A 144,179-nucleotide genomic window follows, 5' to 3' on the forward strand; every position below is an offset into this window, starting at 1 on the left:
CAAATGCAGTAAATCTAATAATGATGAAAATTTGTAACTTAATTTTCCCCCAACAATTAGCAGTAAATTTGAATTTCTATGTAATAAATTGATAAAACGAAAATGCAGTACTAACCTTTTGATATTTCCATTCATTCGCACAAAGATTCTATCCACACTCGCACAGCTCGCCCACGAAGAATTGTTTAAAATAATAAATTTCAGTTTCAAGCTTTCACAAACAACAGCTCTAACACAAGATAACACGTTTCAAACTTTCCTTTAACCCGGTTGGAAAGGAATTATATACTAAACAACACTAACCAACGCAGCTTACTAAACACCACAAATCATAGAATAACAGCATGACTAAGAAAAGGAAACCAACGGTACCCAAACCGGATTAACCCAGTTTAAAACTGGATAATTTATTCTTTTGAAGACTATTATAAAGTCTAAGAAAGAAATAATAAAACACAAAAAAGTCGAAAGACAAACCCATACCACAAACAATTTGATTTTTGAAAAAAGGACACAACCAACAAAACATAAGAAAAACCACAACTAACCCAACATAAAACGTTGTCACATAACAGGACCTCTCACAAAAACCGCATGCAATCATACTCCCACTCCTGGCCTAACCCACCAGAAGAGGACGTCCTGAGCATGCTCTATAGCCGGCCTAACCCACCGTGCTACATCCACGCTTTGTGACCACACTCCTATTTTTAATAAGAGCTACTCAAGGGTGAGTAACTCTTCAAAATAACCGAACTAAAACAAAAAGCTTTTGTGAAAACAACTAACCAAAATCATAACTAAAACATTAAACTAATAAAAATTAATTTTATAAAATGTAAATTATATCTTGCAGTATATAGATCAGCATACAACACCAAAGACGAACATCCAAAGACAAGATGACCCCACTACACTCGAAAAAGAATGGCCAACCACAATCAATATGCCGCCCACAATCACAACAACTCAAAGGATTTAGAGTACGACTTGACTTCGCAGAAAAGGACTTCATTGAACTAGAACAATGACCACCTCGATGTTCAAGTATACGTACAGATCCGAGTAACCAGGCATCCCCTCCACACACAATCTCCACGCCATTCCCAGACAAGGTCAAACACAAAAGAAGTTCTCTACATGAAACGGAAAAACCTGTCATAGCCAACCATTCTGAAATCAGATTTGAGTTTGTTGCGAAAACCCAGTCGTTGTCTTGAGAAGACACAACGATTGAATCTGGGACTTCTCTAATAAGAAAAACCAGAAGAAATAAGATGTTCGCCAAATACCAACGTCCATCATCCATCCTTTGAATTGCAGAAAGACTATTCTAAAAAACTCTGTAAAACCCGGATGGGTGGAACCTGATCTAAACTATATTTTATGATTGGATAAATTAGATATTTTACCACTGTAAAGTATTTAATATTAACCAATCATGATCCATCTAACTAACAACCCTCTTATTTGTAAGTGCTGAAATTACTTGTAATTTCAGCACCAGAGAGATTTGAATTTAACTTAGAAATTAGTTGACTCTCCAAGAAGACTTCAGCAGCCGCAATAAACCAGTATACCCTAGATCTATTGAGCCTAGCAGAGACTAGTTAAACAACCTGAGACTAGATAGTATAAGAGTAAGATTAGGATCGGTATTAGACTAAGAAGTTGCACGAATCTATCCGGCCGAAAATAAGATAGCGTGACGAGCAGACGGTGTACCCTATCCGAAATTACTCTATGAGTTATACACTTCGGTCCTAACTCACAAAAATAGTTAGTTTTGTAAATATTTCAGCTTTCAACAAACACAATATGACTGAAAACTCCAAAGTTCGTATTAATGTTTTGGTGTGGCAAAAGTTTACTTGAACAATTTGGTAAGATGTGCAAAATTTCCCATGAATCAAAATTATATACCGATTTTAGTTTTTACCATATGTGGTGGTCGAATAAAGAATTCGTTTTCGAGTGTCATGCACAGCAAAGTACTTTTCTTTATGCATTTATACTTATACACTCGAGAGAATATCAAAAAAAACATTGCTGCCTGTCGCCTGATGTTACTGAAAAATTTCTTCATTTCTTGTCAATAAACATTATGACAAAAAAACTAAAACTTTTCTTCTATTTCAATTTTCAAAGAAGTGTCATTGAGTAAAACTTAATGCTGTGATACCGGCTCAATGTAGGATTTCTGAATCCGAAACATAGATTTGATTTTTAAACTTGATTCATCTGTCTTGATTCATCTGTCTTGGTTTTGTGTTGCATTTTGTTTTGTTAAATCCGGCTTAAATGTTTTTAAATTCCAACACAATAAAGAGTTATTTGAAATCTTTGTTTTTTTTCTTCAAATTCATGACTTTCTAGTACTACAATTATGTCTCTCTGTGTTTGTGAGACTTTAAAATAACTTGACTTTGTTTTGTTTAACCAATTAGACACATCTTCAAGTTCTGTGTTCATGAGTTCTACCTTAAAACATTTTCACATCTACAAGATTGTACCTTTAGAAAACATTATCATTGTTTTGCGCTAACTTTCATTTGATGAGTCGTTAAAATATAAAATGAACAATAATGATTCTAAAACTGAAGCATTTTTTCATACCATCACAAACTAGTTTCTGTCTGTTTTGTATGATTCCGATAACTCTAACAGTGGTCTTTATTTTTGGGCAGTTGCTTTTTGTTAAATCATCAAATTGTATTACAAAGTTTCTTTTTCTCTGACTCAAAGCTTGTCACTTTTTTTTGTATTAAATGAATTTGAGGTATGTTAAGCCGGATCGTTTTTCTCATATTTGACATTCAAAAATTTTCAGAACAAAGTCAATGGTTGTTTGACTTTTTTTGCATTTTTCTAGTTGGTTAGTGTATGCCAGTATTTTTTGGTTTCAAAACCACAAATGAATATTATTGGTTTTTTTTTTCTGTTCTTGTTACTTTCATTCATTATTATTTTGAAGTTCCCACGGACTACCTTTTTCAACTCGTGTAATTTGAAATTTCAATCAGATGACTCCGTAAAAAATCAACAAACTCCTCAGTTCCCATGTTTGGACTTTTTAACATAAGAGTAATCAAAAAAACTTCCCTGTTTATTTGAGTTGGGATGATTAAAGATTCAGCTTGGTTCTGTTAGCATTCAGTTATCTTTTGTTTTGCAAATCTGAACAAATGCAAAATTCAACACCTCCACGTTTTTCTCGTGGATTTTCATTACACCATTTTTCTGTAAGAGCAATCAAAATCAGTCTGCTTTTCCTCTCTCTGATTAATAATTTTATTCTCAAAACTTTTTCTAAAAGGATCTGGTAATTTGTAAACTAAAGCTTATAGATTTTGAGGAATCCAAAATGTCTGTCCTTAATTTTTTCACTTTTGGTCTCCACTTAAGCAATCTTGTTTTATTACCACTTTTGTTGTTTGACTTGGCCAATATGTATTTAAGCTATTGTGAAATAGCAATTAGGCTGATAAGTTTTGTTTAAAAAAGAGATTTTGGCAACATTGCAAAGCTTCTAGCTTTGCACTAATTCAAGGAAAAAACGTTGAGTTTCATCTCGACACAGATTGGTCGCGGAAATGTGACCAGGTCCTAAGAAATGTGTTTCATATTACTAAAAAAAAATTTCAAAATGATAATTATCCCTGTTAACTTATTCTCAATACTTTTTTTGCAACTGAAGGCGGAATTGCAATCAAGTTGAAATTATGCAAAATCTCTACAAATTTTTCAAGTACTCATTTGATTTGATCGCAAAGATGCAGTCAAACTAAGGTTTTTAAAAATTTTCTTCATTTCAACTGTTACGATTTTAAATACAAGCTTCAAAACTATTGCGAGCATTTCAAGAACAAAAGTTACTAGAAAAAATAGAAAAAGAACTGATAACAAAAAATCAACGAAACTTCAAAAAAAAACAGAATTAAAAAATAGAAGACATTTCTACTCAGATTTGAAAAAGAAATTTAGGTTTATCAACACGTTTATTATTGAGTTTATCAACACGTTTGTCAGCTCATCAACTGAGTTCAATTTATTCGTAGTCATTAATTGCTCTTTCCGTCTTTCAAATTACCAGACATTGTGAAGTTCGTGTGCTTTTGTTCTGGAGACAAGGATGCATACATTCTCACCATCCTGTCAATATTATTAATCTCTAAATTATGTTTTTTCCTATGCTCCTATAAATGTGCTAAGCAAAAATTTTTTCTTCGTTTCGACTCTTTATCGTCGGGTTTTCGATTCGTTCATCTTTATTTTCACTCTAGTAGGTATGGTGTTTCCTCCTGTCTTTTACACATTACCAAAACAAATCAAGTTGAGTGATGGCACGAAGAATTCGTTTTCTGTAAAATTTTTAATTTAAGCGTCCATAGGCGGGCCTCTGTTTCATAATTATAGTTTGCAGGTCAATGGATTTTCGAGAATTCGGAACACTTTTTTCCGTAAATTTTTTTGAAAAAATTAGAGTTTGTGGTTCCATGAATCGATTCCCCGGAGTTATGTGAGATGCAGTAAGAGTATTCAGCTGAACATTTAGCCGTCTCCAATTACTTTTGACAAAAACATCGAATGTTGGTTAGAAGACCATTTGAATTTGCAGATTTGAAATGATAATTATCAATTATAACATAGACTATATCGCTACTGTTCGTGCACTCTTGCTTCTATGTCTAAGCAAAAGTCATAAAGGCTTCCTTTTTCTCATTCATTTCTTTTTATGTTGTTAAATGCTCTTCAAACGCTGTTTCATCGCCAACTGAGTATTTCGTCTGATAGGATCAGGATCAGATTTTTCACAGCTGTTTCCTTGGCAGTTGGCTCCTTTGTTTCAATATTTCTTTATGTGAAGATATTTTTTGTGTCTCAATATAACAAGTGAAAAAAAAAAGAATGACCAGTTGGTGTTAAAAAATGCAACTAAACTTCCAATAAAAAGTATCAATTAATGCAGAAAAAGTTTGAAAAAAAAACATTTGAGCTGTTATGGAAAAAATTAACTTAAAGCTTTGAGCAATTGTTGACTCTTCTTTCATCAGATTTTTGGCGAAAGATTTGTTTTATATATAAAACTCCAAATGAGCAATTGTAAAAACTAACCCATTAATATAGTTGAGTTGCTTTTGTTCAGGGCGCAAAAAATTAGGAAGAGTGCAAACACTGAAATTGCCGACAAACAAAGATCACCTAGTTATTTTAAGCTCGTATGCAGTCAAGAGTGTTTAAACTGTTTTTTTTTTTTTCAAAAATCCAGACAAGTTAAGGATTAAATTTCTTTTTATTGAGTAATTATCCGAAAGAGAGAAATTAAATGCTGACGCACAAATCTGGTTAAGTTGAGTTGCTTTTGTCTGGACTCAAAAAATGATTTGGTTAAAATGCTGAATTCGCGAGCAGCAAGAAAACAGCTGCTGTTTGCAAACTTTGTTTAAAAAAATTGCTAACATTCTGGCACAAAATTGGTTTCACCAATTGAAATTCCACCAGTGTAGTTTTGAAAACAGTAGTAATTGGTTATCGAAATTGATCTTTTCGAAAAGTCAAAATCATTGCAGTTTTTTGTCTGCGCTCAAAAATTGATGAATATCTAATAAAACCAAATTCGTAAGCAAACAGATGTTATTCAGCTTTTTCTGTTTTTTTCTTCAAAAATTGTAGGATAATTTTTGTTGAAAGAGCTGCTCTTCGGGCTAATTTGCTAGAGGTGCAACAATAAGTGGCTCGGCACACGAGCAATCCGAGAAGATTAGATTGCTTTTGTGTGATATACTTGTGAATACAATTTTTATTCCTTTTAAATGTGCACTTGAAACTTTGTGCGCAAAACAAAAGTTTGAATACTTGGCTTCTAGAGCGTCAATTTAACCCACTTTTTGAGCTACTGTAACGTCTCTCTCTGAACTCCAGTTAGCGTTTTGCAGCAAAAAAATGCTTTCAAAATTGGGCAGTGTTTCAAAAGAAAAATTTTGTCAGATAATGATTTTTCTTTTTCGTTTTGAAAACCAGAAAAAAACTAAAATTGGTTATAATCGCATTAGAGCAGTCGCCTTGCTATTGTAAAAATCAATTTATAATTTTTTCAAGTTTTATGCCCTCAATATTCCTCATGCCTCAAGGCATAAAATAGTTCAGGATTTGCATGATGTAAAAACGGTAAAAAACGAGTGTTCAGAAATGCGCTTCAACTACCGCGGGTTCAGTGTCATTTTCTTTTTTTCAAGTGTTTTATTTCCAACAAACCTAATTGCGACTCGCCATACCTGATTTTTTTTTTCAATCATATATTTGTTTCAATCATATATGCTTGGGGTAATTTGTGTCTTCAGGTTAATTTCGACTTTTTATTTTCAAATTGCTGACCAAAACTGTTTACTTTCTGAAAAGCATCAATTCTGTGACCTTAAGTTTATTACAAGCTCAAGCTTATTTGTGATTGTTGTGTTGTAGTTAAGCAGTTATAAGGGTTTGAAAGTTACTACTATGACCGATTTGGGATAAAAAACACAAAACAAAGTTTTGTAATAGTGTAGGGCAAGCAAGAAACTAACTGGTGACGGCCTATTAGCATGTGTGTCGATTATCATACCCATGAATACGAAAGTATTTTGAAGACTCGTTATTTCACGTTTGTTTACTCAAATTTGCAATTTTCAAGTTATTGATTCAACCGAAATTTTAATTTGGCGAAAATGAAGTTTGTTCCCCATCAAATCAGTTACTTCAAAACTATAGGTGATTTTTTTTCGCCAGAAAGCACGCCCAGTTAAGGCAATTAACGCATGCTAATAGGCACACATGCTTATCGCTACGCCCCCGAAATAACTCTGTGGTTGTTAAATATAGTTGCTGGACACCAAGTCCACATCTCGAGACTAGTAGCAAAAAATGAAAAGAAACATCACAAAAAGTTAAAGATCTTGGTCTCAGAACACGTAAATTGGTGGTTTTTTGCATATTTCTTGCCAGCATTTACTCATTCAATGTTTTCAGAAAACACAGCAATGTTTTTGTTTACAAATTCATTCTTTTCAAGAAAAATGATTTGACAACTGAGAAAATCAGGTAATTTTGGTAATTATCAACTTTCAACCAAAAAATTTGAAATAACCACAAAAAAACGCTCTTTTACCATCATTTTAGCGCACTTTTGAGCCCTTTGAAAAGCATAAAACTCGGTCTAAAGTCCCTTGAGCGTGAAGCCCGTCGGCTTGTTGTCCTAGATCAGTAAAAACACCAAAAGATAAAACTTCGTTTTTCGAATATTTTAAAATTGTATCGAAATTTTGAAGCAAAACGAGCTTAAGACGTTTCCACGGGAACATCGACTTATCGCCTTAATATAAGTAGTCCGAGTAGTTTTTATTGAAAGTAATATTAGTTTTTGCAGTGACTATCGGCATAATGATTTGCTCAAACATGAAACAACAATTATCCCTGATCTCTTTTTTTTGGACATGTTAAGATCTGACAATATTCGAAATTTTTGAAAATCAAATGATTTTTGAGTGATTTTTGATATTGGGAGACTAGCGACTTCTGATTATTTCTGTGTTTGAAAACTTTTTGACTTTCTTTCAAACTGTCCGCTTAAGTTCGATTGACTAAATAAATCAGAATGAACAAGATTTTTGTTAATCAACTAATTTGTTCGGTTCTTTTTGTCGTAACAACAAGCTTTGACAACGAACAAGTTGCGGTTGCTCGCCGATCATTTTTTGGGGGCGGAAATGGCGGCGCCAGCAGCAGCAGTAGTCAAACAAAAAACAGCAGCAGCAGTTCAGAAACGGACGCATTTGTGGACCCTATGTTAAGACTGCAAAACAAGCACCGAGAAAACGCTGGTCTGAAACAGCTAAAATGGAATTCAACTTTAGCATCGGAAGCCAAAGATTCCGCCGCCGATTTTTTTTGCAAGACGAAGTTACTCTCCCAAATGGTAACAAAGGAATCTTTTGTATTAACAATGCCATATTCAAGAACCAGCCCAAAAGTAACCAACGAAAAAGGGGAAAAAGGAACCGCGGAAAGTATGTTCAACAGCTATTATGACAATGCAACTGCCACCTTCAAGTTTTCAGGCGAGAATTCTGCCGGATTTGGAAGCTGTTTCTCGGACCAAGAGAGAGCGGAAGATTTATTGAACGATACTTTAGCGTTTGTGAGCTTGCTTTTTAAGGAAAGCAAGGAGGAAGTTGGATGTTTCTTGCAGGATTGTAGCGACATAACTATCAAAGATGGCAAGTCGTTGTTACCTAAGACAAAACCAGGACCAGACGAATACGTTCTGAGTTGCAAATATTCCACCGATTCTACATCATCCGAGAAAAAAAACAGTATTTTGAAGAACAAAAACTTTCTCAATTTGTGCAACACAGAACCAGGAAAATGGAGAAGTTGCGATAAAGCTCTCGAAGAACAGTGCAAGAAAGCCGCACTACCTGAAACGAAACCGACCACACCGAAAGTTGTGCCAAAGCAAACGGAACCAGTTTTAAATGCGCAACCTCCTGCTAATCAAAATGACCCAAATACAGGGAATGAACTGAAAGCTTATGAGAAGCTAAACCAACTTTTGAGCAATGTCGACAAAAATCCACCTGCTGCTTCAAGTGAAACAAAACCAGGGGGTTCCAAAAAACCAGGTGACAATTATTCCATCAATACTAAAATAAATATTCAACTTATTAGTTCGACCGTTTTGACGCTCAGCTATTTTCAATTTTAATTTCAGAAATAAAATTGAAGCGCTCTTATTTAAGTTCAAAAAAGCTGATATAAAGCAAATTTCAATTCATGTTTGATTATTTAGTCCAATGTGCTCTTTTCTTATGATTGATTTCGAATAAACTTCCCAAGAATTTACACGAACTGTGATAATTTAACCACAACAACCTCTCAAACTCAATTTCTTACAAACAATGGTAACTGTAACTGTTCAATCGACAACTCCCAACCAATGCCTGCTTTGATTAATTGTTTCTTCCAACTAAAGATTAACTAATGCATGAGTCTGATTTCATTATCCTTCGGCCGAACTTGATTTAAATTCTCGAAAAACAAAATTTTAAACAAATTGTTTTAATCAATGAGCGTAGAAAAAGTTCTTGATGGCTAACCGAAAGCATAAAACCAAATTCATTAACAGTTAAAGCACTTTTATAAAACACGAAGAAGAGATTATCTATTATTTGTTTGGGTCTCCAAAAAAAGCGAAATAATAATGTGCGACTTGAACTTGAAAAAAAAACACAAAACAATGATGATTCCTTGTTGTTGCACACATCAGCAAATTTAGCACATCTCAAAAACAAAACAGAACACAAAATTTATTAAAAATTGAATTCACGGCTTGGAATATTTTCGAAACAGAAATTACGTCAAAACCTTTGTACTGTAGGTGGGAACCTATTTAAGTCAGGAAAAACACCTCAAAGAGAATCCAAGAAAAAATCAGATCGAGAGACTTAAATGAGTTGCAATTTCAATCAAAAAATTGAACGAGGACGAAAAAATTGAAGAGCAATTTTTGTTTTCAAATTTAGTAAGAGTTTTTTTTAGGATTACCTTTTAATGTCAAGAAGGCGTTAAAACAAGCTTCTAAAGCTTATATTCCTAAAAAAAACATTAATTTTTAATGTCCTTTTTCCGTATTGCAGGCCTGCTCGCTAGCTATATTTGCACGAAATAAGACTAAAACTCAAAGATTTTACAAAAACTTTTTTTATACGCTTAAGATTTTTTGCAAAAAAACAGAAAAAAAAACAAAAACTCACCCGAAGAAAAAGTTCCTCTCGAAAGGACCGAGAAACTTGAGATACAAGGAAAATAAAAACTGTTCAAATGATCAAATAAATTTGACTGGTTCTGAGGAACACAACTTTTCATGTTAAATTACGGCGAAGTCGCTTAAGCAAAAGCATTTCTCACAGCTCATTCTTTTGATTGCCCCAAAGCTTCAGAAAACGGAGGGCGAAATTTGAGACAGGACAAAAAGTTTCGAAAATGGTCAAAAAATCAACAATTTGACTTTTCCGAGAGAACATAAATTTGTTGCAAAATTTTGGGTAAAGCTGCTTTTGCAGGGGAGCTTCACAAAACCTGTTCTTTCGATTCAACTCAAAATCTCAGATTTACCAGGGTAGTTTATGTGAAAAGAAATTAAACCTAAAAAACGGTCAAAAAATAACAATTAGGAACTTTCCGAGGACGATAACATTTTAGGTTTAAGCAAACTAGGCATAGCCACTAATGCAGAGGAGCTACACACAACTCGTTCTCTCCATTGATCCCAAACTCTCTGATTTGGGAGAATATGTTTGAAAAAGTCAAAGTTTAAGAAAATGTCAAAAATTCAATCATTTTACTTTTTCGAGTGCCATAACATTTTTTTCCGAAGAAAATTGTAAATCGCCGCTAGAGCAGAGGAGCTTCACTTAAACTATGAGTGCGATTGAAACAAAAATTTTAGATCTGGGAGGGCAGTTATTTCTTGAACTTTTCCGAGGGCAACAACTTCTTGTGAAAACATTAGGGCAAAACCCTTTTCAACAGGGGAGCTATCCACATCTTTTTCACTCCAAAAAATGCAAAATCTCAGATTTGGGAAGGTAGCTAACGGAAAAAATCCTAAAACTTGGGTCGAAATCTCCCCCAGGTGACTGTTTCATAGGCTGTACAAAGTGGGGTACAGTGAAAAAAAGTTATAGGATACAGTAATAAACCCCGAGCTTGAGAAAAAATAAGCTTAGAAAACGTAACAGCTAATATGAATTGCATTCCGAAAAAAGGAACTCTGACATTAAACAATAAGGTAAAAATGTAAGTTAAAACAGAAATCATTATTTCTTCAAAAAAATTGTAAAAAAAACTAATTATTACCTTCAAAAAAACGAAAAGTTATTATTGAAATTTCGGTAAATTGACCAAGTTTGAGAAGCAGAAAGCGGAAAATTTATAGGAAAATCTGGCTCCCGATTTTAAGTCTATTTCTCTTGCAAGTGAAAAAAAGTCGGAAAAAATGATAAGCTAAGCCTTTTTTTAAATCCGATTACATTTAAACTCTAGTCTTCAATCCAGAAGTCCTAAATCCCCTTTACTAAAGAATTAAAGAAGTACAGCATCAACCGTTTTGGCCAGAACAACACATGCAGAGGACTGGCATTGTGGTATACAGTTAGATTTCAGTGGTTGGCACTCCAGTATTAGGAAAAAACTGATAAGCATGTTAACGAAGAAAAAATTGATTTGAATTTCTTGCTCGCTATGGTGAACTTAACCTTAAAATTTGTTCATTTGCACTTTGTATGTACTTAAGAGCTGAAATTTGTCTTTCAAATTTTGTCAGAAAAGATGTCTCCTTGCAGCCTCCCGGTGATGTAGAAAACACACTGCCTTCACTCGCATTTGAAAAAGCTGTCTCTAGCTAATTAATCCCGGAACGGTTACCCATAAAGCTGGACGCTAGCTTAAGACTAGGGACTGGCAAACTCTTTGGACTTTGCATTGCTCGCCGAAAATGCAAAAAAGAGACAAAATGATTTTTTTTTATTTTGATACAAGACAGAAGAAGAGGAAATTAGCATCGGAAGAAAAATTACTAACCGTTTTAAAAATAGCCGAAAGTACCTGAGAAGAAACTTCGATCTTAATGCTAACTAGGATGCATATGCCATCAATTTCTTCAAGAGACAAATGAAAATTGAAAAAAAAAAAATAAAAAAGTTAGAAAACGTTAATAAAATTTATTTCCAAGGCGCCTAAAGAAATTTCAAAATCTAGTTTTCTAGGAGTAAGGCTGAATTTCTTGGGTTAACTTGATTTAAAAGAATACTATTCTAATCCTATTATAAGTCTATTATATTCGCTCGAAATTAGACAAAAAAAAACAAGTTTCAAACAAAAACTAAAATTAAAGACACCCCAGGACAAAATTCCTCTCCATTTTGAAACATCGGAACAATTATTAAATTTCAAAGTTTTTCATTGAAAAAAAGGGTGATTGAATAATTTACGACTTAGTTTCAAGCCTTGGAAAAAATAGTTAGACCACATAGTCCGTTTTCAATAGTTTCTGGTATATTTTCCAAAATAGAATTAACTCCTATATTATTTCTGCATGTTAAGAGGAGTGATGGTGAATTGTCCCAGGAATCTAAATCGCATCCGAGACTTCCATAGGGCTCGCTGCCTGCAGGTGGAGTCAACATTTCCCAGCCCAGAAAAACGACTAGAAATTGCGCATTGTTTTTAAATAGGAGCACATCAAGCGGTATGACCTCGTTTCTCGCATATCATTTTTCGACGCCCATCGTCATCAATAAAGCTTCTTCAATCAAAACATCTTCTTGGGATAATTAAAAAAAAATTGGGGTGGTCAGTTGAAGTGGCTAAACTCTCCGTAAAAAACACAATTCTACTCGCTCAAAATCATGAACCGCCCCAGGGGCGGATTTAGGGAGGAGGGCGGACGCCCCCCCCCCCCTCAGGGATTCGAATCCCTGCCAACCCAAAGGTTCCCCCCTTTGGTACTTTTTAAGAATCCATTTTTGGCCGACCGACCCTAAAATTTTTCTAAAGGCGCCTTTGGCGCCAATATATACTAATTTTGAGGGGGAGCGCGCGCCAAAAAAAACGCATTTTTTTGTCCAAATTTTCCAAAAAGTGCCCAAAAACGGCGTTTTTGACCTGTTTTTTTCAAAAAATTGTCTGCGGCGCAGAAAATTTGGCCAAAACAGGGTCTTTTTACTGCTTTGGGAGAGCTCGGGAAATCAATCTGATCGACCTAAAAAAAAAAGGTCGTCAAAATTTTCGAACATTTTTTGAAAATCCGCCCCCCTTCCCTCGAAAAATCCTAGATCCGCCCCTGAACCGCCCATTATTTGAAAGAGAAACAAACATATCGCAGCAAAATTATTTCTTTTAAGACTGCATTGAAGTCTTAAGTCTTAACAAGGTACAAAGAGCGGCTCCACATAAAAACAGAGTAGTGTGTAAGTTGGCATTTTTCCTCGAGGCTAAAATCTCAAAAAATAATGAGCAAGTGAACAGAACTGTTAAAACCTTTTTATCTGCTAATACAGAAGAACATAAATTAAGTCTCTTTTCGTCATCAAATTATAGTTTATAAATCACAAATGGACAAACGTACTGCACAGTTTTACTTGTTAGTCTCATCTTAAATAAAAGTAAATACCAAAATAAATCTTCTGTTTTTTAAACTATTTCCATTGGCGCAAAAATCTTAAGTTAAACTTGTTAAAATACAAAAAATTAACTCAAATGGCAAACAAAAAACGGAGCAAACTTTGAACATCGTCCCGAAAACTAACAGCTCATTCGAGACGTCACATTTCCATCAAAATCACATGAAGTCAATTCGAGCTTACAGATTAAATAGCTCATTTAGTTGCGTTTTTTCTGCACTTGTGAAATTATTCATGAATTAGGGCAAGGTTTGCAGTCCGTTTTCTTAAACTTAAATATATTGACAAAAGCAGACCAAAAATTTTTTCGAATTCAATCAGTTTTTGCAGCCGCGTTGTTCTTGTTGCTTTTTTCTTGAATACTGTATAAAAATTGTTGCAATTCGTAGAGATTTGTCGTATCATTGCACCAGTTTTGACCATGCATGGGTCTGAAATATTTCACGTGGCATGATTTCGGCTTGGTGATTTTTCGACTTTTCAACAAGTCGGGGGGTTTATGTCGCCAAAGACATTCAATTCAATCATGCATGCGACTATGATGTAGGCCACGTAAGTGAGTAGAAAGACAACTCCCAACTTTCGGTTCAGCTTCCACTTGTTAAATCCAATGGCAGTTATAGTGACGGCTACACTTATGAATAGAAGCACGACAGAGTACTTGAGTCCTCGACTCTTGATCTCGATGGTGTGGTCCCACGAGATCACGACTGTCTTCAGGAACCAGGGCATCCCCAGTCCGACCAGGATGTCAAACACGTTGCTCCCAATGCTGTTGGATACTGCCATATCGCCCAGACCTTGTCTGGCCACTAAAAACAAAATACACATCAAATCTGAATGAAGGCAACATCAGACATCGTGAAACTTACATTGAGCATCAACAACAGCAGTTTGTGGCAAGAACCAGTAACTCACGACTCGTCTCTCACTTTTATTGGCACGAGAGATAAAAATGCACGGTCAAGATTAACAATTAAAGCTTTATGTAACTTTGCCTCTGTTCAAACTATTTTAATAAACAAATGGTTCAGCTCAATTTGAATGGAGCGGTTCATTCTAAAGCGTTTCTTCCTTTGCTATTTCAAGGAAAAACCCGGTTGCTATTATTTGTGACTTAGGTTTGGGGGGAGGGGGTGGGCTGAGGGCGGTGGTTTGTATCGTACTATCACACTGCGCTCTCCCCGTGAAACTATTTCCAGACCGCATTAACTTCTTCAGAAACAATATATTTACTTCTTGAGTATTTAAGAAACAGCAGAAACCACAAATTACCTATAAACGAAATACTCTATTTTCATGACAAATTTTTACGTGCAAGAATATTTTTCCTCGATGAAGCAAGATGAAGCAAGTTTAGTGATTGCCATGTTTGATCATTTTTACTACCCATCTCGATGTGAAATCATATTCACAAAAAAATCTCTTTTGGTTGTCTAGACTAAAAAAGTGAAGCTATTGACCTTGACATAATGAATACAATAAATGCATTCAATAGTGAATCGCCATCCTGGACAAATCTAAACTACCCCGTAGCTTTCTTTTAATCAATCAAAAAGGGTTGTTCTTTAAGTTTTCCTGGGCATTGTAGAGAAGATAGGATTAAACTTCCCGTTTACGGAAGCATCCCCAGGCTAATTATAAATTGAAAACCTGCTACTTTTAGCGTCATACCAGTCAAGTGAACTTTTATCCCCAAGTCACGTAACTTTTTCTATCACGATAAGCACACACCTTCAATATCACATAGAAAAGCCTGAAGATGAATTATGTGTAGCAAACTAAAAGCAATTGAAACCAATTCGAACCCAAACGCTTTTAGGTGATTGGATGTTAACTTTATTCGGAATACGTCTTCGAATTTATTTCGAAGGCGCCTAAAGAAATTTCAAAATCTAGTTTTCTAGGAGTAAGGCTGAATTTCTTAGGTTAACTTGATTTATAAGAATACTATTCTAATCCTACTATAAGTCTATTATATTCGCTCGAAATTAGACAAAAAAAACAAGTTTCAAACAAAAACTAAAATTAAAGACACCCCAGGACAAAATTCCTCTCCATTTTGAAACATCGGAACAATTATTAAATTTCAAAGTTGAAAAAAGGGTGATTGAATAATTTACGACTTAGTTTCAAGCCTTGGAAAAAATAGTTAGACCACACAGTCCGTTTTCAATAGTTTCTGGTATATTTTCCAAAATAGAATTAACTCCTATATTATTTCTGCATGTTAAGAGGAGTGATGGTGAATTGTCCCAGGAATCTAAATCGCATCCGAGACTTCCATAGGGCTCGCTGCCTGCAGGTGGAGTCAACATTTCCCAGCCCAGAAAAACGACTAGAAATTGCGCATTGTTTTTAAATAGGAGCACATCAAGCGGTAACAGTAAGTATTCAATTGACATCAAAAAAATCATTATTTCTAAATTCTTTGCTTAGCAGAATTAATCAACAATAGTCTGAGTTTAATCTCTTTTTCTTGTGGCAAGACATGAAATGATCAAAATACATCATAAAGGCAGGCGAGACTTAAATTTCCCAAATAAGGTAAGAAAATAAAATTGAAGGGAAAAGAAAAAAATAAAAAAGGAGGCTCAAAACAACAAAATGCGGTGTTGCTATTTTGGTGATTATTTCGTATTACGAGCAGATTCGAAAAAGAAAGTGCTTTCCCAATGTTCTTCTTTTTTCTAGCACTTTATTTTCTGAGCTCCCAGCCACTTTGGCAGCTTGAATTTGTCTAATAAAGTAATCTTCCAAAAAATCTTTGAAGATTAAAATTTTAAAGATTTTCTCCACTTAGAGATATCTAAGTAGCAAACAAAGAATTTATTTTTGTAGCCGTTATTGTAGCCGGACGATTCATCTAAGCTAACAATCTGAAAAGTGTTAACAAAATAATTGGTTTTTAGTTATACTCAAAGACCATTAAAAAACCTCGAGTAAAACTTGTCAAGTATACCCGGTTGCTCTGCAAGAAGCCCAGAAAGTTTCGACCACGTTCATAATTTTTTTCCGATTTTTAGCAGAGTTTTTTTGAGAAGTTTAATATAACTTTAGCGCCAGGAATGCGCTACTAGAAGCTTCCACAACCAGTTGCCCCGGAGTGAGTAAAACTAAATTTTTCACTACTTCAAAGAACACTTCTAGTCTAATTTTGAGCAATCAAAGCAAAAACTTGCTTTACTTGCTCGAAATAAGACAAACTCAGAAAAAACTTTGTCGACGCTATAATTTTTTCGGAAAACTAATAGGGTCGTTCAAATCACGACTGAAAAGGCTTTAATATGATCTTCCTCACTCATTCCGACGATTAACAATGGTACCTAATTATGCATGGAAAAAAAAACATTGAAGCCAAACTGTGCACTAGATAGTGTTAAAATTTTGTCACCCCGATCAAAACCAACACATGATCAAAAAGGATCAAAGGGAGCGGCTTTGTAGTTTTAATTCGCTTACAATTCACATAATACAGTTACATCTTGTAATAACAAAGAACAAAAGAAACCGAAGACAAATTTTTCCCAATTTTCAATGGTCAACAATTAAATATTTTCAGGTTTAAAGTTAAATTTCAAGAGTTATTATAAAAAAATATTACTTAATTTCAAGTCTGAGAGAACGTAATTAGACCATATAGCCCGTTTGAAAACGTCTGTGAAGTAGATTTCATTAGGATAAGTCTCTATAATAATACTTGCGAGAACACGACAAAAAAGCAGTTCTATAAAGTGCAGTAATAAAAAATAGAAATAAGCCTCGAATTAGTAAACATTCGGCTACCTCTGAGATTCGAACATGCGACCAGTCGCACTCAGCCACAGAAGCTTAACAGGCACCAACAACTAGCCACAAATAAATCAGAGAAAAATGCTATGCAATTTCTAATGCTACAATGAAATTTCCAAATAAGTGAACAATTTCAACGAAGACTTTTATTTGGGAGTTAGGTTACAAAAAGAAGGTTCAAAATAGTACTCTTAGCTGATTGCAAGTGTAAAGCGGAGTGATGGTGAAGCATGGCATTCGAGACGTCCATGGTGCTCGCAGCTTGCGGTGGAGGCAAAATTTCCCAGCCCAGAAAAACAACCAAAAAAATAGCGCTGTTCTTTATTAGCAGCACAGCAAACAGCTCTCCGTAAAGGTCTAAACAGCTAGTACGACATTTTGCTCCTTCCCATAGTGGATAGGTAGCCCTAATTTGAAATGATATTTTGCCTGCTTTTCATGGATATGAAGTATTTAATTCAAAGATAAACGATGTTAATATTTTTTAGTTAACGGCTCTTTTCCAGTTTCCCACCCCCCTTGTAAAATTACAAAATAAATCTGTTCATAAATTGTTCACACGGCATTTTGCATGCGAGAACTGTTGTAAAAGTTTGTTCACCTGTTCACAATGACACGTTTTGATGCAGTTTTTAACTTGAAAAGCCATTTTAAAAACAATTTTATATATTAAATTTCAGGAAAAATGAAGGAGGCGGGCATGGGACTGGAAAAGAGCATAGTTAACCAGCCAGAGGTCTAATTCAAAAATTTACTATTTAAAGTTAACTAAGCGATGGCTATCTCAGAAAAGCTCACCCTGTAAATTGCAGCGCATGTGCGTTTTGAACCCGCAATCAGAAGATTGCTGGGCACTATCACTACCGATGCGCCAAAATTGTTAACTTCTCACCTAGAAGGGAGGCCATGCAGTCGGGAATGGATGTGCCTCCGGCGAGGAACGTGACTCCCATCACTGTGTCCGGGACCTGGAGGGCATCGCCCACAATGGCTGTCATCCACACCATCAGGTAAGACAGCACACTGATCCACAGAATAGAATTGATGAAGGACACTGCGAACCAACGCTTCCACCTACCAGAAAAAAATAAAGGATAAAGCGGTGGTATGATTACCATTCCAACAAGCCAAAAATTAATATTGTTATGTAACGTAACAACAGAGTGTCACTGTTGTTATGCAATTGTTACGTAGTTCCGATGCAAGTTCGGCTTCAATGTATGGCGGTTCGTAGATTTGGCGGTTTATTGATCATACGCCGATAAAGCATAGATGCTGTGAACAAGAACATAACCAACAAAAAGATGGAATAGGTCAATGAACGCAAGTAAACAGAAAAAAAACGGACTTATTTTTAATTTAAAAAACCTCAACTTTCGAATTTCACATTAAAAAGATGGCCTTACAGCTCTTCGAATTTCTGGAAGAATTTATGATTAATTTTCGATAAAATTAGCGCAATTTGAGAAAATAGGATCAATAAGTAAAATTTTCATTTCGCTGAAAAATCTATAACTAAATTCCACCTACGAAATTAGAAGTCGATCACGTTTTTGGTGTCCTTTGCTGTTCGATAGTTGAATGTGCCTTCATTTATCAAAAGAAATGAAATGAACTTAAAACCAAAACAGAAGTCAAACCGCGAAAGAGTAATTTTGAGCCTGAACAAATTTTAAAGACTTTTCCCGAAAACGAAAAAAATAGCGACCTATATAAGAGTCTAAAATTCTATTATCATTCATCGTATTTGAAAAAGGGGAAATTAACTAATTCAGGCCTGGAAACGGACTGTGAAGTTCGACGGCGTTCTCGCGAATAGATTTAATTTGGTTTGTAGTTGTTAATTTTGCAATCAATGATGTGGGGTCCAATTTGCAAACAAATCATTATTGTCATTAGTTATCAAAAACTGAGGCTAGAACTATGCTAGGAGTTGAAATACGTAAACATGCCTACAGGAACTACCTTTCTTCTCTGCAGTCTGGCACTGTGAGGAAGAAGGCCAAATTGATGGGCAGCAACAGGATCCACTTTGCCACTCCCAGAAACCCACTCGGCACATCACACAGACCCTCCTGATCCGAAGAGTCCCCTCCTTCACCACCCGCCGCCACTCCCCCCTGCTGCCCGTTCTAAATGTCAATTAAAAGTCTGCAAATTATTCCCATTATCCAATTAAAAGTCGCATATTTCAACACAAGGCTAAAATAGCACACGTCTGATAAAAACTCCTGGAAGATGAAATGCCAAATGAGAAAAGCCCGGAAGCCAAATAATTGCAAATTTCAAGGAAAAAAATTGAAACATAACAAGAAATTGAACGAAGACCAGAAACTGGATGACTAGAAACTGAAAGCAAAGGAAATAAAATTATCGCATTGAAAAAAAAATTATTTTTTAGGCGTTTTTAAGGCTTTAAATGTCAGAAAGGCTTTAAGCATGAAAAACTGTGAACATTTTTAAGACGGGGACTGTGCCGTAAGATCTCACGCACGTTTCGGTAAAAAATAATTCAATTTTTGCTTCACTTCAATTTGGATGGACTATCGTACCTGTTCATTGGTCGTGTCTTTGGTGATCTCGTCCTCCGGACGTTTCTCCAGATGGATCTGGTAATTGTTCACTTGTGTCTGCTGACATCCAGCAACCACTGCCAACTTATCAATAGTCGAATCCGTGACCAGAGTGATCTGAGCTTCGCGTCTTCGAGCCGCGATTATAATTCTCGCAGCCGCCCTCATACGACAAGCTGGTTTGAAGTTCTTACTCAGCATGACTCGTAACGACGCATCAGCAAAGTCTCGTGGCTGGAAAATTTCTTTGTCGTTGGTCGAAATAACATACGGCTGCGACACCGCATACTTTGCCATTGGAGATCCGTAGTCTGAAGTCTTCAGTGCAATTCCTCTCACTGGCGACTCGGCGGCAGTTTTATTGACTGGGTTTTTGAAGCGTTTGTTGATTGCCGCCTGAATGTAGCGGTTGAAGGTCATGAGTAGAATGTAGAAGACGTAAAGGACCACTAACACAACTGACTCGTACCAAATGATCTATTCAAAAACGGAACATAGACAAACTAAATCAAACACAGAGGCAAAATTGAGCTTCGCACCACTTCCGATACAAAATAAAAACAGCACTTCAATTAAGCAGACAGAAAAAGAAAGCCACTAAGTCCAAAAAATAGAAAAACGCAACTTAAAAAACTCGAAATGTTGCCTGGAATCATGTTTTATTTGCGGAAAACACGTCCAGAAACACAGTAGTCGGCAATTAATGAAAATTCAAAAAAAACTATTGAGCTGCAACTGAGCCGACGAAACTAAAATAATTTCCCGTAGAACCTAAGAAATTTTTGTGGTCATTGAAAAACCTTGAGCTATAAACTCTATTCTAACAAATTTGCGCGATCCTGAAACAAGCATAAAATTTATGCTTCCTTTGAAATGACCCCAAATTAGGTCACTAAGCCGATAAAATATAAGATGAAATCATTTAAGCCCAATTAAGTTTGAAAATTACGTACAAAAAATTAATCCTATGATGCAGCAACTAAGCCGTCAAAACATAAGCAGACGAACTATAGGCCGACAATTTTGTAAAAAGAGTATTTCTAGTTTGAAAAAAAAAAACAGTTCCTAGTCAGATTCGAACCAACGACTTTTACCGTCCCCGGTCTATTTTTCGCCTCCAGGCTAAGTGCCGGCCACGCATAGAAGTTTGAATTCATTATGAACCAGGACGCAAGTGATTCTGTTAGACAAGTTGTTAACCAGAAAAAAGTCTATACTCCGGTTTGATAAGGCTCGCTAACTACGAGCGTAATCATCTTAAATTAAACATTTCTTCGGCAAAAACCTTAATCATTCATGAAAAAAAAGTTCATGCTAAACTCTTGAGCCAAGCACCGAAGCGGACAGCCTAAAAAGTAAAACAATTACTTACGGATAGACTGCCATCAAAACATTACAAATCGATATAAAAACTCACAGCTACAATTACACGTTTCATATAATATTTCATTTTTTTAGATTTCGCAATTCGTAACAGCAGAAACTAATAAAAACAAGCAACGCGATTATTAGCTTTTCCAAATTCCACAGAATTGAACCAAAAAATTCAAGGCGAATACCATCATTCAAAATTGTTCGAAAGCTTCCCAACATTCTTAAAACATTTGAAGGTGGTCTCAACGTTTAATTTAACCTTGATTTCAAATGGTGGAGCAAAGATTAGTTTATTATTACTTCAATTCTTCAAACAGCGAGCAATCTGAATTTAGGAGAAATTTTGTTTTCGGGCGTTTTTTAATTTTTTTGTGTTCCACGCAAAATCAGGAGTCAGAAATAACACAGAGCAAAAGTTTCGCTTCGCAAATACTAGCGAAAACATGGCAAAAAGGAGCTCTATAAAGTGCAATTAGAAAATGTAGAAATAAGCCTCGACTTAGTTTAAAAAAATTGGCTATGTCTGTGATTCGATTTACAACCTAGAGATTATGAGCCTCGCATATTAACCACTCAGACACGGACGCTTAATAAATAACAAAAACTAGCCATAAATAAAGTAGAGAACATGCTATGCAATTTCCAATGCTACAGTGAAATTTCCAATTGAGTGAACACTTTCAATGAACACTTTTATTTGCGAGTTAGGTTAGAAAAAAGAATCTTCGTAATAGCACACTAAGCTGATCACTAGTGCAATAATCGGAATTGATCAAAAGGAATATCTTATCTTATTGAAGCCCCTCCAGTCGTGATTCGAACAACATTATTTTTTTTTGAAAGACCGGTTGAGAAAAATCGGTTTAAATTCTTAAGGCGAGCACACAGGCTTACAGTAGCGATTCATGCTAAACTTAAGCCGTGAAAAATAATTTTACTTGAGTAAAAATAGTTATTGGGAGTTTTTTTAGCGCCATTTTGGGAATAAAAAATTCAAAAAAATTAGAAAAAATATTTTAGTTTTTTGTACTTCTAATAGGACTGTCTTCCTATAGGCCTATATTATTAAGACTGTCGACTATGCCGAAGTTTTTTTTCTTTCAGCTCTTTTTTTTACACCACGCCAAAAAAACGACACCAATTGGAAAAAAAAACGTTTTTTTTTTGGTATTTTTTTAAAAACTATGGCCGGAACATTCTGTGGTACTTGAACAGTAACCGGCTATCCTTGTTATTTTAAAATCGGTTGAAAATACTAAAAACTGAACATGATTCAATTGACTTCAGAGTGGAGTGGCATTACCTGTTCGTCGAATGTGACCAGGATGAGAGCGATGACAGACAGGAGGTAGTAGGAGGAGTCCCGACAGAGGGGCCACCACGTGAGCTGGATGACCTTGCCAGCAAACAGAGCACAAATGCCGATGATGCAGAGGATGTTGAACACTGCAGAGCCCACTATAGTGCCTACACCCACGTCATTCTGCGCCACAAACACACCTGTGGCAAAACAAAATTATATCGATGACAACAATGACACATAAGAGTTGCCAGATGCCGTGCAAGTCGCACAGAAAGTTCCGAAAAAAAGTTTCTTTTTTGTATGCAATTTATCTGGGTAGCAGGAATGGATTCAAATTGAGTCGCATCATTTTTTTAATTGATAAAATTGTTCAATGTCAGCTGGCAGTTTTAAAAGTGACCGGATTGATTTAGAGTGGGACCATCAACACTGCTGTTAAATGGAGAGAAAACCGGAAACACCATCCAGTTTTCTCAACATAAAAGAACTTTCGTAAAATATCTATTCTGAATCCGTATCGCGAAAAGGCGTAAAATAAAACCACTCTCGATTCCTAACCCGCACTTTATGAGATTTTTCAAACACCTGATTGGTGGCCTTGACTTCATAACAAAAATCAATTTGATGTAGCTTAACCAAATGTAGCTGAAGAATGAGCTTTTTGCGTTAGTCGCTCGCTTTAATTTAAACTAAAATCAAAAAGATAATTTCAATTTTTCTCGATTTGGAAACATTTTAGAAACTTCAAAAAATCGACCGACTGAAGACTGAAAGGGTTTTAATATGATATTTCACTCGACCCATTCATGCGATAGTTTGTGACAACTGATTTTAAGAGAAAAAATGTATTGAAAAACTCATCCCCTCTTTCAATGGTCGGAACAATTACACATTTCAAACAAAATGAAAAACAGCGCTGCACCAACTTTGATACAAAAATGACAAATCAACTGATCGAGTGGAAAACCACAGCAGTGACCGTGTTGTTTTCGTTCACAAGAGAAAACCAGCAAATACAGGTATCGTAGCAGACTCATTAGCCAAAAAGCGTTTTAATATACAAACCAGTAGCGTTGTGAATTTTTTTCTTTTCAAAATATTAGGCATTTTACTTTATTTTTGTTATTAATTTTACTAGTTAATAACCTAGTATTCCCAAGTTCTGTTTTTTGCTTCTATAATTTGCTGTACCTATACGCTTCTATAAGCCCGCTATATGTTGAGCAAAAATATTTCGAATTAAATGATTTTTCAACTAAAAATAGAACAACAGCGGTGCCAATCATTACTCAAGCATCCATTTTAAAACGGAATGCTTGATTGGCGCTTAGCGTCTGCTTTTGCTCAAATTTTACTTCAAAAAATAGCAAAATGAAAAAAATTTTGCTCAACACTGATTGAACTGTGGAAATTTATAATGGATTGCTTGAGTGATGATTAGAGTCAACTGTTGCTTAATTTTTAGTTCAAACAATTTCAAAATATTTTTGCTCAACATTGATTGAACTTTGGGAATTTAAAAGGGATTGATTGAAAGATGATTAGCGCTTGATGTTGCGCTGTTTTTTTTTAAATCTAAAAATGAAGCAACATCAAGCGCTTATCATCAATCAAGCAATCCATTTTAAATTCCCAGAAAAAAAAACAGTTGATTAAAAAGAAACACTTTTTATTGTCAAAGCTTTCATTTGATATTTTATTCGACACTACTAAAAAAAACAAGGAGTATCCCGGGCCTGGAAGTTCTAGAAAGTTCTAGACGTTTTTTAGATTCCCTAACAAGCAAGTCCGATTTCTTACAATTTTGCGACAAAGTTGGTTTCGGTGAACAAGTCCAAATCCTAATTACGAGTCATTTGCACTCACAAGTTAAATTCAAAAAAGAGATAATTTTTAGCGTCGGATAACATCATATTCGAAAGGAACCGTGGTATTTATTCCTTCCCATCCACATGCAAAGTGCATACTTGATTAATTGAATCATGCGCCACTTAATACATGCGCCGTTAACTTCATAGACAATTCGCAGCAAATTATAGAACAGATAACAAAAGCTTAAGAAATATTGGGCTATCAACTGAGCAAAAAAAAGCAAAAAAAAAATCTGCTTCATAAAAAATTATCCAAAAACGGCAGATAATGAGGGGGAAATCAAGCCGAAAAATTTTACATCGATTTATGAACAATAATATTTTTGAAGACGAGAATTCGTTCCATGGAGAACTGATCAGTACATTTAGTGTATTACGAATTTTCTAATGGGCAAAATTTAGCCGCCTGCTGCAATTTTTTAGCTGATGTGAGTCAGCTAGGATATCACAGCAGACTGCTAGTTTTTGCCATTAGGAAATTCGTAAAACACTTATTTAACCAAATCAATTCCTTCTGAAACGAATTCTCGTCTTCAAAACTAGCATTGAAGCCAGTTTTTTACATTTTTAATCTCTGGCTTTTAAGGGTAATTGTTCCGATCATTTGAAAAATGGGGAGGAACTTTGTATTCAAGAGTGTGTTCGTTTTTTGTTTTCCACGCAAAAGCAACCGTAGGAGAGAGCAGAGTGATATGCCATTCAGTCGAGATTCGAACGACATTAAAAAGTTTCATAAAACTTTCCCCGTGTCGAGAAAAACTGGTTTGCAATTTTTGATTTTTCGTCTAATTTCGAGTGAGCGAGCAGGCTTACAACAGTTTATTTTAATAGCTTGAAAGCTTACAATAGCTTAATTTAAGCGGTAAAAGCTTGTTTTTACTCGAATAAAGTAAGTATTTTTGAGTAGGTGAGCGCCTTTTTGGAAACTAAAAATGTTGAAACTTAAACTAAAAAAAAAAATTTTAATTATTTTTTTAAACAAAAATTGTTTTCCAAGTTGCTTATTTTGCTATGACTGTCGAATATGCCTAAGCTCTAGTTTTTCATTCAGATCTTTGTTTTTCAGACCACGCAGAAAAACACAGACTATAATTTGAAAAAAAAAAACTTTTTTGTTGTAATTTTTTAAGACTATGGTCGGAACATTCTGAGCTACTTGCACAGTAATAGGCTATCCTTGTTTTTCATGTATTTAGCATTAAACATACCAATGAGGGAAGTGAAGAACTCGGGGGCGGAGCTTCCGGCACTCATGAAAGTAGCACCTGCCACGTCTTCACTCATGTGGCACTTCTCACACAGAATCTCCAAGGAGGGCACGAAGAAATCATCACACACAATGGCCAGAGCCAAGAACATGTAGAGTGCTATGAGTATGTGCAAAACGAACGCCCCATTGTGAATGTCTCGCTGCGAGATGGGTCCCTGGGGGAACTCGTCCACTGCTCTCGGAATGCACTCCTCCTCGGCCACGACTGTCGTGACGTCATTGCTCGAGTTTGAACTCAACTGCTCAGCGGAATGGCTCTAAACAACCACACGAAGCTCTTTAATAATTTGCTACGTATTTCTGATTTCAAGCCAAAACTTTTCAATTTTAAAAAGAAAAAAGTTGAAAATTTATTATTAGAGGAGCTTTGAGTGCAATTATGTGGTTTCGAATCCACGAGATTTTAATGCAAGCGCTTCAAATGAAAAAATAAATATTGTTGTTCGATTGCTGTAGGCATATGGGAACATTTGAGATCATTTAAGCTATTTTTTTCAAGATATTTTACAAGCTAGCAACAAAATTTAATTGCCCACCGATGAATTTTTATTTGGAGTTTTTGACCAGTCGTAAATAAAACATTTTGACTCCCTTAACTTTAATTTTAAAGTTATATAGTCAGAAAAAAAACACAAACAAGCTTCTATTCTTTCAAAGCTTCATGGATTTGATGGATTTTTCTACATGGTAACTAAAATCAGGGAGTAAATAAATCAGCCGAAGTATAAGCCAACCGAAATTACGCGGAGTATATATGCCAGCCGAAACGTTACGTCATATCAATGAAATTTGCATAATTTTCCAAACTGTTGCATAATTGTTACATGACTATTATATAACACTTCCGTATTTTCGGCTGGTTGATACCTCGGCTGGTTTATATACCATACAAAATCAGCTTTGTTACATCGCAATTACAGCACCATAGTAAATTTTGAATCATCTAAATTGTTCTATAGCTGGTTTGCGAAAAAAAAACTTTGAAAACGGTTTTTTTCCCATCAAAAAATTCAAATCGGCTTTTTGTTTAATTAAATTTAAGTTACATTTTAGTTTTTTTTAAATGTCATTGTCAAGTTAAAGGCGTCAAGTGCACAAGAACTCTACCTGATTCATAAATTCATTTCGATCCGTCGAATCTGCTCTTCTAGCTCTTTCAGAGCCAAAATGTAAGAATGCAGACCCTCTGTCTTGGCTTCGAATGAAGTCTCCGTCAGCCGAAGTGTGAATACCAAATTGGGACGCAAACTCGTTTGACATTGAGATCCATTTCAGAGGAAGTACAACACATACAATTAAAAACGCGAAAGAAAAGTAAACTGAAAAAATAATTTTTCGCTTGATTGCTCTTTTACGTTTGAGGAACTGGAATGTATTGTTTTTGGATGTCATTTTGGAATATGTGGACGTTTCTGAGTCCATAAATGCGGAGTTCTCGCTGCTTTCAATATCTCTCGCTCTTGAATAAGCCATGATGAATTTATGCAAATTATTTTTCGACACTAGTAAAAATATGTATACGCGAAGAAATAATACAATTATTTCAAAAAAGAGAAAATAACTGAGGTAAAATGAATAATTTAAGAAGAAAAGTGACGCAGGTACAATGTATAAATCAAATTCGTAATTGCTGTGGCGTAAACTCAGTTCTAAGCCATAAAAGGTAGGTCAATACAGTAACTCAGTGGGCTAATTTATGCAACAATTAGAACCAGCTCTACAATAATTTATGCAACAATTAGTGCTCCAAAAATACCATTGATGGAAGGCGAAAGCGTCAAACAGTCTTCAAATTCGCTTTTAAGAAGGGCTTTCTATTTAAGTCCAGTTATAACAGTAAAATAAGACCAGATGATACAAGCAGCTAACTCAGAGACATTTGCCCTAAAGCACAGGTCAAATCACGTGACTGAATTTGAATACGAAGAGAGGTTTGTTTGGTGAACAAATTTGTACCAACTAACATTCGGTTGTCAGTCAGTGGGTGATCTTACAGCGTGTTATCTTACTGCAGGCTGCTGGATTATAAACCGAATGATTGGAACAGAATCACCAATATAAAAATAAGTATTAGACGGAAACAAGTCGAACGTGTATTGCAGTTCCTTCAGAAATGATGCAGTAGCGGTATTGAAGTAAAGCCCTAAGTGACAACGGTAAATTTTCAGGAGTTTATCTCAGTTTCAGGAATCAGTCCCAAAAAATGTGCATTAATTTTCAATCAAACTACTCTCAATTCAGCCAAATTGATTCAAAACAGTATATCAATAAAATGAACAGTTTTCCGTTTGATTAAAAGCTTTCTTCCTCGATTGAATAATGACATGATTAATTGTGGCAGAAGATACCGGAATGTTTTTAACTTGGGTTCAAATCAATTCTTTTGTGCTTCATCATTTAAATATCTGAAAAATATAGACACTAAAATTGGTACACAAACCTGAATTATACCTCAATAAATATGGTTCAAATAACCTATAAAGTAAGAACATTGATGTTTGTTTTGACTGACGCAAGCGCAAAATCGCAATGTTGGTCAAATAGTTTAGCGTCACAGACATTTGAACACCTGCAAAATCAGTGCAATTCTTTATACCTGGTTTCAACATCTAAGTTAACAACGCCAAAAAAGTGCTGAACTTTAGCTATGATACTGTCACAGTTTAAAATGACACCCAATCTTATTTGTATATAGTCCATATAAAGCAATTAAACCATTACGAAGTTTCTGTCATAGCTAAATTTGAAACACAGTCGAACGTGATGTAGCGAAAAAAGATTATGAAGAACCTTTTGAAACCAGTAGCCATGAATATAAATTGAAATCGAGTCAAACTAAAACAAGCCCCGCGTGCTGTTGCTGTGTAAGAATCGCAGTGTTGTAACCTTTTAAATTTTCACGTTTGAAAACTTCAAAAAATTAATTACGGGCTTTTACGGTTGCCTAAAATAGTATTAGAAAAACTCTAATCAAGATAAGAGAAACTACATTTTGAGCTCAATAAAAACCAAGGTTTTCAAAAAATTACACGATCGTACAACAAAAAGAGGTGACCAAACAATCGCTCGCACTGACGGCTCTAATAAAATGAATGCCGACACTGATATTTAAGTAAAAAATAAGCTCCTTTTTTCTCATTTTGACACACTTTTCAGCACAAATTTAAACTTTTTCTGAAGCAAATTTTTGTCGAAAATTTTTTTCCATTTTTAGGGAGCTGCTCATAATACCAAAAAAAATGTGTAAAGCTGATTCCATTTTTTAAGATTCAATGAATTTTCTGGCACCGATCTTGACGTGCTAGTACTTATATAGCACTGACAAATCACGATTAGCACTGATCGCAATGATACCGTAATCACCCTGTACGAAAAGCAAAATCAAATTAATCGTATTGAAAATTAAAAATAGAAGAACCAAAATTTCTTCAACACTCATACCTTGGTTGCACTTTCTTATTCGAGATGCTACTCCTATATGCAAACGTTTCGTTATAACGAAACAGATTCAAATCTGATAAGTTGAACAAAAGTCGCCCGAAAATTGAAAGAGTGACTTTTAAACATCAACAATCATTAACTATGTTGGTACTAGTTTACTTGTTTGGTCCCGTGACAAAACTAGTCTAGATGATTGGTCCCGCCTATTTTCTAAAAAGAAGAGCCAGCACGGGTTCGAATCAACGCTTTGTGGTTTGGAAAGCTGATCCCAACCCGCTAGACTAACTATGCCCGTTTTGATAGCAATATAGAGAACTAAAAAAGCTTACTGCTCGAATTAGCCACATACTGTACCTCGGTTTTTATTAGGGAACACAGCATTTTTGAACGACCAAACAAATAAACTAGTACTAGTATGTTAAAAACCAGCTCCGTAGCCAATTCTTTCTAGCTCATCATTAAATTAAATCAGCTATACCTAATTGGAAAAATTAGAAAGTTATTGTCAAAAAGTTGTCTTCCAGAAAAAAACTGAGATTATAAAAACTTTCATAAACCTTTAAAAAAATTAACCTCCAGAGAACAAAAACCCGAACAATCATATAAATTTAGCTCTGTCAATGAATTACAAGAAATGAATTTTCTTAGAATGTTGTTTATTTTTTTTGGACATACCAAATCATTTTCCAATTTTCAAAATGCAAAAATATAAAAGAGTATCGCTATTAAACGGTTACTATCTACAAGATTTTTGAAAGCCAGCTAAATAATGGAAATTGCCAAAAAAATCCTGCGTCAAAAGACTTTCAACAATTCACTTCATTCTATAACACTAGAAATTTGCCGAAAAATTATCAACCCATCAACGCCCTTAAAACTGTCCAAAACTAACAGAATCCCCAGCTTCAATCCGTCTAAACTTTTTGAAACTAAATTTGATCGGTTCATAAGATTTTTGGGAACTGAATCATCTAGCAGGAGGGTTCGTTCTATCTTACAGATTTTTCCGTAAATAGACGAAGAAAAAAATAAACTGATATACAGGATAGAGATAAAAAATACCGCAAGGAAGGAGGAACCAATACTTCTTTTTATCTTTTATCTCGGTTCAGTTCCAAATAAGCTGACCGTATAATTATGCCTCGGAGCCTCTAGCAAAAAATGCTATGAAAATTCTAAGTGGAAAAAAAGTCGCAGTTAATTTGTTTTGAGCGGAAAAAAGACCCCATTCTGATCCGCATACTCATTTTTAAATACCTTTAAGCAAAAACCCGAAAGTGGCAAATAATGAATGTTTTACGGTTAAATTTGATCAGGCTAGAGAGTAAATAATTGCAAATGCGAACCAAATCGAATTTTAATAGTGATTGTCAATATAAAGCAGCATTTAGATACAGCGCAAGAAACAACGCCTCTTAATAACTTGAAAAGAAGGAAAAGCATACGCTTTGCAGCTCTTGCAAAAAAACTCGAGCTGACACAAAAAAAATGAGGGAATCTCCAAAAAATAGCAGAAAAACTTGAACTAATCTTACCATTTACATTTTCAGACATCAGCAGAGCCGTTTTTTGGAGCTATAGGGAACAGAGGTCGAGATAGTAGGCAAGGAACTCTTATCTACATTCAGGGGGCGACAAATCGGAAGCAAGGCAGGAAATGTATTGAACCAATTTTCTGAAACCTAAAAAATGAACAAATCGACTTCATTCAAAATAGAAATTATCTTACCTTGCGACGGGGTGAAAAAGTCAATTGACTTGGTGCTGGCACTGAGGTAAAATCAATAAAACAGAGACAATTTCAAAGAAAGTCGGGCATAGGGAAATGGTTCCCCAGGGTGGAAATTAGGAGAACAATTAGGGGTTCTTTTTCTCCAGCCCCCCCCCCCCCCCCCCCCCCTCTCAACTCAGAATTTAAAAAAAAAACATTCCAGAAAAAATTTAACAAAATTCACAATATCTGATTTTTATGAGAATTGGCATACAAGCTACGTAAGCCTTGATACTTTACCTTGTAATCTACTCGCTATAACAGAAAACTGATGCTATGCGCAGTATTTGGAAGGAAACAGAAGTGAACAATTAAGGCCGCAAGGCCTCCTCAATTAGGTTCGGATCGACAAAGAGAAAAATTGTTTGACGCAGCATCAGACTTAAAATTTTGCGATTCATCGCTCTCCAAATAGAAATCTTCAAAAGGATTGAATACTTCAAGCTCAGGTGTTTTTCATTAAGAGCCTGTGTGTATTCAATTGAAATAAAAAAAAGAAAAGCCACATTTTTTTCTAAATTCTTTTCTTTGCAAAAGTAATCTGCACTACGCCGAGTTAAATCTCGTTTCCTCGCAGCAAGACATTAAAATGATCAAAATACAGGCATAAAGGCAGGTGAGACTTCAGCTTACCAAATAAGGCAAATAAACAAAATTAAAAGGACAGGAACAAACAAAAAAGGAAGCTCAAAACAACAAAACGCGTGGTAATATGGTAAGTATTGCAAGTAGATTCGAAATAGGAATTCAATTCCCAGTGTTCTTCGTTATTTTCCGAGATCTTCACCACTTTAAAAATGTTGCTACTTGAGTTTGTCCAATTACTTAATCTGTAAAAAGCTCTTTGAAGATAAAAGTCTTTTTAGAATTTCAATCTGCCATTTATGGACAAAAAGCAAAAGCAGATAAAATTCAAGCTATCCTCAAATTAAAAAAAACGGTCAGAAGATCGGATTAAAAATGTGTAATTAAACCCAGGATTCAGTACAATACATTTTTTGACCATCTTTCATTGCAGTCAAACTCAGCTCCCTGTATGTGGATTGATTTCCCTCTAAGAAGCCTCAGTACCAGAACGAACACCCTTAAAAACCACTGAAGCAATTAAATTTTAAGTTCAATTAGCAAAAAATAATTTGAAACAATTCGTACTGTCAAACGGTCATTTGAAGTCAGAATAACTCAAGAGGATTTCACAAAAATAAGACATAATAATGTCAAAATGCGCAAATTCCCAGACACTTGAATAGAAACGGAATTGTCACCTTTTACTTAAACGAATCAGAAAAAGCTTTCCAGTTTTCAGATTTTTGTCAAATCTTCCGAATTCCAGGTTTAATTTGCCCATATTCCAGAATTTTTGATTTTTCGACTGAACCCAATAAATAGTTTGTTCAATTGAATGCAAAAAAAAAGATTTAAAAATGGGACCAAAGTTAAGCTAACTAACCTTGATGTTCCAGCGAGCTTCGCTCAACTGTAATCGGAAGAAAAGAAACAACTGCATCTGACAATGATTCAATTAAGAACGTCATAATCAGTTCAGACCATACTGTATGGGTAAATCAAAAAAAACTTGACTGTAATTTGTTAGACTAAATTTCGAAACAGAAAAAATGAACTACGAGGGGCAACCGATTGTAAATATAACAAATTGAGCGAATGTAGAAGACGCTTTCTGAATAATCCCAGGAGACCCAAAAAAACACCCCCCCCTCCCAAGTTCCCCTTTGAACGTTCACTCTCAATAAAGCGCCCAACCTATCTTCAAAGAGACTAACTGAAATTTGCAACCAACCCTCAATCGAAAAAAAAATCAGAGTTTTTGTTTCAAAAATATCAAAAACAATAAAACTAAAATACTGGTATGCGGATACCTATAAAAGTTATAAATTTGAAAATATCATCTCCAAAAAGGCGAGTGAGGCTTTAAACTTGGCTTCTAAACGAATTTCTTAACAATAATTTTTTTAATATAAAAATGAGGACAATGAAAGAAAGTTCGAATTGATTTTAAGCTTACTTTTTCGTGCAATCAACCATTAAAAAACGGACTCTTTGAGCAAGACTCCAATCGCAACTTTGCAAGAAAAACATGGGAACGGAAGCTTATATGGTTTGATAGGTAAGTGAACCTGAATGATATTAACTCCATTGTGTTTTTTGAGCACCCAAATCGGCCCTCACTTAAATTTTTTATCGCCAAACACTAGATAAAAATCAATCGAAGATAACAAAACCTAATTAATAAAGCATTATTCTCGAAAACTGAAAAATTTGTCAAAAATCTGTTTTAAGATAAAATTAAAGAGTTAACGACCTCAATAATAATCTCAGTACCAATAACTTTTCGTGATCGCCATAAAACTCGTGAGCTCCAACAAATCTTTTTAAAAAAATGATCATTAACAATAGCAAAGAATGTGTTGCGTTCAACCATCCGATGAAAAAAATTGAAAACTTACCACAAGCTTAAGCAACTGTAGAAGTGAAGGTCTTCATTTTTGCGTTTTTTCAAGAAATTTAGCTATTTTAGAAAAAAAAACAACGAGAACTATCGCGTGGTAATAGTTAAAATCAGGCCACCTTTGAGCCCTTTTGGTTCAGTCGTGAATCAAAAAGTTTTTTCAAAAGACTACACAATCAGGCATCAACCTTACTACCCCCATCCCCCCACCCAGAGTGACCTTTTGACAAAATCTCATCTTCCGCGTTTCAAAGAAAACAATATATGGCCTTCATGCTCTGAGAATTTTAAGAGCAACTTATGATTAAGACTTTTGTGATAAAATGAACCCAGTTTTAAAAAACTGGATCATTAGGTAAGCTTTTTATTCCGCTCGGAAATCTGAAAACTAAATTCCACTTTCGAAACTAGAAGTCGTTGACGTTTTTCGCGACCTTTACACAAAAATCAAAAGTCAAACCGCAAACAAGTTAGTTTTTTCCTGAAAAAAACAACAAAAAAAAACAACCAAGACCTATATAAAAGTATTCACTACGTTCTTGACTTTTAACTTAAAACGTCCGCAAATTGGGTTGACTTGGACCTTGTTACTAACCCTATTCCACACAAGCATTATTTTTGGACAAAATTCTTGCTTATCGCAAAGGTAATGACAACCATTTCTACTTAAACTAAGCAATTTTTGTATGTCAACAAACGATTGGGATTTTATTTTCGTGCGTTCGTATTTGAATAACTCAATATTTTAAAGATTCACAAATTAACAATTTGAATTAAATTTATTCTCTGAAAATTGTTCGAAGCTCGAAATGAAATGGAGAACTCAATATGTGGCACTCAAAGCTAAATTTCTATAAATTAAAATAGGAGGGGTGCAGTCAACAAGATCCAGAATGATGAAGAAAAAACTTTCTTAAAATTTTAGCAAAATTAAACGGTGCAATTTATTTTGCGAAATTCGGGCCTCTAATTTTTGGCTTTCGTAATTATTCAAAAATTACACTGTAACTCTGGGTTCAATCGCAGGCAAAACTTTATCAAAGTGAGCTAAACGTTTAAAAATTGTTTTTAAAAAATTGGTATTTTATAGTATAATGACATTTTTTGGCAATCTAACGAAAATAAACTTTTTTATACGTGATAGAAAAGATTATAATTTTTTTAAAAACTTTGTAAGGCTATATAAAAGACAAGCTTCTACAGAAATTCTGGCAGTAGAAAGCTGAACACAGGCGGTCCTACAATTCATAAAACAGAGATGAAGCTGCAATTCGCAAATAAAAGCGAAAACGACAAGAAATACTTTTAAAATAGTCACAAAAGAGAAAAAGGTAAAAAATAAAAGTAATGGGTTATAGTAAAAAATGATCTCTACGGAAATCTAATCTGTCTTCGAACTTCAAATACTCAAGTCGACTTTGATCCTAAACTGTAACATTGAGGCTTGCAGAAACCAAACACAAGACACTGCTAAATTGGAGAATATATGGCAGAGTGCTGAGTTAAATTATCCGGACAATACGAACGAATTTTAAATTTCCAGTTCTTTTCAAAATGAGTTGCTTAAAATTTCACCAGAAATAATATGGTGTAATTTTTTTAAGCGAAATTCGGACCAAACATTTTACTCCAATTTTTGGCTTTTTTGAATTCACACATTGGCGAAGCTGCAGTTCGCAAACACTTGAGAGAACACTACAACAAAAAACAGCTTTAAATTGAAAAGAAAAATTAGAAATAAGCCTTGAATTAGAAAAACTTTGGTAAGTATCGGATTCGAAATAGCGACCTCGAGATTTGGAGCCTCGCTAGCGTAAAAAATACTGCGAGATATATTGAGTTGGAAAATTTCTGAAATCGAGTTTTTATTGGGAACTGATATTTGAAGGAAATAACTCTTTTCGGTTCATTTGAACAATTAGAACTGCATCAAGAACGTTAAATTATAACTTATGGAATGTCAAAGCACAGGCTACTATAACACTCGTATTAGCACAGGTCGTACTCAAACACTACCTCAAGTTCGCAGGTGTTAACAAGATTTACGCGGAAATTACCAATTTATTTCATGGAAAAATTTCATCAAAAGAAGCCTCTTACACATAAAAACAAAGTTCTAGCAAGATAAAATTTCCAAAAATCTGTGAAAGGGAATATATTTTTGTTTGGTAAAAAATATCAATTGTATTCCATAAAAATAAAAAAAATTCGCGTAAAAACAATTTTCAAAAGTTTAACGCAAAGTTTGGAAAGTTTAACCTAGAATTTGCTAGTTTCAGCATAATTCTTAATTTAAAAAAGCCAAAATGACCCATTTTTGGTTTTAAAAAAATTGCACCATTTTATTTCTGATAAAATTCTAAGCAAATTTTGTTCTGTTCACTTTTTGTCTTATCTTAACCCAATTTGAGAGAAAAGCGTTGAAGTTTTCAATGTTGTTCATTTTGACCGGTTAATTTAAATCACCTTTGCATTAAACTGCCAATACTCAGCAACAAAAGTACCACCAAAATGAGCTCTTTCATTTGCGAGTTGAGTGGGAAAAAAGTGAACTTCGAAATATAACATTACGCTCGCTAGCTCGCTCAAGTAAAATACAAAAAAACGCCTGATACAGAAACTTGCAAGGACTGCGGGTTTCGACCCTAGGGTCAGTACAAAAACCTCCACTACAGAAGACGGCCTAAATCACCCAATCTTCTTCGCTCAATGAATAAGTTTTAATTGAGCGTATATAACTCATGATGTTCTAATGACGCAGAAACTTTCCACATTTTGAGTGATGAACTTGCCGGATTTAGTTGTAAGCAAGTGTAGTCGTGTTATAACTAAGTATTTCAACTGGTGCAATTAATAATAGGAAAAAATCAAATTCGTCTATTTTCTCACTTCAATTATTTTAATCAGCAAGTAAAAGACGAGTCTAAATTATTGCTTGCAGCCTGATGCATTGATGCTTATTGCTAATTTAACTGTTTCCTGGTCTATATTCGGGGTCAAAATAGCTCATAGACAAGAACTTTTTCGCTATTCATTAATTTACTGAACATAAAGTTAGCTAGCCTACGAAAAATTGATTAAAAATTTTCAAAAAGTTAGAAATAGTTCCCGTCCGAAGCATTTGGATATCATTTAACATTCTTGAACCTGAACGTCTTCTTTTCTACTTGACATCAATAAGTTGGAAAAATATTGACTATATTTATATGATGAAAATAAACATTTGGTTATAAGGGAACAATAATTTTGATTAGGCAACAATAATTTAATTTAAACTTTATGCTAGCAGTAATAACTACATGATGATAATTATTTTCTTCGCTTAATTAAGCGATTAGTCTAATAGCACCGGAGTCTGTGCCCAGCAGCATCATCCTATTGATGGGTAGAGCAGCCAGTGCGGTTATTGTGCTGTTAGCCGACAGTTGGAACAAATCCATCGGCAACTTCTCTATTCTCACATCGGACTAAAAAAAATAAGGTCAACATAATTCTTTTATTTTTTTTTAAAGTTAAGCAGTCGCAGGCCTAACACGCAGGTTAATTATTAAAGGTTATTAATCATGTCAGATGATTGAGTATTAACTTTTCATTATTCACTAGCAAGCCCATTTAAAAATTTCCGATTTAATTAAGCAAATGATTCAACAGTGCATGGCTTGAACAGGTTCGCGTAAATTGAGAATTTTTCAAGCCAGCTAATTAAGCGGTAAAACTTAAGTAAACACCTTGAATGTGCTTACAAAAAACCAATAGTTTAAAAGGAAACTATCACACCAAAATTTGAAACTTCTGAAAGTGTTTTGATCACATGAATTCCTTTGCAAAAGGAAAAATATTTTTCTGAAGTCAGCTATTCAAACGATTAAGTTTCAAAATTGAATTTGAATTGAGTGCTTAAATCGGCATGCTTGAACTCAAAAATATCTGAACCAAGCTTTAGGTTATTTGCTGGCCCGAACGGTTTTGGGAAAAACCTGGCCTTGTTTTGCGCTTCACTGCTCTCCTGCCTTATCCTTTGCTGCCCTATCTTTTGCTGCGCTGCCGTACGCTACCCTGCATTGCCCTATGTAGCGCTGCTCTGCAATCCGCTATCTTGCCTTGCCCTGCTTTGCCCTGTGCTGCCTTGTTCTGCCGTGTTGCGCTGCCCTAGGTTGCGTTAGCCAGCCTAGACTTGCACTGCCCTACCTTGTTTTGCGCTGTTCTGCCTTGCTTTGCGCTGCCCTGCCATGCTCCTACTTACCCTGCCTTGACCCTTCTTCCTCTGCCTTGCGCTTCGCTGCCTTGCCTCGGGCTACCATGTCTTCAACTGTCCTGCTTTGTCTTGTGCTGCTCTGCCGTGCTTTGCGCTGCCCTGATTCTTCGTACCTTGTCCCTTCTTCCGCTTCCCTACCTTGCCCTGCAGTACTTTGTTTGCGCTGCTCTGCCATGCTCAAATTTGCCTGGCGCTGTCCTTCATTACGCTGCCTTGCCCCTCCCCTACCTTGCGCTGCCCTGCCTTAAGCTAACTTGCCCCTCGCGATGCGCTGCCCTACCTTGTTCTGTCATCCCTGCCCTGCCTTACGCTGCCCTGTCCCTCCTTGCCTTCAGCTGCCTTGCCTTGCGCTGCCCTGCCTTACGCTGCCCTGCCCCTCCTTGCCTTGCCTAACGCTGCCCTGCCTCTCCTTGCCTTGCCTTGCACTGCCTGCCCCTCATTGTCTTGAACTGAATTGCGGTCAAAATTGTAACACAATCTGTCTAGACAATTGACCTTCCCAAGCTCGCTTTATCTTGAAATTGAAACGTATTAATCCCAATCAATTCCTTAAACGTTACGAGTGGTGAGCTATTAAAAATGGCGCCCATACCAATTGAAAACGACATACAATTAAATATGAGATTATTTCATAAGATTGCTGGGAACCATTTCTATCGAGGAGCCCCATGCAGAAAGATTGATTGATTCATATTTTGTAGAAAATAAGAAACGATTCGACTAATTAAACCAAGTGACGTTGGCACATACAGATGACTCATTTTTCGATCCAAATAACTAATGGGACGAAAATTATGTGTGCGATTATGATGATTCGGAATGTATTTTTCAATCTGATATAGTTTTGACTAGAATGATTTCGGCCAAAAGCGTTGAAAAGATAATAAAAGAACTCAAAATCAGTTAGTCAAAAAAGCAAACAGCTTTTTCAATTATTTCTCACATCATAAGCAAAACGTTTTCATTTTACAGCTGAATAACTGCTGCATGTAAGCGCCTTGAGACGGTTTTTTTTTAAAATTAAAACTCTTACACTAGAATGAGACGTGAAGGCTTTTTCGTAAGATATGAACTTGTTGGCGCCAGTGCATCCAACTAGCTGTGAGTTGCTGAACAGCTCAAACTGAGTCATGGGGGAGTCGTTGTGTTCTGAAACACCATATCATTCAACTGCCATCAACTAACATCTTGCAATTGAAACATCAACTAACATCTTGCAATTGAAACAATTCAAAATCACTTTGGTGATTTTGAATTGATAAAAATCACCAAAGAGCGATAACTATATGGTACAAAGCTTTTTAGCATTTTAAAAAGCAACTTTGGGAAGTCCCTAGCGCCAGAAGGACTGAATTCACGAAAACTATGTTAGTAAATCATAATCAGGGGTGGCTCTAGGATATCCTCGATGGGGAGGAAGATTTTGAAAGAAAAATTTCAAAAATTTTGTCGACCTTTTTTTTTTAGGTCGACCGTATTGATTTTCCGAGCCCTAAGCCCTATAAAAACTCTGTTTTGGCCAAATTTTCTGCGACAGAGACAAAAGTTTGAAGAAAAAAACGCCAAAAAGGTGTTTTTAGGCACTTTTTGGAAAATTTTGGCCAAAAATTGCATTTTTTCGGCGTACTGCCCCCTCAAATTAGTATATATTGGCACCAAAGGGTTCGCCACCAAAAATGAATATCTCAAAATGGTTCAAAGGTTGGGCCCTTTGGGTCGGCAGGGAGTCGAATCCCTGTTGGAGGGGGCGTCCGCCCTCTTCCTAAATCCGCCCCTGATCATAATTCAGTATTCAAAAATTTGAAAGAATCAAGCAGCAAAATCGGTCAATTTAAAATATATATTAAGTGTCATGAACATAGTTTATACTAATTTATAGGTTTTGGTGATTTTTCGCGGTATATATATATGTCCCTAAATCTTTCAAATTTAACAGAACTTTGTAATTGAGACAAATTAACCCAATTTGAGAAACCTGAATCAATAAATAATTTATTAGATCAAAAGAAGAACAAAAAATTTAATTCGAATCTAGAAGTCGTTTACGTTTTGTGTGCCATTTTTTCTTTCTTAATTGAAAAGAATAATTTGCCTTCAATTTAGCAGATGAATTTGAATAGAAAAGACAATAAAAGTATAAGCACGAAGATTCAAATTTGAGTGTAAACAATTTTAGAGGGTTTTTCCTGAAAAAAAAATCAGCAAAACCTATATAAGAGTCTCCATTACGCTCATGACTCTAAAAGTATAAATGGCCTTAAAACTATATGTTTTATAAACAATATGTAACCGACGTTTTTAAGGCAAAATTAAACCAATTTGAGAAACCTGGATCATAAAATAATTTGTTAATAGATCAATAGATTATCTAAAATAAAATCCACTATCGAATCTTAAAGTCGTTCACGCCGTTTTCGCTTTCTTAATTGGGAAGCGTTATTTGCAGTCATTTTAGCCGATGAATTTGAATTGAAAGGAAAACAAAAGTCAAACCACGAAGATTCAAATTTGAGCGTGAACAATTTGAAGACTTTTTCATGGTAAAAAATCAACACGACCTATATAAGTGTAATCACTTAGTTCATTGACATTTCATAGCACCCTAGCAACATATTGTTCACGCAACTGTAGACTAGAGTGAATTTATCTAATGTGAAATGACTAACTGTTGAAGGACGCGACTATTTTGCTCTGTTCGTCGCTGTTTTCGAAGTTCCACAGGTACAGTTTTCCATCTGCAGTCGACTGGGAAAAGAGGAAGGCGCCAGGTGAGAACGGAAGACTCTTCAGCTAAAAAAAACATCACACGCAATACGAGTACATGCAAACATCATACAAAAGATAATGCACGACACTTCTAAATTCGATCGCACTTCACATTTTGGATCTCCATTTTGAAGATGACCCGAATTAAGAACTACATTCACCCACTAGACCTTTTCCATAAGTGTTCAAATCATAATTTCTTTTCTGGAAGCTTTCAATCAAGCGCCACTATAAAATCTGTATATTCATCAAAAAAATGAGCAATAAAACAGCCAAATACAGGATGAAGAGTAAAAAGAAAATGAGCCTCAAAAAATAAAAAGCTGAGTACGGTATGTGAGCACCAGCTGCGCTATCAACGCTCTGCAGTGGCTGCTTAACTAAAATATTAGCTCCCAATAACTAATTTTAACCCAACTAGACTGAGCACAGAAAATGGAAAAAACTGATAACTTCTTCCGTTTTTGGTCACTTTATTGGTCGGAACATTCATGCTACTTGAGGAGCAGAAGGTAACTCTGGTTTGTTTTTTATTTTTGCTTGGATTCTTCCTTACACTTACCTTCGTAACTTCAGAGTCGTGTGCTTTCCATGCGGCTGGGGTCATTCCATTTCTGAAGTCGACCACGACCACCTGACCGTTAGACAGTCCAGCGGCACCCCAGACGCCCTCACTCGAGGCACAGACACTCCTCACGGCAAACGAGTGCAGAATTGGGATCTTGAAGTCCGCACACTGCTCAGTCGGGCACCTGAAACATCCATTGATGAAAACGAATAATGTTAAATTGAATACATCAAAAGTAAAAACTATATCAGATAAGATAGTACGAACATTGGCCTTTTTCTCCCGCATCCCTCGCCACCCATAGAGCTCAATTTTATAAACATAGCCAACAAACAGTTGGAAAAGAGTCAATGAATGCAAATAAACAGAAAAAAAAACACTTACCTTTTTTGGAAAAACCCTCAACTTTCGAATTTCAAAAAAACAGATGCCCTTGACCCTATTTTAACTTTTAGAACACCATATAATTAGCACTTTTTTGATAAAACAAACGCAAGTTGAGAAAACTGGATCAATTGGTAATTTTTTTATTTCGCTGGAAAATCTGAGAACTAAATTTCACTTTCGAAATTAAAGTCGATCACGTTTTTCGTGACTTTTACACTTTTGCTGTTCGATAGTGGAGTTTGCTTGCCTTCCTCTTAACAAAGGAAAAGAACTGAACTTGAAAAAAAATATTTATATGAATAACAAGGACCGCAAAAAAAACTTGAGCTTAAACAAATTTTACGACTTTTCTTTAAAAAAAAATAAAAATAGGAAAATCATCGCGAACTATATAAAATTCTGCACTACGTTCATCGACTCTTAATAAACTGGTACGATTATTAACCTTTTCCAGCCCCATCCCTCGCCTCTCATATACCTCAATTTTACGATAAAAATAATAATGTGGTTCCTGCGGAGGAGCTATCAGTGGACCTTCACAGGACTGTCGAAGGATAGTCTAGTCTATTTGAATTATCTCTAAGCATTCCAGGCTGCGCTATTTTGTTCAGCTCCTTATTGCGACTCAAGGCCGTTTTTTGCGTCTAGACCATTCACGTGGTACCACTATTGCAGCCGAAATCGGTCAGGCTGTGGTAGACCTGAAGCTAGAGCTTATTGTTGTAGCCTATTTGACTCTTGACGACATTGGGTTTGTATATTTCGGTTAATAGTAGTTTCGTTTCTTCCCTGGTCCAGGGTTATTGGCGCCCGACGGGATAAGAAGGTCATGCCTTAGCGTGGGATACTTGAACGTAGTTTTAACACTGGACTAATCTGAATCGACCTCGCGTTTAGCTGTGCGCTGGAAGTCAAGTGAGAGCTCGTGCCCTCACACTATCATTGCCACGGCAGGGCATCAAATACATGATCTGACGATCTTATGCTGTCATCATTATTTCTACAAAGTTGGAAAAGAACAGCAGTTATGCTCGATGATCACTATTCCTACGAGATGACTAATGAACATCAATTATGCTATGGTCATAAGTCCACTAGTCAAATTTCATTATTCTAACGACGCAATTATTGTAAAATTCCTTGGTTAAAGAAAATAAAAGCGAGGAGTAACTTAGCACTCTGAAACAAGGACCTTAAACACAGAGGCGAAGCAGTGCTTCGCAAACGAGGTAAACAACGACAAAAACTAGCTGTAAAAAATAAACTAAGAAAAGAAACGGTAAAAAAATAAGCCTTGAAAAATAAAAATTTGACTGCGGCGGATTCGAACTAACAACCAGGTCGCACTGCGCTATGGTCAATTTCGACTAGCACGTCCTTGCATCTGCACTATAGCCCCTTGAAAACTAGCCACCAATAAAGCAGGGCAGGTACATGATTAAGAATTGCCAATACCATGCAGCAAAATTGGCATCAGATATAAAAAAAACACAAATGTAGCAATTTGGAATTTGACTAACAAAAGCATCCACACTAACTTTGCGTAAAATAAATTGGAAAGCATGAAGCCAACACATGTACAATTTATGCATTTCAGTAAGAAATTGCCAGATATATTGAGTTGGAAAATTTCTGAAAGGGAGTATTTTATTGCACAGGTTTTTGAAACACATAGCTCTTTTCGGTTCATTTGATAATCCAAATGTATCAACTGTCTTGTTTAATACTAAATCAATTGTCAAAACTGCTTTCAAAAATCCGAACATTTGCACAAAAAGTACCACCAATACTTGCGTCTTAGGTTGGAAAAAAAGAATACTCGTACTATTATACAACTCTCGCTAAAGCTTTCAATTTTCAGACAATACAACACTGGATCCTTCCAAAGAGCCAAGAGGTGTTGAGCAGATTTAAACTCTTTTTCATAAATTTTCCAACTCATTTTTTTGCCACACAAATTCAATAACTAGAAATTATCTTGGTAATGAGTTGAGCGAGAGCTCAAAGTGGATCTTAAAAAGGCTAAATTGCTGATCTGAACATTCAGAAAACGATCAAAATGTAATTACATCAGAACTTCGAGATAGGTCATAAATGGCCGATCAAGTTTTTACACTCCCACCTCTGTAAAAAAAACACATTCTGTGCACACCATTGCATGTTATGTATAATATGATGAATAGCCCAAAAGAACCTCAAGTCAAGGAGGGCGAGAGAGGCGTCCTGTCTGGCGGCGAAGCAGAGACGAGGTCCAGCCTCACAGAGAGCCACAGCCGAAGAGGATGACTGGGAGTGCTTGGAACTGGACGAGGCGTGAGATAAGTCGATAAAACGAGACTGGGTGCCTGTCGTCGCATCCCAAATCTAAACAACTACACATTTTTAGAAACAATTATGTTCAGTTTAGTGCGAAACTTAAATGGGCATATCGGGTGCGACAGTTTGAATTTTATTGATCAGTGTGGTTATGTAGTTACACAGAGGCGAAGCTACGCTTCGGAAACGCTAGCCAGAACACGGCAAAAAGGAGCACTAGAGTTCTAGAGTTTTAAGAAACTACGACCTACTGCGATCTAGAAATTATGAGTCCCACGCACTAACCACTCAGCCACGGATGCTTAGTCTATCGCAAACACTAGTCACAAATAAAGCCAAGAACAGATGCTATGAAATTTTCAATGCTACAGATCGTGATTATAGCAAAAAAGCACAGAAGTGAACACTTGAACTTGCCAGTTAGCTTCGAAAAAAAGAAAGTTCGAACTAAAACACTAGCTACTCGCTAGAGTAAAAATGGCATCACTTATAAAAATACAAGGACGGCCGGTTACTGTGCAAGTAGCAGAATGTTCCGACCAGTCTTGAAAAAACTACTTTTTTTTTCAAATTAGTGTAGTTTCTGCATGGTGTGATAAAAGTATCTGACATAAAGATAATTTAGATATATTTGATAGCAATATAGACAAATTGGACAATAGTTTTCGTACAAAAATGAGTAGGAAAACAAAAAAAATCAAATCATTTTTTTTCTTCGAACTGATTTTTTTTCTTCCCAAAATGGCACAAGAACTCCTAAACCAATTTTACTGACGTAAAACTAAGTTTTCAAGGCTTAAATCAAGCATAAATAAGCTGCTGTAAGCCTACTCTCTCGCTTAATTCGCTCGAAATTGAAATCAAAATAAAAAAAAATTAACCAGTTTTTCTCGATAGTGAGAAAAAAAAAATTTGTAAATTTTTTAATGTCGTTCGAATCAGAGTTGAAAAGGCATCTTTTTAATTTATTGAAAACCCTTCCAAAAATTCTTGTAAAAAACAAAAAAAAGAAAATAAGAAAAAACCAAAACATACAAGAAAACAACGTTCCTACCCATTTTTCAAATGGCCGGACTAATATTAATAATACTGTTTCCGGGCAAATCTATTGTGGGTAGTTAATAAGTTACAAACCATGCCAACAAATATACTGCCTACGAGAGCACCTTTGGACAAAGTTTTTGATACTGGGTGAGAAATAAATTCTCAATGTTTGAAATTAAATTTGGGGCCGGGCTAAGAAATGAGAGACAAACAAATGACACGTCACTACAAGACGAATCGATGCAAAAATACAATAACGAGTTTTCAGTTGATAAATTTGTAAGCCCTTTGTTTTTCATCTAAAAACTTTTGTAGAAAAAAGTTAACCTCTCCAACATATTAGACAAGACAAAATTACTTTCTGTCTTCATAATTCAAGTCCCCTCATTCATTTATCAATTCCTTTCTTCGGCATAAGGATATTAGACAAGCAAACTAGACGTGACCAGAAAAAAATTATAACTAGAATTATGGGTAATTAGACGTAATTTAATTGTTCGTGTCTGAAAATTGTTCGCTGACTACAAATAATTTCTGCTCGAGCTTGCTTAAAAGTAAGTCAATTTTTCACAAGGGGCAATTGTACAACTCACTCACTTCAAAAATATTTTTATAAAATTCGGATTAGTGTTTTTTAAATCATTTATAATACATATTTTGATACGCAGTGGGATTAAATACTCTTCTTTTATCTATAAAGTTTTGTTTTATGCAATAAATTGTGTTAGCACTTAGCTTTTCGTCTTAAACTCTATCTTTGCAAAAAAATTAACGCCTATTTTCCGTTTTCTTGGAGCCGCCGAACTTGCTTTTCGTCTAAGTTTCTGTCACCCCTTTCCTATGAATAGCAATTTTGTTTACTTAGAGGCTTCCACAGTCGCTTTAGAGGCTTTACTAAGCTACCACAGTCGCTTTAGAGGCTTTACTAAGCTACCACAGTCGCACACAAACTATCTGCGCACATTTTGCCAAAATTCGAAAAAGATTGTTTCACAACTTTTAACAGTTTCATTTAATTGATTCTTAACAGATACACATATATTTTACTTTTGGATCTTTTGATTAGTCGAATAGTCAAACTGAACTGAAATCACCTGTTGGGTCTGGGTTAGTAAAATCATAAAACATCCATGAGTGAAAACATTTTGGGGCCCCCAAAATGCTCAAATAAGCACGCTAGTTCGGCCTCGTTGTCAATTGGGTAAGTACAAAAGAGAAAAAAAATACCTGTTTACTGAACAAACGCATTTAAAATTTTTCATTTTCGAAAACTTGCATAAAGTGAACTTTTAAAGTTTCGGAGTAATTATAACAGTATCTAAAAGACTCCACTAGCTACGTGCACAGTTTCCATGCTTCAGCGTTTGGTTTGCCCAAAAGTCTAATCGAAAATTTCAAAAAAAATAGCGCTATCTCGAAAACTAGAAAAATCTGGAAGGCCATATTTTTTCTCCAAAATCCTGAGCCCCCGATTGGTTTCCCGGCCGTATTTAACCAATAAGTCTAAACTTTTACAATTAGTAAATATCATGAACCAATGCAAAACTTTGAATTAAACAAGAATCTTTGAATTTCTTGTAAAACCTTGATATTTCATGAAAAGAACTAACAATTTGCATCTTCTATACCGTATCGAGAACTTTTTCAACTTTTAGTTCCAAAAAATTTCTGCAAGTAATCTCACACAAGATCGCCTTGTCAGTTTTTGAGGATTTCGGAAACTACGCACTTTGTTTAAAATAGACTCGCAGGCATTTTGTTTCAAGATTTTATTACGAATTTCAAAATTTTCTTTCGCATTACAAAAATTGGGTTAAAAACAAAAAACTACACCTCCTGTGGATAAAAAGGCCATGCTGAAGAATAGGTAATTCATAACTGCGGAGGTACTCTAGTAGTTGGCCCCTTGGTACATAATGTCTTATTTTGTCATTCTTCTTCTTCTTAAGTGCATCATAAAAGCATCAATATGTATGAATGCATATCTGTAGTTATTAGAGACTTTTCCTGAATAAAAAAAACTAAAAAACGTCAGCAAGACCTATATAAAGTAATCACTACGTTCATTACTCTTAACAAGGATAGTAAATTTGCTAACTCACGTGAATACTTCCATCACAGCTAACTACTTTCTGCAGGTAAGTCGAGTAGAATACCCCGTTCAAGCTCTTCTTGTGTAGGTGATATGTGAAGCTTGCAGTTATCGGCTTCGACTCTCCATTCACACCCAACTTCTGGTTCGCAATGGACCAAACCCGCACTGTTTGGTCTTTACCGTGAGACAAGAAGGTTGACTCGAAGTTACCCACAGGAATGAGACCCCGCACTGCACCCTGATGGCCTTCGAAGCTGTCCAATTTCACCGACATCATTCTAAAATCAATCTTACCCTTCCTCGATTACCTATCTACAAAATATGTAATGCATAAATATAACAAGTTTTTGTACGTTTTTCAGGCCAATTACGAATCCCAAGCATAATAAGATCCACGATAAGAGAAGCTGTATGCAAACATTTCGATCAGTGTTTAGTACACAATATACGAAAAAACCCAGATATATGGGGTGGCCCATTTCCAACATAAAAACTTTTCTGAGAGCAATCAGAGATTCTCGGGCAAAAAATATAATCGAGCATCAAAATCAATCTAAAACGCCCTGAGCTGTTGCTATTATTGAGCACTTATACGACTATACGTTTTAAATACAAAAACCATGATATACGATTATACGTTATACGATAGTCTGATTATATGATTATAAGTAATACAATTTTTTTCATTGTACGTCCATACACTGATTTCGCTCTTTTAAAAGCAAATAATGGCATCGAAGCAAAATCTGAGAAAATATGTCAAAAAACCATTTCCCTTGCAATCCGTCATTTTCCAATCAATGAATTGAGAGTTTCCACCTTCTATTCTGGACGCTATGTGGCTTTCTTCAATTTTTAAAATCAATTTACATATTAATTTGCTTTTTTGAAAACCAAATTTCATTCTTTGCGAAAGGTGACGATCGAAACAAATAACTATTTTAAAAAAATGCAATGCGTACCTAAAGGGATCACTTTCTTTCTCTCGTATTGTCTTGTTCCAGTAAATTCGCCAGTCACTATCCAGAATGCGGTCGGATCTGGAATAGAGTGTGTCTCTGAAGAGTGCTGATCTGGACGTTTGATTGGCAGCAGCACTGCGAGTCGGTTCAATTATGAATGCAGATGATCTCACTCTACCTCCTTGCCGCCACTCTGCGTCTGAATCACTCACAATATCACCAAAAACTATTCTCTCCAGCGGATCATATTCCACATAGCCCAACACTTGGATTGCCGAAAAATATTTGTTTCCAAATTGACGAAAACTTAGCATAACATGAGCAAAATGTCAAATTGAGAAAGCTTAAGCCAGAAACGAACGCCTGCTCAGCTGCGTGGTTTACATTCGGCACGAGAAGTATACTGCGCATGATTCAGGGTTGCGGTATTTTGTTTCAGATATGAACTACATTTTCATCCATCTGTGAGCACAACTTTTTCGGCTATCCGAGTATGTGGCTATGTGGGCACTTACTTCTTGCTTAAACACTACATAATCATAAACCACTAGTTTCTTAGCATTCAAAAAAATAGCATCGAAATCAGTTTCGTTACGAAGTTACTACGAGACCAACGCAATTAACCTTCAAAATTTGAAAACAAAATTACGTAAGATGAAATATGCCTGAGATCATTAAGACGATGACTGGGAAAACTTACACATATCTGTTTGTTCTCTGTTAGCTATCCACGAGCCAGATCGGGTCAACTCATTGGTCCTCTCCGCTGAAAACAAAAAGCAGCTGAAGAAACAAGTAGAAATACTTAAATCCAAAAATAACACAAGTCACAAAGTGCATGAAGCACAAAATGTTCGGACTGCAGCACCATTCTTAAAAATGGAAAAAGCAAGTTCAAAAAAAAAAGCTTTTATAGGATAGTTCCTACGACAGCAGACAAAAAAATACATAATCAAGCAAAAGAAAAGATCATTCACACCTTGATGGCAGGAAGAGTTAACAATCGACTAATTATTACTTTTTTCATTTTTATTATTTTTTTCTGAAAATGTCAAAACCAAGCCATACAAGTGTGCCACAGCAACTGAAACACTCAGCAGCAAGTAAGATAAGTATCACTGCAACGAAAAACAAATAGAGAAAGATAAACACAAGCTCTCGTAGTGTGTATTCGTTACTGACTGGTGAAAATAGAAACTGGATAAACTTGAGAAATTTTCCTTTTTAAAACCAAAAACTACAAAACTAAGTGGAATAAATAGGTCAATTATAAACACTTGAAATTAAAACATATCCAACAGACAGTTGGAAAAGAGTCAAGGAACGACGTGTTTTTTCCACTTAATTTTGTAATTTTTGGTTTTAGTAAGGAAAATTTCTCAATTTTATCCAAATTCTTTTTTCACCAGTCTTCCTTCAAATGAGTCAACTGACTTTTTTTGGAAACATCCCAACTGTCGAATTTCAAAGAAAAAAGATGTCCTTGGAGCTGTTTACATTTCTAGAACAATTTGAGATTATCATTTCTGTGATAAAATTAACCCAATTTGAGAAAACTAGATTCGAGAAAATTTTTATTCAGCTGGAAAATCTGAAATAAATTCCACTTTCGAAACTAGAAGTTGATCACCTTCGATTGTGGAGCTTGCTGTCATTTTACACAGAGGAGAAGCTGCGATTTGCAAACGCTAGCGAGAACACGACAAAAAGCAGCTCTATAAAGTGCAAAAGGAAAAAGTAGAAACAAGCCTCGAATTAGTAAAAATTCATCAACGTCTCGTATTCGAACCTACGATCTACAGATTATGAGTCTCACGCATTAAACACTCAGCCAGGGACGCTTAATTAACAACAAGCACTAGTCACAAATAAAGCAGAGAACAGATGCTATGCAATTTCCAATGCTACAGTAAAATTTCCATATAATTGAACACTTTCATTGAACACTTTTATTTGCAAGTTAGGTTAGGAAAAAGAAGGTTCGTACTAATACACAAATGCTCGCACGCTAGTGTCAACAAAGGAAATGCACTGAGCATAAAAAAATCAAACGCGTAACCGCGAAATTAAATTCGGGCAAAAATAGGGGAAAACCATCGCGACCTATATAAGAATCTGAACTACGTTCACCGACTCTTAAAAAAGTAAATCTTAAAAATATAAATCCGACAATTTTTTGAAACTTCAGAATATGAATCCTATTTTGAAATTTAAATTGACTCACGTTTTTCCGTGCCATTTGTTCTTTTGCTATTAAAGAGCGCAATATGTCTTTCTTTCGGTAAAAAAATTGACGAAGACTTGAATAAAAAGAAAACAAAAGTCACACGGCTAAAAAATCAAATTTGAGTGTAATCAAACTTCAAAAAAATTGTCTCCCCCAAAAATCAAAAAAATCATAACGACCGAGATCGTTTGTTCATTAAGACTTAACAAGCGGGATGTTCTTAACAAGAAGACGTGTACTAACGTGACACTTCAAACTGAGTCAAGCTACTTGTGAAGTTCGAGGCACTCTGATAATGATTCCTCAAAGGAGGCCTTTCGCCTCCTCTATCTTTCGCATCCTCCGTTCTGCGAACTTCTTCGTCGTCTTCTTCTGTTTCCGGTTCACTGCAGCTACTACTGCCGCTCGAGATGTCCACCTGCGCCAAAAAAAAGTCATTTTGGGGCGGATGTTCAACAAACAGCCATATCTTGCAAACTGCAAAAAAATCTAACAATCGAATGCGCGAAATCTTGCATCAGAACAGAGGCAAAGCCAAGCTTCGCACCATTTGCGATGCGGAAAATTAAAAATAAAAAAATAATAATAATTTCAAAAATCTGTTTCTTTAAAAATGAAAAAAAAACTTGAAAATTGGGTTTTTTAATTCATCAACAAGAAAATAAACTAAAAATCAATAAGCAAAAATTTTAGTTCAGCACCAAATAAATTGGCTGTACTGTATTAAATTGCTCCTAAGACAAGCGATGAAACCTTTTGTAAATCGCACAATGAAAAAATCCTATAACCAATATTTTGTGCGAAATATTTCCATATTGCTTCACATTTTTCAGTGCGAAAAAATTAGCTTACAAATTCAACTTCAAAAAGTTAAAAGGCGAAATTTAATTTGAAAAAACAAATAGAAAATAGAAGAAAAAATTTTTAAATTATCAAAATCTAGAAACGTTTGGTTGAAAAATTTGCCCGAAAAAAGATCGAATAAGTAAAAGATCAAAAATAATGCTGCTATAATGTTTTACAATTTTTAGGACATGCAAAATCCTAGAAACAAAACAACTTATTTGGTATAAACAGCGCAGATTAAGTCAAGAGGGCCTTTCACAACGAAAAATTCTACCAGAAAGGTTGAACAAATAAAATAAAAACTAATGAAACTATTGAACTAATATTTTTGGATTAAATAGCACTTTATACTTGCTTAATCTCAGTCAAGTCGAACAAAACTGCTACCTTCCCAAACACATTAAGCAAGAGAGCAACAATAAAAAAAAACAATTAGGCATTGAGCAAAAACGCAAAAATTATACAAAAACTAGGCGAAAAACTTCTTCAGGTATTATTATTTTTTTTAAAATTTAATTGACGAGGGTCAGAGGTTTGCTTAAACTTTTAAAAATTTCTGGTTCTGGTTCAATCAAAAACATATAATATCATCAATTTAAAAGAAAAAACATGGGGAAAAAAAGCAGAGAATTAATGCCGAACAATCTCCAACGCCGGAAACCAACCGAAAAAATTTGCCATCAAAAAATTTACAAGAATTCTTAATTTGCTCTCAAACAATATATGCTAACTATACACTTACCAGGCCATTACTCATCAGTGGACACTGAACAGTTCACATTGATTATATTCAAGTTAAAAGCCAAAACTTAATTTGAAAAAAAAAAACAAACAGCCAATCGAAGATTGGAAAAAAGTAATGAACGCAAGTAAACAAACAACACTGACTTTCTTGAAAAAATCTCAACTTTTGAATTTTAAAGAAAAAAATAGATGCCATTTAAGCTCTTTGAAAACCTAGAACAATTTATGATTGGCGCTTTTTTGATAACATGAATCCAACTAGAGAAAACTGGATCAATAGGTAAAGTTTTTTACGCTGAAAATCAATAAATTGAATTCCACTTTCGAAACTAAAAATCGTTCACAATTTTTCGCGCCCTTTCCACGTTTGTATTTGGAGAGTGCTATTTACGTCAATTACAGCAGATGAACTTCAATTGAACTCAAAAAGTGCAGATATACCTAAGTGCATTCATAAATGCATCAATATGTATGAATGCACATCTGTAGTTATTAGCTACATTTAAGACTCTTCCTGAAAAAAAAACCAAAAAAAATCAGCATTAACTTTATAAGAATCTTCACTACGTTCATTACTATTAAAAAAAGTCTAGTACTCGATTGCAATAACCTTCAGATTCCGCAATATCTTACGATATCTGAACACTGAGGCGAAGTTGCATTTTGCATACGCAAGCAAAAATATGACCGATAACGCTACTGGTAAACTCTAAATGAGTAAAATTTCGAGTCTACAAAATTTCTTCAAAGATGCACGCCAATTATGAGTCTACATAGTTGCTAAATGACGCAAGCCAATTATGACGCATTAGCAGTACCAGTCAATTTGAAAAAAAATCTACCAACTAACATGCCTCAATTTATAGAGCGGACGCAATTTAACTAGTATACGAAAAAGTTCATTTAAAACATCCGACCCTGCCCAGGTACGAACCCTCTTATTTTGTTGCTGGTCTCCTTCTCTACCTCTACGCTACAGATCCATGATTTCTTGAAGCTAAAGTGCTATTTGTAATATAATAATCTGTGTTAATATCCTTAGCATTGGCTGTACTTAATAGCTGGATCAAAACGAACACTTTCAAAATGAACATTTTGTCGCAAAAATTGCATCGCAACAATATTTGCGACTTAGGTTGGAAAAAAGAAAGTTCATACAATAACACAAGTATAGCGACAAAAAAGAAGACACTAAGTGACAAAAAAGAAGACCCAGTTAAATTATTTTTTTAAGCATCTCCGAAAAAATTTACGGATAAACCTCAATTAAAGAGTGTTCAATTAATGCTGATTTTTCGAGTTATTGGCTTGGATTTCAAGTGGCTACCGAACTACTGATATCTTTTGATTTACACAATCGAAATACTGTGAAAATTAAGGATATTTCTATTTTCGTTAAGTTTTAAACTAACTTAGGCAAAAAATATATGATTTGGTTTTTCTTCCTACGAAACCAGTAAAATTTTTGTTGAACTTGTTCGATTGTTATAGAAATTGGCAAGCAGAATAATTAGAAAACGACAAACATATTTGATATTTAACCTTGTAAAAACCCTCGTTACGCTTCAAAATTGACGCGTTTGTAGCGGGGTGGGGAAAAGTAAGAGCTCATGACTTCACTGATAACATTTCACACCTGCTGATCAACTAATGATTTCACACTTGGAAACTGGTTCATCCGCTTCTCCATGTAGACATTGCCGAGTAGTTTACAGAGAGGTGCGTATATGCTCATAATGAGTTTGAGGTCGAAGCAGGCCGAAAACTCCTCCTCCTTCTCGGGTGTCATTTCTGAGTAGGTGTACAGTTCAGGGGTCAAGTAGTAGTCTTCGCCCTGAACCCGAAAACATAGTCTCAGATTTTAAAAAAAAACAAAGTTAGGTCATTGGCTATCATGGACCACGCATCCATTTAGCGCTGATGTAAACTAAGTTATTGTCATATTTCTAAAGCATATTCAAAGTGCGTCAAATGATGCCCAAATATTAAACAACCCACAAAAAAATCGAGCTGATATCTATAAAACACGAATTCCTCGTTTGGCGTATAACTCGTTTCTTTGTCGAATGACGTTTCTTTTTCTTTTCGGCTATATTTTCAAGAAATTGTTCTTTGATTTCCGCATATTTTGTAGATATAAACAACTTTTAACTAAATTATACATGCGAACAGTAATTATTCTATAGATTTTTAAAATATTTTCCCGACTTACACTTGATCTCATCAAGTTAGAATAGTTCTTTGGAGTTCCGAACATGATGGAATCCTGCTGTATAGCGACGTCTGTGTAGAAGTCCGCCGACTCCCCACTTGAAGCACCCTTCTTAAACGGCGAAAACTCGTAACTCAATGGCTGTCTCGGCATTGCTGATCGGGTCAGGAAATCTTCCAAATTTGTAAAGAAAGACAGGACAGTTTTCATAAAACTGCTCAGAATCATGTCTCGTCCAATTCGCCCACAGATTTCAGTTAGAATCTTGATCCAAACTGATGCCATGACATACCTAGAGTCCGGATTGTCTGCCAAGTTTGAAGTCGGCGAGAGAAAAATGTTGGCTACTTTCACTAAAACCATGTTCAATTTGTGCAGATTTTTCACCAAAAATGGATCCGTCATTAGCGACACGGACAACTTCATGATATGAAGTGCTGCAAGAATACTGGCAACGGACCTCTCCGATACCTGCGATGTTATGCCGTCTAGCTGTTTGAAGACAAAAGCGAAAATCTGCGAATCAATTACTTCTTCGCCATACACAAGGACAGCTTCGCTCAAGCACCTCAAAATTCGCTCGAGTGTACCTAAAACAACAATACATGATTTAATTGAGTTAACTAAAACATAGACAACGGACAGTTGGAAAAGAGTCAATAGAGGCAAGGAAACAAAAAAACGACATATATTTTTTTGAAAAAATCTCAATTTTCGAATTTCAAAAAAAAATAAAGATAGCCTTCAAGCTCTTTGAATTTCAAGAACAATTAATGATTGAAACTTTTTTTTGAAACACTAGTGAGAACACGACAAAAAAAGCAGCTATAAAGGGCAAAATAAAAATTATAAATAAGCCTCGAATTAGCTAAAATTCGTCTTCCTCTGAGATATGAGCATGTGACCAAGAGAATCAGAGTCTCAGACACTAATCACTCAGCCACGGAAGCTTAATGAAGTACCATTTACCACTCAGTCACAAATAAAGTAGAGAACAGACGCTATGCAATTTCCAATGCTGCAAAAAAATTTCCAAAAAGTGAACACTTTTAATGAACACTTTTATTTGCGAGTCAGGTTAGAACAAAAAGAAGGTTCGTAATAACACACTAAGCTGCTCACAAGTGTCAAAAACAAAAAACCAATTTGAAAAAATTAGATCGAGAGGTTAAATTTTTATTCCGCTAGAAAACATGAAACTTTAAGGCGATCACGTTTTTACACTTTTGCTGTTCGATAGTGGAATGTGCCTTCCTTTTAACCTGAAGGAAATAAATTAAACTTACAAGAAATCAAAAGTCGAACCGCAAAAAATCAAACTTGTCCGAACACATTTTTTTCCATGGCGAAAAATCATCACAATCTATCATCACGAGGGTCATTTACCCTTAAAAACAGAAAAGATACAGACGTAAACAGCCAAGAATCACCTTAGATAAACCGAAAAAACAGTACTGTTGATATTGCTGCTAATTTCACAGTTTGATATAACATCATTCCCGATTCAGATGTGTTAAAAAAACTTCTGACAATAACAAAGGCAAGCTTGATCAGCATTTACAGTACCACTATCTGGACAAAAAGAAACTTTATCTGAACATCGTTTTCAATTAAACCCAACGATAACGAGCCGCAGCCCATCGGTATTTTTCTCGCATCTGCTGAGAGAAGACACATGGCATATCTGAAACATATTTAACATTGGTAGGAACCCTGATTAAAGCAGAACGTCAATGAAAACTTTGCCCAGCAATAAAATACAGACCAATGTAAAAAAAAAACAGACTTTTTACAGACTTTACAGACCGGTCAGTAATTACAGACCAAGTGGTCACCCTGGTCCCACTATCTGGATAAAAAAGAAACTTTATCTCAACATCCTCATCAATTAAACTCAACGATAATGATGAAGCAAAAAAAGTACCACGCTTTCATCAGAGTGTGAGAAAGTATCAACAGATCTAAAGAGAAGCTTTCAAACGGCTCTTCCAATATCATCATCTCGAAACATGAAACTAGAGAAATAAACAAACGATAGCAAACATTGTCAACAAATTAGATTAAATCTTTGACAGCTTTTGAAAGACCTGAAAAATCACAAAATCCAAAGAAAAAAGTAATAAAAACAACCGTAGCATTAAACATTTCGTACAAAAACATTATTACTAAACTAATACGTTAAAAAAACAAAGTGACTGAAATGATTGAACTAATACTCAATCAGAGAATGACAAAATTTCAGTTGATTATCAATGAACGAATTTAAGTCCACCGCTGACCAAATCGTTAACAATTCCCAATTCAAATGTGTTTAAAAACTTTCTACAATAACAAGGGGAACCTTGATCAGCATTTATAGTACCACTATTTGGACAAGGGAACTTTATCCGAACATTGTCATCAATTAAACTCAACAATAACGGTGAAGCAAAAAATTAATAAACTTTGATCAGAGTACGAAAAAGTATCAACAGATCTAAAGAGAAGCTTTCCAACGGCTCTTCCACTATCATCATCTTGAAACAAAAAACTAGAGAAAATAACAAACGATAGCAAACATGGCCAAAAAAGTAGATTAAATCTTCGACAGATTTTGAAGGACCTGAAAAAATCAAAAGAAAGTCGTAAAAAAACCGTGGCAGTAAAGAGAATCGTACAAAAACATTGAAACGAAAAAAATACAAAAAATACTACAGTGACTAAAAATGATTAAAATGAGACTCAATCAGAGAATAACAAACTTTCAGTTGGTTGTCAATGAACTATATAGAATACACCGCTGATCAAATCGTCAACCATTCCCGATTCAGATGTCTTGAAAACTTTACATTAACAAAGGCAAACTTGATCAGCATTTACAGTACCACTATCTGGACAAAAGAAAACTTTATCTGAACATCGTCATCAATTAAACTCAACAACAACGGTGAAGCAAAAAAGTATTGTGCTTTCATCAGAGTACGAGAAAAAATCATCAGATCTAAGGAAAAGCTTTCAAACAGCTCTTCCAATATCATCATCTTGAAACATAAAAATAGAGAAATGAACTAACGATAGCAAACATGGTCAAAAAATTAGATTGAATCTTCGACAGATTTTGAAGAAACTGAAAAAATCAAACGATCCGAAGAAAACGTATCAAACAACCGTAGCATTAAACATTTCGTACAAAAACATTATTACAAAATTACATTAAAAAACAAAGTGACTAAAATGATTGAACTAATACTCCAAGAGTGAATAATAAAATTTCAGTTGATTATCAATGAACGAGTTTAAGTAAACCGCTGACCAAAAAATCATTAATTCCCGATTCAAATGTGTTAAAAAACTTCTCACTTTAACAAAGGCAAGCTTGATCAGCATTTACAGTACCACTTTTAGGACAAAATTTTTTTTTCTGAACATCATCATCAATTTAACTTACTAATAAAGTTGAAGCAAAAAAGTACCATGCTTTGATCAGAGTACGGGAAAGTATCAACAGATCTAGAGAGACGCTTTCAAACTAGAGAAAAGAACTAACGATAGCAAACATGATCAAAAATTAGATTATAACTTCGACAGATTTTGAAAGACCTCAAATAATCACAAGATCCACAGAAAACTTAAATAACACAACCGTTGCAGTAAAAGAAATTGGTACAAAAATTTTAATACAAAACTACTACGTTAAGCAAAACATATTGACTAAAATGATTGAACTAATACTCAATCAGAGAATGACAAAATTTCAGTTGACTGTCAATGAACAAGTTTAATTCATTGACAGTCAACTGAAATTTTGTCATTCTCTGATTGAGTATTAGTTCAATCATTTTAGTCAATATGTTTTGCTTAACGTAGTAGTTTTGTATTAAAATTTTTGTACCAAAAATATTATTACAAAATTACATTAAAAAACGAAGTGACTAAAATGATAGAACTAATACTCCATCAGTGAACGATAAAATTTCAGTTGATTATCAATGAATGAGTTTAAGTACACCGCTGACCAAATCATCATTAATTCCCGATTCAAAAGTGTTAAAAAACTTCTCACATTAACAAAGGCAACAAAGACCAGCATTTACAGTACCATTTTTAAGACAAAATTTTTTTTTCTGAACATCATCATCAATTAAACTCACCAATAAAGGTGAAGCAAAAAAGTACCATGCTTTGATCAGAGTATGGGAAAGTATCAACAGATCTAAAGAGAAGCTTTCAAACTAGAGAAACGAACTAACGATAGCAAACATGATCAAAAAAATAGATTATAACTTCGACAGAGTTGGAAAGACCTGAAATAATCACAAGATCCGAAGAAAAGGTAAATAACACAACCGTTGCAGTAAAAAAAAATTGGTACAAAAATATTAACACAAAACTACTACAATAAGCAAAACATATTGACTACAATGATTGAACTAATACTCAATCAGAGAATAACAAACTTTCAGTTGATTGTCAACGAACTATATAAAGTACACCGCTGATCAAATCGTCGACAATTCCCGATTCAGATGTCTTAAAAAACTTCTGACATTAACAAAGGCAAACTTGATCAGCATTTACAGTACCACATTTAGGACAATTGTTTTTTCTGAACATCATCATCAATTAAACTCACCAATAACGGTGAAGCAAAAAAAGTATTATGCTTTGATCAGATTACAAGAAAGTATCATCAGATCTAAGGAAAAGCTTTCAAATAGCTCTTCCAATATCATCATCTTGGAACATAAAAAAAGAAAAATGAACTAACGATAGCAAACATGGTAAAAAAATAGATTGAATCTTCGACAGATTTTGAAGGAACTGAAAAAATCAAAAGATCCGAAGAAAAACGTATCAAACAACCGTAGCATTAAACATTTCTTACAAAAACATTTTTACGAAATTACATTACAAAAAATCAAAAGATCCGAAGAAAAACGTATCAAACAACCGTAGCATTAAACATTTCGTACAAAAACATTTTTACAAAATTACATTAAAAAACAAAGTGACTAAAATGATTGAACTAATACTCCAAGAGTGAATACTAAAATTTCAGTTGATTATCAAGGAACGAGTTTAAGTACACCGCTTTTAAAAATCAAAAGATCCGAAGAAAAACGTATCAAACAACCGTAGCATTAAACATTTCGTACAAAAACATTATTACGAAATTACATTAAAAAACAAAGTGGCTAAAAGGATTGAACTAATACTCCATCAGTGAATGATGAAATTTTAGTTGATTATCAATGAACGAGTTGAAGTACACCGCTGACCAAATCATCATTAATTCCCGATTCAAATGTGTTAAAAAACTTCTCACATTAACAAAGGCAAGCTTGATCAGCATTTACAATACCACTATCTGGACAAAAAGAAACTTTACCTGAACAACGCCATCGTTTAAACCCAACACTAACGATGAAGCAAAAAAAAGTAATATGCTTTGATAAGAGTACGAGAAAGTATCAACAGATCTAAAGAGAAGCTTTTAAACGGCTCTTCCAATATCATCATCTTGAAATATAAAACTAAAAAAAAGAACAAACGATAGCAAACATGGCCAAAAAAGTAGATTAAATCTTCGACAGATTTTGAAGGAACTGAAAAAATCAAAAGATCCGAAGAAAAACGTATCAAACAACCGTAGCATTTAACATTTCGTACAAAAACATTTTTACGAAATTACATTACAAAAAATCAAAACATCCGAAGAAAAACGTATCAAACAACCGTAGCATTAAACATTTCGTACAAAAACATTTTTACGAAATTACATTAAAAAAAGTGGCTAAAATGATTGAAATAATACTCCATCAGTGAATGATAAAATTTCAGTTGATTATCATGAACGAGTTTAAGTACACCGCTTTTAAAAATCAGAAGATCCGAAGAAAAACGTATCAAACAACCGTAGCATTAAACATTTCGTACAAAAACATTATTACGAAATTACATTAAAAAACAAAGTGGCTAAAAGGATTGAACTAATACTCCATCAGTGAATGATGAAATTTCAGTTGATTATCAATGAACGAGTTGAAGTACACCGCTGACCAAATCATCATTAATTCCCGATTCAAATATGTTAAAAAACTTCTCACATTAACAAAGGCAAGCTTGATCAGCATTTACAATACCACTATCTGGACAAAAAGAAACTTTACCTGAACAACGCCATCATTTAAACCCAACACTAACGATGAAGCAAAAAAAAGTAATATGCTTTGATAAGAGTACGAGAAAGTATCAACAGATCTAAAGAGAAGCTTTCAAACGGCTCTTCCAATATCATCATCTTGAAACATAAAACTAGCGAAAAGAACAAACGATAGCAAACATGGCCAAAAAAGTAGATTAAATCTTCGACAGATTTTGAAGGAACTGAAAAAATCAAAAGATCCGAAGAAAAACGTATCAAACAACCGTAGCATTAAACATTTCGTACAAAAAAAAACATATTTACGAAATTACATTACAAAAAATCAAAAGATCCGAAGAAAAACGTATCAAACAACCGTAGCATTAAACATTTCGTACAAAAACATATTTACGAAATTACATTAAAAAACAAAGTGGCTAAAATGATTGAAATAATACTCCATCAGTGAATGATAAAATTTCAGTTGATTATCATGAACGAGTTTAAGTACACCGCTTTTAAAAATCAAAAGATCCGAAGAAAAACGTATCAAACAACCGTAGCATTAAACATTTCGTACAAAAACATTATTACGAAATTACATTAAAAAACAAAGTGGCTAAAAGGATTGAACTAATACTCCATCAGTGAATGATGAAATTTCAGTTGATTATCAATGGACGAGTTGAAGTACACCGCTGACCAAATCATCATTAATTCCCGATTCAAATATGTTAAAAAACTTCTCACATTAACAAAGGCAAGCTTGATCAGCATTTACAATACCACTATCTGGACAAAAAGAAACTTTACCTGAACAACGCCATCATTTAAACCCAACACTAACGATGAAGCAAAAAAAAAAGTAATATGCTTTGATAAGAGTACGAGAAAGTATCAACAGATCTAAAGAGAAGCTTTCAAACGGCTCTTCCAATATCATCATCTTGAAACTTAAAACTAGAGAAAAGAACAAACGATAGCAAACATGGCCAAAAAAGTAGACTAAATCTTCGACAGATTTTGAAGGACCTGAAAAAATCAAAAGAAAGTCGTAAAAAACACAACCGTGGCAGTAAAAAGAATCATATAAAAACATTAAAACAGAAAAAAATATATGTGTTAACTATTGTCAATTAACTATATTAAGTACACCGCTGATCAAATCGTCAACAATTCCCGACTCAGGTGTCTTAAAAAACTTCTGACATTAACATAGGCAAGCTTGATCAGCATTTACAGTACCACTATCTGGACAAAAGAAAACTTTATCTGAACATCGTCATCAATTAAACCCAACGATAACGATGAAGCAAAAAAAGTACCATGCTTTCATCAGAGTATGAGAAAGTATCAACAGATCTAAAGAGAAGCTTTCAAACGGCTCTTCCAATATCATGGTCTCGAAACATAAAACTAGAGAAACGAACTAACGATAGCAAACATTATCAAAAAAATAGATTATAATTTCGACGGAGTTTGAAAAACCTGAAAAAAGCACAAGATCCGAAGAAAACGTTTTTAACACAACCGTTGCAGAAAAAAAAATCGTACAAAAACATTAATACTAAACTAATACGTTAAACAAAACATATTGAATAAAATGATTGAACTAATACTCAATCAGAGAATGACAAAAATTCAGTTGATTGTCAATGAACGAGTTTAAGTACACCGCTGACCAAATCGTCAACAATTCCCGATTCAGATGTCTTAAAAAACTTCTGACATTAACAAAAGCAAGTTTGATCAGCATTTACAATACCACCATCTGGACAAAAAGAAACTTTACCTCAACATCGTCATCAGTTAAACCCAACGATAACGATAAAGCAAAAAGAGTAATATGTTTTGCTCAGAGTACGAGAAAGTATCAACAGATCTAAAGAGAAGCGTTCAAACGGCTCTTCCAATATCATCATCTTGAAACATAAGACTAGAGAAAAGAACAAACGATAGCAAACATGGCCGAAAAAGCTGATTAAATCTTCGAGAGAATTTGAAGGACCTGAAAACATCAAAGGAAAGTCGTAAAAAACACAAACGTGGCAGTAAAAAGAATCATACAAAAACATTTAAACAAAAAAAAACATTAGTTAACTTTTGTCAATTAACTATATTAAGTACACCGCTGATCAAATCGTCAACAATTCCCGATTCAGGTGTCTTAAAAAACTTCTGACATTAACATAGGCAAGCTTGATCAGCATTTACAGTACAACTATCTGGACAAAAGAAAACTTTATCTGAACATCGTCATCAATTAAGCCCAACGATAACGATGAAGCAATAAAATGTTTTGATCAGAGTACGAGAAAGTATCAACAGATCTAAAGCGAAGCTTTCAAACGGCTCTTCCAATATCATCATCTTGAAACATAAGACTTGAGAAAAGAACAAACGATAGCAAACATGAAAAAAAAATTAGATTATAACTTCGACGGAGTTTGAAAGACCTGAAAATTCACAAGATCCGAAAAAAAACGTATTAAACACAACCGTTGCAGCAAAAAAAATTTCGTACAAAAACATTAATACAAAACTACTACGTTAAACAAAACATATTGACTAAAATGATTGAACTAATACTCAATCAGAGAATGACAAAATTTCAGTTGATTGTCAATGAACGAGTTTAAGTACACCGCTGACCAAATCGTCAACAATTCCCGATTCAGATGTCTTAAAAAACTTCTGACATTAACAAAAGCAAGTTTGATCAGCATTTACAATACCACCATCTGGACAAAGAGAAACTTTAACTGAACATCTTCATCAATTAAACCCAACGATAACTATGAAGCAAAAAATAAAAACATGCTTTGATCAGAGTACGAGAAAGTATCAACAGATCTAAAGAGAAGCGTTCAAACGGCTCTTCCAATATCATCATCTTGAAACATAAGACTAGTGAAAAGAACAAACGATAGCAAACATGGCCAAAAAAGTAGATTAAATCTTCAACAGATTTTGAAGGACCTGAAAAAATCAAAAGAAAGTCGTAAAAAACACAACCGTGGCAGAAAAAAGAATCATACAAAAACATTAAAACAAAAAAAACAGTAGTTAACTTTTGTCAATTAACTATATTAAGTACACCGCTGATCAAATCGTCAATTCCCGATTCAGGTGTCTTAAAAAACTTCTGACATTAACATAGGCAAGCTTGATCAGCATTTACAGTACCACTATCTGGACAAAAAACTTTATCTGAACATCGTCATCAATTAAACCCAACGATAACGATGAAGCAAAAAAAGTACAATGCTTTCATCAGAGTATGAGAAAGTATCAACAGATCTAAAGAGAAGCTTTCAAACGGCTCTTCCAATATCATGGTCTCGAAACATAAAACTAGAGAAACGAACTAACGATAGCAAACATCAAAAAATTAGATTATAATTTCGACGGAGTTTGAAAGACCTGAAAAAAGCACAAGATCCGAAGAAAACGTATTTAACACAAACGTTGCAGAAAAAAAAATTCGTACAAAAACATTAATACAAAACTACTACGTTAAACAAAACATATTGACTAATATGATTGAACTAATACTCAATCAGAGAATGACAAAATTTCAGTTGATTGTCAATGAACGAGTTTAAGTACACCGCTGACCAAATCGTCAACAATTCCCGATTCAGATGTCTTGAAAAACTTCTGATCAGCATTTACAATACAACCATCTGGACAAAGAGAAACTTTACCTGAACATCGTCATCAATTAAACCCAACGATAACTATGAAGCAAAAAATAATAATATGCTTTGATCAGAGTACGAGAAAGTATCAACAGATCTAAAGAGAAGCGTTCAAACGGCTCTCCAATAGCATCATCTCGAAACATAAGACTAGCAAAAAGAACAAACGATAGCAAACATGGCCAAAAAAAGTAGATTTAATCTTCGACAGATTTTGAAGGACCTGAAAAAATCAAAAGAAAGTCGTAAAAAACACAACCGTGGCGGTAAAAAGAATCATACAAAAACATTTAAACAAAAAAAAAACATTAGTTAACTTTTGTCAATTAACTATATTAAGTACACCGCTGATCAAATCGTCAACAATTCCCGATTCAGGTGTCTTAAAAAACTTTGACATTAACATAGGCAAGCTTGACCAGCATTTACAGTACAACTATCTGGACAAAAGAAAACTTTATCTGAACATCGTCATCAATTAAACCCAACGATAACGATGAAGCAAAAAAAGTACCATGCTTTCATCAGAGTATGAGAAAGTATCAACAGATCTAAAGAGAAGCTTTCAAACGGCTCTTTCAATATCATGGTCTCGAAACATAAAACTAGAGAAACGAACTAACGATAGCAAACATTATCAAAAAATTAGATTATAATTTCGACGGAGTTTGAAAGACCTGAAAAAAGCACAAGATCCGAAGAAAACGTATTTAACACAACCGTTGCAGAAAAAAATTCGTACAAAAACATTAATACTAAACTAATACGTTAAACAAAACATATTGAATAAAATGATTGAACTAATACTCAATCAGAGAATGACAAAAATTCAGTTGATTGTCAATGAACGAGTTTAAGTACACCGCTGACCAAATCGTCAACAATTCCCGATTCAGATGTCATGAAAAACTTCAAATTTTCACATGAACAACATTAACAAAAGCAAATTGACTAAAACAGTGAATTGACTAAAAAATGATTAAAATGAGACTCAATCAGAGGAAAACAAACGTTCAGTTGATTGTCAATTAACTATATCAAGTACACCGCGGATCAAATCGTCAAGAATTTCCGATTCAGGTGTCTTAAAAAACTTCTGACATTAACAAAGGCAAGCTTGATCAGCATTTACAGTACCATTATCTGGACAAAAGAAAACTTTATCTGAACATCGTCATCAATTAAGCCCAACGATAACGATGAAGCAATAATATGTTTTGATCAGAGTACGAGAAAGTATCAACAGATCTAAAGCGAAGCTTTCAAACGGCTCTTCCAATATCATCATCTCAAAACATGAAACTAGAGAAAAAAACTAACGATAGCAAACATTGTCAAAAAATTAGATTATAACTTCGACAGTTTGAAAAACCTGAAAATTCACAAGATCCGAAAAAAACGTATTAAACACAACCGTTGCAGCAAAAAAAATTTCGTACAAAAACATTAATACAAAACTACTACGTTAAACAAAACATATTGACTAAAATGATTGAACTAATACTCAATCAGAGAATGACAAAATTTCAGTTGATTGTCAATGAACGAGTTTAAGTACACCGCTGACCAAATCGTCAACAATTCCCGATTCAGATGTCTTAAAAAACTTCTGACATTAACAAAAGCAAGTTTGATCAGCATTTACAATACCACCATCTGGACAAAAAGAAACTTTACCTCAACATCGTCATCAGTTAAACCCAACGATAACGATAAAGCAAAAAGAGTAATATGTTTTGATCAGAGTACGAGAAAGTATCAACAGATCTAAAGAGAAGCGTTCAAACGGCTCTTCCAATATCATCATCTTGAAACATAAGACTAGTGAAAAGAACAAACGATAGCAAACATGGCCAAAAAAGTAGATTAAATCTTCAACAGATTTTGAAGGACCTGAAAAAATCAAAAGAAAGTCGTAAAAAACACAACCGTGGCAGAAAAAAGAATCATACAAAAACATTAAAACAAAAAAAACAGTAGTTAACTTTTGTCAATTAACTATATTAAGTACACCGCTGATCAAATCGTCAATTCCCGATTCAGGTGTCTTAAAAAACTTCTGACATTAACATAGGCAAGCTTGATCAGCATTTACAGTACCACTATCTGGACAAAAAACTTTATCTGAACATCGTCATCAATTAAACCCAACGATAACGATGAAGCAAAAAAAGTACAATGCTTTCATCAGAGTATGAGAAAGTATCAACAGATCTAAAGAGAAGCTTTCAAACGGCTCTTCCAATATCATGGTCTCGAAACATAAAACTAGAGAAACGAACTAACGATAGCAAACATCAAAAAATTAGATTATAATTTCGACGGAGTTTGAAAGACCTGAAAAAAGCACAAGATCCGAAGAAAATGTATTTAACACAAACGTTGCAGAAAAAAAAATTCGTACAAAAACATTAATACAAAACTACTACGTTAAACAAAACATATTGACTAATATGATTGAACTAATACTCAATCAGAGAATGACAAAATTTCAGTTGATTGTCAATGAACGAGTTTAAGTACACCGCTGACCAAATCGTCAACAATTCCCGATTCAGATGTCTTGAAAAACTTCTGATCAGCATTTACAATACAACCATCTGGACAAAGAGAAACTTTACCTGAACATCGTCATCAATTAAACCCAACGATAACTATGAAGCAAAAAATAATAATATGCTTTGATCAGAGTACGAGAAAGTATCAACAGATCTAAAGAGAAGCGTTCAAACGGCTCTCCAATAGCATCATCTCGAAACATAAGACTAGCAAAAAGAACAAAAGATAGCAAACATGGCCAAAAAAAGTAGATTTAATCTTCGACAGATTTTGAAGGACCTGAAAAAATCAAAAGAAAGTCGTAAAAAACACAACCGTGGCGGTAAAAAGAATCATACAAAAACATTTAAACAAAAAAAAAACATTAGTTAACTTTTGTCAATTAACTATATTAAGTACACCGCTGATCAAATCGTCAACAATTCCCGATTCAGGTGTCTTAAAAAACTTTGACATTAACATAGGCAAGCTTGACCAGCATTTACAGTACAACTATCTGGACAAAAGAAAACTTTATCTGAACATCGTCATCAATTAAACCCAACGATAACGATGAAGCAAAAAAAGTACCATGCTTTCATCAGAGTATGAGAAAGTATCAACAGATCTAAAGAGAAGCTTTCAAACGGCTCTTCCAATATCATGGTCTCGAAACATAAAACTAGAGAAACGAACTAACGATAGCAAACATTATCAAAAAATTAGATTATAATTTCGACGGAGTTTGAAAGACCTGAAAAAAGCACAAGATCCGAAGAAAACGTATTTAACACAACCGTTGCAGAAAAAAATTCGTACAAAAACATTAATACTAAACTAATACGTTAAACAAAACATATTGAATAAAATGATTGAACTAATACTCAATCAGAGAATGACAAAAATTCAGTTGATTGTCAATGAACGAGTTTAAGTACACCGCTGACCAAATCGTCAACAATTCCCGATTCAGATGTCATGAAAAACTTCAAATTTTCACATGAACAACATTAACAAAAGCAAATTGACTAAAACAGTGAATTGACTAAAAAATGATTAAAATGAGACTCAATCAGAGGAAAACAAACGTTCAGTTGATTGTCAATTAACTATATCAAGTACACCGCGGATCAAATCGTCAAGAATTTCCGATTCAGGTGTCTTAAAAAACTTCTGACATTAACAAAGGCAAGCTTGATCAGCATTTACAGTACCATTATCTGGACAAAAGAAAACTTTATCTGAACATCGTCATCAATTAAGCCCAACGATAACGATGAAGCAAAAAAAGTAATATGTTTTGATCAGAGTACGACAAAGTATCAACAGATCCAAAGCGAAGCTTTCAAACGGCTCTTCCAATATCATCATCATGAAACATAAGACTTGCGAAAAGAACAAACGATAGCCAAAATGGCCAAAAAAGTAGACTAAATCTTCGAAAGATTTTGAAGGACCTTAAAAAATCAAAAGATCCAAAGAAAGTCGTAAAAACACAATCGTGGCAGTAAAAAGAATCGTACAAGAACCTTTAAACAAAAATAACTAAGTTAAATAACACAGTGACTAAAAATGACTAAAATGAGACTCAATTAGAGAATAACAAATATTCATTTGGTTGTCAATTAACTATATCAAGTACACCGCGGATCAAATCGTCAAGAATTTCCGATTCAGGTGTCTTAAAAAACTTCTGACATTAACAAAGGCAAGCTTGATCAGCATTTACAGTACCATTATCTGGACAAAAGAAAACTTTATCTGAACATCGTCATCAATTAAGCCCAACGATAACGATGAAGCAAAAAAAGTAATATGTTTTGATCAGAGTACGACAAAGTATCAACAGATCCAAAGCGAAGCTTTCAAACGGCTCTTCCAATATCATCATCATGAAACATAAGACTTGCGAAAAGAACAAACGATAGCCAAAATGGCCAAAAAAGTAGACTAAATCTTCGAAAGATTTTGAAGGACCTTAAAAAATCAAAAGATCCAAAGAAAGTCGTAAAAACACAATCGTGGCAGTAAAAAGAATCGTACAAGAACCTTTAAACAAAAATAACTAAGTTAAATAACACAGTGACTAAAAATGACTAAAATGAGACTCAATTAGAGAATAACAAATATTCATTTGGTTGTCAATGAACTATATTAAGTACACCGCTCATCAAATCGTCAACAATTCCCGATTCAGATGTCTTAAAAACTTGTGACATTAACAAAGGCAAGCTTTATCAGCATTTACAGTACCACTATCTGGACAAAAGAAAACTTTATCTGAACATCGTCATCAATTAAACCCAACGATAACGATGTAGCAAAAAAGTACCATGCTTTAATCAGAGTATGAGAAAGTATCATTAGATCTAATGAGAAGCTTACAAACGGCTCTTCCAATATCAAGATCTCAAAACAAAACTAGAAAAACGATAGCAAACATGATCAAAAAGTTAGATTATAACGTCGACAGTTTGAAAGACCTGAAATAACCACAAGATCCGAAGAAAACGTAAAACAACACAACCGTTGCAGTAAAAAAATTCTTACAATAATATTAATACAAAACTACTACGCTAAGCGAAACATATTGACTAAAATGATTGATATGATACTCAATCAGAGAATGACAAAATTTCAGTTGATTATCAATGAACGAGTTTAAGTACACCGCTGATCAAATCCTCAGCCATTCCCGATTTAGATGTCTTAAAAAACTTCTGACATTAACAAAAGCAAGTTTGATAAGCATTTACAATACCACCATCTGGATAAAAAGAAACTTTACCTCAACATCGTCATCAATTAAACCAAACGATAACGAACGAAGCAAAACAAGTAACATGCTTTCATCAGAGTATGAGAAAGTATCAACAGATCTAATGAGAAGCTTACAAACGGCTCTTCCAATTTCAAGATCTCGAAACATAAAACTAGAGCAAAGAACAAACGATAGCAAAAATGGCCAAAAAAAGTAGATTAAACCTTCGACAGATTTTGAAGGACCTGAAAGAATCAAAAGATCTAAAGAAAATTGTTAAAAAAACAGAACCGTGGCAGTAAAGAGAACCGTAGAAAAACATTAAATCAAAAAAAACTACGCTAAATAACACAGTGACTAAAAATGATTAAAAAGAGACTCAATCAGAGAATAGCAAACTTTCAGTTAATTGTCAATGAACTATATTAAGTACACCGCTGATCAAATCGTCAACAACTCCCGAGGCAGATGTCTCAAAAAACTTCTGACATTAACAAAGGCAAGCTTGATCAGCATTTAAGAACCACTATCTGGACAAAAGAAAACTTTATCTAAACATCGTCATCAATTAAACAAAACGATAACGATCAAGCAAAAAAGTACCATGCTTTCATCAGAATATGAGAAAGTATCAACAGATCTAAAAAGAAGCTTTCAAACGGCTCTTCCAATATCATCATCTCAAAACATGAAACTAGAGAAAAAAACTAACGATAGCAAACATTGTCAAAAAATTAGATTATAACTTCGACAGTTTGAAAAACCTGAAATTATCACACGATCCGAATAAAACGTAAAACACACAACCATTGCAGTAAAAAAAATCGAACCAAAAATTATTAATACAAAACTACTACGTTAAACAAAACATAATGACTAAAATGATTGAACTAATACTCAATCAGAGAATGACAAAATTTCAGTTGATTGTCAATGAACAAGTTTAAGTACACCGCTGACCAAATCGTCAACAATTTCCGATTCAGATGTCATAAAAAACTTCTGACATTAACAAAAGCAAGTTTGATCAGCATTTACAATACCACCATCTGGAAAAAAAGAAACTTTACCTCAACATCGTCATCAGTTAAACCCAACGATAACGATAAAGCAAAAAGAGTAATATGCTTTGCTCAGAGTACGAGAAAGTATCAACAGATCTAAAGAGAAGCTTTCAAACGGCTCTTCCAATATCATCATCTTGAAACATAAAACTAGAGAAAAGAACAAACGATAGCGAACATGGCCAAAAAAGAAGATTAAATCTTCGTCAGATTTTGAAGGACCTGAAAAAATCAAAAGATCCAAAGAAAATTGTAAAAAACACAATGGTGGCAGTAAAAAGAATCGTACAAAAACATTAAAACAAAAAGAACTACTTTAAATAACCCAGTGAACAAAAATGATTAAAATGAGACTAAATCAGAGAATAACAAACTTTCAGTTGATTGACAATGAACTATATTAAGTACACTGCTGATCAAATCGTCAACAATATTCGATTCAGATGTCTTGAAAAACTTCTGACATTAACAAAAGCAAGCTTGATCAGCATTTACAGTACCACTATCTGGACAAAAAGTAACTTTACCTGAACATCGTCATCAATTAAACCAACAATAACGGTTAATCAAAAAAGTACCATGCTTTCATCAGAGTATGGAAAAGTATAAAAACATTAAGACAGAACTACGTACAAAAACATTAAAACAGAACTACTACGTTAAAAAAAACCTATTGACTAAAATGATTGAACTAATACTCAATCAGAGAATGACAATATTTCAGTTGATTATAAACGAACGAGTTTAAGTACACCGCTGACCAAATTGTCAGTCATTCCCGATTCAGATGTCTTGAAAAACTTCTGACACTAACAAAAGCAATCTTGATCAGCAATTACAAAAATACCATTTGGACAAAAAAAAATTTACCTGAATATCGTCATCAATTAAACCCAACGATAACGATGAAGCAAAAAAAGTAATATGCTTTGATCAGAGTACAAGAAAGTATCAACAGATCTAAAGAAAAGCTTTCAAACGGCTCTTCCCATATCATCATCTTGAAACATAAAACTAGAGAAAAGAACAAACGATAGCAAACATGGCCAAAAAAGTGGATTAAATCTTCGACAGATTTTGAAGGACCTGAAAAAATGAACAGATCCAAAGAGAATCGTAAAAAACACAACCGTGGCAGTAGAAAGAATCGTACAAAAACATTAAAACAAAAAAAACTACGTTAAATAAAACAGTGACTAGAAAAGATTAAAATGAGACTCAATCAGAGAAAAACAAACTTTCAGTTGATTGTCAATGAACTATATTAAGTACAAAGCTGACCAAACCATCATTAATTCCCGATTCAGATGTCTTAAAAAAACTTCTGACATTAAGAAAGGCAAGCTTGATCAGCATTTACAGAACCAATATCTGAACAAAAAGAAACTTTATTGAACATCGTCATCAATTAACCTCACTAATACTCAATCAGAGAATAACAAACTTTCAGTTGATTATCAACGAACGAGTTTAAGTACATTGCTGACCAAATCATCAACATTTCCCGATTCAGATGTCTTGAAAAACGTTTGACATTAACAAAAGCAATTTGATCAGCATTTGCAATAATGCTATCTGGACAAAAAAAATTTAGCTGAACATCGTCATCAAATAAACCCAACGATAACGATGAAGCAAAAAAAGTACCATGCTTTCATCAGAGTATGAGAAAGTATAAACAGATCTAAAGAGAAGCTTTCAAACGGCTCTTCCAATATCATCATCTCGAAACATGAAACTAGAGAAAAGAACAAACGATAACAAAACTGGCCCAAAAAGTAGATTAAATCTTCGACAGATTTCGAAGGACCTGAAAAAATCAGAAGATCCAAGAAAATCGTATATAAACACTGTGGCAGTAAAAAGAATCGTACAAAATTATTAATAAAAAATTACTACGTTAAACAAAACATATTGGCTGAAATGATTGAACTAAGACTCAACAGGGAAGTGACAAAATTTCCGTTGATTATCAAGGAACGAGTTTCAGTAACAGCTGACCACATCGTCGACAATTCCCGATTCAAATGTGTTTAAAAAACTTTTGATATTAACAAAGGCAAGCTTGATCATCATTTATAGTACCACTATTTGGACAAAATGAAACTTAATCTGAACATTGTCATCAATTACACTTAACAATAACGGTCAAGCAAAAAAAATTATATAGTTTGATCAGAGTACGAGAAAGTATCAACAGATCTAAAGAGAAGTTTTCAAACGGCTCTTTCAATACCATCATCTTGAAACATAAAGTTAGAGAAAAGAACAAACGCTAGCAAACATGGCCAAAAGAAGTAGATTAAAAATTCGACAGATTTTGAAGGACCCGAAAAAATCAGAAGATCCAAGAAAATCGTAAAAAACACAACAGTGGCAGTAAAAAGAATCGTACAAAAGTATTGAAACAAAAAAACTACGTTAAATAACACAGTGACTAAAAATGATTAAAAGAAGACTCAATCAGAGAATAACAAACTTTCAGTTGATTATCAATGAACGAGTTTAAGTACACCGCTGACCAAATCGTCAGCCATTCCCGATTTAGATGTCTTGAAAAACTTCTGACACTAACAAAAGCAACCTTGATCAGCATTTGCAATAATACTATCTGGACAAAAAAAATTTAGCTGAACATCGTCATCAAATAAACCCAACGATAACGATGAAGCATAAAAAGTACCATGCTTTCATCAGAGTATGAGAAAGTATCAACAGATCTAAAGAGAAGCTTTCAAACGGCTCTTCCAATGTCATCATCTCGAAACATGAAACTAGAGAAAAGAACAAACGATAACAAAACTGGCCCAAAAAGTAGATAAAATCTTCGACAGATTTCGAAGGACCTGAAAAAATCAGAAGATCCAAGAAAATCGTATATAAAAATTATGGCAGTAAAAAGAATCGTACAAAATTATTAATAAAAAAATTACTACGTTAAACAAAACATATTGACTAAAATGATTGAACTAAGACTCAACAGGGAAGTGACAAATTTTTCTTTGATTATCAATTAACGAGTTTCAGTAGACCGCTGACCACATCGCCGACAATTCCCGATTCAAATGTGTTAAAAAAACTTTTGATATTAACAAAGGCAAGCTTGATCATCATTTATAGTACCACTATTTAGACAAAAGAAAACTTTATCTAAACATCGCCATCAATTAAACTTAACAAAAACGGTGAAGCAAAAAAGTAAAATGCTTTGATCAGAGTACGAGAAAGTATCAACAGATCTAAAGAGAAGCCTTCAAACGGCTCTTCCAATATCATCATCTCGAAACATGAAACAAGAGAAAAGAACAAACGATAGCAAACATAGCCAAAAAAGTAGATTAATTCACGATTCAAATGTGTTAAAAAACTTTTGATATTAACAAAGGCAAGCTTGATCATCATTTATAGTACCACTATTTGGACAAAATGAAACTTAATCTGAACATTGTCATCAATTACACTTAACAATAACGGTGAAGCAAAAAAAGTAATGAGCTTTGATCAGAGTACGAGAAAGTATCAACAGATCTAAAGAGAAGCTTTCAAACGGCTCTTCCAATATCATCATCTTGAAACAAAGTTAGAGAAAAGAACAAACGATAGCAAACATGGCCAAAAGAAGTAGATTAAATATTCGACAGATTTTGAAGGACCTGAAAAAATCAGAAGATCCAAGAAAATCGTAAAAAACACAACCGTGGCAGTAAAAAGAATCGTACAAAAGTATTGAAGCAAAAAAAATACGTTAAATAACACAGTGACTAAAAATGATTAAAATGAGACTCAATCAGAGAATAACAAACTTTCAGTTGATTATCAATGGACGAGTTTAAGTACACCGCTGACCAAATCGTCAGCCATTCCCGATTTAGATGTCTTGAAAAACGTCTGACACTAACAAAAGAAATCTTGATCAGCATTTACAAAAATACCATCTGAACAAAAGTAAATTTACCTGAATATCGTCATCAATTAAACCCAACGATAACGATGAAGCAAAAAAAGTAATATGCGTTGATCAGAGTACAAGAAAGTATCAACAGATCTAAAGAAAAGCTTTCAAACGGCTCTTCCGATATCATCATCTTGAAACATAAAACTAGAGAAAAGAACAAACGATAGCAAACATGGCCAAAAAAGTAGATTAAATCTTCGACAGATTTTGAAGGACCTGAAGAAATGAAAAGATCCAAAGAGAATCGTAAAAAAAACACAACCGTGGCAGTAGAAAGAATCGTACAAAAAAAACTACATTTAATAACACAGTGACTAGAAAAGATTAAAATGAGACTCAATCTGAGAAAAACAAACTTTCAGTTGATTGTCAATGAACTATATTAAGTACACAGCTGACCAAATCATCAACAATTCCCGATTCAGATGTCTTATAAAAACTTCTGACATTAACAAAGGCAAGCTTGATCAGCATTTACAGCACCACTATCTGAACAAAAAGGAACTTTACCTGAACATCAACATCAATTAACCTCACTAATACTCAATCAGAGAATAACAAACTTTCAGTTGATTATCAACGAACGAGTTTAAGTACACAGCTGACCAAATCGTCAATATTTCCCGATTCAGATGTCTTGAAAAACGTTTGACATTAACAAAAGCAAGCTTGATCAGCATTTGCAATAATACTATCTGGACAAAAAAAAATTACCTGAACATCGTCATCAAATAAACCCAACGATAACGATGAAGCAAAAAAAGTACCATGCTTCCATCAGAGTATGAGAAAGTATCAACAGATCTAAAGAGAAGATTTCAAACGGCTCTTCCAATATCATCATCTCGAAACATGAAACTAGAGAAAAGAACAAACGATAACAAAACTGGCCCAAAAAGTAGATTAAATCTTCGACAGATTTCGAAGGACCTGAAAAAATCAGATATAAAGAAATCGTATATAAAAACTGTGGCAGTAAAAAGAATCGTACAAAATTTTTAATAAAAAAACTACTACGTTAAACAAAACATATTGACTAAAATGATTGAACTAAGACTCAAAAGGGAAGTGACAAATTTTCCTTTGATTATTAATTAACGAGTTTCAGTAGACCGCTGACCACCTCGCCGACAATTCCCGATTCAAATTTGTTAAAAAACTTTTGATATTAACAAAGGCAAGCTTGATCATCATTTATAGTACCACTATTTGGACAAAAAAATTATCTAAACATCGCCATCAATTAAACTTAACAATAACGGTGAAGCAAAATGGTAATATGCTTTGATCAGAGTATGAGAAAGTATCAACAGATCTAAAGAGAAGCTTTCAAACGGCTCTTCCAATATCATCATCTTGAAACATAAAGTTAGAGAAAAGAACAAACGATAGCAAACATGGCCAAAAAAAGTAGATTAAATATTCGACAGATTTTGAAGGACCTGCAAAAATCAGAAGATCCAAGAAAATCGGATCAAAAAAACCGTGGAAGTAAAAACAATCGTACAAAATTATTAATACAAAACTACTACGTTAAACAAACATATTGGCTGAAATGATTGAACTAAGACTCAACAGGGAAGTGACAAATTTTCCGTTGATTATCAAGGAACGAGTTTCAGTAACCGCTGACCACATCGTCGACAATTCCCGATTCAAATGTGTTAAAAAACTTTTGATATTAACAAAGGCAAGCTTGATCATCATTTATAGTACCACTATTTGGACAAAAATTTTTTAAATCTAAACATCGTCATCAATTAAACCCAACAATAACGACGAAGCAAAAAAAGTAATATGCTTTGATCAGAGTACGAGAAAGTATCAACAGATCTAAAGAGAAGCTTTCAAACGGCTCTTCCAATATCATCATCTTGAAACATAAAGTTAGAGAAAAGAACAAACGATAGCAAACATGGCCAAAAAAGTAGATTAAATATTCGACAGATTTTGAAGGACCTGCAAAAATCAGAAGATCCAAGAAAACCGTAAAAAACACAACCGTGGCAGTAAAAAGAATCGTAAAGTATTGAAACAAAAAAAAACTACGTTAAATAACACAGTGACTAAAAATGATTAAAATGAGACTCAATCAGAGAATAACAAGCTTTCAGTTGATTGTCAATGAACTATATTAAGTACACCGCTGATCAAATCGTCAACAATTCCCGATTCAGATGTCTAAAAAAACTTCTGATATTAACAAAGGCAAGCTTGATCAGCATTTACAGTACCACTATCTGGACAAAAGAAAACTTTATCTGAACATCGTCATCAATTAAACCCAACGATAACGATGAAGCAAAAAAAATACCATGCTTTCATCAGAGTATGAGAAAGTATCAACAGATCTAAAGAGAAGCTTTTAAACGGCTCTTTCAATATCATGGTCTCGAAACATAAAACTAGAGAAAAGAACAAACGATAGCAAACATGGCCAAAAAAGTGGATTAAATCTTCGACAGATTTTGAAGGACCTGAAACAATCACAAGATCCGAAGAAAACGTAAAAAACACAACCGTTGCAGTAAAAAAAATTCGTACAAAAACATTAAAACAGAACTACTACGTTAAACAAAACATATTGACTAAAATGATTGAACTAATACTCAATCAGAAAACGAAAAATTTTCAGTTGATTGTCAATGATCGAGTTTAAATACACCGCTGATCAAATCGTCAACAATTCCCGATTCAGATGTCTAAAAAAACTTCTGATATTAACAAAGGCAAGCTTGATCAGCATTTACAGTACCACTATCTGGACAAAAGAAAACTTTATCTGAACATCGTCATCAATTAAACTCAACAACAACGGTGAAGCAAAAAAGTATTATGCTTTGATCAGAGTACGAGAAAAAATCATCAGATCTAAGGAAAAGATTTCAAACAGCTCTTCCAATATCATCATCTCGAAACATGAAACTAGAGAAATAAACTAATGATAGCAAACATTGTCAAAAAATTAGATTATAACTTCGACAGTTTGAAAGACCTGAAACAATCACAAGATCCGAAGAAAACGTAAAAAACACAACCGCTGCAGTGAAAAAAATTCGTACAAAAACATTAAAACAGAACTACTACGTTAAACAAAACATATTGACTAAAATAATTAAACTAATACTCAATCAGAAAATGAAAAATTTTCAGTTGATTGTCAATGATCGAGTTTAAATACACCGCTGACCAAATCGTCAACAATTACCGATTCAGATGTCTTGAAAAACGTTTGATATTAACAAAAGCAAGCTTGATCAGCATCTGCAATAATACTATCTGGACAAAAAGAAAAATTACCTGAACATCGTCATCAATTAAACCCAACAATAACGACGAAGCAAAAAAGTATTATGCTTTGATCAGAGAACGAGAAAGTATCAACAGATCTAGAGAAGCTTTCAAACGGCTCTTCCAAGATCATCATCTTGAAACATAAAACTAGAGAAAAGAACAAACGATAGCAAACATGCCCAAAAAGTAGATTAACACTTGGACAGATTTTGAAGGACCTGAAAAAATCAAAAGATCCAAAGAAAATCGTAAAAAACCCAACCGTGGCAGTGAAAGGATTGTACAAAAAAACATTAAAACAAAAAAACTAGGTTAAATAACACAGTGACTAAAAATGATTAAAATGAGACTCAATCAGAGAATAACAAACTTTCAGTTGATTGTCAATGAACTATATTAAGTACACCGCTGATCAAATCGTCAACAATTCCCCATTCAGATGTCTTTAAAAACTTCTGACATTAACAAAGGCAAGCTTGATCAGCATTTACAGTACCACTATCTGGACAAAAGAAAACTTTATCTGAACATCCTCATCAATTAAACCTAACGATAACGATGAAGCAAAAAAGTATCATGCTTTCATCACAGTATGGGAAAGTATCAACAGATCTAAAGAGAAGCTTTCAAACGGCTCTCCTAATATCAAGATCTCGAAACATAAAACTAGAGAAACGAACTAACGATAGCAAACATGATCAAAATATTAGATTATAAATTCGACAGTTTGAAAGGCCTGAGACACTCACAAGATCCGAAGAAAACGTTAAAAAAACACAACCGTTGCAGTAAAAAAAAAATTCGTACAAAAACATTAAAACAGAACTACTACGTTAAACAAAACATATTGACTAAAATGATTGAACTAATACTCAATCAGAGAATGACAAAATTTCAGTTGATTATCAATGATCGAGTTTAAGTACACCGCTGACCAAATCGTCAACAATTACCGATTCAGATGTCTTGAAAAACGTTTGATATTAACAAAAGCAAGCTTGATCAGCATCTGCAATAATACAATCTGGACAAAAAAAAATTACCTGAACATCGTCATGAATTAAACCCAACAATAACGACGAAGCAAAAAAAGTATTATGCTTTGATCAGAGAACGAGAACAAATCATCAGATCTAAGGAAAAGCTTTCAAACAGCTCTTCCAATATCATCATCTCGAAACATGAAACTAGAGAAATAAACTAATGATAGCAAACATCGTCAAAAAATTAGATTATAACTTCGACAGTTTGAAAGACCTGAAATAATCACAAGATCCGAAAAAAACGTAAAAAACACAATCGTGGCAGTGAAAAAATTCGTATAACATTAATACAAAACTACTACGTTAAACAAAACAAATTGACTAAAATGATTGAACTAATACTCAATCAGAGAATGAAAAATTTTCAGTTGATTGTCAATGATCGAGTTTAAATACACCGCTGACCAAATCGTCAACAATTACCGATTCAGATGTCTTGAAAAACGTTTGATATTAACAAAAGCAAGCTTGATCAGCATCTGCAATAATACTATCTGGACAAAAAGAAAAATTACCTGAACATCGTCATCAATTAAACCCAACAATAACGACGAAGCAAAAAAGTATTATGCTTTGATCAGAGAACGAGAAAGTATCAACAGATCTAGAGAAGCTTTCAAACGGCTCTCCCAATATCAAGATCTCGAAACATAAATCTAGAGAAACGAACTAGCGATAGCAAACATGATCAAAAAATTAGATTATAAAATCGACAGTTTGAAAGGCCTGAGACAATCACAAGATCCGAAGAAAACGTTAAAAAACACAACCGTTGCAGTAAAAAAAAATTCGTACAAAAACATTAAAACAGAACTACTACGTTAAACAAAACATAATGACTAAAATGATTGAACTAATACTCAATCAGAGAATGACAAAATTTCAGTTGATTATCAATGATCGAGTTTAAGTACACCGCTGACCAAATCGTCTACCATTCCCGATTCAGATGTCTTGAAAAACTTCTGAAACTAACAAAAGCAATCTTGATCAGCATTTACAAAAATACCATCTGGACAGAAGGAAAACTTGCCTGAACATCGTAATCAACCAAACCCAACAATAACGATGAAGCAAAAAGAGTAATGTGCTTTGATCAGAGTACGAGAAAGTATCAACAGATCTAAAGAAAAGCTTTCAAACGGCTCTTCCCATATCATCATCTTGAAACATGAAACTAGAGAAAAGAACAAACGATAGCAAACATGGCCAAAAAAGTAGATTAAATCTTCGACAGATTTTGAAGTACCTGAAAAAATGAAAAGATCCAAGGAGAATCGTAAAAAACACAATCGTGGCAGTAGAAAGAATCGTACAAAAACATTAAAACAAAAAAAACTAGGTTAAATAACACATTGACTAAAAATGATTAAAATGAGACTCAATCAGAGAATAAAAAACTTTCAGTTGATTGTCAATGAACTATATTAAGTACACCGCTGATCAAATCGTCAACCATTCCCCATTCAGATGTCTTTAAAAATTTCTGACATTAACAAAGGCAAGCTTGATCAGCATTTACAGTACCACTATCTGGACAAAAGAAAACTTTATCTTAACATCCTCATCAATTAAACCTAACGATAACGATGAAGCAAAAAAGTACCATGCTTTCATCACAGTATGGGAAAGTATCAACAGATCTAAAGAGAAGCTTTCAAACGGCTCTCCCAATATCAAGATCTCGAAACGTAAAACTAGAGAAACGAACTAACGATGGCAAACATGATCAAAATATTAGATTATAAATTCGACAGTTTGAAAGGCCTGAGACAACCACAAGATCCGAAGAAAACGTTAAAAAAAAAACAACCGTTGTAGTAAAAAAAAATTCGTACAAAACATTAAAACAGAACTACTACGTTAAACAAAACATATTGACTAGAATGATTGAACTAATACTCAATCAGAGAATGACAAAATTTCAGTTGATTATCAATGATCGAGTTTAAGTACACCGCTGACCAAATCGTCAACAATTACCGATTCAGATGTCTTGAAAAACGTTTGATATTAACAAAAGCAAGCTTGATCAGCATCTGCAATAATACTATCTGGACAAAAAGAAAAATTACCTGAACATCGTCATGAATTAAACCCAACAATAACGACGAAGCAAAAAAAGTATTATGCTTTGATCAGAGAACGAGAACAAATCATCAGATCTAAGGAAAAGCTTTCAAACGGCTCTTCCCATATCATCATCTTGAAACATGAAACTAGAGAAAAGAACAAACGATAGCAAACATGGCCAAAAAAGTAGATTAAATCTTCGACAGATTTTGAAGTACCTGAAAAAATGAAAAGATCCAAGGAGAATCGTAAGAAACACAATCGTGGCAGTAGAAAGAATCGTACAAAAACATTAAAACAAAAAAAACTAGGTTAAATAACACATTGACTAAAAATGATTAAAATGAGACTCAATCAGAGAATAACAAACTTTCAGTTGATTGTCAATGAACTATATTAAGTACACCGCTGATCAAATCGTCAACCATTCCCCATTCAGATGTCTTAAAAACTTTACATTAACAAAGGCAAACTTGATCAGCATTTACAGTACCACTATCTGGACAAAAGAAAACTTTATCTGAACATCGTCATCAATTAAACTCAACAACAACGGTGAAGCAAAAAAGTACCATGCTTTCATCACAGTATGGGAAAATATCATCAGATCTAAGGAAAAGCTTTCAAACAGCTCTTCCAATATCATCATCTCGAAACATGAAATAAACTAATGATAGCAAACTTTGTCAAAAAAATAGATTATACCTTCGACAGTTTGAAAGACCTGAAATAATCACAAGATCCGAAGAAAACGTAAAAAACACAATCGTGGCAGTGAAAAAATTCGTAAAACATTAATACAAAACTACTACGTTAAACAAAACAAATTGACTAAAATGATTGAACTCATACTCAATCATAGAATGAAAAAATTTCAGTTGATTGTCAATGATCGAGTTTAAATACACCGCTGACCAAATCGTCAACAATTACCGATTCAGATGTCTTGAAAAACGTTTGATATTAACAAAAGCAGGCTTGATCAGCATCTGCAATAATACTATCTGGACAAAAAGAAACCTTTATCTGAACATCCTCATCAATTAAACCTAACAATAACGATGAAGCAAAAAAGTACCATGCTTTCATCACAGTATGGGAAAGTATCAACAGATCTAAAGAGAAGCTTTCAAACGGCTCTCCCAATATCAAGATCTGGAAACATAAAACTAGAGAAACGAACTAACGATAGCAAACATGCCCAAAAAGTAGATTAATACTTGGACAGATTTTGAAGGACCTGAAAAAAATCAAAAGATCCAAAGAAAATCGTAAAAAACCCAACCGTGGCAGTGAAAAGGATCGTACAAAAACATTAAAACAAAAAAACTAGGTTAAATAACACTGACTAAAAATGATTAAAACGAGACGCAATCAGAGAATAACAAACTTTCAGTTGATTGTCAATGAACTATATTAAGTACACCGCTGATCAAATCGTCAACCATTCCCCATTCAGATGTCTTTAAAAACTTCTGACAATAAAAAAGGCAAGCTTGATCAGCATTTACAGTACCACTATCTGGACAAAAGAAAACTTTATCTGAACATCCTCATTAATTAAACCTAACGATAACGATGAAGCAAAAAAGTACCATGCTTTCATCACAGTATGGGAAAGTATCAACAGATCTAAAGAGAAGCTTTCAAACGGCTCTCCCAATATCAAGATCTCGAAACATAAAACTAGAGAAACGAACTAACGATAGCAAACCTGATCAAAATATTAGATTATAAATTCGACAGTTTGAAAGGCCTGAGACAATCACAAGATCCGAAGAAAACGTTAAAAAAAACACAACCGTTGCAGTAAAAAAAATTCGTACAAAAACATTAAAACAGAATTACTACGTTAAACAAAACATATTGACTAAAATGATTGAACTAATACTCAATCAGAAAATGACAAAATTTCAGTTGATTACCAATGATCGAGTTTAAGTGCACCGCTGACCAAATCGTCTACCATTCCCGATTCAGATGTCTTGAAAAACTTCTGACACTAACAAAAGCAATCTTGATCAGCATTTACAAAAATACCATCTGGACAAAAGGAAAACTTGCCTGAACATCGTCATCAATTAAACCCAACGATAACGATGAAGCAAAAAAAGTAATGTGCTTTGATCAGAGTACGAGAAAGTATCAACAGATCTAAAGAAAAGCTTTCAAACGGCTCTTCCCATATCATCATCTTGAAACATAAAACTAGAGAAAAGAACAAACGATAGCAAACATGGTCAAAAAAGCAGATTAAATCTTCGACAGATTTTGAAGTATCTGAAAAAATGAAAAGATCCAAAGAGAATCGTAAAAAACACAACCGTGGCAGTAGAAAGAATCGTACAAAAACATTAAAACTAAAAAAACTACGTTAAATAACACAGTGACTAGAAAAGATTAAAATGAGACTCAATCAGAGAAAAACAAACTTTCAGTTGATTGTCAATGAACTATATTAAGTACACAGCTGACCAAATCATCAACAATTCCCGATTCAGATGTCTTAAAAAACTTCTGACATTTACAAAGGCAAGCTTGATCAGCATTTACAGTACCATTATCTGGACAAAAAGAAACTTTACCTGAACATCGTCATCAATTAACCTCACTAATACTCAATCAGAGAATGACAAACTTTCAGTTGATTATCAACGAACGAGTTTAAGTACACCGCTGACCAAATCGTCAACATTTCCCGATTCAGATGTCTTGAAAAACGTTTGACATTAACAAAAGCAAGCTTGATCAGCATTTGCAATAATACTATTTGGACAAAAAAATTTTACCTGAACATCGTCATCAAATAAACCCAACGATAACGATGAAGCAAAAAAAGAACCATGCTTTCATCAGAGTATGAGAAAGTATCAACAGATCTTAAGAGAAGCTTTCAAACGGCTCTTCCAATATCATCATCTCGAAACATGAAACTAGAGAAAAGAACAAACGATAGCAAACCTGGCCAAAAAAAGTAGATTAAATCTTCGACAGATTTTGAAGGACCTGAAAAAATCAGAAGAATCAAGAAAATCGTATATAAAAACCGTGGCAATAAAAAGAATCCTACAAACTTATTAATAAAAAACTACTACGTTAAACAAAACATATTGACTAAAATGATTGAACTAAGACTCAACAGGGAAGTGACAAATTTTCCTTTGATTATCAATTAACGAGTTTCAGCACACCGCTGACCACATCGCCGACAATTCCCGATTCAAATGTGTTAAAAAAACTTTTGATATTAACAAAGGCAAGCTGGATCATCATTTATAGTACCACTATTTGTGCAAAAGAAAACTTTATCTGAACATCGTCATCAATTGAAACTGAACAATGACGGTGAAGCAAAAAAAGTAATATGCTTTGATCAGAGTACGAGAAAGTATCAACAGATCTAAAGAGAAGCTTTCAAACGGCTCTTCCAATATCATCATCTCGAAACATGAAAATAGAGAAAAGAACAAACGATAGCAAACCTGGCCAAAAAAGTAGATTAAATCTTCGACAGATTTTGAAGGACCTGAAAAAATCAGAAGAATCAAGAAAATCGTATATAAAAACCGTGGCAATAAAAAGAATCCTACAAAATTATTAATAAAAAACTACTACGTTAAACAAAACATATTAACTAAAATGATTGAACAAAGACTCAACAGGGAAGTGACAAATTTTCCTTTGACTATCAATTAACGAGTTTCAGCACACCGCTGACCACATCGCCGACAATTCCCGATTCAAATGTGTTAAAAAAACTTATGAAATTAACAAAGGCAAGCTTGATCATCATTTATAGTACCACTATTTGGACAAAAGAAAACTTTATCTGAACATCGTCATCAATTAAACTTAACAATAACGGTGAAACAAAAAAAGTAATATGCTTTGATCAGAGTACGAGAAAGTATCAACAGATCTAAAGAGAAGCTTTCAAACGGCTCTTCCAATATCATCATCTCGAAACATGAAACTAGAGAAAAGAACAAACGATAGCAAACATGGCCAAAAAAGTAGATTAAATCTTCGACAGATTTTGAAGGACCTGAAAAAATCAGAAGAATCAAGAAAATCGTATATAAAAACCGTGGCAATAAAAAGAATCCTACAAAATTATTAATAAAAAACTACTACGTTAAACAAAACATATTGACTAAAATGATTGAACTAAGACTCAACAGGGAAGTGACAAATTTTCCTTTGACTATCAATTAACGAGTTTCAGCACACCGCTGACCACATCGCCGACAATTCCCGATTCAAATGTGTTAAAAAAACTTTTGATATTAACAAAGGCAAGCTTGATCATCATTTATAGTATCACTATTTGGAAAAAAGAAAACTTTATCTGAACATCGTCATCAATTAAACTTAACAATAACGGTGAAGCAAAAAAAGTAATATGCTTTGATCAGAGTACGAGAAAGTATCAACAGATCTAAAGAGAAGCTTTCAAACGGCTCTTCCAATATCATCATCTCGAAACATGAAACTAGAGAAAAGAACAAACGATAGCAAACATGGCCAAAAAAGTAGATTAAATCTTCGACAGATTTTGAAGGACCTGAAAAAATCAGAAGATCCAACAAAATCGTATAAAAAAAACCGTGGCAGTAAAAAGAATCGTACAAAATTATTAATACTAACTACTACGTTAAACAAAACATTGACTAAAATGATTGAACTAAGACTCAAAAGGGAAGTGACAAATTTTCCTTTGATTATTAATTAACGAGTTTCAGTAGACCGCTGACCACATCGCCGACAATTCCCGATTCAAATTTGTTAAAAAACTTTTGATATTAACAAAGGCAAGCTTGATCATCGTTTATAGTACCACTATTTGGACAAAAAAAATTATCTAAACATCGCCATCAATTAAACTTAACAATAACGGTGAAGCAAAATGGTAATATGCTTAGATCAGACTACGAGAAAGTATCAACAGATCTAAAGAGAAGCTTTCAAACGGCTCTTCCAATATCATCATCTCGAAACATGAAACTAGAGAAAAGAACAAACGATAGCAAACATGGCCAAAAAAGTAGATTAAATCTTCGACAGATTTTGAAGGACCTGAAAAAATCAGAAGATCCAACAAAATCGTATAAAAAAACCGTGGCAGTAAAAAGAATCGTACAAAATTATTAATACAAAACTACTACGTTAAACAAAACATATTGACTAAAATGATTGAACTAAGACTCAACAGGGAAGTGACAAATTTTTCTTTGACTATCAATTAACGAGTTTCAGCACACCGCTGACCACATCGCCGACAATTCCCGATTCAAATGTGTAAAAAAAACTTTTGATATTAACAAAGGCAAGCTTGATCATCATTTATAGTACCACTATTTGGAAAAAAGAAAACTTTATCTGAACATCGTCATCAATTAAACTTAACAATAACGGTGAAGCAAAAAAAGTAATATGCTTTGATCAGAGTACGAGAAAGTATCAACAGATCTAAAGAGAAGCTTTCAAACGGCTCTTCCAATATCATCATCTCGAAACATGAAACTAGAGAAAAGAACAAACGATAGCAAACATGGCCAAAAAAGTAGATTAAATCTTCGACAGATTTTGAAGGACCTGAAAAAATCAGAAGATCCAACAAAATCGTATAAAAAAACCGTGGCAGTAAAAAGAATTGTACAAAATTATTAATACAAAACTACTACGTTAAACAAAACATATTGACTAAAATGATTGAACTAAGACTCAACAGGAAAGTGATAAATTTTCCGTTGATTATCAAGGAACGAGTTTCAGTAGACTGCTGACCACATCGTCGACAATTCCCGATTCAAATGTGTTAAAAAACGATTTCTGATTCAGATGTTTAAAGAGTTCCGGCACAAACTCAGGCAAGCTTGATCAGCATTCAAAATACCACTTTACCTGGTCTGAAGGAAAAACTTTATCTGGTCTGAACATTGTCATCAATTAAACTCAACGAGAACGGTGAAGCGAAAAATTATCAAGCTTTGATCAGAGTACGAGAATTTATCAACAAATCAAAAGAGAAACTTTCAAACGGCTCTTCCAATGTCATCATCTCGAAACATGTAACAAGAGAAATAAAGGAACGATAGCAAACATTGAAACATTAGATCAAATATTCGAACGCTTTAGAACGACCTGAAAAAAAGCAAACGATCCGAAGAAAAAAAAAGGTAAATAAACACATTCCTGGTAGTAGAGTTTTTCGTACGAAAACATTTTAACAAAAGTAACAAAATTAAACAAAACATAGAGACTAAAATGATTGAACTAAAACTCAATCAGAGAAAGACTAAATTTTCAGTTGATTGTCAATGAATGAGTTAAAATGCACCACTGTTGATATCTTCCAGAATTACCAATTCAGATATGTTTAAAAAAAAATTTGAAATCAACAATCAAAAGATCCGAAGAAAAACGTTATAAAAACATATCTGTGGCAGTAGATCTATTCGTGCAAAAACATCTATACAAAATTATTTAAAATACACAAAACATAGTGACTAAAATGATTGAGTTTTAGTTCAATCATTTTAGTCACTATGTTTTGCGTAATTTAGTTACTTTTGCATGAATGTTTTTGTACGAATAACTCTACTGCCACGGATGTTTTTTTTCTACATTTTTCTTTCAAACTTTCAGTTGATTGTCAATGATCGAGTTTAAGTGATTCACTGTTCTAACCTTCTGAAGTTCCTGATTCGCAAAATTTAAAATATTTCGATATACACCAAGGCAAGCTAGTCAGCATTTACAGCACCACTTTTTAAATAAAAAGAAACTTCATCTGAACAACGTCCCAAATTAAACCCAACAATAACGGTGAAGCAAAAAACTACCCAGCTTCAATTAGAGTACGAGAAAGTATCAACATATCTTGAGAAGTTTTAAAACGGCTCTTCCAATATCATCAGCTTGAAAAAAAAACTAGAGAAAAGATCTAACCATAGCAAACACGATCAAAAAGTAGATTAAACCTTTTGAACGAGCTCAAGTCCAAATGATCCAAAAAAAAGTGCAAAACCACAACACTGGCATAGAAATAATCGAATAAAAACATCCACAAAAATACTTAAATGAACAAAACGCAGAGTGACTAAAGGAGTTGGAACTAAATTTCAAAAGAACAACAAAATCTTCAGCTAATTGCGAAAAAACTAGTTTAAGTACACCACTGATCAAAGTACATCATTGGTAAAAAAAACATTGACATATACAACGCACGCTTCATCAGCAAATACGGCACCGCACCCTCTTGTGAACGAAAAAACTTCATATGAATACTGTCATCAATTTAAATCAACGAAAGCAGTGGAGCAAAAAACATACCATGCTTCGATCATCGTACTAAGAGTATCAACAGATCTGAAGAAACGCTTTTAAATCAGAGTACGAGAAAAAATCGACAGATCCTAAAAAAAGCTTTCAAATGCCTCTCCCAAAAACAGCATCTTGAAAAAATTAACTAGAGAAAAGAACTAACTATAGCAAACGTGATCGAAAACGTAGATTAAATCTTCGACAGCTTTTGAACGAGCTAGAAAAAAGCATAAGTTCCGATGAAAAGCGTACAAACAACCTTGGCAGTAGAAATAACACAAAAAACTAACTCTAACTAGTTTGCAATTGGAGAGTTTTAAATGTCAATTAACGAATTTTTGTACACCGCCGACCAAAAGCTAAACAATTCCTGATTCAGATATGTTTAAAAGTTTTCGACATAAACAAAGGTAAGTTTGGCCAGCATTTACAGCACTCCTTTTTGGACAAAAGAAAACCTGATAAGATCAACATCAAATAAAATGAAAGCTACCGGCGGAGAAAAAACCTATATTTCAATCAGATTACGAGAAAGTGTCAACAGATCGTAGGAGAATCTTTCAAACAGCTCTTCCAATATCATTATCTTGAAAAGTACAACTGGAGAAGAGAAAAGAACCAACAACAACAAAATAATCGAAACAGTAGATCAACCTTCGCCAGCTTTTGAACGAACTAAAAAACAAACTAATGTTCCGCAGAAAAGAGCAAAAAACAACCCTGGCATAGAAAGATTCAAAAAAACATTAAAAAATAAAAAATTCAACGAAACACAGTGATTAAAAGAGTTTGAATTACATTTCAAAAGGAAAACTACAACCTTTTTGTTTGATTGCCCATGAACAAAATTAAGTACACAGCTGATCGAATTGTCGATGATTCCTGATTCAAAAATGTTTAAGATTTTTTGACGTAAAAAAGAGGCAAGCTTGATCAGCATTTATAACACCACGATTTGAACAAAAAGAACATCTGAAGGACGTCATCAATTAAAATGAAGGCTAAAGGTGGGTCAAAAAATCTGCCATGCTTCGATCAGAGTACAAGAAAGTATCAACAGATCTAAGGAGAAACTTTCAAACGGCTCTTTCAATATCCTCATCACGAAAAACATAACTGAGGAAATGAGTTAAGATAGCAAATCTACCAAAACAGTTGATCAAATCTTCGACAGCTTTTGAACGAGATGAACAACCGTGGCAGTAGAAAAATTCGTACAAAAACATTAAAAAAACACTAATTGAAAAAATCATAGTGACTTAAAATGATGGAACTAAAACTCAACCAGAGAAAGACAAAATTTCAGTTGATTGTCAATGAACAAGTTTAAAACTTCGCTAATCAAATCGTCAACAATTCCCGATTCAGATACATTACTAGTTTTTTGACATAAGCAAAGGCAACCTTGATCAGCAATTACAAAAGAAAGTTTAAATAATATCGTCATTAAAACAACTCAACGATCACGGTGAAAGGCAAACTACCAAAAAAGCTTCGATTACGAGAAAGTATCAACAGATCTAAAGATAAGTTTTCAAACGGCTCATCCAATATCATCCTCTTGCAAAATGTCATTAGAGAAATGAGCTAACTATAGCAAACAAAATCGAAGCAGTAGATCGAATATACGATAGGCTCTAAACGAGCTCAAAAATCAAAAGTATCAAAAAAAGCGAAAAAATAATTCTGGCACTGGAAACATTGGTACAAAAACATTAAAATAAAACCAACTAATTGAAACAAAACAGTGGTTTATGGAATTTAATTTGAATTTCAATCAGAAAATGACAAAACTTTTATTTGTGTAAAAACTTTAAGTACATCGCTGATCAAATCGTCAACAAATCCCGATTCAGATGTATCAGAAAACTTTTTTGACATAAATAAAGGGAAGCTTGATCAGCATTTACAGCACCATTTTTTGGACGAAAGGAAACTTTCTGTGGACATCGTCATCAATTAAACTAAACAAAAACGATGCAGCAAATAATCTATCAAACTTCGATCAGAGTACGAGAAACTATCAACAGATCAAAAGGGAAGCTTTCAAACGAATCTTCATATCATCATCTTGAAAAATATAATTAGAGAAATGAATCAGCAATAGCAAACAATCGAAACAGTAGATCAAATCTTGGAAACTTTTGAACGAGCTAGAAAAACCAAAGAGAATCGTACGAGCTAGAAACACAACTCTCTTCATATGAATACTGTCGAAGAGAATCGTAAAAAAACAACTCTCATAGAGGAAAAATTCGCAAGAAAAAGATATTTGAAAAATTCTAATTGAAATTAAAAAAAAAACAGAAATTCAATAAGGAAACGATAAGATTTTTAATTGATTAACATTGGAGAATTTTGGGTACGCCGCTGATCAAATGAGCAATGATTTTTGATTCAGATATAGTAAAATTTTGAAATAAACTGAGGAAAGCTTGATTATCATTCACAGCATCATCTTTACCAAAAAAGCTTTATTTGCCCATAGTCATCACTTACAAGCAACAATAACGGATGGTAAAAACTCAACCTTGCTTTGATCAGAGTACGAGTAAGTATAAGAAGAACTAAAGAGTAGGTTTCAAACGGCTCTTCCAATATCATAATCCTGAAAAAAAATCACTTGAGAAATGAAAAAAAACGACAGAAAACAATCGAAACAAGTTATGAAATTTTCAGCAGCTTCTGAACGAAATAAAAAATCAATAACTTCAAAGAGCAACGTATTAGACAAATTTCGCAGTAGAAAAATTCCAATTTTAACAAAACACAGTAACTAGTGAAAACTATCTCAATTTCAAAAAGAGAATGACATGATTTCCAGTTGATTGTCAATGGACGAAATTGAAAACACAGCTGATAAAATCGTCAACGAGCCCTGCTCAGATATGGTGGAAAAAAATTGAAATACACAGAAGACAGTTTTATCAGCATTTACAGCACCATCTTTTAGAGAAAAAGAAACTGTATCTAAAGATCTTAACCATTTACAATCTACAACAGAGAATAAAAAACAAAGATTTTTTTTTCACGATCACAGCCCAAGAAAGATTCAACAGATCTACAGAGAAGCGTTCAAATGGCTCTACCAAAATCATGTTTATGAAAAATATTACTAAAAGACTAATGGAGTTTAAACTACAGTTCAATCAGAAAAGGGCCAAAACTTCAGTGGATTGTCATTGGATGAGTTTAAGTGCACGACTGATCAAATCGTCAAGGATTCTCGATTCCAATATGGTAAAAAGAATTAGACTGAACAGAAAAGCAGGGTCAGTTTTTACAGCACCATCTTTTGCACAAAAACAACTTATCTGATAATCGTTATCACTGCAATAAAAAGCGGTGGATAAGAAATTCAACCTTGCTTCGATCAAAGTCGGAGAAAAAGCCATCGGGAGGCATTCAACGGGAACTTCCAAAATCATCATCTTGAAAAGTATAACTAGAGAAATGATCCAATGATCGCAAACAGAAGCGAAAGAGTAGATCAAAAATTCAGTTAATTTTGAACTCGCTAAAAAAACAGCTCCGGTGAGAAAAGTTTTAAACAACTCCCGGAAAAGCAACATTTATTAAAATAAGAACCGTTTAGAAACCTAATTTAAAATAAACACAATGCACACAGAGGCAAAGCTTAGCTTCGCTTCACTGACGATACAAAACAAGAAAAATAATGAAGAAAAAAATTATCGAAAAGGAAGAAAAAATGAATAAGCTTAGATAATCTATTCAAATGATTAGGCTTAGATTCGAAGTTAAAAACATGCCAAGGCAAGATAATGAGTAACAAGATTTGGATGATAATGTATCCAGCGCTAACAAAACCGAAAAGTCCCTTTTCAGAAACCCTTTAGGCCAAAAAAACTCAGCAAGACTTCAGACTTCTGAAAAGTCAATTAGCTAACCTCGCCCTCAGAACAATTTATTAGCCCGTCAAAAGAAACATTATGAGGCCATTAAGTCGATATAATATAGTCCACAACCTACTAGGCCCAAAAAACTAAAAAAGAGCCAAAAATGGACTAATAAGTTGTTAAGTCCACCTCAACCCCAAAACACAGACAAGCACACACAAATTTTTTCGCTCGTCGAAAGACGCAATATGAGACCAACAAACCGAAGCATGTCGAGCTGAAAAAACGAGAAAAAAACGATATCATAAAAAACTTCATCATAAATATAATAAAAATTTAAGCAATTTATGTGATCCGGATGTGAGTTTTAAAAAAGGATTCCCATAAAACGACTATAAATTAAGTCACTAAGCCAATTAAAACTAGGCCGAAATCCTTTGGGCAGAATAGAAGTTTTAAAGGAATATATATAAGTCAATTTCAGTAAAATTACGAATATCAGAGTAAATCAGAACAATGAAAGCAACTATGATGTACGAAACTTTTTTAAAAAAATCTACAATATGGCAACTAAGCCGACAAAACATGAGCAGACCAAAATAAGCCGACAATTTCTTTTGAAACCGACTATTTCCCGTTAGAAACAAAAAACATGTCCGGTCAGTTTCGAACAAAGGACCTTTGCCATCCCAGGCTCAATCGTTACCTCCACGCTAAGTGCACTAAAAACGCTTAGATATTCGAAATAATTATGAACCAAAATAACAATTGATTTAAATGATTTTGTTGAACAAAATGTTCTCAAAAATATATATATATATTCCGATTTCATAGCGCTTGCTAATCGCAAGCGTATTATGGAACGTTTTAGCGAAACCTCAATCGGAGTAGGACATAAATTCCATTGGCTTTATATTTAACGAAGTGAATTAAACCGCTATCGAACGGTCAATACTCCCTGATGTATATGTATATATGACGAGGACAAACAAAGGAAAACTTGATCAGTATTTACATCAGCTTTTGCATAAAAAGGAACTTTCAATTTAGATTGTCAGCATTTACAATTAATATAACAATTGATCAAAATTTCGATCTTGCTGAAATCAGAATACGAGAATATATCAACCGATCTAGATATAAGCTTTCAAAAGGGTTCTTCCAAAATCATCATATTAAAGTTATACAATTACTTAAGTAAAATAACGACAGCAAACAATCATAACAGTACATCAATTCAATGAAAACATTTGAACGAGCTCAACAAAAGAGCAGCTACGAGAAAAAACATGAAAGCAATTCTTACAGTAATATGATCGTACATAAAAAAAAAATTCTTCGAAAATCTGATTGAAACAAAACAGCGGATATTGAAAGTTTAAGCTAAATTTCAATCAGAAAAAAGTTAAAATTTTCCCCTTATTGATATTGGATGAAGTTATGTACACCGTTGACAACAAGTATCAACAGATCTAAGAAAAGAGCTTTCAAACGGTTCTTCCAATATCTCTATCTCAAAAAAAAGAAACAATACATCAAATCTTTGAACAATTCTGACGGAAGTTTGCAAATCAGGACCTCAGAGGAGAACTGTTAAAAGCAATTCTCACAGTAGCATCATTCTTACAAATCTTTCAAAAATTAAATAAAGCTTAACAATGCATATTGAAATTTAAAGCAAAATTCCACTCAGAGAATGACAAAATTTTCACTTCATTGACACTGGACAAATATAAGTCCACCGTTGATGAAACCACCAAAGATTCCTGATTCAGATATGATTAAAAAAATTGAAATCAACAGAGAACTTGAACAGCAACATCTTCTGGAAAAAAAAAATATTTTAACTTAAGATTGTCATCATTTGCCATCAACGATAACGGTGGATCAAAAGTTATACTTTCCAGCTTTTGTTCGTTTTTTAACCTACACTTTAGAAAAAATTGAATTTTAAAAATTTTTGGCCACATTTGGAACCCCTGAGAGTACCATGAGAGCACCACTCTAGAGAGTTGGTAATTCTGAAATAATATTTATTAATTCAAATTTCTTGAAACTTTTGAAACCTCATAAAAACGTCATGTTTCGAAAGCCGAAAGAAGTTCAGCAGTCATATTTGAAGGGCTGAATTGCAACCCCCGAGAGTACCCTGGGAGCACCACTCTATAGTGTTGTAAATTTCAAAAAAAAAACAATTAATTCAAACTTTTAAAAATTTTGAAAAAAATCACAAAAAAACGTTATATCTCGGAAGCTGAAAGGCTTTGAGCAGTCATATACTGCATCTCGAAACAATGTTGCCATCGGCTTCAGAAATTCAAGTTTTGCTATCATTTAACAAGATTAAGTTTTTTTGGAAAAAATGTATAAATTCTTGAAAACGCCGCATCTCAGAAACCATAACAATTTGGCCAGAATTATTCGAACGCCAGATTCGCAACCCTAAATGTACCTTGACAGCAGTCCAACATAAAATTCAGAAATTCAAGTTTGGATAATTATTTTTCAAAGTTTTCTTTTGGAAAAAGATTTGAAAAGAAACAAAAAACGATTTAAAATCGTTGGGTGTAACCTGACTACATCTCACCTTGGGTTTGAAACATTCAATTTTTCCAAATGAACACTCAAAAAGCTTCAAAAAGTTTGCATTGCGAAAGAAGAAAAAATTGCAGAGTTAAAACATAGCCAACGGACAGTTGGAAAAGAGTAATGAAACGCAAAAAAAGAGAAAAACGATTTGTTTTTTTTTTCTTCAAAAAATTCACCTTTTGAATTTCGAAGAAAAAAATAGATGGTCTTCAAGCTCTTTAAATTTGTAGAACAATTTATGATAGACAATTTTTTGTTAAAACTAACCCAATATGAGAAAACTGGATCAATAGGTTTTACTTCTTTTCGCTGGAAAATCTGATAATTAATTTCCATGTTCGAAATTGGAAGTCGATCACGTTTTTCGTAACCTTTACACTTTTGCTGTACGATAGTGGAGTTTGCTTCGTTTAACAAAAAAAACGCACTGAACTTAAAAAGAAATCACAAGTCAAATAGCGAAAAATCAAAATTGAGCTTGAACAAATTTTAAGACTTTTTCCTGAAAAAAAATCTGATGTAAGGCTAGAATCGTAAATGACCTTGGAAACTTAAAACATAATAACACGTTTCAAATAAAGTTCCAATCAAAAAATAAATAGATGAACTTTACGTCAAATTTCAAGGTTTCTTTAACCAATAATGAGAACGTATCAACAGATCATAATCGATGCCTATTTGACTCCAACTCAAAAAAGCCCAGCAATATCACGTTAAAATAACACGTCTCAAGCATAAAAACGCCTTTCCACTTACCAATTGACCTATCGTCGGCTAAAGTTGACGTTTCAAACCAGATTGCTGTTTGAGTCAGCAACTCCTCCACCAAGAATCTTCCTGCGATTCTCGGTCCCAAAGTGAACACCAATGCACTGCATGTTTCCACTGCCATATCCGAAACCAGGTCTTCTGGCGTCTCTTCCGTAATGTTCGATACCCTTGACTGACCTCGTGTAGAAAACAGGGTATTTCGTTTCACAATACCGGGGCTTGAAGGATCGCTTAATTTCAAATCTCTAGACGTCGCTCGTCTGTGTCTCGAATAAGACATCTGCATTGATTCACTGAATGAGTAACGATTAGCCAAACCGTTGTCTTGAGGCGAAAGGGCAGTTCCGAAATTCGGATTCAACGCATCTCGCGGTTCATCCATATCACCCTGGCTGATTGAATCATGCGTTTCCGAATTCGCCAAGGAAGGTGAAGGGCTTGGCGTTTTACATTGCCATGAGGGACCGGTTAGAAGAACTGAATTTGTAAAGTCTCTAGTTTCTTTTTTACGCATGATATCATTAGTTTCTAGACACGAATCCGCCGATTCTGAAGTTGACGAAGACTTTGTATCTTTATCGCTGTCCGACGTTAATAACTGCCCTGTATCAGAATAAGTTTCATTTCGATGAACTGCGTCTTGTAAACTAACCTGAGTTTCGACTCCCAGGGGTGTCGATTTTTGTTCGTCCGTGTTTACTGTACATTTTTGAGCTGATTTGTTTTTGTCAGCTTCTTTGGATCCTGCGAGACCTTCCACAAAAAACTTGAGAAATTTCTTCGCAAAGACAGACAGCCCGAAAATGCGAATGAGCGTTTCTGCAAACGATATCGAGTAGAGCTAAAAGCAAACCCATCTTTAACTTATTTCAACTCTTTGCACTTGTAGGTGATGTCGAGATCCATTATCAAGGAAGTGAAATCGAGTTTTTGACAAAGGGTTCACTGGCGATTGCTTTATAAACAAAAATTTATACCAGTAAAAATAGACAAGTTGAACCAATGAGTCATGTCTTGATTTTAGGATCAAGACTAATGCATTATTTTGAACATTAATTTCTAGCCACATTACCAGGCCAAATTACACTCTGTGTAGGCCCACCTTATGAAGTTCAGCCGAACTGCTCTCTTCCTCGAAACACTTCACGACCAGTCTTAAAAAGGCTTCTTGACTCGATCTCTTCGACAGAGACCTACACGCCACTGGCACTATTTTAACAATAGCAAGACACCTCGTCGCTTCATTTTCAACCAGCGTCTGTACAAACGGAAGACAGATCGACATCAGATTTATAGTTGCCGTGGAGTCCAATAGCGATAGGAACTTGGCCATGGTTTGAAACAATTCTGGCGTCACAGTTTCAGGAAAGTCTGTGGATTGAAGCAGTGAGCTTAGTTTGCATATTTTGTAGCAGTTCTCCATGCCTGCTGGGAATTTGATCACGTGGCAATGTGGTTGGATCAACATGGCAGGAGTTAGTTTGATGTGGTTTGTTCGGTCGCGCATGAATTCTTCATAGTTTGATGTGAAGCACCTAAAAAGTCAGTTTTTTCCTCAAACAATATAAAACAAGTATAAACACAGAGGCAAAGCTGCGCTTCGCCAAAACTTGCGAGATCACGACCAAAAAGCAGCTCTATCAAGTGAAATAAGAAAAAGTAGAAACAAGCCTCGAATTAGCAATAACTTGGCTACGTGTCGGATTCGAATCTGCGACCTAGCAAATTTGCGTCTCACGCTCTAACCACTCAGCCACGAATGCTTAAAATCCCCAAAACCAGCCACCAAAAACGCAGCTACATATGCTAATCAATTGCCAATTCAATGCTGCAAAAGTAGCACCAAATACGAAAAGACCCAATTTTGCATGTAATAAATTGGAAAGCATAAAGCCAAATTATGTATAAGTTATTCATTTCAAAAAAAATGCGAGATACATTAAATTGGAAAATTTCTGAAATCTTACTCGTTCTAAGAAACTGTGCTTCGCAAGTGTAAACATATGATATCATGTGTTCGAGTAGACTTTCGATAGGTGCGTATTTGTATTGTTCGTGTTCCTTTAGTCTATCCATTCCATTCTGGTAATTGAACAACAATAAATTTGAGTTACCTTTAAAAATGTTCAAATACTTATACGATTACAGGAGTAAGCGAAAAAATAAAGAACAGCTACAATGAAAATTGCATACAGCAAAAAAATTCAAAAGATGGCAACTGAGCCGACAAAACATTCGCAGATTCATTAGCCGACAATCTGTTTGAAACAGAATATTTCCCGATTAAAAACAGGTCCTGGTCAGATTCAAACCCAGGCAAAAAATTTGCCATCTCGGCGTATTTGTTACCTCCAGACTAAGTGTACCGGAGACGCTTAGAAATTTGAGCTCAAAATGAAACAAGATACCAAGTGATTATTTTAAACAAGCTGTGAAACAGACAAAAAAATCTATATTCAGAATTGATAATGCCTGCTAATCGCAAGCGTAAACACTCAAAAACATGCTCTGATTTCGACATCAAATAAATTTAGATCACGAAGTTTGATTTTTAATTCAATTTAACTAGTGATAGACAATTCAGCACGACTGACCTTGAAAGTAGCGTGTATCTCTGCTCAATAACCTTCGAACACATGACCAAAGTGTGATTAACACTTTGATCAGCCTCAAAACACAGTTTGCGCGACAGCCACAAATGACACCAGAGAAAGGTAACAATCTTCATATCTTCAAGTAACACTTCCGACCAACTTTTCACATTCCGCAGAGATCCACCATAAGTCGTGTTCAAATTCACACCTGAAGCAGTGGAGTCCAAACCCATTTTCCATTTCTCTTGTCCAGCCGGATTTAACCGATTCGAAAACAACCCAAGCGATTCAATAACAGTTACAGGCGCCACAACATCCATTCTGTTATTCCGCTTATGCTTAGCCGCTTTCTTATGCGATTTCACACTAACACTTCCAGCAAGACTGTTTTGAATGTTGGCGTTTTTGTCGTCACCCGTGTCCTGAGTTGTTTCCCGCAGCAGTTGGTCAATTTCGGGGACTCCGATGCTCTCAATTGGTGTCGCTGGCATTCTAGGCGGGTGGGGGACATTGAACAACTGCAATGGCCCGTGGTTCATTGGGTGCTTGTGGCTGTCGACCAATTGCAGAACGAGGTTCTTACTCGTGACAGCCGACGAGCCAGTAAGCTGAAATAAAAACCTTGTTTATATTCTTCAAAACTATGCCAAAGCAGCAACGTTCAAGCAGCTTAACGTAAATTCCACTAATGGAAAACTTGATTTACTTGTACGATTCCTGTAATTGGATAACTCTGCTAATAATGTGTTTTCAAACTGCCAGATGTTGCTGTTTTATCAAGATGAGCATTACATACCTGGTGCCCGAAGGTGATATCAATCCAGTAATGCAGTCGTTCCGACACTTCGTCGCACTCCAAAATAGCCCTGTGCTGCTTTACAAACAACTCCGGATCCCCTTGCGACCAGGCCGGCAACTTAATATCATCCATATCCGCATGACACGACTTGATAACTGAGGCGTCCGAGAAGTACTCGGGGATACACTCGTCCGGAGTCCATTCGTAGAGTCTTTCCATCGACGCTGGATACTCTTGAGGCACCCAGTTAGGTCTCACATGTTTGCACAAAACCTCAACGGGAGTTACTCTAGCTTTATACACGTAGTAGGTTATATCCGAGAAGAAGTGGGTCACGTGATGTGGCGACGTTATAAGCGAAGACTCAGTTTCGAGACTCAGTGAGCTTTCGAATCCCGTTTTGAGCATCTTGGTTGAAGCGAAACTGAAATCCAACTGGGCGTCTCCTTTGTTTAGCCTGTACTTGGAATGCCTGAGGTTCCTCCGAGCGGACATTTCCTTGAAATCTGTCACCCACGGCATGATCGGGTGGTTATTTGGCTCGTTCATCACCCGACCTGCCGCTTTGTTTAGAATCATGATGTAGTCGTAATTAGAGAGAGCGCCCATGACCCACGCTTGCGTCGCTTCGCTTAACTTAATTTCAGCAAGAACTCGATGTGATTCTGAGATTGCAATTTCTTCGTCAAACTTCTCGAAAACTTGTGAGAAGCAAGAGTCAAAATTCGGAACTAAAACAAAACGTTATTTCTTTTCAGTTCAAGAACAACCGATGATTTTGTTCTCCCTTGAAAAAAATGAAGTAATAATGTTGCCCTTCGTCTATCCTCTCCTTAGCCGTTGTAATTACTTTTATAAATTTTTGTTGATGTTGTACAAAACATAATTCTGGAGAAACAATATCTTTTTTCCTTGATTTAGATTAGACAAACAAAAATTGCAAAAAAAAACTAACTCAGCTGTATCCAGGTATTATTGTCGATGTAGAAATCAGTAGTTTTGATCTCGCCAATAGAAATCTTGAACTCTTGTAGAAACTTTGCAGCAGATAGAATTTGGAAGAAGAGAAAGTTCTTCTGGTCAAATGGTTCGACCAGGGCAGGCGAGTAATCCAAGATGTCTTTGAGGGAGAAGTCGCTGTACTCGAGCAGAATGATGAAATGATCTTCGAACTCCAGAATAGCAAAAGCAGGCAGAATGTTTGAGTGCACTGAAGTAGCAATCGGCATTGTTAATTCTGGATTCGCGTAAACGTCTGAGACTGATTTCGATGGCAGTGTAGTCTAAAAAATATCAAACAAGAGTAGCTATTTCTCAGTGCATGTACAAGTATCCAAGAATGTTCCGACCGGATTGATTAATGCAAAAAACTTGAGCCGTTTGGTTAGATATATTCAATTGAAAATGAGCTCCATATAAGGCATATTAGCCTTAAAATCTTTTAAGTTTACTGAAACAAAATGAATGTAAGTTAAATAAGAAAAATGCAATCCTCTGCTGAAATCAGTCTGAAAAACGGAAAAATTCCGACCAGATATTCTGGACGCTGAAATAACTTTTCTGGATTTCTGATGGAATCAGAATAACGTCTTAAAGGCCTTAATCTGATCTACCGCTGAAACCCATCTAACGTTTATGTTTCACCTCTGACCTGAACTTGCGTGAAAAAATGGTGGTAGGAGCAACATAAATTAAGATAAGAAAAGATGATTTATGCAGTTCGTCGATGTGATTTAAAGCTTAAAAATGAATTCCGCGCGCAATTAACCTAACATTAAAATTAAGAGAGAACACAGGTTAGACGTGATCGGACTTGAAAGAGAGTATGCACTTACCTGCACATGTGGTCGAATAGTTTCACTTCTGTCAGTAGAGCAACAAGCACTCCTCAAATCCAAAATCGGCCTGTTGTATATTTCACTCAGCACTCCGCCTATTGAAAAATTTACCTCCTAAAACAATTTTTTTTATCATTGGAGCACAGCGCTCAACAGGAGCCTCACATGATAATCGATATACGACGAGCAATAATTGACAGAAAGACCACTGACTTTTTCGGATATGCTCTGTTCGATGAGTTTCTGTAGCGAAGCGGAGTCACTCGGACTCAGACTATTCTTCAACCTGGAGTTGTTTCTCAGCCACGTGTGTAGTGAACTCTGCTCACTCAGGGTGGCATAGTAGTCTCTGTAGCCCATGGACTCCTTCTCGAATGGGTTCTTCGTACCAGGCACACGCCTGCGGAAAAAAGCGACATTCAGAGCACCCACTTGACGAAGAAAAAAAACAATTCCAACGATTATTAAAAATAAAATGCTGACTGTTTATAAACTTTTTGTATATGGCCTTCCGAATTTTGGCATGCGTTCTTTAAACGGCTTATATTCAACTCACTTTTTGAACACATGTTTACGCCGTACGAAAATGCATATCAAACTAGACCAAACAGATTACTATACCAGAATCTTTCTGCGGAAATAAGCAAAAATCACATTCAATATAGCACAGGGGTTCAAAACTTTCGAACTTACTGGGTGATAATGACTTCCTACCACCGAAACTTGGTTCCTTGGAAAAACATGAAAAGTCGATCTTTCTTCGGAAAATGAGCGGAAACTATGCTATGGGAAACATTGATCTTACCCGCTTTATTTCTAAAAGTTACAATTCGCTTGCCATGTATTGACAATCCAATAGCAGTGTGATGCTATCAGAGTCCGAACATAGGCTGGGAATTTAGCCCAGACACAAGACCCCTCAATAGTTGCTAGCTTTCGCGAGATCGACAATTTTATAATTTTTTTAAATATATATATTAAACTTTCTGACAGCAGTGAAATGGGGCATCGCTCTCATGATATTTGGGACAGTGACAATAAATATACTGAAGTCAGTCGAACACAATTTCAAACAAAAAATCCATGGCCGTGAAGTTCTTTGAATCCAAAGAGCAATTTATTATTGGCATTTTTGATAAAATTATCCCAATTGGAGAAAACTGAATCAATAAGGAAACTTTTATTTCGCTGGGATTTCACTTAAGAAACCAGAGGTCGATTACGTTATTTCGGGACCTTTACACTTTTGCTGTTCAATAACATAGTTTGATTTCCTTTGAACAAAAAAATGAATTGCACTTAAAAAGAAATTAAAAGTCAATTCGCGAAAATGTAAATTTTAGCCTGAACAATATTTCAAATTTTTCCTGACAAAAAACCGCAAAACAACCATCGCAAAAAATATTTGGACATGAATCATTGTCAATTCAAAGAGCAATTTTTTCTTGGCATTTTTTAAATAAAATTAACTCAACTAGCAAGAACGTCTCCAATAATCAATTGACTCACAAAAGGTTAGTAGTTAATCTGATCAAGCTATTCAAGCATTGAAACTTCGATCAATTACAAACTAATCCATATCGTTAATTGGTTGAAAAACTTTAATTTCAATGAAACGAATCGGTTTGAGAAAATTTTAGGTTTTTCTAGGCGAGCTGTTCCAGCAAAAAAAACTTGTTTTAAATGTTTTAAATTAAATCAATAATCCATTCCGATGGCGAAAAAATTAGGTTTTTACGTTGAATACATTCAAGCGATGAATCTTTGAAAAATGTTAAGTAACTTGTTAGGACAATCGTTCCTCGAAAAATCAAACATTTCTTAAGCAATCTATTCGTGCTATGAAACTTTAAAATATTCCAAAACCTTTCGGATCAAAACGATTCGCGAAAAATTTGAGTTTTTCCAAGCAAGGTATTCAAGCTATCAAAGCTTGAAAAAAATTCAAGTTCTTCATGAAGCAAATCAAATGGCGATATTTTAAAGTTTTTCTATTGAAACCAGTTAAGCAATTTAACTTCGAAATATTTCAAGTTGGTTCTTAGACCAAACCAGTTGGCGAAAAATCAAGCTTTTTTGAAGCGAGCTATTCGAGCTTTGAAAAATTTCAAGTTATTTCATAGATCGAGCTGGTTCGCAAAAATCAACCTTTTCTTTGCAAGCTATCAAGCGAAAAATTTGGAAAAACTTCAACTTTTTCCATAGAGCGAACCAGTCCGAGAAAAATCAAACTTCTTGTAAGATAGCTATTCAAACTATGAACCCTTGAAACATTTCAAAATATTTCTCGAAAAGAATCCGAGAGCGAAAAATTTCCTATTGCAGCCATTCAAGTGATTTAACTTAGAAAAATTTCAGGTTAAGTCATATATCGAACTGGTTTGCAAAAAATTAAATTTTTCCAAGTAGGCTATTATAGACCGAATTGCTATTCAAAAGGTTGCTATTCAAGTTTAGAAACTTTGAAAAACTTCAAATTACTCAATACTCTGAATTGGTTTGCGAAATGTTTAAATGTTCTACGCAAGCTATGCCAGCTATGAAAACTGAAATATTTCAAGTTTTTCGAAGATCGAATCGTTTCGCGAACAAGTTTAAGTTGCTATAATCAAGCTATTCAAGCTAGGAAACTTTGAAAAATTTCAAGTTATGCCATAAACCCAATCGGTTTGCAAAAGTTTTCTAAGAAAGCTATTCAAGCTATGAAATTTTGAAAAAGTTCGATTTAATTATTACACTGAATTGGTTTGCGAAGTGTTTAAATTTATTACGCAATCTATTCTAGCAATGAAACAAAATATTTCACGATCTATTCCAGCTATGAAACATAAACTAATTCAAGTTATTTCAAAAACCGAATCCGTTAGCGAAAAAAAATTAAGGTTGCAAGCCTTGAAACTTTGCTATATTTCCAGTTATTTCTTAGACGAATCGGTTCGCGAGAAGCTTAATTGCTTCAAAGCCAGCTTTTTAGGCTAAGAAACTTTGAATTATTTCGAATTATTTCATAGACTGATTCGGTTTGCAACAAATTTTATATTTTTATAAGCTATAAAACTATAAAACTACGGAATATTTCAAGTTGTCTCCTAGACAAATCGGTTCGCGATAAGTTAAAGTTTTTCTAAGCCAGCTATTCCAGCAATGAAACTTCGAAACTTTTCGAGTTATTTCATAACTCGAATCCTTTTGCTACAAGTTTGTTTTTGTAAGCATGGAGGTTGCTGTTTCTAGTTGATTCGTTTCAGATTGAATTGAATCGTAAAAAGCAAAACTTTGGACAAAAAAGGGCAGGTACTGTCTAGCCTTGAAGTTGAATCGAGTTCATCTCGCTCTGATTTTTGCTCTGAATGATTCTTAAACGTACTGATTTAAGCCTTTTAAACGTTGCGCTCGCTAGCCCCTTAAACATTAGGCCTTATGCTGAAAACGTGTCATTCATTTAATATACAGGATTTATGAAAACTGGATTAAAAATAAATTTTTAATGCACTGAAAATTAAAACATTGCTTTCGAAATTAGAAGTCAATCATTTTTTTTGCAATCTTCAGACTTTTGCTGTTCGATAGTAGATTTTGCCTTCCTTTTAACAAAAGAAATGAACTGAGCTTAAACAAATCTAAAGTCAAACCGCAAAAAAGTAAATTTGAGCATGATGAAATTTCAATACTTTTCCTAAAAAAGTCATCGCGACCTATATAAGAGTCTGAACTACGTTCATCGACTCTTATTAAACACAAAAATGTCTGACAAATTTAGATATTGTTTGCAAATCTTTCATATTTAAGCAATTGAAGGAAAATATTCAATTGAAGGAAAATATTCATCGTTTCAGAGTTCGTAGGTTAATTTCTGAAGAGTACGCTTTAATGTTATAACTAGATGTGTGGTGAAAATTTAAAACGAGTCCTTTTTGTTTCATTAAACACCACGACAAATTCAAAGTTTTTCTTATCGCACCTTTAACCCCTATTGCAAAGGGGGGATTCGTGACAAATTATAATAAACCAGCATGCCCTACCGTTTAATTACTTCCTCATAGTGGAAATTTTTCACAAGATAACAAAAATGGACGCAGGGCCCTCGATCTGAGAGACGCGTGCTTTATCCCACTCGGCTACTTCCACTCACTTCAGATATCTGTTCATAATACTCATGGATCACATTCATCATGCATTGAATCATATGAACTCCTCGTGACTCACATATACAGGACACTAACTTGTTTTCTAAATACCATTTCAAATATCCCAAAATTCTGTTTAAACGCAAGTTGCAACTTACAGGTACCTCCCGGTTGGGAGTTTATTGACAGCTGTGACATAGATCTGCGTCCAGTTGTCTGGCGGAAGCCTCCCCGCGTATGACCTCGTTGACAGGTGCAGTACCTCCGACTCCAATAGACTTCCGGTGGTCAACGTAGTTTCGGGTAGAACATTATTGGTGCACAAGTTGGACAAATACCAATCTGGCACCTACGCATTGCGCCATTTAAAAAGAGTTGGATAACATTTATTTTCGCAGTCATCAATCATTCTTATAGTGAAAACAAGGAGGGCCGGTCACTGTGCAAGTAGCGCAGAATGTTCCGACCACAATGATCACAAAAATTCTTCATTTTTATTATTTTTTTCTCAATTTTTGCTTCAATTTTCTGTTATATTGTTTTTGTAAACACTCAAATAATAGTGTCCCCCCTTTGTACTATTTTGAGATATCCAATGGCGGACCCTAAATTTTTTCTCTTTAAACTAACTTTTAGGGGGGAGCGCGCGCCGAAAAAACGCGATTTTTTGGTAAAAATTTTCCAAAAAGTGTCTAAAAAGGCTATTGTTGGCCCTTTTTTTCAAAAATTCAAAATCCCTCCTCAAAAAAATCCTAGATCCGCCCCTGCAGCCTCTCGTCAATTTTTATCTAATCAAGTCTGAAAACGAAAACATTTATGCATGTTTTTCTCCACACTGAGAGAACTTTTATTGATTTTTTCTAAGAACTCGAATTACGACAAAAACGACATTAATATGATACAACACTTATTTTATCAAATACTTATGCAAATTATAACCGTTTTTTGTGCATGGTGTCATGAGAAGAAGTTAAAGCTTATGAAGTCAAAGCTTATGAAAATCGTTATTTCACAATTCTCGGCTGCAGTTGTATTCAAAAAAATGAATAAAAAATAGAAAAATTGTGGCAAAGCAAAGAAGCAACAAATAAAGCATCGAAAAACTGTTGCCCTGGACTAAGACCAAATCTTTGCGGCTTGAAAAAAAATGTTATTTTGACACCTAAACGATCGAATTTTTACACGCTGGAATTTCAGCTAGAGCTAAAAAATTTCATCTTAAAGTTCAATTTTTTTTTTCGATACTGAGAAAACTTTTTTAGTGTCGTTAGAATCACGACTCGAAGGGCTGTAACATGATATTTCACTGGACATAATCTCATGATTATTTGTGGAACCTGATTTTAGTTTCAAACAACTCAGTGATTTGATGGTCAAAACACGGATCCGCTACTCAGTATATTGGGTTAAATGTGATATGCGATGCAAAAATAAATGGGTATGATTAAGTTCAGATGAATCAAAAAAACATAGCCAATCGCAGATTGCAAAAGAGTAATGAACGCAAGTAAACATAAAAAAAACACTGACTTTCTTGAAAAAACTTTCGAATTTCAAAGAAAAAAAAGCCCTTTAAGCTCTTTGAATTTCTAGAACAATTTATGATTAGCGCTTTTTTGATAACATGAACCCAACTTGAGAAAACTGGATCAATAGGTGAAATTTGTAAATTTATATTCCGCTGGAAATCTAAAAATTAAATCCCACTTTCAAAACTAGAAATCGTTCACGTTTTCTTGCGCCATTTCCACGTTTGTATATGGAGAGTGCTTTTTTCTTCACTTTCTGCAGATGAATTTCAATTTAAATCAAAAAGTGCATTATACCTAAGTGCATCAATATTTCAAGACGTTTTCAGAAAAAAAAACAAAAAAAATCAGCAAGACCTATATAAGAGTCTTCACTACGTTCATAACCCTTAATCGCAAATGACATTCTGATGTTACAAAAAAGCTAAATCTTGGAAAAAAGTTGATCTTTTGAAAGTAAGCTGACAAAATAAGCAGACGAACAATAGTCATAAATAGCCAAAAAAAAACAGTTTGCAAACAAAAACAGGCCTCTGCCGGGCTCCAACTTTAGAGCTGTGTAGACTGATGCATGCGTGTTACCAGCGCGCGAAATGCGCAGCATGAACTTCGAAATTTATCACAAGCGAGTAAACCACATTTAACGAGCAAATTATGAGAACAAATCTCTTTACGGGAAAATTCTGGTAATCGGTTGCAACACCCTTGCTTATCACAAGTGTTAAAAACAAATACAATGAGTCTACATGCATTTTTCTGTAGCTCTTGACATTTTGGGATCCTCTTTCAGATTTGATTTAACGGGAAGCAGGATTTAACCATCTCTCATTACAATTGCCTCATTTACGCTACAAGGTGACTGGTTATCTGAGATATTTAAGAATTTGGGATAGTTTCGATTCCCAATTGATAAATTCCATTTGAAGACTTACCGCACTTGCGATCACATGTTGCGATGCTGATCGTGTTACAGCTGGACACAACTTTAGCCGCTCAATGCATAACTGAGCCAATTCAGTAGAGCGAGCATTTGGAACAGTTGAAAAAATCATGCAGCCCTTAAACGAATGAAAAACGGTGAAATAACTTGAAATTTTGAGCCAACAAGAAAGCTATTCAATCGAATTAATCAAGTTCGCGGGCTGAAATTGTGAAACGAAATGAAACTTAATTTATCTCTCCGACAGAAATAAGACATGCAATGTCTAGAAATGAAAAACCAGACTTGTACAAAGAATGAATTTGGCTCCTTTTCCCCTCATACCCCCCTCTCCACCTCACATAGGCATCAGTTTTATATTGTGTAACGGGGTTTTTACAGATAAACATATGAAGAACCAGTAGCGGAATTAGGGGGCGGAAGATATCCATATACTATTTTGAGATATCCATTTTTGGCTGGCTGACCATAGAATTTTTCTAATGGCGCCAATCTATACTAATTTTTAGAGGGGAGCGCGCGCCGAAAAAACTCGATTTTTTGGTCACAATTCTCCAAAAAGTGCCAAAAACCCCCCCTTTTTTGGCCTTTTTCCAAAAATTTGACTGCGGAGCAGAAAAATTGGTCAAACTAAGGTCTTTATAGTGGTTTGGGAGAGCTCAGAAAATCAGTTTGTTCGACCTATAAAAAAGGTCGACAAAATTTTCAAAACTTTTTTGAAATCTGCCCGTTCTTCGAGAAATTCCTAGATCCGCGCCTGTGAAGAACAATTATGTTTTATGTTTGTCATAGCCTAATCATAATTAGCTCGCATGCCAATTTTTGAAACAATGAGAAAATGTGAGCAAAAAATTGACTTTTAAAAATTTGCAGGTGGGGGAACGAAAAAAGATCCATCAATTTATTATAACATATAAAATCTTAATTGGCCATGCTCAGATCAGATCTGATCAAAAAAAAAAGATTTAATCACAGAATGATACTTGAAATCAGAATTAGTATCAGAAAAGACAACCTGAGAGAACTCGTCACCTTGATAAATGACACCTTCAACAGTATAGCGAGCTACCCGGTAACCCAATTTATCATTCTTGGAAAACTTACATTATCCCTAGAACACTTTCGTCATTCTTTCTTTTAAGTTGTCAATAATAGCAATCAGCAAGAGGAATTTAGATTTTTTCCGAGCTTGAAATAACGTTTCCTTAGCGCCGAATCCAGTACACCAGATTTAAATAAGCGTAAAAAACATACGTTATTGAGCTCAAATACTTTGCGCCAGTTTTCGGGAGAGTTGGCACACTTTTTAAGCGCATCAGATTATCTATTGCTTTATATTTACAGCCATCTTGCTCCTTTTTCTTAAATTTATGCTCAAATCAACCATTTTCTTCTGCATGAAGCAATTTTTGCACTTCCAGGGCTAGTATAATTTTGTTTTCACTGTTAGGGTTTCTTCTGAATATTCCTTCAGTTTCGCTTTTTGCACTTCTCGATTTATTACTCGCCACAAAAAGAAACTTTTTTGCCCAGCATACTTCGATTTTATCGGAACTTCCAGGTCAATGATTTCCTTATAAATAACTGTTTAAAAAAACAAAGAAAGCCGACGAAAATTTTAGTACGAAAAATTGAAGAACAAAAATGCAAAAAATCATTGAAATTCATAAAAATCTACCCGTTTAAAGAGGGTTTAAAAAGGCACTGTGCCAAGCTTCTACTGACACTGACTTTTTTCTTGAAAAATTGGCAATTGAATTTTAATTATACAGGCGAAGCGGAGCAGGTGAGATATTGAAAAAAAAAACTAGGAGAACCAAAATGTTCGTTTGTCTCGATAGAAGATAACTAGAGGCCCAGCTGAAGCTGGAGGAAGCTGTTTGATATTTTTGGAATTTGTTTTACTGAAACGGGACGAGATAGGCAAATTAAAATAATAGACTTTGCCCTAAACCCTAATTGTTTCTCCAGTAAAATAAGTGAGAAGAGTGAAAATAGAACAAGTATAACCAAAATATTCGTATGCCTCGATAAAATAAAAATATGGGCCCATCTAAAGCTGGAGTTAGCAAACTGAAATAATCGGAAAAGGTTATACTGATGCGGGATGAAATGGGTAATTACGAAAATTGGACTTCGCCCAAAACCTTAGTTGTTTCTCTACTAAAATAAGTGTGAAGAGTGAAAACTTTTGAGAAATTGCATTCTTCCCAAATACATGAACTTTTTTTGCCGCATCAGTAGGAAAAAATTCTTGCCGGATCATACAGATGCGGGATCTGTAGTTGCCTCATCCGTAGGGAAAATGTTTGCACCTGGTTCTTTTGATTGAACCCTTTACCTCATATTTGATAGGGTAGTTTCTAAGAAAATCAAAAAGTTAACGTTAAAAGTTCAGAAACGTGAGTTTCCGAAATCAATAACTTTTTCTGCAATGAGAAGGTCATGACCGCTTAAGCAGAGAAGATTCCTAAAATCGGTTTTCTCGATTGGAACCCAAACACTTAACCTAATAATTTTCAGGGTAGTTTTCGAAAGAAGTTTATAAGTTTTCAAAAAACTTTCAAAAAAATAAAAATTTGACTATAATGCATATCACATTTTTTTGTGTAAAAATAATTGGGCGTAGCCGCTGGACAGAAGAGATGCACACAATCTGTTGTTTCGATTGAACGAAAAAAATTCAAGATTTGAGAGGGTAGTTTTCGAGAACAGTCAAAGTTTCAAAAGACGGTACAACAAACCAATTATTGACTTTTCCGAGGGCCATAACTATTGAGTAATAAAGTAAATCGTGCGTACTGGATTATGCAGAAGAACTTTCCAATCTGTTGCTTTGATTGATCCCAAAGTCTAAAATTTTTGAGGGTAGTTTTCGAGAAACGTAAGAAAATTGAAAAAACAGTAAAAAATCAAAAATTGGACTACTCTAAGGGCCATGACTTTATGCGGAGAAAATTTGGGCATAGGCGCTTACCATAACCCGTTTTAATCATTGAAACGTTTTATCCATTGCTTTATCCGTTGAGCCCGTTTTATCCATTGTTTTATCCATTGAGCTTACCAAAACCCGTTTCATCCATTGAACTCAAAATCTTAAGAGTTAGAAGGGGATACTTGAGAAAACGAAGTAATCCAAAACATGGGTCAAATATTCCCCAAAGACATTTATGAAGGCCGTAGACAGTGGGGTAAAGTAAAAAAAAGACCAGAAGATTATACAAGCGCACAGGGGAAAAGGCGGTCTTTCCACTGATAAGCCTTTTTTGAAATTCAGTCAAGTAGTTTTCTAATGAACTAAAATTTTTGCAAAACGTGAACGCATTTTCGAAAGCTTCAAAAAACTAAAAATAAAAACCCAATCACACATATTTTTATAATACCTGATTTTTTCAAACAGGAACTTTTTGAACTATCGAAATAACACACTATAAGTTGACTTATCCGGTAAAACATCAGCTGGTAAAACCATTTAAATTAAAAAAAAAACATAAAAAAAACATTAAAAAAACAAATTATCAGAATGAGACTTGGTAACATGACAACTTACAGATCTTTCAATTATTGTGAAAAAACTTTAGTATCAAAATAAAACCCATGCTTCACAGCAAATTAAGCCAAGGAAAACTAGTACCAGATAATATAAATGATATTTCAAAAAACGGAAAATCAACCGACGGAAACCAGGCCGAAAACAATTCCGAAAAAAATCAACATTGGGTAAGCGCAAGGGTTATAACAATCTAAGTCAAGGCTAGTAGAATTACAAATTGCAGGAGAAAGTGAAGGACATAAAAAGCAACTTCAATTTAAACTGCATACAAAACAAAATTCTAAGATGAGGCAAATAAGCCGCCAAAACATAAGTAGACAAATAATAAGCCGAAAATTTTTTGAAACGAAGATATTCCCCATGAATAAAAACAGGTCTTGGTCAGGTTCGAACCCAAGACCTTTGCCGTCCCAGGCTTATTCGTTGCCTCCAGACTAAGCGTACAGAAGGTGCTTCGCAATTGGAATTCATTATGAATCAAGATAGCAAGTGATTCTGATAAGCAAGTTGTTAACCCGAAAAAAAGTCCACATTCCGATTTGATAACACTGGCTAATCGCAAATGTAATAATAGTGTTACATGAAACAAATACTTTTTTTGGTTTACTTGATGAATTTGAAAAAGCATCAACGGTGTTAACTTTTTAATCAAATGTCAAAGCATATGGTATTATACGGCAAATGCTGCCTCCTACTTTAAAAGTGGCCCAACAGTATCACTTTCACATTGCCAAAAAAGCATTTTTATTTGCAACTTAGCTTGAAAAAAATTGCATCGTGTTATCATATCACACTACGCTCCGCTTGTGTTACATAATCCACGTAGTTACTACGTAAAGGATGATAGTTTTAATTAAATTCTTAAAAAATGAGCGTGTCAGCCAAAGAGAGTTGAACTTACCTATTAAATTGGCCAGTCTATGAACAAAATTGTTTACTGGCAAAGAAATCTAGTACCCGGTTGCAACACCCTTGCTAATCGCAAGGGTAATGATAATAGCAGAGAGATCGGTGGAAATGTTTGCTTTACGACTAGTTAATAACATCTTTTTTAACGTATGAAACCAATGTCGAGACACCTATTGCCTAATAAATTTTTCTATGAATCAAACTAAATTGTCAACCCATTGCTCTAAAGTGCTTCGAACTCAAACAAACTCAGACGAATCCCAATTTTGAATTTTCTTTTCAAATATATATACCGAATTCTCGACACAAATGGCTTTACAAAGTATTACTCCAGCTTCGAACCAGGACGTAAGCATAGACCTCCTTCTATGACACATCTTTGTTTTAACTGAGTCTGAACAATGCAAAAACAACCGAACAATGGTCCTTCCCACTTCGTGTGGAATAATGAAAAAACCCTGTTTTGAGAAATCCTGGTCTGAATTTTTTTGGTTCCACAGTAATGACACATAATTTACAATGACCAGATATGAGCATGAGAGAGAGAGAGTTCACAATTTATTTCTTTTGCAATTGAATTCTTATCGTGTGGAATAATGAAAAAACCCTATTTTGAGAAATCCTGGTCTGAATTTTTTTGGTTCCACAGTAATGACACATAATTTACAATGACCAGATATGAGCATGAGAGAGAGAGTTCACAATTTATTTCTTTTGCAATTGAATTCTTATCCTCATTTTGCTATTTTTGACCTAATTATATCTAAATTTATTGAAAAAAAAACATCAACACAGAGGTGAAGCGTAGCTTCGCACCACTTGCGACACAACACAAACATTAAAAAATATATATATCGAAGTCGAAAAAAATTTTCATACGTCTAGATAAAAAACAACTAGGGGCCCTGCTAAAGCTGGAGGTATGTGTTTGATATTGAATGAATTTGGTATACTGATGCGACACAAAATGTGACGTCAAAAATTGGGCTTTGCCCACAACCTTAGTTGTTTTTCTACTAAAATAAGTATGATATAACCGGTTCTTTCAGTTGAATTTTTAATCTCAGATTTGATAATGCAAATTTTAAGAAAATTCAAAAAGTTTCTAAAAAACGGTCAAAAAGATTTCCAAAATCAATGACTTTTTCCTGCAAAGAGCAGGTTGTGGCCATTTAAGTAGAGATGATTGGTGATGATGGGTTTCTCGATTGAACAGAACCTGAGAATTAGCACGGTAGTTTTCGCGTAAAGTCAAAAAGTTTCCAAAAATCTGTCAAAGATTTCAAACTTTGACTTGTTTGAAGGCCATAACTTTTTTCTTAAACAAACTGAGCAGAGCCAAATATAAAATTAGGCTTTTAACAACCTGTTCATTCGATTAAGCCTATAATATCAGATTTGGCAGGAGAGTTAGCGAGAAAAGTCCAAAAAAACGGTCAGCAAATCAAAGATTTGACGATTCCGAAAATCATAGATTTTTGTGAGAAAAAATTATACAAAAACGTTATGCAGAAGGGATTTAGGCATCCCGTAACTTAGATTGAACCTAAAAACTCAGATTTCGGAGGGTAATTTTGAGAAAACTTTCAAAAAAACAGTCACAAAATTAAATTATTTACTTTTCCGAGGGCCAAAACTTTTAGAGTCAAAAAAAATTTGGGCGTATTCCCATAAGCAAATGAGCTTTCCGAAACCCGTTGTGAGGATGGAAACCAAAATATCAGGTACGGCAAGGTATTTTTGAGAATACCCAAAAAGTTTTAAAAAAACGGTCAAAAAATCAAAAATTTGAACTTGCAAAGGGCGATAACTTCTTGTGTAAAACTTTTTGTTGGTGTCCACTAATGCAGAAGAGCCTCTCACTGCCCGCTATCTCCTTGAACCCACAATATGGGATTCAAGAGGTAAGTTTTCGAGAAAAGTCGAAAAGATTCACAAAACGGTCAAAAATCAAAAATTTGTCTATTCCGAGCAAAGTTTATGAGCAAAAAATTTGGTCGTAGCCACTTATTTAGTGAAGCTTTTCAAAACGGTTCATTTCATTGAAACCAAAAACGCATATTTCGAGAAAACAAAAAAAAATCAAAAATATGGGTCAAATATTCAGCCACACTTTTTCGAAGGCTCTAGACAGAGGGTTCAAGTAAAAAAGTTTAAAAAAGCCTCTAGAGAAGTACGCATGCACAGAGAGGGGTAAGCGCTCTTTCAATTGATACCCCTTCTCTGAAAATGAAGAAAAATTTCGGAGAAAAACTGAAATTTTTGCAAAAATTGAAAAAAAAATTACAAAACGAAAAAAAATTAAAATTCAACAAACTGATTGGTAAACATACAATCAACTTAGAAAAAGCGGAGAGGCGTCCTACTATTGTGTTTATCTTTAAATGGCCAAAAAATTAGGTCACAAAGCCGATAAAAAAGGCCGAACTAATTTTTGCCGAGGAATTTTTTTTTTAAGGAAATACGAAGTCAAGGTAAGTAAAATTACAAAATGTAGGCGTAAATCAAACAATAAAAAACACCATTTAAGAAAAATGCGAGCAGAAAAAAAAACAATTTCAAGATGTGACAACTAAGCCGACAACAGATAAGCTGACAAATAATTGGCCGCAAATTTCATTTGAAACAGAATAGTTCCCGTTTGAAAAAAAAAAACAGGTCCTGGTCAGAATAGAAACCAAGACCTTCACCGTCCAAGGGTTATTCTTTACCTCCAGGCTAAGTTGGCCGGTAACGCTAAGAAATTTGAATACATTATGAAACAAGGTACAGATGAGTCTAATCAAGTCCTGTGGACAAATTTATTTACGGGTTAGAAAGTCTAGTACGCGGTTCAATACCCTTGCTTATCGCAAGGGTAAAAATCTTGGAAAAAGAAAACATTTTTGAAACGGCTACCCTTTTTGGCTCCGAATTTTGAGGAATTTTGAGTTTTAGATTTTCTTTTTTTCAACGCAAACTCAGATATCATCGGAATGGGTCGAGCAATATATCGTAAAGCTCTTTCAGTCATGATTCGAACTTACAAATTTTTCTTTCAATTTTGAGAAAAATCGATATAAAATTTTCAATTTCAGTTTTAAATTAAAGCGAATGAAAGGAGCGAGTAGGACTTATGAAAGAAAATTTTTCCCTACATAATGATAAACTTAGTGTAACTACGGGAAAACTAGTGTGGGAAGCCTCGTTCAGAGCTTCTTACGCAATAAACACGTTTGTTTCAAAATATATCCTGCAAAAAAAAGACTTCTTTTTTTGAAGAGAACTGGAGACAAAAATTATGCCTACTTCCTTAACTGCCAACGCGTTCGATAAATTTCTCACCATAACACGCTCAAAAGATGACTTTTGCTTGAAAAAAAAACAGAAAAAACTTGCACAGACAGGCTATCTATTATGTAACTATTGATTTCAGTTGACGCTCAAAAAATTATTCATATGCGGGATTCTCATAGCAGTTTTTTTCCTTTTCAAGATAACATTTTCGAGGTAATGTTAACATTTTCACACATTTTTAAACTTGCGATGCATAACTTATGTGTACTTTGCCAAAAAATGTCAAGTTTTCTACTGGAATTAAACTTGATTGTTCAAAGATTTGCTTTATGCACAAAATTTTTAATTCAAACTAAACTTTTTCAGTATGCAACGTAAAAGTAAACTAAAAAATTCAGATCTGCGTTATTATGATAAAGCTGTTATTTTTTCACGTTATTTTTTTTTTCGTTCTTTCATTTACCACGAGAAAATTTCATTGATCACAAAAATTGAAGGGTTTCGACGGTTTTAGCTTTCTCTCCGCTGTAGTTAGCATTTAAACCGAAGTCTTGTTTACAGATAAAACTCAATTTTTCCCCGCAGACAAAATTGAGTACATTTCAACTGCTTCCGACTTATTTTCGACGGCTTGCATCGACATAGGTTTCGTATCATGTTGATTTCGGGATGGTGGTGAAGAGTTGATTTTGTATTGTCCTCCGATACGTTTCCGCCAATGAAAAACTAATTAAAAGACCTGATCAAATTTAATTAAATTATACATTGTTCATTTCATAATAGGACGAAACAAAAACCGATACGAAGGCCAGTAAACCAAACACAGCAGAAGATAAAAGACATAATTTATAGCACTTTAGTATTAAACAATTTGGAGATCGCGATTGATATCAGTATTTAGGATTCCCGTCAATATTTCGAGCGTTTCTTTTAAATTCTATCGCTTACGATTTCCTTTCTTCTTGCCCTTCTCCTTCGTATTGGCACTACTAGCTTGATCTTGATTCTGATTAGCTGACGCAGCAGCCGCACCTCCCCCGCCCCCAGACGGCTTCTGCGTTCTACTTTTCAGCTTCGGAATTGACTGCCCACAGAGATTTAGAATCTTCATTTTCGTGTCATATTCTGCCTTACAAAATGAACCATCTTCGTTTTTTAGTTTCACCCTTACTCTTCCTATGTGGTTTGGATCACAGTCCGGGTCTTGTGGGTACCTCTTTTTCGGTTCTAGTCTGGCTTCAAAGCCAAATTCGAGACAAATATCCCGAATTTCTTGCGCAGTAGGGTTATCCACTGAGAAATTCTTGCATGTTTTTCTACCCTGTTTGCACGTTCTTTTGCTGTTCAAATACTGAGGGTAGATAAAAATGTAGTTGCGCCTCGTTGGATCTAGGTAGTATATGTTTGTGTTATCCGATAGTGGCTCAGCTGAACTTTGGGCCATTTTGAAAATCTGAAAAGTTTCAATTTTAAATTGTTTGGCACATGACATTCACATCTTTTGTTTTCGTTCGAAGACAATTCATTTGAATTTACCGAAGACACAAACTTAACCATCAAATGACCAAAATAAGACAATTTAATCAGGTAACTACAACTTAATACTAAATTATCGATCAAATTAACTTACCAAGAATAACTAATCATTCATTCGTTTAATAGTAAAATCATTCAGTCGTCAATTCAATTAACGAATTCAATTGAAACTACCACGGATAAAAAAATGCAGCTCAGCTGATGGAGAGCAAATACAGTGGCTCCCCGCGTGGATAAAGAACTGTAAAAAGACTATAAATCTAAGTTTTCAAAACAACAATCATCAATAAAATGTCATGGTTTTTATGGTTCATACTCGTGATAATACTACTACAAACTCTCTAGAGAGTTGGGAAGTCAAACACATTTACTTTCTCTCATTGCAGAGCCCGCAACACTTTCTGGTAAACTGTGCGCCTTCATATAATGTGGTTTCAGTTTATTCTTTTCCTTCACCGAAACTTCACAAATCGAACACTTATACCTTGGACAGTTCAACGAGTGTTTCAACATGTAATGTTTCTGCATGTTGCTTTTAGAATTCGACTTGTATGGACAAAGGTCACAAAAGTGCACTTTGGAACCGTTATCAGAAGTGAATGTCGTGAAACTACCCGTTGGAACAGGAGCTTTAGCGGGACTTGTTAATGGACTTGGCATGTTGGATGTACAAACCTTGATAGATGGCCTAATTTTAATGGGAGCTCTCGGTTTGATTGGGTTCGTGTTTTGACGCTTAATCGGAATTTGCAGTTTATTATCAATGCAGACCGGTTGAACAAAGTTTGCAAAATGATCCGAAAATGTTTCGAGCGTACGAGATATCATCATCTCTGCTACTGGATCGTAGCTGGGGCCAGATACTTGAGGATTATAATTTTCCACAAACAGACGAACAAATTCAGATCTGGTTGCTAAGCAGTCCAAAAAATGCTCCTGGAAGAGGAAGTTCACGCAATAAGTTTCAGCCATTGAGATCTAAAAACCTATTGAAGTTGCTATTGACAATCAAATCTGCCACTCAGTTTTGAATTCTAGATCACGCTGATGATAAATCTACAATTTGTACTCCATTTTTGCCCTTCAACGATAAAATTAATTTAACTGACAAAAGATTTTCATTTGCCTCTTCACTAATATCTGGTTATGCTTAGTAAAAAAAAAGCTAGCTGTTTTTTTTTTTGCATTTATTAAGTCAAAAATATGGCAAAATAGGTTTGGATAGCATTTTCAAAAACCATGTCCAGTTGTCATGTACCATCTTCTTTCATAGTTTCGTGTCTATTAAACGCATTCCTCTCTCCTTTCGGAGCATTCTTCTCAAAAATCGTCTTCTTAAAATGTTTCTCCCCATAATGTTGCTTACTCTCTTCTCTTTTCAACCTCTCCTCTCGCAGTTCAGCTATACTCTTCATTGAGTCTCCTTCCTCCTGTGAACTTGAAACCCATTGCTCTAACTTGTAACCAGCGTATCCGATTGGAATCAAAATAGGTAAGAAGATAGGCCGCGCGATATTGGCCAACACTCCCGCACCACCGGGGAACAGAGACGCACCCAGACGAGCCCACCACATCAACTTCTCATTGCTTTCTGAAAGCAACGCCTCCGCTGATACAATTAGTGCTTCCTTCATAAACGTCGAAACTGTCTTCGTTCACATTAAGCTAGCTAGATATTAAAAATATAAATAATACTGAAGTTTTCCGAAGATTTTCCTTCTCAGTGTAGTTTCAACTGGCTACAAAACATAACAAGAGTAGCCAATCCATGTGCAAGTAGCATAGATTGTTTCGACAACAATTAATTTCAAAAATGAAACAAACGAAAACATTGACGAAATGTTTTCGGAATTTTCCAAAATTGGCGTTTTTTCTCAAGTGAATGAGCCTGCAGCCACTAAGCCTGCAGCCACTAAGCCCGCAGATTATAACAAATAAGCGTTTCAAGTATATTAACTAGATATTTTCTTCAAATAATTTAAGCCTCAACAACCTAGGAGCTTTCTTTGCAGGAGTAAAAAGTGACTACAAAAGTCAACGCAACACCTATCTTAGGAATAGGGCTGTGTTAATTTGGAAAAATCGGCAAAACTTTTGAATTGTTCATTTATTCGCGGAAACTATAGAGCACAAAAAACAGCCAAAAGAACGTTGAAATGGTGTTGATGCATGAATTCGAGAAAAACAAAACAAACTAGGAAAGTTTGCTAACTTCAAACAAAAATATTTCACATTGAACCTCTTTGTATTGCCAAAACCTTTCATATTTGACGTTTTTGATAAAACTAACACGATTTAGGACCAATAATTTCCGGCTGTGAATTCTCAAAATAAAACCCATCTCACTTTAAACGCAGAGGCGAAACGGAGCTTCGTACCACTTGAGATACAACCCAAACATAAAGGCGAAAAAATGAAAATGTTTGAAAAAAACTAGATCATATAAACTTTTATGTCTCGATAGAAGTTCATTCCAGGCAAATATGCCAGACAATTGAATTTTAAATCAGCAACAATGGAACAAAAATTACAAAAAGAAACAAAGCCGACAATCTTTGAGCAGACACAGGTAGAGCCAAAAAAAATGATTTTGTATAAAAAAAAGTTTCAAGTCCCACCTTAAACAACAATGGACAACACTTGCAATTGCAACTACAACGAAAGTTGTTTACAGCACAAGAAAAATCAGTGATGTGGCAACTTAACTAACAATCTGTGAGCTGCAATCACTTGAACTGAAAAAAGATTTCATGAAAATTTTTTAAAAACCTTTCAAGTCCCCCCTGAAAATAGAATGAACAACACTTGCACTTGCAACTGCAATAAAAATTGACTACAGCAAAGCAAAATCAGTTGCGACAATTTAGCCGACAAAACTTGAGCAACTTTTTTTGATACTGAAAAAAACAAGGTCCGGCCACGAATCGAACCCCAGACCTTGGATTACAAAAGCAACTGCTTTACCTCCAGGCCAAGGCGGGAGCCACCTGGAACATGTTAGGAGAAGAGAAGTGAAAAAAAGTCAGCTGCATAGTCAGCAAGTGATTCAACTGATTTTGGTTAATCTAGTTGTTAACTAGAACATATCCAACTAACAGTTGGAAAGGAGTAATGCACATAAGGAAACTAAAAAAAACTGACTTCAACTTTTGAAAGGCCTTGAAGCTCTTTGAATTTGTAGAACAATTTGAAATGGACACGTTGTTGTTAAAACTAACCCGATATGAGAAAACTGGATCAATAGGTTTTACTTTTATTTCGCTGGAAAATCTGATAATTAATTTCCATGTTCGAAATCAGAAGTCGATCACGTTTTTCGAGACCTTTACACTTTTGCTGTTCGACAGTGGAGTTTGCCTTCCTTTGAACAAATTTTAAGACTTTTTCCTGAAAACAAGTCAGCAAGACCTATATAAGAGTACTCACTACATTCATTACTCTTAAAAAAGTCTATATTCCAGTTTGATAACGCTTGCTAATCGCAAGCATAATTACGAAAATTGATGACATTAAATTTTGCCCCTCTATGCAAAAGAAATTCTTTCAATGGGAGGGAAATTCCGTGCTTTGGAATCCAGCCGACAAAAAACGAGCAGACAAAGGAAAGTCCAATAATTCAATTTTATCCAACAAAAAACCATTCGCACGCATTACAGCTATACCAAGTGCAACGAGGGATCCTCGAACTTGTTAGAGTTCAATAAAAACAAACGCTCAATTTCTAACAAATTGGGAAGAAATGTAACAGGAAGTCTATCAGCAATTTAATGAACACATAACTTTTTGCTAGGATTTTTCAAGTATTAGTTTGACACTAAGCATCAATCAGTCCTTTTCGCATCATTTGCATTTACGTCGTCATTACACAGCTCAATCTGCCTTCCAATTAGCTAACATAGCCAACAGATAAATGGAAAAGAGTCAGTGAACGCAAGGCAACATTAAAAAAACAGTAAATTGTTGAACAATCACCTTTCGAATTTCAAAGTAAAAAAATATGGCCTTAAAGCTCATTCAATTTCAAGAACCATTCAAGATTGACACTTTTTTGATATACTTCGTCCAATTTGAGAAAAATTGATCAATAATTAAAACTTATATTCCGTTGGGACAACTGAAAATTTAAACCAAGTTTGAAATTAGAGGTAGATCACGTTTTTCGCGACCTTTACACTTTTAATGTTCAAGAATGGAATTTTTTTTTTTTCACAAAGAAAATGAATTGAATGAACTTAAATCATCGACTCTTATTTCAAAAAAAATCAATACGAACACATCTTTAAGTATCACCACGTTCATTGATTCTTAAAAACCAAAATTTCAACGGTCTAAGTGAAAGAAAAACTACTGATTTCATTAACAAATAAGCCAGACAATTGAATTTTAAATCAGCAACAATGGAACAAAAATTACAAAAAGAAACAAAGCCGACAATCTTTGAGCAGACACAGGTAGAGCCAAAAAAATGATTTTGTATAAAAAAAAGTTTCAAGTCCCACCTTAAACAACAATGGACAACACTTGCAATTGCAGCTACAACGAAAGTTGTTTACAGCACAAGAAAAATCAGTGATGTGGCAACTTAACTAACAATCTGTGAGCTGCAATCACTTGAACTGAAAAAAGATTTTATGAAAATTTTTTAAAAACCTTTCAAGTCCCCCCTGAAAATAGAATGAACAACACTTGCACTTGCAACTGCAATAAAAATTGACTACAGCAAAGCAAAATCAGTTGCGACAATTTAGCCGACAAAACTTGAGCAACTTTTTTTGATACTGAAAAAAACAAGGTCCGGCCACGAATCGAACCCCAGACCTTGGATTACAAAAGCAACTGCTTTACCTCCAGGCCAAGGCGGGAGCCACCTGGAACATGTTAGGAGAAGAGAAGTGAAAAAAAGTCAGCTGCATAGTCAGCAAGTGATTCAACTGATTTTGGTTAATCTAGTTGTTAACTAGAACATATCCAACTAACAGTTGGAAAGGAGTAATGCACATAAGGAAACTAAAAAAAACTGACTTCAACTTTTGAAAGGCCTTGAAGCTTTTTGAATTTGTAGAACAATTTGAAATGGACACGTTGTTGTTAAAACTAACCCGATATGAGAAAACTGGATCAATAGGTTTTACTTTTATTTCGCTGGAAAATCTGATAATTAATTTCCATGTTCGAAATCAGAAGTCGATCACGTTTTTCGAGACCTTTACACTTTTGCTGTTCGACAGTGGAGTTTGCCTTCCTTTGAACAAATTTTAAGACTTTTTCCTGAAAACAAGTCAGCAAGACCTATATAAGAGTACTCACTACATTCATTACTCTTAAAAAAGTCTATATTCCAGTTTGATAACGCTTGCTAATCGCAAGCATAATTACGAAAATTGATGACATTAAATTTTGCCCCTCTATGCAAAAGAAATTCTTTCAATGAGAGGGAAATTCCGTGCTTTGGAATCCAGCCGACAAAAAACGAGCAGACAAAGGAAAGTCCAATAATTCAATTTTATCCAACAAAAAACCATTCGCACGCATTACAGCTATACCAAGTGCAACGAGGGATCCTCGAACTTGTTAGAGTTCAATAAAAACAAACGCTCAATTTCTAACAAATTGGGAAGAAATGTAACAGGAAGTCTATCAGCAATTTAATGAACACATAACTTTTTGCTAGGATTTTTCAAGTATTAGTTTGACACTAAGCATCAATCACTCCTTTTCGCATCATTTGCATTTACGTCGTCATTACACAGCTCAATCTGCCTTCCAATTAGCTAACATAGCCAACAGATAAATGGAAAAGAGTCAGTGAACGCAAGGCAACATTAAAAAAACAGTAAATTGTTGAACAATCACCTTTCGAATTTCAAAGTAAAAAAATATGGCCTTAAAGCTCATTCAATTTCAAGAACCATTCAAGATTGACACTTTTTTGATATACTTCGTCCAATTTGAGAAAAATTGATCAATAATTAAAACTTATATTCCGTTGGGACAACTGAAAATTTAAACCAAGTTTGAAATTAGAGGTAGATCACGTTTTTCGCGACCTTTACACTTTTAATGTTCAAGAATGGAATTTTCTTTTTTTTTTCACAAAGAAAATGAACTGAATGAACTTAAATCATCGACTCTTATTTCAAAAAAAATCAATACGAACACATCTTTAAGTATCACCACGTTCATTGATTCTTAAAAACCAAAATTTCAACGGTCTAAGTGAAAGAAAAACTACTGGTTTCATTAACAAATAAGCCAGACAATTGAATTTTAAATCAGCAACAATGGAACAAAAATTACAAAAAGAAACAAAGCCGACAATCTTTGAGCAGACACAGGTAGAGCCAAAAAAATGATTTTGTATAAAAAAAAGTTTCAAGTCCCACCTTAAACAACAATGGACAACACTTGCAATTGCAACTACAACGAAAGTTGTTTACAGCACAAGAAAAATCAGTGATGTGGCAACTTAACTAACAATCTGTGAGCTGCAATCACTTGAACTGAAAAAAGATTTTATGAAAATTTTTTGAAAACCTTTCAAGTCCCCCCTGAAAATAGAATGAACAACACTTGCACTTGCAACTGCAATAAAAATTGACTACAGCAAAGCAAAATCAGTTGCGACAATTTAGCCGACAAAACTTGAGCAACTTTTTTTGATACTGAAAAAAACAAGGTCCGGCCACGAATCGAACCCCAGACCTTGGATTACAAAAGCAACTGCTTTACCTCCAGGCCAAGGCGGGAGCCACCTGGAACATGTTAGGAGAAGAGAAGTGAAAAAAAGTCAGCTGCATAGTCAGCAAGTGATTCAACTGATTTTGGTTAATCTAGTTGTTAACTAGAACATATCCAACTAACAGTTGGAAAGGAGTAATGCACATAAGGAAACTAAAAAAAACTGACTTCAACTTTTGAAAGGCCTTGAAGCTCTTTGAATTTGTAGAACAATTTGAAATGGACACGTTGTTGTTAAAACTAACCCGATATGAGAAAACTGGATCAATAGGTTTTACTTTTATTTCGCTGGAAAATCTGATAATTAATTTCCATGTTCGAAATCAGAAGTCGATCACGTTTTTCGAGACCTTTACACTTTTGCTGTTCGACAGTGGAGTTTGCCTTCCTTTGAACAAATTTTAAGACTTTTTCCTGAAAACAAGTCAGCAAGACCTATATAAGAGTACTCACTACATTCATTACTCTTAAAAAAGTCTATATTCCAGTTTGATAACGCTTGCTAATCGCAAGCATAATTACGAAAATTGATGACATTAAATTTTGCCCCTCTATGCAAAAGAAATTCTTTCAATGAGAGGGAAATTCCGTGCTTTGGAATCCAGCCGACAAAAAACGAGCAGACAAAGGAAAGTCCAATAATTCAATTTTATCCAACAAAAAACCATTCGCACGCATTACAGCTATACCAAGTGCAACGAGGGATCCTCGAACTTGTTAGAGTTCAATAAAAACAAACGCTCAATTTCTAACAAATTGGGAAGAAATGTAACAGGAAGTCTATCAGCAATTTAATGAACACATAACTTTTTGCTAGGATTTTTCAAGTATTAGTTTGACACTAAGCATCAATCACTCCTTTTCGCATCATTTGCATCAATCTGCCTTCCAATTAGCTAACATAGCCAACAGATAAATGGAAAAGAGTCAGTGAACGCAAGGCAACATTAAAAAAACAGTAAATTGTTGAACAATCACCTTTCGAATTTCAAAGTAAAAAAATATGGCCTTAAAGCTCATTCAATTTCAAGAACCATTCAAGATTGACACTTTTTTGATATACTTCGTCCAATTTGAGAAAAATTGATCAATAATTAAAACTTATATTCCATTGGGACAACTGAAAATTTAAACCAAGTTTGAAATTAGAGGTAGATCACGTTTTTCGCGACCTTTACACTTTTAATGTTCAAGAATGGAATTTTCTTTTTTTTTCACAAAGAAAATGAACAGAATGAACTTAAATCATCGACTCTTATTTCAAAAAAAATCAATACGAACACATCTTTAAGTATCACCACGTTCATTGATTCTTAAAAACCAAAATTTCAACGGTCTAAGTGAAAGAAAAACTACTGGTTTCATTAACAATTGAATTATTCTAACATATAGAAGAGAAGGAAGATCTTTTTAACAAGCTCCCTATGGCACCTAGAAACAATTAGAAGCGTTTATCAACCCCCTGTAAAGGACTAATTGAATAGTTGAGCCAATTGGTGAAAAGTAACGGTAACGAATCCGCTCCCTTCTTTGTAACCGGGAGGGGGTGAGTTAAAGATATCGAAGAAGAAGAAGTAGCACCATCAGTCATACTGTTACCAAAAAATCACAGATTCTTGATATGACGTCGCACATGTGAAGTCTTAATCTGGTTCAACGCATCTTCCAACACACTACACATGTGAACTAAATTACTCGGATCCGTCTGCAACATTACGTCATTATTACGCAACGGCTCAAGTATTTGTTCAGCCTCCTCGTCGGCTGAACAATCTTCAGTTCTGTTTAGTTTTTTCACACAAACTTCGGGCGGTGAGTCAAGGTGGAGTTTCATCATCACTTGAGGTTCCATCTGTTCCAGACAAGTTCTGGATGCTACTTTTACATCCAGTCTCCATTCTACACTCTTGTAGTGAGGGAGGCAGTCTGAGTTCTGCAAGATCACTTTGAGCGTCTCGGCGTAGTTTCTAAGCAAACATTTACCCAAATATTTAAACAGGCCAAGCAGAACCTCCTTCGCACACGCACCACAAACCAAGAAAGCCGCTAAGTCGAAAAAAAAACTCGAAAACGTCGAAAAACTGGTCTATCAAAATGACTAAAGCTAGTTTTGAAACAAAAACATGCCAGGACAAACAATGTGAAAGTAGCATCAGATGAAAACTTACCAAGCAGTAACACAGCCGAAAATAGCGTAACAGAAACCCTTTAAGCTGAATTTTTTTTTCGCTCGTCCAATATTACAAAATATTGTTAACTCCCCCTAATCATCAAAACACACACATAAATGCACACAAAAACTTTTTCGTTCGTCGAACGATACAATATGAGGCCACTACACCGATATAATTCAGACCGGTAGGGACTAAATGGGAAAGAGCTAATGAACGCATGTAAATAGGAAAAAACTGACTTGTTTTTCGAAAAATTCATTTGATTTTTTTGATAAAATTAACCCAATTTGAAAAAAAACTGGATCAATAAGTAAAACATTCATTTCGCTGGGATTTCCAAAAAAATCAATTTTTGAAACTAGAAGTCGATCACGTTTTTAGTGACCTTTACACTTTTACTGTTGGCTAGTGGAGTTTTTCTTCCTTTTAATCAAGGAAATGAACTGAACTTAAAAAAATCAAAAGTCAAATAGCGAAAAAGTAAATTTGCACCTGAAAAAATTTCAAGATTTTCCCTGAAAAAACAAAAACGAAAAACAAAATCATCGCGACCTATATACGAGTCGAACCGATCCGCACTAAATCAGATACTCACTTGTATATATCGAATATAGAGGTAGCTTCCTCGAGCGAGAGATCATTCAGCGCACATATCTCAGAGAACAGTGTGAAGTCAGAGGTCACTTTGGAGCCAATCGCCTTGTCATAGACTGCAATCACTTTCCTCAAATTTGTCTCCACCCATTCGGGAGTTTGGGACACTGTTTCTGCTGTTGACTTTATCGCTTTTGGAGTCCACCCTTTGATCAAAATAGCCACCGCCGCTTCCGCGATTACATTCATTTCTTAAATATATATATATAATATATTTATAAAAATTAGCCAACAGACAATTGGGAAAGTGTAAATGAACCCAAAAAAAAAACAAAAAAAAACGAAAATAATTTTGAAAATTAAAAAAAAAAATACGGCCTTAAAACTCGAAACTATCGATTTTCAAAAATAATTAACGATCAACTCTTTCAACATAAAACTAAACCAAGTAAACAAGTTGGATCAAGAGAAAAATTTTATTCTGCAAGAAAAACGAAAAATTTAAGACTACCTTCGTAACTTTTAGGCCATCAACATTTTTGCGCCAATTGCATTTTTATATTGGAGAGCACAAAAGCGCAATCTGCCTTCCTTTTACTAAATGATTTTGAACTGATTTTTTATCAGAAAATGATAATCAAACTTCGAAAAACCAATTTTGAACGAACATTTTCTAAGACTTTAACTGGAAAACTGAAACAGAACAAAAAAAAACAGACGAACTTTCCAAGTGTCGTCAATAGGTTCATTGACACTTAAGCATATGATTAGTTAGCTCGAAGAAGAACCAGATCAGGATCATTAGTTTAAAAACGGTAAAAACTGAATAAAATTTGTTAAATGCACCTGATAAACAATAAATTAAGAAACAATCATTAAAGAATAAACTGAGCAAATTTCAGCTTAAAGAAAAAACTTTGACGGTCGAATCTTCGCCGCAAGTCACAAAAAATGAGTCATCAGAAGCCAGTGCTATGTCAAAAACTGGACCTTCGTGACCTCTAAATGACCTCAACACAGTTCCGGTCAGAGCGTCAAAACAAAACACAATTCCTGCAGACGTCGTTGCCAAACACATCGGCTCTTTGCTCATTCGGGGAAACAACATCTTGATGATAGCACCTCTCAACTGTTCTACGTTTCTAATACATTTTGCAGTGATGTCCCATGTTTCGATGCGGCCCGTGTTTCGGCCGAGACAGAGGAGGTTGGGGTTCGAAGGACAGAGAGCGAAGGTCTCCACTTCAGGCATGGCAGATTCAGGCGTCTGATTCATTTCAGTGTCTAGGCAAAACGAAAACGCTAATGAACAATTGATCTCATCTGACCGCAAAAATTGGCACACATTTTTGTTATTCAATGCCAAAATTTTATTGATCAAGTTTTAATTTTTGTTGCTCAGTATAAATGATAGATGACACTAGACTCCGCTAAAGCAATAAACTTATAGACACTACTTATCGAAACACTACTTTATGCGCACTATTCCTCTCGTGCCGAATATAAGCGCAGCGGAGCAAGCGTATTCTACTTGCAATGCCTTGTTACAAATTGTCGCCTGTTACGAATTGTCGCCTGTTACGAAAAAGTGGCACCAATATTTGCGACTTGTTGGAAAAAAAAGAAGAATAGTCGTACTATAACATTACCTCACTAAAGTTCGCAAGTATAAAAACAAAATGTGCGACATCAAACCCTATGAAAAAACAAACTCTGACCGAACGCCAAATTTTACCATAATCCGTATTCCTAAAATGGCTTTTCCGATGTGGATATATGGTCTGAACTATGAATCACCTGCACTGAAATGTCCATATTTTGCCAGTATCTTTCCAGTCTTGATGTTGACCAGACAAACCGCCTCAGTTGTACATGCCAGGTACTGCTGCTCCTTGTGAAGTTCTATCTTGGACACTGGCATGTCTATGTCTTGTGTGAGTTTTGTAGACGAGATCACTGAGCAGGACTTGAGGTTCCAACACTTGACCGAACTGTCGTGGTATCCCACAATCACATCTGCAAACCAAGCATCATTAACAATTAATTGCGAAGTGCAATTCAGAGAGCTTTAAAATCAATTCTACCAATTCTAAGAATACATTTTCTTTAACTAAAAAGGACTCTTTTTCCTCCCCCCCCCCCTCACAAGGGCGTCAATTTTATGGTCTGAAGAGTGGTTTTACAAGTTTATTTATGAGGACCAAATATGTTTTTCTTGGCCTAATTCGTCTGCATGTCAATTTTCATTACAATCGGAGTGTCAACAGCAATTTTAATTATGAAAATTTGCAGGTTATGGAAAAAGAAAAAAGAGCCCTAAAAGGTACCTAAGGAGCTTTAAGAAAAAAAGAACGCAATGCAACTACTTTTTCTATAAATTAAGCCTTTTTTTAAGTTACGATTACACATAGGAATTTGGAAAATGACAACTCTTCAACTAGCCACAATTCAATTTGAACTTTGATTAAATAGCATCGAAAAACATGCTCATGCTATAATATTTCGTTTTTTTGCGAGGCGTGATAAAAGGGTCAGAACCATAAACTAGATTTGAGGCATTTTCGACAATCATGATAGACAGGGGCAAAGCTGCGCTCCGCGAATACTTGCGAGAACACAGCCAAAAGGCAGCTCTATCAAGTGAAATAAGAAAAAGTAGAAATAAGCCTCGAATAATTCGACAACGAGAAGATTCGAATCTGCGACCAACTGCAATCAAGAGATTTTGAGTCTCACGCACTATCCACTCAGCCACGCAAGCTTAACAAACGACAAACACTAGTCTCGATTAAAGCAGCTACAAATGATAATAAATTGCCAATGCCATTCAGTAAAAGTGGCACCAAATATAAATAGACTCAATTTTGCAAGTAATAATTTGGAATATAACAAACTGAAGGCATCCACACTAACTTTGCATGCAAAAAATCGCAAGTCATAAAGCCACATTATGTAAAAAAAACATGCATTTCAAAAAAATGCGATATATTGAGTTAGAAAATTTCTGAACTAGTTATGATTTTTATATTGTTTGAAACAATTAACTTTTTTCGGTTCATTTGATAAATTAAAAAGTTAAATTTTCATGGCTTATATTTAGCAAAATAAGCTAATGTAAGCTTGCTCATTCGCTCGAAATCAGACGAAAAATCAAAAATTTCAAACCGTTTTGTTTTCAACACTCGGCAATATTTTAACATTGCTTGAAACACGACTTGAAGGGCTTCAATATGACATATCACTCGACCCAGTCCGATGATTATTTGTGGTACCTGATTTTGAGCGGAAAAAAATTGAAAAAAAAAAACAAAACGAAAACACACCCGAATACAAAGTTACTCTCCATTTTCAATGGTCGGAATAACTAGTTACTAACACGATATTTGTTGGATTTATCACGGTAGCCCTGCAGTTAAAAACGCTTTTCGAAGCTATTTAATTGAAGTTTCTGAAACAAAATACGGAATAAGTATAACAAATATATCAATTATGAAATTACCAAGGCCATTTTCTGTAATTTTTGCAGCCGACACTTCAAAACCAGCGCCAGAGTAACACTTGAGCTCTTCAGTTCCCACTTTCAGCATAAACAGATCTCCATTTCCGAGTCCAGCGAAGACTACTTTTGCCACTGGGTGCCAGAACACCAGGTTCAGATCCATGCCACACTCGTAGCTCCAGAGGCGCTCCTTGGAATCGGATTCTGTTGAGAAGACCTGGATAACACCTATAATAGAAATTTAAATTAACCAGGAAAAATAAAGATTAAGATCAATGTGCGTGTTTTTTTGCTTCCGAACGCCATGTCTTTGATACTCTCTCGAATTATTACATTCGGATCGTTCACTTCTCTAAACCTTTATGTCTTTTGTAAAATTGACAAGTGAAGGTCTATAACAAACGTTTGCCTGTGTAAGAGAAGGATTGTGATAGTTCATAACTTAATAACAGAGTAACTTTAAAGCAAACACTATTTTCTCATTTGCTTGATTGTGACCTCTTTCATATTATAAATAAAGCAAAAATTAAGACCAAAACACTTCCACGCAAAAAAAATAACAAGGAAACTAGGACTATTACAGAGTTTTTAACTTATAAAACATTGAAGTATCTTTACCTCAATAATCAGCATGGGCGGATTTTGGAGGGGGCTGCAGACGCTTCACCCCTTCCTCGGGGATTCGATCCCCTGCCGAGCCAAAGGTTCCCCCCTTTGTACTATTCTAAGATATCTTTTTTTGGCTGACGGACCCTAAATTTGTTCTGAAGGCGTCTTTGGCGCCAATATATAAAATTGAAGGGGAAGCGCGCGCCGAAAAACGCAATTTTTTGGTCTAAATTTTCCTAAAAAAGCCTTTTTTTTTCAGAATTTTGCCTTCATCTTTCAAATGCTTTGGGAAAGCTCGAAAAATCAATTTGATCGACTAAACTTTCGACAACTTTTTGAAAATGCGCCCCTTGATGACCAGTATTAATGACCCAGTTCTAGAATAGACTCGATTTCTATCATGGTTCTGAGGCCAATTTTCTTCAAACAAATAAACAAACTTTTCTCACCCAGCATGTCAGCTGTGGCTAGGTATGGCTCTTGAGGGTGGAACGCGACCGACACTATTGTGTCGTTATGGCCCTCAATCATGGCCAGTTGAGTGTCACTCTTCGAGTCCCAAACAAACGCACGCTCGTCTTGGGATCCAGTCACCACCACGCCAGTGTCTTTGTACTAAACACACTTGATTGCAGCCGGTGTTTTTGATTTCTGCTCAGGTAGCACAAAACTTTCCGTCGAACTTCTTTACCAAAACCTTTTCAGTGCCGAACAAAGAAAGCTCAAATTCATTATATAACTATGAAAAATGAGTATATCATAAAATTGCATCAGAACAAAGCACAATGTAGTAAGAATGGCCAGTTTCTATACAAGCACAGTCAAAACAGAATTTTATTTGAACAATTCAAAAAACTTTTATAGAAATATTTTTGATTTGTCGAATTTTTTTATTAACATGTTTATATGGCGAGGCAGGCTGATTAATCTACTGAGCATTTGTCTTTTCGCCTAATTGAATTTGCGTGACCGCGTATTTCATTTATTTGTTTTTGGGTATCGCACGACCCCATTTGGCGTTTCTTGTTTGGAACACTGAAAGTATTCAAGCGTGTTTTAGTTTTAGTTCCAACAATTAAAGTGGGGAGGAACATTGTATTCAGGTGTATTTTAGCTCGCTTCCATTTTTGTTTTCCGCGCAAAATCAGGTACCGCAAATAGTTTTCTCAATGGGTCTAGTACTATTAAAATGAAGCTCTTTCAGTCGTTATTTCTTTTTCAAATTTTTTTGGTCTTCACTCAATTTTTAAAGAATAATATTGTAGATTATGTCTAAATCACTAACTTTCTACGCTTTGCATATATCTGCAACCCCACCACGCACCAAGACGACACTAATTCAAAAAAGAAGAAACCTTTTCGTAGTTTTTTATGAATGTGGTCGGAAAACTCTAGGCTTCTTGCACAGCAACCTGCTATCCTTGTTTTTCTTTTTTTTTCCACGCAAAGTCAAGAACCAAAAATAATCGCCGGAAGGGGTCGAGTAATATATCATTAAAAATCTCTTGAAGCCGTAATTCGAGCCCAACTAAAATTTTCCAGAAAGTTACTGTCGCGAGAAAAACCAATTTAAATTTTTTTAATCTTTAGTCGGGGTTAGTCCAATTTCGAGCAAATAAAGCGAGCGGGCAGGCTTAATATGGGCTAAAATAGGCCTCTAGTAAAACTGATAAATTAGTTAAGTAGTGAAAACCTAGTTTTACTCCAGTAAAGTAAGTGTTCGAAAACTCAATAGCCCTCTTGGATTTAAAATAGAAATCGAAAATTTCAAAACATTTTTCAATTCATTTCACGACAAAGTTGTTTTGAGGTACCTAAATTACTATTTCTATCGAAATTTTCGGATTTGATTCAGATCCTTGTATCACTTCAAGAACAACAAATAACGCAAAATTTAGAAAAAAAAAACATTTGTTAAATTTTTTATTGTGCTCGAAAATTTCTGTGCCAATTGCATAGAGATCGGCTATCCTTGTTGTTCCGACCTTTTGAAAAATGTGGAGGAACTTTGTTTTCGGACATATTTTAGTTTTCAATTCATTTTTTTTCACGCGCAAAATCAGTTACTACAAATAATCATCGGAATGGGTCGAGTTGTATATCATTTTGCAGCCCTTTCAGTCTGCAAAATTTCAGTCTTTTAATAATTCGAACGATATTAAACAATTTAAAAAAATATATTCTGAGCAGAGACATTAGTTCAGTGTGCAGGCTTACAACAGTGACTTGCAAACATATGTAAGCTCGACTTCAGCCGTGGAAACTTAGTTTTACTCGAGTAAATTTGGTTTTTGGAGTTTTTAACTCCATTTTGGAATTTTTATTTAACTTTCCAGTATTTTTCTACTAAAACTGTTTTCCAAATAGCCTACTTAAATATGACTGTTGAACAAGCCTAACTTCATTTTGTTCGTTCAGATCTTTTTATCACACCACACAGAAAAAAAACGACACATGAAAAAAAATTTAGAATGGCGGGAACATTCTGTGCTATTTGCACAGTAACCGGCAATCCTTATTTATGGCATGACTTTGGTTTAAGGAAAAAAAACTGATTCCAAAGTTCCTTGCTTTTTAATTGTAGGAACAAAAAAGTGACTGTTAGTATGCGTTAAAAAATTAAAATGTACAATATTGTTATATATCAACTACCTTCACATTTTTTTCAGGAAATTTCTTGAGTCTCGCCTTGTGATCTTGTGTTACACTTACCAAGTCTAAACAGTAGACTGGCTCCTTGTGGGCTGTGAACTCGCTAACATAGTCCTCCATCTCCAGACCCTCATCTAGATCAGTCTCCCAGTCCCCATCTTCGCCATCTTCTTCCTTACCATTATCATCTTCATCATCTAGCTCGTGCACTTCAAAGCGACTGTCGTTCTCGTGGTCGCCCCCGTCCATCAACACAGTCTGAAGACCAATACAGTTCAGACTCACAACTCGAAGTGATGTAGTAAGCGAAGTGGTCAAAATGCGTCCACATGTCAATACTCATTGAAAACGTAAAAAATCGTTTCATTAGCTAAACTTTCAGTTAAGAAATGAGAGGCAGAGAAAAAGCACGTTTTTGATAAAAAATTAACAAAATTTGAACTTTTCCCTGACATTCAAAAAAATCATCACGGCCTATATAAGAGTCTGAACTACGTTCGTTCATCGACTCAAAAAACAGACCAGGAAAGCACTTTGAACACGGAGTTGAAGCGGAGCGATACAATTGTGATACAACACATTGTGAGGTAGTAGATCAAAAATGATACGAAAACCACCATGTCGAAGGAAGAATTTTCTACAAAATCGACAACCATATTTACAAAAACTGTTTAGTGAGCGGGAATTAGAGCCTATATTAAAAAGTCATTAATAATGATTTTGAAGATTTTACGCATTTTTCTTCTTTTGAAACACACAAAAGCATAACACAATCTCAAGGTTATATCAATTAATCAAAAAAAATAGTTTTTAAACAAGATAGTTGGTACTTTACGAAATTACAAAGATGCTTAAAATAGAAGAAAAATGATGATTTGAAGAAAAAAATCATGCCTCGGAAAATAGACTAACAAAAGCCTACAAAAAATAGTCGGACATTTCAAGTTTTCTCAAGAAAAAAAAAACAATTTCCACTACCGAAGAAAAGCAAGGCTCGGCCGAGACTCGAACCGTAAATCTATGTGGCGAAAGCGCGTGTTATACATCTAGACTGAGTAAGAATGGGCATGAAAAAGTTTGTTCATCATCAAAACTTTAAGACTTTTCCTGACAAAAAAAACAGGAATTACGTGAGTAAATTCACGTCGTACAAATCTATCCGAAGAAAATATCTATCCATTTTTTGAAGCAAAAAAAGCTCAAAAACCAAATCATCAAATCGAGAAATTGAGCTCAAGTCTAAGTTATCATTTCCTACCTCGAGTCTAATTGATTTTTCTTGACACCAAGAAATTTTACAAATCTTCTTTTTTAAAGTCTCACCCATGGCTTTTCATTTCAAAAACTTGAAATGACTACAAAAACAAACATAGACTAATAAAATTATCAATTCGTTTTGATTTAGAAACGAGTCAAAACTTAACTCTCCGTTGATTATGTACAGAAAGATATGTCAAACATCAGCATTGCTTCAATCTTGTTTTAAAATCATCGCCAAACTCTTTTTCGAAAAGACTTCGACTTTGTTCACAAACATGAAACACTTCTTCTGGTTGCCACATGCTCATTTTACCTCCTTCCACACACTTTTCTAGCCACTCGATATGCACGACATCGCAAATATCAGCCTTGATCAAATTCTTAACTCGAATGTTAACTTTGTCTGTCAGAACGCAAAATGTCTCTTTGTTTGCATTCTGGACTATTTTGCCACCATTTGACACAATCGAAGTTTCGAATTCTTTTCTCGTTCTGTCCTCGGGTACTGACATTACACAAAACTGTCTGTCTTCGAAAAGTGACGACTTCACTCTGATTTTTGACAAATCTGTTGCTCTAAATCGATCATCGATCGTTATCGGCTGATTTATTTTCCGTGTGACAACTCTCTGTTTTTTCTTAGGCGGCGGCATCGAATCTCCAGTTGAGAGCTTAGTAGCAAGTTTTCCCTGATATGTATTCCACAAATCCTTCAATTCTCCTTCGGTCAAAATACTCGAGTAATCTTTATCATCTCTGATCGATTCCAGTCTTGGAAATCTCAACGTGAAACCGCAATGGTACTTCTCTGAAACGATCAACTCCGCAGCTCGAACACAGACCACAACTGAGTCCTCTGGTTTGACCCAAACTTGCGCTTTCTCATTCGAACATCGAATGTTTTCTGGTTTAACTTTCGTCCAATTCGGGTCCAGCTTTTCCAGCATTGACTTCAGCTCCAAAGCTGTATAGCCAGATCCAATCTTTGCAAACGTGTAGTAATTTCTGTCAGTTTTTGATATCGAATTGTCTGAAACAGCGAGTAGAAAATGTGAAATTATATTCGATCGTCTACCCGACCCGTAGTAGCCTCCTACAATTACAAGGTCAAGGTCACTCATCACATTCTGCTCGTAGTCCGGTTTGATTTTGAACCAGCCAGAGTCTTTCCGCTTGTCTGGCTTGTAAATCGAGTCCGGATGTTTCACAATAATTCCCTCTTCTCGATTTTCTATGGCTGAATTTAAAGCGTTCAAAACATCATCTTGTGTCGAAATTAAGCTCTGTTCGACGTAGCGAATGCGCTCGCTACTTGGCACGAAAATGTCTAAAACAACACATTTGAATCATCATTCAAGCAAAAAAGTTGGGAACACGGAGAACTCAATAAACTTGTGGCTCTTTAAACAAAAGAAAAATCAAAACTGAGAATTTGCCGAACAACTTTCCGTTTATTGGCGCCAAGCGATTTACCTTTCAGGAGATTTAGTCTTTCGTGAAGTGGCTTTGCCGACAGGACTTTTTGGTTCAACAGTAGAATATCAAACACAACGTAACACTGTACCAATCCATTTTTCGGGTCATCAGCTAATCGGAGACCGTCTTTGGGTTGATTCAAAGTTGCACCAGAATGGCGAAGTTGCTGCTTCGAATTCGAGCTCGTTGTTTCATTGCTTTGTGAAGCTTCTTTCGTACTGGGAAGCTTTTTCACATCCACGTTTTGGCCTTAAATAACAAAGAGTCAAAAAATTTTCTCCCAGAAATTGACGCGAAGACAAGTCTACAAAACGTTTTTTTTTACGTTGAAACAAATCAGCACTTTTTAACGACAAAAAATGGCGAATATACAAGCTTCCACTTAAAACAAAAATACCGATACTATGGGATTCGAACTCATATCCCTAGCCCAAGAGTTAATTTCCTTTATCATTTAAGCCGTTGCATTTTGCTTAATCAACTTTTACGCATTCTATATTCAGGCAGCAAGGAATGCGCTTGAATATAGCCAGATCATACCGTGTGATTATCGCAAAAACTTCAAAAAACTTTGACCTTAAAATGTTTGACTTGCTTTGGGAAAAGAAAGTGTACTGATTGCGTAACACAAGGCTCGCATGTGTAAACATAAAAAGTTTGAAAAACATGTTTCCTTCTTAAAAAAATGATGTCAAATTAATTAAAGAGCCTATCCGAAAATAAAGGAGGTTTTTGAACAAAAAAAATCGGAGAAAATAAAAAAAGCAAACCAATGGGCTCACTAAAATTGTACACACATCACACTATAAATTCACTAGCAAAATGCAATTAAGCAGCAATATAGATAAAATTTTAAAAAGCGTTCATATCAGTATATATACACAGGGGAGAAGTAGCAGAAAAAAATTTCAATTATTCAAATGCTATTCAAAAAATCATTAACAAGAAAAACTGAATGGAAAGACAGCGACAACATCCAAAAAACCAATTCACAGATATTTACTTATTTAGTTTAGCACACACATGAGCAGCATCGGCATTTCAAGCTCCAGGTACAAGTTCAATGCAGCTTGTATACGGTTCTGAAGTGTTCTGGAAGAAAGATTCTCACCACACGTGTGAAAATTGATGCCATGTTTATTAGGTTGACGTTGAATAGTTGGATAAAATCGTGCAAACGATCAATAACTGAAAAAAGTTGGTTGCGCACGAACCGATGTTTCAAACAAAAAATTGGCGTGCTCCGAAGCTTTTTCTTCGATGTATGCAGTTGAGGCCTAATGTATGCAGTTGAGGCCTAAAATGAATGTGGTAAAAAACCAGATATCTAATGATATGGGTTGATAGGAAATTGACAAAGAATTCGAACATTCTTAGAGAGCATAAAAAGATATCCAGCCATGCGCCCATCCAAGTCCCTGGTAAATAGGGAGCAAACACTGGGAAACCAAGCTGGATACCCATTTAAAGCTATAGAAAGAATGCAAGTTTTGGAAAAATTGAATTTCACTCTAGAAATGACAACTCTTGGGATGCTATGTCGCAGGTAGTTGAAAATTAATTCAGTTTTTGATAAGTTTTTGTTAATTTGTTCTTCCACTTTAAATTGGTGTGCAATTTTAGCCCAAGATCAATACAATCCTTTGTAATTTCACAGCTCCCATCAAACAAGTCTTTCTTCAAGTCTTCAGAAGCATTCAATAAAGAAAACAACACTTCTATCTTTTTGAACTCACTTGATTGTCAGAAGCCTAGATTTTTACATCTTAATTGTCTTGCAAGATCCGATTTAAATCAGATCTTGTTGCTTCAAAGTTCGTGTCATCGGTATAACAGTAGCAGCTAGAAAAATCCGGTGTGCCAAGCATATCGTCTATGAAAATGAGAAACGTAAGACAAAAGATCGGTTAAATCTTTATCAAATCCAAACAACACAGAGGAGAAGCTTCGCATGGCAAATAAAAGCAAAAACACGACAAAAAGCCACTTTATGAAAAGCAATAAGATATACAAATAAGCCTTGAGTTAGTAAAAATTCGGCTTCGTCTGAGATTCGAACCTGCGATCTAGAGATTAAGAATCTCCTAAACTGCCAGAGACACTCAATAGGCACCAAACACTAGCCACAAATATAACAGAGAACAGATGCTATGCAATTTCTAATTGCGAGTTAGGTTAGAAAAAAAAGGTTCGATATAATACACTAAGCTGAGGGCTAGTTTAATTAGTTTATAGAGCAGAGAATGATCAACTGCTTCCAAATTTTGCCGAAATCTAGATAAACCAGAGCAACCTCATAACTTCAATCTATAGTTTGTTAGATTTTATTTAAAAAGATAATATCATTACGCGATTAATAAATACGTGATGTTCAACTGACCTTATTATTGAGAAACTACTTTTGAATACATTTGGTTTTGCTTACAAAACTAGATTCACGCGCATCAACATGGTTTCCGTTAAGCAAAACCAAATTTATTCAGAAAGTAGTTTCTCATTAATAAGATCAGTTTGGAACCCAGAGATAATGCACGATAACTTTCAATAATTCCTTTTGATCCATATTTGTATACTGGCGTTTTAGGAGCGCATTTCCATATTTCAGGCCAGTTTTTAATGATAAGTACGTGATGAAATAAAGAGAAAAGTAGTATATATAATTACGTTTTCCAAACTTTTAAAGAAATGTCAAAAAGTGGTCGAGCCGTAGAGAAAGAATGGGAACAAGACAATAACAAATACATTCTTGTTGGCATTATCTTCACTGCAATCAAAACGAACGAAAAAGTCATGGACAATAAAAATAAAAAATGAAAAAGAAAAACCATAATCATTATCTGAGGACAACTCAGTCAAACGTCAAAACAAACTCAAGAGGCCGGATAGCAAACAAAAACAACCACTACAACCTTACAGTGACCTATTTTCACTTGTAACAAAAGTAAAGATAATTCTGATTTGATAGCGTTTGCTATTCGTTAGCGTAAAACTAGCAGAACTATATTATAGGACAAGCTCTGCTATTTTAATGATATCATAACTTACCTTTTGTAACGAACTGTTGCAACTCTGTGCTGAAGACCATCATTTCGCCATCGAGAATGCAAGAATTAACATGAGGCTTAAATGCATCGGCAATGAATGGCGTAAAAGTTCCACTTATGTAATTCTTTCCAAACGAAGATGTGTAATCTTTTGAGCTCCTGGAAAAGTATCGAAACTCAGATCCCTAAAACTAAAACCACTCTCGTATTTTTTATTTATATGAATTTGTCGGTGGTTAAAAATCCTTACGTCTTTATGCAACTGCATCCTCTCTCCGTCCATTTTAGTTTCTACGTAGAAACTTTGGGACGATATACTTTGACAAACTTTCTGTGCCAAAATCCTGTCAGCCAGCATCGGTCGAAATGGAGTGAACAACTTTATCTCAATTTCTCCCAGTGAGACTTTTGGATCACGCAAGTCATCGCAAACTCTCTTCAAATTGGAGCTCACATTGAATAGCTGATCAGCGTCAGGGTGAAACGCGGCAAATATTGAGTTTTCACTCATGCCAATTCTTATTTCTTTGAGGATGATACGCATTACCCACTTCGACTCAATCGGACCTAAGCTGTGCATCAGTTTGGTTAAGCCTGTTTTTACAGCGTCTTTACTTTTTGTCGCATTGCCGATAGCGATACTGTCTAATGTACTGTTTATTTCACGTACCGTCAGATTTCCTTTTTCGGGCAGTCGGTGCTGCAAAACATGATACGCTACTGCAGCGAAGTCGCCAGATGAGTCAGTGCTTCCTTTTAACGCACCTGGAGATCTAAAAAAGAATCCTAATAAGCTAGGAAAGCTCAAAATGCGATTGATTGTAACGATACTATGGGTTTGAAGATAATACCTGAAATTTAAAAGTTTCTGCGCGTCAGGGCTGTCTTTTCCTAGTCCAAGTATGTCAATATAATGTCTGGCCAGGGTGTTTTCTTTGATACCGTAAGCAGGTCTATCTAGGTCCAGCTTTGGTAGCAAAAGTCTCATTACCGGGTAAAAACTAGCTCCATTTTGATGATCAGAATTCGTTCCGTCAATTCCGCCAGTAACATTTCTCCACTTTGTCAGAAAATCTTTGAAAATTTCTTTCTTTCCATCTGTACTTGATTTCTTTTGAAGCTTTTCTAACAGACCGCACACTTCCGAAAACTTTACTCGGGAGTCTACACTTGCCAATTTAATTTCGTCACTAGCTACATTATCTAACATTCTTCATTGACTGCCACTAAAAACAACGCATTTCATTTTTAAAAGACAGGCCTTTTGAAAAACACATGCACGTTTCCAATTATTTGGGTATTCTACACAGAGATGAAGCCAAATCTCGCTTCGTTTGCGATACTACGCAAGCGCAGCATTGGAAGCTAGCTAACAGAAAATAACGCAAAATAAATAAAAACGAAAATCATATTTATGTTAAGTAAGTCAGAAATTATCATGGAAACCAAAGCAACTATACTTGTCCTTCATCATTTCATGCTGTCGAAAAAAAGTGCATTTTCATAAACTAGGGTACAGAAAAATGTAATATGAAAGAAAGGAAAAAAGGTGAGATGGTTGGCAGACGAGTGCTAACCATCTAGCCACTGATCTGTCATGTGGTGTCGTCGCCCTAAAACCTAAGCAATGAGAGTTGAGGCCAATTTGGCTTCATAAAGAGATTCAACTATGAATGCCTAGAGAACCTACCTGCTTCTTCAGACCGTGTAGGCCGTGATTCCATCTTCGGTTACATAATTTTTTTGGAAACATGAAAAAAAACATGAGAACCAGCGCATCGAATAAGCATTAGGTTTTTATCAGGAGACTAGAAAATCAAACATACATGCGATCACGCCAGGTTAGCACAAAATCAATAAAGAACGCCTCGGAAAAAAAAACTTTCATACAAACAAGTTGAGCAATTACATTTTAAATTTTTGAAGTTCCACAAATAAACCTGCTATTTAATCAATTTTGCCTCTTAAGCGACACAAAGCAACTGACTAAAACGATCAAACGTTAACCGAAACAATTTCGTCCGAATACAGCTTGTAACTGAAACATAACAAAAATACTTACTGCCAGGGCTACGAAATTTACAAACCGCAAATTTACAACAACACTTCCATTTAGAAAACTGACATTCAAAACTCTGTGATAAGGCAACGAACTGACAAAAATGAGTAGACAAACGCAAGTAAAACATATCAATGTCTCATACGGAAAAACTTCAAATTTCATTCATAGTGAAAACCATATGTCCGACCGGGACTTGACGAACAGAACTTAGGGTGCAAAGGCAGCCACGTTACCTTCGACCAAGAGCAAAAAAGAGTGGAAATTCTCAAGTTTCCCTAGTAAAACAATTCATTTTCCTTCAGATTTGTAAGAAAATTTGTTTGTTGAAAATAAAAACAATTCACAATCAATCTTTAAATTCTGATGATGCGCAAAATGTGCGATAACGTTTGAATTAGCATTTTAAAACTCTTATAATTCACAATTAGTTACTCTCGCTGGTGTAAAAACTTGACTTGGTTTGGGTGTCAAAGGCCAACTTGGGGGGTGGTTTTTTATGAGAATTGCCTTTTGAGGTTCGCCGAAGTGAGTTCTAAAGCGCTATTCAGAAAACCTGGTAAATAACAAGGATAGCCGGTTACTGTGCAAGTAACACAGAATGTTCCGACCACAGTCTTGAAAAATTGAACGAAAAAATAGAATTTGGGCAGATTTGAGAGTAGTAGTAGTAAAATGAGTCATGTGAAAACCAGTTTTTGAAGAGAAATGACTAGCAAAACGAAGAAAAGAGCCGAAAAGTCCCAAAATTGCCCTAAATAAACCCAGAAACTACATTTACTTGAATAGAACGTTTTCACGGCTGAAATTAGGCTTAAATAAGCTACTGTAAGCATATACGGTCACCTTATTAGCTCGAACTTAGACCAAAAATCAAAAATTTCAACCCGGTTTTTCTCGACACTGTGATAAATAAGTTTAATGTCGTTCGAATCACGACTAAAAGCGCTTTAATATGATATATCACTCAACCCAGTCCAATCATTATTTGTGGTACCTGATTTTCCCAGTGTTGAGAAGAACCGGTTTAAATTTTTGAGCTTTAGTCTAATTTGGGCGAGTAAAGCGATCAAGTAACGCTCGTTGTATATAAATATTGTCCATTAGGGTTGATAAAAACTTTATCTTATTAAACATAAAACAGCCTTCGAAGCTTCATGAAGGATGAGAAAGGTCTCGCTAATGATATCCCCAAAAGATTGCTATCCTAGAAAACATGAACGCAAAAGGTAATCATAAGGTCAAAAGTATCATAGTAACCGAGGTTACAGTCAGGAGTCCCTTCATCATGTATTCCAGTCAAAATCCTTGGAATTTTCTAGATATGGAAGTGATAATAATAAAAAGAAGATGACAAGTGTTTAAGTCCTTTTCAATTAAAATCGATACGGGTTACGTTTCTTCAATAAGAACACGCAACTCGACACGAGAAAATATAATATACAAGTGTTACAAATAAAAAACTTCGTCGAAAGTTATTTTGTCATTTATTGTTCCGAGTACGCAAGCAGCGTTCGCAATCTGTATTGCCAGGGAGATTCTCTGTTTTAAAAAGCAGTCTGCTCTGGGTTCATCTGTGCATATGCTTAGGTTCTTACAAAGCTTGCTCAAAAAAATTTCTGTGCTGGGGCCGGCCGCGCCCTGAATTTCAAAAGCTAGCGGTTGAAAAAGATATCCATCATTTACAAGATCTTTATACTTGTCAATTTTTCGCTCTTCCGCTTCAGCGGCAGCCGTACCAGGGTTACAATGTGCCAGTCGGTCATATTTGGAAGTTTGACCTCTCGCGACAACTGAAAATATCAGAAAAATAAGATCAGAACATCCGATTTAAAACGCGGGAAAGTACTTAGAAAAACAGCGGGAAATTGCTATTCGCAATTTCTAGATACGAAATAAACGCGAGTAGAACCGTCTTATCCTGAAATAGGAAAAGAAACGATTGTGAAAGAAGATCACGATTATTCGAGCTGAACTAGAGTGAACCCTCAGTGGAAAGGTGGACAGCTGGGGTGTCCCAATGGTTCAGACCAAAACTTCATTACTAGAGTCAAAACTTGTTTTCCTAATTGAAACTAATCAGTATTAAACTTCTCAAGTTATCATACTGATTAGTTTAATACTGACATTAAAATTATAGTACATGTTTAAACATGACTAAAAATTGCAATTTTTGAAAAATAAACTGACATGTCAGTTTGGATAAAACATCAAATCGAAAAATTATGACTCAAGTAACAAAAAAGTATGGAAATTGTCATAATCGATGAAATAATGATTACGTAATAACAGATGTAAGAATGTGATTGGTTAAAAATTTCTAACATGTTCTTTTTGAATTTCATACATGATCTTTGATCATTTTATTGTTAATAAAAAATTTTATATCCTGACGATGCACAAAATGTGCGAAAACGTTTGAATTAACAATTTTAAAAAATTCTTATTCTACTTTTTGTTAAATTTTGGAGAAAAAAAATAACCTCGGCGAAGAGTGAATGATAGATTAAAAAGTTTGTTGTAAAAATACAAACAAAAAATTTTTAGATCATTTTTATTTTTCTCAGAATAGTCTTAATTTTTATTTTTTCTTTTCTCATCTTAACAATGAGTTTTCTTACATTTGAGTTAAAATGGCATGGGTTGTAGCTGCAAGCTCTCTATTTCATAGCTTGAATACCTTACGACCAGCAGAGAAAGCGGAACTGGACGAACTGGTATACGCTGAATCGGGATTATCGCTGAATCCTCATACCGTGAGGAAGAGACAAAATTTACAGACTCTTCTGGAAGAGCATCCTCTGGTGGACAAGGAGATAATTCTTTGGCACGACGTATTGAATAACAGTTTGTCGAAACACCGAACCAATGCCAACACGCTTTATCCTCTGGACGATTTAATTTCGTATTTGCAATCAAAGCGACATCGGTTTAAGGCGATTATATATTGCAGAAGAACCAGAACGACAGATATCTTTGATTCTCTGATGCGTACAAGGATCTTGATAGTCCCAACAACGAAATTGATCTCGAGAGGCAAGAGGCAGGATCCCGCTTTGGTGAGACAATACCTGGAAGTTCATCAATCGAGCGAACTTGAGTTGAAGTCATTGCGAGTTGTGCTGACACATAGAGAGAACTTGCCCGGGATATTCTCAAAGATAAGAGCGCGGACTCAGAAACCATCACAAGGACGACGCAAGGCGAAGGCACGCAGAGAGGAAACAACGACTGACGTCTCTCTACCATCGGCTGAAAGGGCGCGGATTGGGTAAGTGAATCTACTGTGTGAATTATCCTGCTGAGAGCCGCGTGAGTTTAAGTGCTCGTGGCCTGCAGGATAATGACCGCCGTAGTTTTGCCCCCACCGATGCTGAGATGGATACTCAGGAAAAAACAAACTTGGAAGTTAGTTTTGAATTACCTGAAGTATTCAAATAAATTAAACAACAATTTCCATCGATTGAAGTTTTTACGGAAATGTCAAAGCAATGACATAATACCAGATTTTTTGAGATTTCGGGTGCCAGAAAATGGGGTTTTTACGGACCAAGCGGTGCATAGCTTTCAATTAAAATTCCTAAGAACAGAGATAAATCAGGCAAGGTCAGAAGAGAAGAAGATAGACGATGATCTAGCTAAGGCAAGAGAGGTAGTGCGGAGAGGGATAGATGAACAATGGTGGCCCTCAATAGCATTTTATCTAAAGCTCCAGGCTAGAATTGCTATCCATGACATCAAGGATAGACATGAAAAGAAGTTAAAAAAGCTAGCAGAGCGGCAGGACAGACCGTTAATGAAAGTGAATGACAAATCGGTCAGAGCACTAGATGGCATTGAGCTACCCAAGTGGGTTCATGAAGTGTTAGGTTTTGGCCCAAAGCACCCGGTGAGGGATCGTTTCAATGAACTTCACTTTCTTGCGGACATTGATAATTTTTTATCTGAGCTTAAATCGCAAAAGGTAGCAGGTGAAAAATTATGTGAAATTGAAGCTGCTGCAAAATCATACGCTAAACGTGTGCGGCAAACACCGTCGGATAGCGGGATTGAGAAAGCCAGGAAGTATTTGAAGGACAATGGTCTCTTGGCAGTCCCATGCGATAAAGGTGTTGGCTTCTGTGTAATGAAGAAAACGACATATGAGGCTAAACTAACTGAGCTGCTGCAATCGGAACAATTTAGCGAAAAACCAGGTTTAACTGATAGTGTTGTTATGAAAATTGAGAAAGACATCAACAAAGAACTGTTGGCCATGAAAAAGAAAGATGAGATCGATGAGGCACTGTATAGTAGGCTTAGGTCCACGGGAGGGCAGCCAGCTCGATTATATGGATTGGCTAAAGTACATAAGAAAGGAACCCCTCTCCGTCCCG

General features: G+C 34.8%; 7 protein-coding genes across 7 annotated transcripts in view; 1 reads left to right on the forward strand and 6 right to left on the reverse strand.

Moving 5' to 3' along the window:
- Positions 1-13,429: 13,429 nt before the first annotated feature.
- Positions 13,430-27,845, reverse strand: LOC134846773 (sodium/potassium/calcium exchanger 4-like). The gene is made up of 7 exons (XM_063864165.1): positions 26,508-27,845; positions 25,339-25,657; positions 22,260-22,456; positions 19,562-20,059; positions 18,975-19,141; positions 17,902-18,083; positions 13,430-14,029 (listed from the first exon to the last, which is right to left on the reverse strand). The coding sequence occupies exons 1-7, from the start codon at positions 26,871-26,873 to the stop codon at positions 13,698-13,700; spliced, it is 2,061 nt and encodes a 686-aa protein (XP_063720235.1). The 5' UTR covers positions 26,874-27,845; the 3' UTR covers positions 13,430-13,697.
- Positions 27,846-36,287: 8,442 nt separating this feature from the next.
- On the reverse strand, positions 36,288-106,538 carry LOC134845907 (WD repeat-containing protein 81-like). The gene is made up of 20 exons (XM_063863034.1): positions 106,417-106,538; positions 104,114-104,304; positions 100,042-100,228; positions 99,826-99,942; positions 98,946-99,273; positions 97,988-98,721; positions 97,192-97,799; positions 95,700-96,132; positions 94,583-95,438; positions 53,502-54,091; positions 52,926-53,123; positions 49,943-50,117; positions 48,173-48,238; positions 47,473-47,671; positions 46,518-46,788; positions 43,250-43,419; positions 40,663-40,852; positions 40,001-40,124; positions 38,368-38,483; positions 36,288-36,546 (listed from the first exon to the last, which is right to left on the reverse strand). Exons 1-20 carry the CDS (start codon positions 106,534-106,536, stop codon positions 36,406-36,408), a joined length of 5,814 nt encoding a protein of 1,937 aa, XP_063719104.1. The 5' UTR covers positions 106,537-106,538; the 3' UTR covers positions 36,288-36,405.
- Positions 106,539-114,892: 8,354 nt separating this feature from the next.
- Positions 114,893-115,611, reverse strand: LOC134846355 (signal recognition particle 19 kDa protein-like). Its single transcript, XM_063863672.1, has one exon. The coding sequence runs from the start codon at positions 115,604-115,606 to the stop codon at positions 115,100-115,102; it is 507 nt and encodes a 168-aa protein (XP_063719742.1). The 5' UTR covers positions 115,607-115,611; the 3' UTR covers positions 114,893-115,099.
- Positions 115,612-123,777: 8,166 nt separating this feature from the next.
- Positions 123,778-125,477, reverse strand: LOC134846297 (COMM domain-containing protein 2-like). Its single transcript, XM_063863591.1, has 2 exons — positions 125,206-125,477; positions 123,778-124,403 (listed from the first exon to the last, which is right to left on the reverse strand). The coding sequence occupies exons 1-2, from the start codon at positions 125,451-125,453 to the stop codon at positions 124,043-124,045; spliced, it is 609 nt and encodes a 202-aa protein (XP_063719661.1). The 5' UTR covers positions 125,454-125,477; the 3' UTR covers positions 123,778-124,042.
- Positions 125,478-126,022: 545 nt separating this feature from the next.
- The window catches only part of LOC134846200 (angio-associated migratory cell protein-like), a 553,983-nt gene continuing 535,826 nt past the window's right edge, over positions 126,023-144,179 (reverse strand). The window contains exons 2-6 of the mRNA XM_063863452.1: positions 132,025-132,222; positions 129,762-129,927; positions 128,704-128,931; positions 127,002-127,220; positions 126,023-126,488 (exon numbers count right to left, since the gene is read on the reverse strand). Of these exons, the coding sequence (XP_063719522.1) occupies positions 126,103-126,488; positions 127,002-127,220; positions 128,704-128,931; positions 129,762-129,927; positions 132,025-132,213 (1,188 nt within the window). The 5' untranslated portion in view covers positions 132,214-132,222 and the 3' untranslated portion in view covers positions 126,023-126,102. The remainder of the gene's footprint in view (positions 126,489-127,001; positions 127,221-128,703; positions 128,932-129,761; positions 129,928-132,024; positions 132,223-144,179) is intronic.
- Positions 133,335-140,497, reverse strand: LOC134846216 (DNA ligase 4-like). Its single transcript, XM_063863479.1, has 6 exons — positions 139,435-140,497; positions 138,596-138,970; positions 137,995-138,517; positions 137,746-137,929; positions 134,698-134,949; positions 133,335-134,551 (listed from the first exon to the last, which is right to left on the reverse strand). The coding sequence occupies exons 2-6, from the start codon at positions 138,952-138,954 to the stop codon at positions 133,425-133,427; spliced, it is 2,445 nt and encodes an 814-aa protein (XP_063719549.1). The 5' UTR covers positions 138,955-138,970; positions 139,435-140,497; the 3' UTR covers positions 133,335-133,424.
- The window catches only part of LOC134846774 (uncharacterized), a 5,890-nt gene continuing 5,310 nt past the window's right edge, over positions 143,600-144,179 (forward strand). Inside the window, exon 1 of the mRNA XM_063864166.1 lies at positions 143,600-144,179. This exon is cut by the window's right edge and continues 322 nt beyond it. Coding sequence (XP_063720236.1) covers positions 143,600-144,179 — 580 coding nt within the window.

This window comes from Symsagittifera roscoffensis, chromosome 5 (assembly GCF_963678635.1).
Source record: "Symsagittifera roscoffensis chromosome 5, txSymRosc1.1, whole genome shotgun sequence".
Lineage (NCBI taxonomy): Eukaryota > Metazoa > Xenacoelomorpha > Acoela > Convolutidae > Symsagittifera > Symsagittifera roscoffensis.

Excerpts from the sequence above, each read along its gene's own strand:
- LOC134846773 (XM_063864165.1), bottom strand. The coding sequence starts at position 26,873 with ATGGCTTATTCAAGAGCGAGAGATATTGAAAGCAGCGAGAACTCCGCA. Across the intron at positions 20,060-22,259 it reads TGGTCACATTCGACGAACAG|ATCATTTGGTACGAGTCAGT; the intron begins GTAATGCCACTC and ends GTTTTTGAATAG. Across the intron at positions 14,030-17,901 it reads CTGCATGGCCTCCCTTCTAG|TGGCCAGACAAGGTCTGGGC; the intron begins GTGAGAAGTTAA and ends TTTTGTTTTTAG.
- LOC134845907 (XM_063863034.1), bottom strand. The coding sequence starts at position 106,536 with ATGATTTTTTCAACTGTTCCAAATGCTCGCTCTACTGAATTGGCTCAG. Across the intron at positions 48,239-49,942 it reads GACTCAGTTTGAAGTGTCAC|CGGAGAGGACCAATGAGTTG; the intron begins GTTAGTACACGT and ends TTTTGTTTTCAG. Across the intron at positions 40,853-43,249 it reads CTCGCCCTCCTTGACTTGAG|GTGCCCGACTGAGCAGTGTG; the intron begins GTTCTTTTGGGC and ends TGGATGTTTCAG.
- LOC134846355 (XM_063863672.1), bottom strand. The coding sequence starts at position 115,606 with ATGGCCCAAAGTTCAGCTGAGCCACTATCGGATAACACAAACATATAC.
- LOC134846297 (XM_063863591.1), bottom strand. The coding sequence starts at position 125,453 with ATGAATGTAATCGCGGAAGCGGCGGTGGCTATTTTGATCAAAGGGTGG. Across the intron at positions 124,404-125,205 it reads TCTATATTCGATATATACAA|AAACTACGCCGAGACGCTCA; the intron begins GTGAGTATCTGA and ends ATGTTTGCTTAG.
- LOC134846216 (XM_063863479.1), bottom strand. The coding sequence starts at position 138,954 with ATGTTAGATAATGTAGCTAGTGACGAAATTAAATTGGCAAGTGTAGAC. Across the intron at positions 138,518-138,595 it reads CAGAAACTTTTAAATTTCAG|ATCTCCAGGTGCGTTAAAAG; the intron begins GTATTATCTTCA and ends ATTCTTTTTTAG. Across the intron at positions 137,930-137,994 it reads GGATGCAGTTGCATAAAGAC|GGATCTGAGTTTCGATACTT; the intron begins GTAAGGATTTTT and ends TTTTAGTTTTAG.